Consider the following 142403-nt stretch of genomic DNA (forward strand, 5'->3'; position numbering starts at 1 on the left):
AACAAAGACTGCAAAAGCCACCTGAAGGGAAGACCAGGTGGGAGTCCAGACTGAGGCAGGGGTCCAGTCTGAAAAGGAATAAAACTGGAACTCTAAACCACAGAAACTTTGCAACCCGCCTAAAATAACATTGAGGATGAGAATTTACATTTTGTAACCTGGTTCTTAAGTATATTGAGCTTAGCTTGCGTGTTTTGCTTTATTCGGTCAGTAATCTGCTTTGTTCTGTCTGTTATCTCTTATAGTCACTTAAAATTCATCTTTTGTAGTTAATAAACGTATTGCTTGTTTATAATATAACCCAGTTTATGTAATTTCAAATGGGGAGGGGAGAAGTTGTGCATATCTCCCTCCACATTGAGGGAGGGGGCAAATTTCATAAAACCTTTGGGTTTGTACCCCTTAAAGGGAGTGGGCACTAGGTTGTTGGGGCAAGCCCCTAAGGCTGAATCTTTCCAGAGCGGATCTCTGTCTCTCTGTACAGCTGGGTGTGGCCCTGCCTCTGTGCTTGTCTGGAAGAGGCTTGTGAGCTAACCCAACAAGGCCAGATAAAGGGGACCCAGGCTGGCAGAATAGGCTGCCTCAATGGCATCTCAGCACATCAGGTGACACCCCAAAGGGCCCAAACCCGTCACAGCAAATGTGTAAGTTATCGCTCCGTGATCACATACCGAATGAGGAGCTCAGAAGGTGTACAGAGGTGACCAAAGTAGTGCAGGTGATGTACAACGCAAAGTGGAGATGAGTGGGTCATGTAGTCTGCAGGTATGACAATAGGTGAACAACCTGCATCAGTGACCGGATCCCCAGAGACCACATGCGACCACTGGGAAGACTGAAAACACACGAGGCCAATCCCATGACAAAACTCGTTGGCCAGAAATGGGAAGAATGTGCTCGCAACATAACGGAATGATGAAGCATCAACTTGCATTCATGGAGGGACGGACGAGGACAAGCCGCACAAAGGTGACAAAGGTGAGGGGTGACTAGTAATGAGGCATGAAAGTCAGAAATGGTTACACAAAAAATAAAGATAAATGTCTGACTAATGCCTAACTTAACAAACTATTTCAGATTTGAGCAAAGTGTCTCACCACATGCTTTCAGCAGTGTTACTGACCAAACTCTCAGGTCAGGCATCCTCCCCCAGAGTTCAACGTTTGCTTCCTTTTTCTCTTTAGCTGGGGGCGGGGGGGTTGGGTTTCCCTTGGGGGTGTTTGTCCATCCTTGCTATAGTTTCAGTCACCCTCTCGAAGAACCTTCCCAGCTGAGCACTAGGAGACAAAGCCTAAGTGGAAGGATGTTCCTGGCTGCCTTCTTCACTTGTTTGATCTTTCTTGGGTTTCCCTTCCTGTTTGATGATTCGGTTTACTGTTTAAATGCAAATTAAGCAGAACACGCAGCCTTTTTTTTTTTTTGCCAATTTCTACATGAGCAGGGCTGTGGGGCTTTGAAAACGGGTTAATGACATCATACAGGTGTGATGTTCCCCTCTGGTGTTGTCTGGACCGGTGATCTGCTAGGTCACTCCACTCTTTGACTCTGGGAGCCAGCCTTGCCCTGCTCTGCTCCTGGGCTGTTCATGCACAGCCTCTGCTCTTTGAATTGTGCAACCGAATGACACTAGCCAATATCTCCGGTCCCAGACACAACCCTAGGAGCCTCTGTCTTGCAGTGTCCAGTTATACCTGCTGGATGCTGCAAGCTGGCGCCCGCAGGTGCAATGTGACCCTGTGAAGGCCACAGCTCATAGTGCTGGTTCCTTGCTGGGGCAGACAGCTGGCTAGTGCTTCCTGCAGAGCTGAGCAGCTGCCAGCAGAGAGTAGAGGAAGAAGAAGGAGAAATGGACCTTCCGCCTCTACTAAGGCAGAGGAGAACTTCACTTTCCTGGCTGGGAGAAAGAGCCTCTGGCCTCCCGGGGACGGTGCAATGGTAGCTTCCCTGGTGTTTAAATCGACTTTAACCCCTGGACAAGCGAAAAGGGGGTGCCAAGGAGTAATGAGAGTCCTGATGCCTCCAAGGCAGCCCCAGTGAGCCCAGCCTCTGGCTAAGGAGTGTGCAAACACTGGGCTCGGTTTGCCCCTTACTGGTAGTATGTGTGTGCCCATTACACTTCCCTTCTCCAGCAGGGGGTGCCGTGAACAGGTGGGAATTCATTGCCACCTTCCCCAGATGGCAGCTTTAACATGTTACCAGGGCTCCCTAAGCATCCCTGCCCATCCAGAGGTCACGCTTAAAGCTGCTCACCCCCCCCCCCCCGCAGCTCCCTGACCAGCACTGCTCACTTTCGGGGCAGTCCCACCTCTGGGGGAGTCCTGCAGAAGGCAGGGCTGGATCGAGCCCATTTAGGGGCTAACCCTGTCTGGTGCTTTCTTAGGAATTCATAGACATGAAGACCAGAAGGGACCACGATGGCAGATTTCACCCAGGAATTCCTGCCACCTGCTCCCCCTGACCTAGAGTGTATCTTTTGTTCCTGCACTGAACCTTGTGACTGGGGGGAGCTAGAGCAGAGCTCTTAGCTGACCCCTGGTCTGGCTGTTACCACCCCAAGTGGTGGAAAATGGAGGAACTGACTATGAAGCTAGGTCAGTGCTGCAAGCCATGTTAGTTACCTGGCTGCCCCAGTAGCTGAGCACCGCACAGACCTGAATGTAGTTCTCTTCATGACACCCCCTGTGAGGTAGGACAGTGCTATGAATATCACTGTACAATGGGGAAACCGAGGCACAGTGAGGCTAAATGACTTTCCTAAGGTCACATATGGAGTCTGTTGCAGAGCAGGAGACTGAAGCCTGGTTCCCAGCCTTTCTCTTTTCAGCCACTCCCCTTCCGAGGCCCCACGTAACAACATACCCACATCTCCCATCTCGCCTTAAGGAGAAGGCGGGTGGTCACAACGCCCTTGAAAGCTGCTTGTGACCTGCAGGCTGAGAAACCCCAGTAGTTAAACTGCCTCCCTCCCCTCTCATCAAAGAAGGCCCCTGCCTCCTCCTCCTCCTCCCACAGACTGGGAGGTACAGTGTGTCTATGTTGTCTTCCTACGCTGGATGCTTTAGCCCCCCCCCCCCGTGTTGCTCTCTAGAATTCTTGCCATGGATGTCTCAGGCTGATGCTGAGCTGCCAAAACCAGAAGTGCTTGAGAGGGAGGGGAACGGGGGAGTCCCAGTCACTGTAACACACACTGTCAAGGTACTCATTCAGGGCTCGATTGCATCCACCCCATTCAAGTGGCAGGAGCAAAATCATCGAGTTTAAGGCCAGTAGGGCCCTTTTGGATAATCTAGTCTGCTCACCTGTATAGCACAGGCCAGAGAACCTCACCCAGTGATCCCTGTATCCAGCCCATATCTGGTGGTGGAGCTAGGGCATATTTTTTCAGAAAGAGATGTCCAATCTGGCTGGAAGGGCTTTGAGTGATGGAGAATCCGCCACAGTCCTTGGACTACACAGACCAGGTTCTCATTCTTACTCTCTGTGCTTCAAAGAAAAATCCATGGGGCTGAGTCTCAGAGCCCGGATCAGTTGATTCAAGCTCATGGGACTTGGGCTGCACGCGTGCTACACTGGACCTAGACTCTGAGACTTGGTGCCACTTGGGTTTTTCTTTGCAGTGTAGACGTACCCTAAGTTACTGGCACTGGTCTGAGTCTCATTCATAATCAGATCCCTTTAGCAGGGAAAAGAGGCTTTAAAGGGAGCCTGACTTGGAGAAGCAGTGTGGTCTAGTGGCTAGAACCCTGGCTTGGCCATCAAGAGACCTGGATACTATTCTTGGCTTGGCTGCTCTGATGGGTGAAATTTCTAAAAACAGCCAGGCAATTTAGGGACCTCAGTCCATCTTCCAGAGCGACCTAGGAGCCAGGTCTCCGCAACATGGTGGTGGAATAGCTATGTCTGTCAGGGGTGTGAAAAACCCACAGCCCCGAACTGTTGTGCTTTGCTGGCAAAACCCCCAGTGTAGATGTAGAAAAGGATGGCTGTCAGGATAGGTGTTGGTCCTGCTTTGAGCAGGGGGTTGGATTAGGCGACCTCCTGAGGTATCTTCCAACTCTGATATTCCCTGATTCTATGATAGCCATTTGGGGTGGGAGGTGTTACCGTAGTGGCAGCAATCTTGTCATAACTATAAAGGGAAGGGTAACAGCCCTCCTGTATACAATTCTATAAAATCCCATCTGGCCAGAGGCACCAAAATCCTTTTACCTGTAAAGGGTTAAGAAGCTCAGGTCACCTGGCTGACACCTGACCCAAAGGACAAATAAGGGGAGAAGATACTTTCAAATCTTGTTTTGTGGGGGAGGTGCAGGCTTTTGGTTGTGCTCTTTGTTTTAGTGGTGTTCGCTCTTGGGACTAAGAGGGACTGCGGACCGGACATCAATCCATGGTCTCCAAATCTTTCTGCACAAGTCTCTCATATTTCAAACTTGTAAGTAACAGCCAGGCAAGGGGTATTAGTTTTATCTTTGTTTTCTCAACTTGTAAATGTTCCTTTGCTAGAGGGAGGTTTATCCCTGTTTTGCTGTAACTATGAACCTAAGGCTAGAGGGGGTTCCTCTGGGCTCTTTGAATCTGATTACCCTGTAAAGTTATTTTCCATCCTGATTTTAAACAGATAAACTTTACCTTTTCTTTTAATAAAATCCTCCTTTTAAGAACCTGATTGATTTTTCATTGTTTTAAGATCCAAGGGTTTTGGATCTGTGTTCACCGGGACTAATTGGTGAGGGTATACTCTTAAGCCTACCCAGGAAAAGGGGTGTAAGGACTTGGGGGGAGGAATTAGTTTCAAATCTGCCCAGGAAAGGGGGAAGGGGTGGTTAGGGACTTGCAAAATATTTGGGGGAAGGCAGAGTTCCAAGTGGCTCTCCCGTAAGATTTGGAACACGCTTGGTGGTGGCAGCTTACTGTTAACCTAAGCTGGTAAATAAGCTGAGGGGTCTTTCATGCGGGTCCCCACATCTGTACCCTAAAGTTCAGAGTGGGGAAGGAACCCTGACAACTCCTGTCTGCACATGCTGGGTCTGCACTCAGCCCTTTCTTCCAGCCTAGCTAAACCCATATAGCTGCATTAGGTGGATAAGTCACTTGGGTGCTTGTGAAATGTTACACTTTGTGCCCTCTCACCCTTCCCCTGTCCTGTCTATTTAGATCGTGAGTTCTTTGAGGCGATGACTGTCTCTAGCTGACTGTTCGTCTGTGTTCTCAGTCAGGCGCACTAGCACTGTCGTACTACAGACAATGAACTGCCAGAGAGGTCCAGGGGCCTGACTGTAAATGAAAACCTGACTCCATATATTTGCCTTTCATGCACCAGGGCAAATGAAAGACTCATTCAAAAGCGATTTTAAAATCTGAATATTTTTATTTAGTAACTTTTTTTTTCCAAACAGAGAAAAAAATAGAAGAACATTCTACCCCCACCCGCAATAAAATCAGACTTTTCATGCGAAGTCTTTCCACTGGATAAGAACACGTCTTCCCGAATTTTATACATATTTTATAGAATTTTTTTTCAGACAGTACGTAATTAATAGGCAAAAATGAACATCGATTTTTTTCTTTTTAAACTGAATATGTTAAAATCCAGATGAACTAAATGAGCAGTAGTGGGTTTGTTTTAACTTTAAGCAGGTTTACATATATCCCTGTGTGTCGGCAGGTCCATATACAAAGTACAGATATCAGTTTTTCATGCCACTAAATCAGCTTTGTTGCTGCTGCTGGTGATCGTGGATTAAACTCCTTGTTAAAACATCACAGCTCACCCTGACTCTGAGGGGCTACCGACAGCTGAGAACAGTGATAGAAAAAGGTTAGCAGTGTCTCAAGGTTTTATGCTTGATTATCATATAGAACTTAAATGGCAAAGTCCCCCTCTTTCTTTCACTTTATCAAAGGAACGTGCTCTGTGCCATTCATAACGCAGCTTCCACCAGTGGCTGTGTGGACGGATTTATCAAGGGACAAGTGACACTTCACCCAGAATTCAAGCCAGCTCAAAAGTGAAGGAAATATTTGTAAATTGAGGTAAATCCATGCTCAGATCTGTATCTCAGGCCCCAGATTGCATGTCCATTAAACATTCGCATTGTAAAATTCTCAGCTAGGTGCAGATTTCTTACACCCTCTCATTTTGCTCAGACCTGGAGTTACTGTTCTCGCTTTGTAACAGCAGTAGTTTTCCCCTCTCATGTTTTGTTATGAGCTGCCTCCCAGTTCTCGAGTTGGTCTGAGAACAAGTGAAAAATGTTGTGAAAATGCTGCATTTTTTCCTATTTTCTTTGGTCAACATTTCAAATTGCAACAAAGACTTTTGTCAACATTTCAACTTCTGATGACAGTTTTTGTCACCATTTCATATTTCAATGAAAATCTCCATCAACATTTCAATGACTTTTTAATCAAAATCTCAGCCAAAATTCCAGATTTCAATTAAAAGTTCCATTGAAATGTCAGCATTTTTATCAAAATTTTGAAATTTTAATGAATTTTGTCAACATTTCAGATTGCAACAACTTTTTTTATCAAGAGTTCATATTTCAACAAAACGTTGTCAGCATTTCAGTGAATGTTTTTGCCAACATTTCAACAGGTTTTTTGTGCACGTTTCAAATTTGGATAACACTTCTCATCGAAATTTCAAAATTCAAAATTTTTGCCCTGGCTAGCCCAAATTTGTCCCTTGACCTTGATGGAGTTTTGAGCCCACTTCTCAGCCCTCTGACAACAAAGTGCTGAGTAGTTCTGTTAGATCTCCCTAATAAAATAAAGATATATATATATATATATTTCATTTATAGAGATTTATATATTTCAATAGATATTTTATATGGAGAGCAGAGACATTTTTCATCTTTCTATCATTACACTACATCACTTTGGACACCGTTTCTGCAAGAAACCAGCCCAGTTCTACAACAATGTAGCTCTGAGAGGGAGCTGAAAACTACTTCCTGACCCCCGATCTGCCTTAGCAGTCACCAGAATCATTAGCCGCTTAGCATATGGGCTCCCTCAAGCTTGCACCCATCTACAAGTGGGGTTGGCTTCTAAGGGATCACAAAGGTAGAACCCATTGGCCTCTAGCCCTTCAGAACCTCAGAGGGGGCTGATACCAGGGGGAAGGGTTACCTAGATAGGCTTAGGCTAAATAGATAACATGGCAACAGCGTCTGATTGTATCACTCAACTCCACCTCCTAGGCACCTCCGATATACAGACAGCACGTGTCTGTGGCTACCGTGGCTCAAGAAATATGTGCAGCGGAGCTATGGGAAGCACCAAAATGTGGGGTTTCCTGGGGCTTCTCAAGAACATCTTCTCCACATGCTTCCTCTGGCCCTCTGGAGTCGTGTCCTTGGAAACCCCCAAACTTGACACCAAAGTGGCTTCCACAACAAACTCCAGGCTAGCTTGAAATTTGGCCCCGGTTTGTGAACTAGGGCTGAGTCCTGGGGTGTCCGAACAAAACCCAAAGCCTCAGTGCAATACTTTTACACAGCTCTAATATGTACTAGTGAGGCCGAAGCATTATCTATGGATCTAGCTATAAACAGTCTCTCTCCCTCTCTTATGTATAACGATATATTAATAAAGAACACACTATTTATATAGAGATATGTAACGTTATAAAATCTGCCTAGATACACCTTAGATATACAGAGGTCCTATATCTCTACAGAAGTATTGTGTGCTAGATTAATAAGTGCTGTTAATCATAATGGATACAGCACCATTCCTGTATTTGATGGTGTTTTACCATAACACAGAAACACTATAGTGTGTGTGTGTGTGTGTGTAGTGTTTCTGTGTCATTGTAAAGCATCTTATTAACTCTCTCTTTTTCACTCCTTACATTGTCTCCTCAATCCCTATTCCTGTAAGAAACCAGTGTAGTTTCTCTCTGTGTGGATCTGCATGCATTTCCATGTATATGTATGTGCGTGCATGCATGTATATGGGTGTGTGGATGCGTGTATATGTGTCAGTGTGTTTGTGAGTGTGGCTGCATGTGCCGATGCTCTCCATTTTGCGTAGGAGCAGATGGGGTTATTTAATTCCCTTTTGTTTATTTGATAGCAGTTTAAACGAAGATAAGAAGCCCCCCATCTCTGGAAGCATCTGACCATCTGTGGCTGCACGTGGGCGTGCGCATACACGCGTGAGTGCACTGGGAGAAGGCGTGCTGTCGGTCTGAGTGCCAGGCTTGTTTCCATGCACCCCCATACGTTATGTCCCCACAAATGGATTTTCTCCCTGCACTGTCGGGAGGCTGTTAGAATTAGCAGGACGCTGGCTGACACACAGTACTTGTGGCGAGATGTCCATGATTGCAGACGCAGCTGAACACTATCCCAGTCCCCTGTCCCATGGGCTGGACCCTTGTCTGGTAGAACAGCAGTGGCCCTAGTCTGCTCCGTTCCCCTCCTTCAGCAGATCCAGGCCAGCATGGGGTCCTGAGGGCATGGGGGGCTCTGAGACACTTCCTTAGTCTGGAAATGAGAGTAGTGTCACATGGGTCAGGAGAAAATCGGGTATTCCTGCTTCCCTCTTTCCAAAGGACATAACCACAGGAGTACCTGATTGATGGATGGGAGCTGCGGACCCAAACACACCAGAGCAGGTTAAAGGACACTCTCCACCCCTGAAAGTCCAGGGACTGTCCCATGCCAGTTCCCATCCCGTGGGGTGGAACATCCTCTGGATTCTTGCCGGCGCTGGGCTGCAGGAAGCGGTTTGTTATTGTAGGGATGCTTGTGAGCGTCGGGCTGCACATGGGGGCTTATTTTCATAGGATTGCTTGTGAATGCTGGGCTGCTCGCTGGGGATTGCTTGCGAGTGCCGGGGGTGCATGAAATGGGCTGTTATTGGAGGGCTGTTCTTCACTGCTGGGCGGGTCACCTTGCTTTTCTTTTAGAAGCAAACAGCGCTGAAGCAAAGCGTGCAGAGCAGGGTGGACTTTTGCAAATGGTTCTAAGAAACAGGAAGGTCAGTTCCATTCGAGGCTTAGCAAACTACCTCTCTTCGCGCTGCGATTCCAGACAAAAGGAAACCCTCGGTTTGAGCAGAACGGGGACTTGATTGTTTTCTTCCCTTTTGTTCCCTGTGACAGGAGTTTAAAAAGAAGCCACCCTCGTAGCAACTCAACATCTGTGACAAAGCCAGGCAGGAGCTCAGCTCAGGAGGTAGCAAAACTCTGCCTGTGAGCATCATAGACACGGGCCTGGATTCTCCCTCACCTGGCCCTGGCAGTGTAAAGTGCAACTTGTGGTTACAGCCACTTTCAGACCCTTTTCAGCGGCCATAGGGGGTGCCAAGGGGCCTTAGTGTAAATGAGACTCGGGCCCGAAGGGTGCAGCTGAGCCAGTGTTGGCCATTCAGAACCAGGAGGGATACAGCATTGCCAGCCCAGAGCATTCAGGAATCATGAGGCAGGTCCTTAAAATCATGAAGTTGGCTTACAACTCATGACATTGACTAAAGAAATCAGTAAAAGTTGTGTCCTTTCTATTTGCCTTCTGGCCACTGAGCCTCTAGGGATGCATTTGGGCGACTTTAACTTGCTATCCCCTCCACCCTCCGGGGCTAGAAAATGTCCTCTAAAACAAAACAAAAGAAAAGCTGAGATGCCTATATTATCCCAGGACTCCGGGAGCTGGGGCATTAAGAAAAGCACCAGCTATCATGAGAATCATGATAAAATCACACACATTGGGAACTCTTGCTGTCTTATCTACCTCTCCACAGTGGGGCCTTCATCTCAGCCTCTAATACATCTTTAAAATATCAGTGCTGCAAAAATCCGGCTGTGAAGCCTAAATCCAATGACTCTACCTTTAAAGGAGCTGTCAGCTTCACTTGTTGGCACAAGACCTAGAATGCCAAAGCCATGCCAAGGGCAGGGCAATTGGGTCTTTCAAAGGGGGCTATGGGAGGCAAGAAATTCGGTAGGATCTGACCATGTGAGACCCAGGTTCCTCTGACAAGGCTAGTCTGCAGGTTTCGTAATCGTACTCCTCAAACATTTATACCAGAAAGGCACTTTGGAGAGTTATGGGCCGGCGGAGGGGGTCGTAAATGTATCTTCATATGGTACCTGGGGCCAGATTCTCCAATGTGCTGTCACCCTTTACACCAGGGCCAAAGTGGGCATAAAATGCTCTTATTTCTGATTGGGCAGTGCCACACCCACTTTGCCCAGGGTAAGTGACTGCGTGAGAGGCTGGGCAATGGGGAATCAGATCCTCTCTGTTTGTTGTAACCTCGTGTAATTTATCTGGGCAGGATTCGCTCAGTTATGCTATCTGGCACCTTTGCACTGCTCTGGCAGCACAGAGGGGCTGCAGATTACGACTACACCCACTCTCTCTCTCTCTCTCTCTCTCTCTCTCACAGACACACTCACACTCACACTCTCTCTCTCTCTCTTACACACACACACACACACACAGTGTAAAGAGGATTTAACAAGACTGAAAATCAGGCCCAGGATTACAGGTGGTTTGGTCTGGATCTAGCCCTCTGGCTAAGTGTGTCACGTTCCCCTCCCATGACTGGTCCACATAAATATACACTGAGCCTGCTCATACTAGCAGTGAAGGCAGTGACACCTTTAACTGACTAGGATGTGGCTATGCCTTTGGTGTTGAAGATGCCAGGTTGATTATACATCCTGCTCAGGAGGGAGCTCTGCAGGTAGCTCGCTGGAGTGGCATTTGCAGTTACGTGGCTTGTGCTTTTCCCTTTGGATAGGAATGGAACGAAGGCCCCAGAGTGGGGCTAGAGATACTGTGTGGCTGGAGGTGTTGGAGTATTTGTAGTGTGTGCCAGCCCGTACAGGAGAAACTGATGTCCTCCTGACCTCATCTTGTCGTGAAAAATCTCATGGTGTTCTTCCTGTGGTATCCTGATCAAATCTGAACTCTGGTCATACCCCCGTATCATGGCCATAAGTTACAGTATTCTTCTTTACTTTATATGGGAAGCTGTTTTACAGTGCTGTTGTGCATTGTTGACTAGTTGCCGCTTTCCACTCCAGAGGTGGCTGCATTTCAGTGGTCGGTGAAGTTTTCCCTTGCCCGCCTCACAGGACAGTTGTCAGACTTCGTCATAGAATGTTTGAGATCCTTGGAAGAAAGATGCTAGAGAAGGGTAAGCCATTGTTTTAATGACCACACGCGGTCAAGGCCTCGATTTTATGCCGCACGATGTGACCTGGTTTGTGAAATAGAAAAGGCCTGTTCTGACTCTCTCAAGTAAAGGGCAGGGGCACACATACACAGCAGCCAGGACTCAGCTATAGGAGAGAGAATACAGACACGTTTGGGGCAACTTTTCTAAAAATCATCAAGGTTTTATGATGTTCTTTCTCAAATGCCTCTTCCCTCTTCTACTTTTGCCTGTTCTCTCCCCCACCCCGTGACATCTGCTTTCCTACCCAGGGGACTATTTCTCCACAGGAATTTTTTATAGTTATTAAATGTAACTGTCAACCCGTTAAAAAATCCCATGGAAATTCTTTAAGCATGAAAAAGCTTTTAAAAAAATTCTTTTTCTTTCTCCTAAATGGAACATAACCCTTAAAATTGTGCAAGACTTGGAACTGTAGAACCCAGGAAGTGCTACAAGGCTCCAGATTCTAGAATCCAGGAAGCTCTAACATTTGAAACGATATGATCCAGGGATTCTCCTTCCAGCCAGCAACCAAAGTTTCAGCACCACAAAGTAAAGAGCCTTCTGATTCTAACTCAGGCAAAAGTTGGAGGTGGGGGAGGAGTTTGGAGCTTAATTGCAGCCTATCTTCAGCCACAATGATGAATTTGTGATGCTCTCCGTTTCTTTTCCAAACAATTCTATTTTCATCCTCCGACAGACAGTGGGCCACACGCGCAGCTGGTGCTGACTGGCTTGGCTTTACCTGGGTGGCTCTACACCTGCTTTACAGCACCTGACAGCCTGACCCAGTGGTTGATTTGGCTGACAAGAGATAACAGTGAGGTCCCAATCACATGTAGTCATTTGCTTAGACTGTCAGCTTCTTGGGGCAAAGAACACCTCTTTGTTCCGTGTTTGAACAGTGCTTAGCTTGATGGGGTCCTGCTCCATGACTACCATAGTACAGAATAATAATTTAAAATCCCATGGCATGTGTTGCACTAATAGGTGCATCAGCCTCAGCATTTTGGCCAGATCCCACCTTGGGTAATGACATTTGGCCAACCAAAATTCCCCCGCCATAAGTGAATAAAAAACCCTTCTTCACTTCCTGCCTTAAACTGCTAGGCAGCGTGGCCATGCAGCTGTTAAACAGCTGCCGAGTGTCGGCCCAGAGGTGGCTGCATTTCACTGTGAATGACACGATCTCAGTTTGTAATTGTTTTGTGAAACTGGTGGAGCTCTTGGGGAGCTCAGATGCCAGCTGGCCTGATGACAGTGCCCTGTCCCCTATTGCAGGGGAGAGACAGGCCGTTAATGACCTTTGTTACCGGTCCTGATGGGAAAATGAAGGGAAGCAGTTGGGTTTACTTCAAAGCTACAGTGCTGGGAAAGAACCCAGGTGAAGGTGGAATCGAGGCCAGAGGGGCCCCCTGCATAGTGGGCTGAAGCTGGAAAAGGAAGCTGATTGCCAATCACAATGAAGGCCGTATTGCTGATTGCAATAGAAACCTTTGCTCCCAGGTGGGGCACCCGTTCCACTACATAGGAGCCCATGGCACTGTCTTCAGAGCAGTTAATTGTGTGTGGAATGCGCCTGAACTCTGGGCTGCCCGCTGCGGCGTAGGGCAAAGCTCCCGCCTCCCGAAGCAGGGGCAGGCGCAGGCCTGCTGGAAGGCAGCACCACGGATGGGGAGCATGTCCAGTGATATTTAAAGTGAGAAAGGCACCAGCCTAAGCCACAGCAGACCTGACGTCTCTCTCTGGCTCTGCTACTGGCATGACGTATGACCTTGACCCCATCACTTTTCCTTTCTTTGTCTGTGTAGATTGCTGGTTCTTGGGGCAGGGACTGTCTCTCACTATGGGTATGAACAGCACGGAGCAGATGGGGCCTATAGATGCTAATGTAATGCTAATAATAAAAGCTCTTTGTGCTGGACTGAGACTGGACATCAAGCTATATCATTCAGCAGCATCTGTAATCACAGCTCTGCTGTGATGCTACAGGGTGAGCTAGTATTGCAGCAGGAGGATGCACGTGGTAGCCTGTATCTAGCCAGCATTCCCTTCCAGGACTGAAAAGCCCAGGCCAGAATTCAGAGAGACCCTGACATAGGTTGAGAGCTGAAGAGCCAGGGAGAACCATAGGGTCTGTCTATGTCCTGCATCCTCCACAAAGAATCTCCCTTTATACTCATCGTGGTGTTCATGGTAGGTGTGAATTTGAATAAGGTCCATGACCTCTGCAGAGGCAGCTTCTATGGGCCTGCCTCCCCGCTCTGGGCATTGCGACGTGGACCACACGGTCACTCCGCCACTCAAATATGGAGTGTCTGGAGAGGTGGATGCACCAAACCTGAGTAGTGCTGCGACCGCCTGGAACGGGGAGTCAGCCCCCGCCCCCAGGAACAGGAGCCACTGTTCTGGAGTGAATGCGGGCCAGGCTCGTTCTCAACGCCCTCGCAACCAAGCCATGACTCTTCCGTGACTATGGGTTTCTTCCCCCTCATCTCTACCATGGAATTAACTAAAAATTTGCATGGCAAAGTCATAGCCTTAATCACAGTCCATCCCCCTCCCTTCTCCATCAGGTGATGCTTTCTCCAATCTCCTGGCCTGGCAATATCTCAGGAGTGTTGTAATTTTCCTCATTGTCTAAAGGGATAGGAATGGATGTGAAACTGACATTTGTAAGTTACATGGTTATAAACAAACAAACAATTTTTTTCTGCATTCAGGGAATATCAATGTTGAAACTGACTGGTAGCTAGTTCAGGGCAAAATAATTGCACTTTAATATCCCTGATGGGAAAAAATTCTGTATGGTTTTGTGGATATGAAGCCAATACTGAGCTCTAGAAACAGAACAGGGGAAGATAGAAATTATAAGGTTCTTTAGAATTTAATCGATAATCTAGGGTGACCAGACAGCAAATGTGAAAAATCGGGACAGCAGGTATAGGTGTAATAGGAGTCTATATAAGAAAAAGACCCCAAAATTGGGACTATCCCTATAAAATCGGGACATCTGGTCACCCTAAAATAATCTGAGCCTGCCTGTGGGTTTTTTGAAACAACCCAGAGATCATAGCAGGGATAATCTATCAGACAGTGGTGTTTTCTGTGGGACATTTCCATCATGTGATCAAATCTTTGCTGGTATTTTGCAATGGGAAATAGCAGGAAAACTGATATTCAGCTATGGAAAGTGCCTCTGTAGCAGTTATTCACTAGGGAGTTTGTAAAGCACAATGTGTGCCACGTTAAAAGCAATGTCAAAATAGCTCTGAACTGTTACTGGCTGCTGTGTAAATATTAAGCTTTGTTTTTTGTTTAAAAAATAACTCTTAACTCATTAAAAATAACTCTCTGTGGAAGCTATTACCATCACTCCAGTTAATAAACTAAACTAGTCTGTCTGCATTTTTACACGATATCATGACTCTAGGGAGACAGAGAATTAAACATTGTTTCACTTCATTTTCACATAGCAGAGAACAAATCAGCCAACACGTAGTTCCCTCAATAGTCCTCCGCCTTTTAAAATTTTAGAAGATCTATCCTGGTCAATCTAGAGCTTCTCCACTGTGCATGTTTGTCAGTGTATATTTGATGAAGTTTTTTTCTTTTTAAAACTATCATAAAAAACCCCTCCAAAACCCTTAAATGAAAGAAACTGACCCATGAGCAAACTGTTACGGGGACCATGTGGCAGGAACAAAATCAATTTCAAATGGCACCCAAAACACAGACACAGGACTGCAGATCAGTGTATAATGTCCCCACTCCGTTCCCAGACTTCTGCGATCCCGCTGTGAACCACTGATCCTTGAAATGTGAGACAAAGATCGGATGCGAGAGCCAGCAGATCAGAGAGCCTGGGATGAAGTGAGAACGAACATTTCATTAACACCGATCAGGTTTCTCATAGCCTCAGCTTCTGGATTCAGCATTTCTGATGTCAGTAATTTACAGTAATAAAGAACGAGATCACAGCAGGTCTGTTTGGGACAGTGGAGGTCAGGCTGGGTCTAAGCTGCATGCCTGTACCTGGGACTCGGGTACAAAGAAGAGGTAAGGGTCCACCTTCATTTTAACTTCACTGGCGTATTGCTGGTTTCTGGCTTGAATGCGGGGGATTCATACCGGTTGGTGTGTCTGTCACTGCTGCTCTCTTCTGGATGGAATCAGAACTGCTTGACCACCCATCACAGGCCCTGTATTGCTAAGAGTTGATGAGGATTCTCCTTGAGCACAGGCAGCAGTGGCCGGGAGCGCCTACCCACGGGCATTCCCAAGCCTGCAGCATGGTGATAACAGCAGTGAAATCCAAGCCAGATTTCTTAGTGTTATAACCATTGTGTGGACAAGAGCTAACCCAGGCCGATGATGCATAAACTGCTCCCAGTTCCAGTTGAGGTGCAGCTTCCCTCAGGTATGATGAAAATCCCCAGAGAGGTCCAGGGTGATGAGCACTGGATGCTGGCGCTGCCTGACAGCAGGGACACAGACCCAGTGTGCAGTCTCTCTAATTGCTGGCTCTGAAGTCTGTGTGTAGCTTTGCCAGCCCTGGGTCCAGCTGTTCCTGGTGCTGAGAAGCAGGCAAAGGGGATTTATCTCCCGTCATGGCCCTATACTGTGTGTACAACATCCCAGGAAAATAGACCAGCACATGGACCACATGAAGGCCCGTGGACAGCAGAAGGTGTTTTGAGCTGGGACCATTTCTCATTTCAAATCCTCTTGCTGCCCTCTCTTCATTCCCATGGAGACAGTTTGGGGGGAGGCATCTCAGAGATCCATTATTTCTGTTGGCAAAATCCTACCCCCAATCTCCCCACAGCAAATTTAAACAGAAATGTTTTTTTCCCACAGTGAGCTGGTGGAACTCACTGCCACAAAGGTCAGAGAGGCCAAGAGCTTAGCAGGATTTGCAAAAGGACTGGGGCTTTTTCTGTGTACCAAGAAGATCCAGAGTTGGAAGAGTAAGGCGCTTTGGAAGGGGCTAGCCACCCATCTGCTTCAGGGCCAGTGGAGGTCAGGAGAAAACTTCCCCCCAGACAGCTTATTCCATTGCTACAGAGTTTCAGCCTCTGAGGACGCTGGTGCTGGCCACTGTTGGAGACAGGCTAGTGGCTAGATGGGTCCTTGGTTGGATCCAGTGTGGCCATTGCTATGTTCCTAGGTCCTGGGCAGGGGAGGGAGGTGCCAGCTTCTTTTGGAGCCACCTGGCACTGTCCCTGTCTTTTTCTGGCAGGTTAGCTGGGCATTAGGCTTGAGCCTGCACGGTGAGGACGGGGTCAGTTTGAAGGCAGAATTACCCCTCCACATCCTACAAAATCAGTGTTCTGTGGTGGGAGGCTGCAGTCTTCCTGGCTGGTGACCAGCTGTCCCCCAGGAGGCCCTGGTGCTCCCAGACAGTCATGTTGTCATCACCACGCTACTGAAAAGGAGGGATTAGAAAACACTTTGGCAAGGGGGAAGGAAGAGTTGCATCCCAGCTGCTCCCTTGGGCCCCGGGGCTCCTGGAACTAGCGAGAGCAGGAGTGGCACCTTTGGGGGAACTAAAGCTGCCATCCTCTGGTGGATGCACTGGAGTTGCCCCGTGAGACATGGAAGGAAAGGAAAGGGGGAAAAAATGAATGAAAGAAGGAAGGAGAGGTGAAGAAAGAAAGAAAGAAAGACACCAGGGGAAACAACCAGCTAAAAAAGGCTGAAGTGATTCTCCTTGGAGCTCAGTGTTGGGTGGGCAGGATCAGACGTTGCTGATACGGACGCTCAGGGGGCTGCCCCCCCGCTCTGCTTTCTCCCGGAAGGTCTCCTCCAGCTTCAGCTTCTCGGGGTCCCCGAACCGCACTGTCTCATGGACACAGCACAGGGGGGACACCTTGACCACCTGGTCAAACAGGCTGAAGTCGGCCACGTACTTGCCGCTGGCCGAGAGGGAGATGACTGGGCTGAACTCGTAGCCCCACAGGATCTCCTCAGGCAGGTACGAGGTGCGCACCTGGCAGGTGGCGCTGGTCGACTCCACTGTGCCGCTGAGGATCACCACCAGCTCGAAGTCTCCTTCACCCGTGCGCAGGGCTGTGTCCCGCAAGGGACTGGAGTCATCCACCACGTGGTAGAAGGTGAGGGGTAGGATGAGGAAGGGGCTGTCGGAAGACGTGTCCACCTGGAAGTCCACATTGACCTGGTTGAGCCGGATGCAGTCCCCTTCCTTGGTGAGGTAGGTGTTTAACAGCTTGCCGGTCACCTGGCAGCCAATTAACAGGCTCTTGCGCATGTTGGCCACTCGGATCATCAGGCAGGTCTTGCCATTGTGTTGGGCTACCACCGCGTTCTGGCTGAACTTGATGGTCTCAGCTCTCTTCTTGGGACGGGCGATCTTGGCCAGGAAAGTGCCGGTGATGAAGATCTCCATGATGGTGGTGAGAACCAGCTGGCTGATGAGCAGCACAATGGCCAAGGGGCATTCCTCGCTGATGTACCGGAAGCCATAGCCAATGGTGGTCTGGGACTCCAGGGAGAAGAGGAACGCCCCAGTCAGCGTGTGTACCTGCATGACACATGGGGTGTGGTTGGCCGGGGGGTCAAACTCCAGTAGGTCCCCATGCAACAAGGCCACCAGGTACCAGATCACCCCGAAGATGAACCAGGTGCCGGCAAAGGTGGCGGAGAAGAGTAGCAGCTTGTAGCGCCACTGCATGTCAATGAAGGTGGTCCACAGGTCCTTGAGATAGAGGAACCGCTTGTCTGCAATGTGCTCCATCCGCACATTGCTCCGGCCGTCCTTGGTCATCACGCGCCGTTTGCGCAGGCCGGAGCCAATGAGGGGGCGGCTGTCGGTCTGGGTGGTCTGGCTGTAATACACCTTAGTGGCAGAAGTCATCTGGAAGAGAGGGCATAAGGGATGGGACATGGTTAGGAGCCACCTCCGGATGGGCTGAGATCAGACTCAAACGAGGGCCGTTGGGACTGAGCATGGACAGCAGCTGGATAAGACAGGCAGACAGACACGCAGCCTGTATTTGGATTGCTGGGTTGGATAATGTATTACTAAGTAATTTATTATTAAAGCTAATGAATGTTTGCCACTTTAGCCAATCGTACGGAAGGGAGACGAGGGACGGTTTCTATTCGCTGTTACCTCTAGGAATGTTAAATGTTTCATTCAGTGATCACCATGGGATTTTTGTGATTGAGATCCTGCCCTCTATCTCCACCAGGGACACCAGAGTGTGTTTATTAGCCCTTCTGATTCCTGGGCTCACTTTTCAGTCTTTCTCCCCGGTGCACTCCAAATACTGGAGAAGCCTGCAAGAGAAAATTGCAAATTAATCACGAGGGGGCAAGATTCTATTAGTTTTAATAATAAAATTACTTAGTGATACATTATCTTTTAGATTCTACACCACTTCTGGGCAAGGACAGTCTGCACAGCTCCTAGCGCAATGAGAATCCAATCCTTCTTTTTCTTAAACAACCCTACCAGTTCTTCGTAGATTTGCTAGAACTGAAGTGACTTATCCTGATAAACTCAATGCGCAGACCCCTTTCGTTCCCCCTGGCTAGTGTCATGAAACCAAATGTGCCAGTTTTTCAAATGGGGAATGACCCAGGGATTAAATACCCAGGCATGGATGTGATCTCCTCAAATTCATTGTCAGCTGTTAAATGCTGTAATTGGAAGCAGATGGGCCATGACTGTAATTCTACAAGGCCTGTGGGTGAAGCAGAAAGTCAGTGTCTCTTTCAGGCGCATTGGATCTAATCTGCCGGGCAGACAGACAGGCCAAACAATCCAGCTACCTGCCTGACAAAGAGGGCAAATCCTGGCCTGTTGAAGTCAATAGTAAAACTCTTGCTGAGTTCACTAGCGCCAGCATTTCACCCAAAGGGTCCTTCTACACTGCAAAGAAAAACCCACCACACTGAGTCTCGGAGCCTGGCTCGTTGCGCTAAAAACAGCAGCATAGATGTTGGGGCTGGGGCTGGAGCCTGGGCTCTGAAACCTAGTTGGGGGGAGGGTCCTAGAACCCAGACTCCAGGCCCAACGTCTGTTTATAGCCCCACAAACCCAAGTCATTTGACCTTGCTCTGAGATGTGATGCGGTGGGGCTTTTACTGCAGCGTAGACGAACCCACAGACACTGTCTGTCTCTTGCCATACGAATCTATCTAGCTACCGAACGATTGTCATTTAAACCTCTCTCTCTTCATACACCCATCTCTTTTGATCTCTATCTATCCCCAAACACCGTATCTATCTATCTATCTATCTATCTATCTATCTATCTATCTATCTATCTATCTATCTATCTATCACTGAAGCCTTCCCCTGTTTTGCCAATAGGACCATCCTCAAGGTGTGTGTGTTGAGCGAGTTCCACAGGTTAAGGGTGTGGAGCTGCAAAGTATCCTCAGGTGGAATTAATTTTTCCACAGTCTGGTGCAGGAGAGGGGTGGGCATGTGTGCAGTAGACTTTCCCCATTCTCGTCCCCCCCGCCCCCAGTCACACACAGCCTATTCTTGAGTGACACATGGCTTTCTGGTCCAGGAAAGGATGTAGGGGTTGCAGCTGGGGAGGGATGGAAGTGGCTGATCACTCCTTTCAAGATGGGAAGGAAGTCAGATGTGAATCTCCTTCTCTACCAGTCCATGCCCATGCAACCTGAGCTAATGGGCCTCTCCATTAGCTGTTAGCAGTAGAGGGCCTATGACACACATCCAGGCAGTTCTGCACAGTAGCATGTGAATCCCTGAGACCACTGAGCTCTAGCCTGAGTTGGAACTAAGCAAGGAGCCTGATCTTATTTGGAAATGACCCATCTGTGACCAACTCCCTAGATCCTTGAAGCAGCCTGAGCACTTACAGGCTGAGGGTTATCCTGGGTTCAGGGCAGGTGTCATTACTAGGAGAGGATGTTACAGTTATGACTCTAATCTCACCCCAAGGAACTTCCCCAGGCTGCTAAACTGGTCCTCAAAAGTCCTCAGATTGTATTTTTTTCAGCCTAACGACTCTCTAGAGACCTGGAAAAGGACCCCAAAGCCAGTGCATCAGATCCTTTCAAACCTTAGAGATTGGCCTTTTTGATGCTAAGCCTATTCTTATTTATTTGTACGACAGTGGCCCTGAGAGGCTCCAGCTGAGATCGGGGTCCTGTGGGGCCAGATGCTGCACAAACACATACTGTGTGAGAGGCCCGGTCCCCACAGAGCTCACAGTCTAAACAGATGATGGGTAGTGGAAAAGGAAACTTTACTTTCCCCCACACCTTGTTTTACAGATGAGGAACTGAGGCAGAGCGATTAAGGGTCAGATCCCCAAAGAAAAGCAGAAGTCTAACTCGCGCTGAGGTAGGTGCCGTAAGTATCTTTGAGACTCTAGCCCTAAATATGTTTCCCAAGGCCACATGGAGACTGTATGGTAGAGAAGGAAACAGAACCGCTGTTGTCCAAGGGCTAGTTTAGGTCAGGGCTTTGACCCTGTGATGGGTTATTCACCCACACCAGAGTGGAAGGGGTTAATGGAGACCTGCCACACCCTGGCCCAGAAAGGAGCAGTGGGAGGTGAGTCCTGCAAGCAGCCTAGGGAGGCTGCGCAGGAAGCAGCCAATTGGAGGGAAGCTGCATGGAACAGCCAGTCAGGGCCCAGGGGGGCTCATATAAAAGGAGCTGCACGGCCAGAGAGGATCAGTGGCTGCTGGGCACTCAGGGAATGAGCATGGTATCCCTGAGAGGATTAGCAACACCTTGGACAGAGCAGCTGCTAGCAGAGACTGGGGGAGCATGAGGGAGCCCCTGGCTGGCTACTGGGACTAGTGGGCTGAATGCCCAGAGAAGAGGGTGAAGAAGCTGCTGGGGACATGCGGAAGCGGCCCAGGGTATTGAAGCAGCAGAGACAGAAGTTAAAGAAGCAGGCTGCTATGCACAGGGTCCCTGGGCTGGGACCCAGAGTAACCGGTGGGCCTGGGTACCCTTCCCCACCACTGGGGAAGTGGCAGGATTTGGACAACACTGATTTTCCCCCCACACACACATGCACCCCCTGGAAAGGGGGAGATGCTGATGGTGGCATGACTGGAGGGCCGAGTCACGAAGAGGACACTGTAGTACTTGGATTGAGGTGGGTCTGCAGGCGGAGATGACAACAGAAGAGGCAACACCAGGAGAGGGCCTTTGGGTGGCAGAGCTAATCCTCATGACAACCAGCAGGAGGTGCCGCTGTGGTGAGTGGACCCCATGACGGACCCCAGGACCAGCCTTCCTCTAGCATTTAATTCCTAGTCTTCCCCACTACATGTTTCATTTGTCGCTCCTATCAGTTCTGCTCCAGCGTGCTAGCAACAAGGGAGGCATGAGGTCACCAGATGCTTTGATGGTGAGTTACTTTGGCCTCTTTCTGAGCAGGGACTTAGAGTGCTGCCTGTTTAGCTTGTCAAAAAGAAGCCTGAGAGGCCATTACTGCATTTCTGGGGGGGAGGGGATAGCTCAGTGGTTTGAGCATTGGCCTTAATAAACCCAGGATTGTGAGTTCAATTCTTGAGGGGGCCATTTAGGGAACTGGGATAAAAATCTGTCTGGGGATTGGGCCTGCTTCAACCTCCTAGGGTCCCTTCTAACCCTGATATTCAATGATTCACAGGGAGAAAATCTCAGGTACTTAAAGGCTCTTTCCCTAGCAGGGCATATGAAAAGCCAATAAACTGACACCAGACAAATTCAAATTAGAAATAAGACGTGGTTTTTAACAGTGTGGGTAACAAAGCTCTGGAACAAGAGCAGTGCTGGGGTCTCCATCTCTTGGGTTTCAGGTCAAGCCTGGCTGCCTTTCTGGAAGACGTTCCTGAGCCAAACACCAGTTCCTGGGCTCAGCTCAGGGGTAATGGGTGAAACTTAAGGACTGTGGTATACAGGCAATCACAGGAGATGATCTAATGGTACCTTAAGTGCTGCAAATTCACAAAGGGCTGGGGAAAAAACCAGGTCATTCTAATGTCCCAGTTCTTTCAATAATAATAGATACTACAAACCTCCTTTCCCCGCTTTCACAAGAAAGTGTCACTCTAAGCCCACCACTGGCCAGAGCACAGGGGGCTTGATATTGTACATGGATTTGTTTTTATTGGTTAAGTAGGCAGTGTAGAAAGATCAATAACCACCATGGATAAAAAGATCTTTGGCATGATAGTGATTAACCTGCACAGCAGTGGCCCAGCTGTGGCTGCAAAAGCTCTTGCTGGGCATGGATTTCCTACCCCACTTTAGCTGATATGTTGGTGGTGGTGTTATAGCCAGAGCCCAGGGTGTTGTACAGACACAGTTACTGCCGCAAAGCATTTCAGGCAAGGTGTGGGATAGGAGGTGACATATCTTAGGTCTCCTGATTCCCAGTCTAGCCCCCTATTCAGGGGATCTCATTAGTAGCTGCCCTAAAGTTTTAATCTGAGCCCCCTTTCATAGAACCATAGAACATCAGGGTTGGAAGAGACCTCAGAAGGTCATTTAGTTCAACCTCCTGCTCAAGGCAGGACCAGTCTCCAATTTTTTAATTTATTTATTTAGCCCCAGCTCCCTAAATGGCCCCCTCAAGGATTCAGCTCACAACCCTGGGTTTAGCAGGCTAGTGCTCAAACCACTGAGCTATCCCTCCCCCCAGCTTAGATTGGTTTAAGGAAGGCTTTGCCCTGGTCCTGAATCTCAAGTCTCCGAGATTATGTTCGCCAGCCGATGAGCTGTCCTTTTGCAGCTAATTCCCAGAGATAAGATAGAGCAGGACGTGCAGTACACAGTGGTGAACGGGAGGGGGTGCTCAGGGAGTTAGGATGAGAAGGAGGGTGATGGGGCAGCTTTTACAGTAAGGGGGAGAGAAAAGGATCATGTGACCCGTGATCTGATCCTGCTCACTTTAGTCACAGCACAACACCTGTAGTGGGATAATGCTGGCTGCAGACCAGGCCAGCAGGGGAGGGTGTCTCTGATCCTACCTCCGTCTAGTATGTAGCTGGCCCTCGTTACCCAGCGCGGCAGTGCCGTGATCCCCAGCGTCTCCAGTGGGAGGTAGGCACCTAAATATCCTTGTGGGTCAAGCCCAGAGTGACTTGCCCCAGGTCATCCAGGAATTCTGTGGCAGAGCAGGGAACTGAGCCCAGGCCACCAGCCAGCTCTCTAACCACTGGCCCATCCTGCCTCTTAAGGTGGGGCTGGTGCCACCAGAAATGCACAGGGCTGTCCCACTTCTCAGCTCTCTCCCCCACCCTGGTTACGCATCACACACTGCACCGCTCTCAGCAGGGAACCGAGGCAGTAGCACCCCCAGTGCGTTAAGCAATTAGATGAGCCTCTCCCAGCCAGCGGCTGCCTCTCAGGCTTTGAGTCCCACCGGGGCAGCTAGTTTCTAACTCGTACATGTACACACCGCAGTCAGCAGATGGCTGGGAACCCTGACTCCTGGAGCTGCATAAGCACCGGCCCCGACCCTGATGGAGGAACCTTTTTCACATGGCTGTGGGTGGCTGCCTGTTACAGGTGACCCCAGTCCAATTCCCAGGTTGTCAAACAAGGCTGCCTACTCTTAGGGAGCCCCCTAACAGGTGATATGACTGAACAGGCTATGGAGCTGATCCTAAGCTCTTTCAAGTCAATATGAGTCTTTCCACTGACTTCAGCTTGCTGTGGATCAGGCCCTGAGCCAGAAGGACTTGCACGGCGGTTAGACATCCCCCATGAGTATCAGGAGAGGGTCATTTGGCAGCCGTTTCAGTTGGGATTAGTGTGACCAGATAGCAAGTGTGCACCCAGAGTTACCTGGACTCACAGGGCCTATTCGCCACTCAAGTGCTAGTAGTTTAAGTGGTAACCAGGCTACGTGGTGAGCATTCTCGAGCAAAAGTCTGCAGCTTTACAACCATTTCCCCCATATTGGTGAGTCCAGCACAGAACCCAGGCCCTGCCTTTTTCCACGCCGAATATGGCCCGCTCTGAATTTCCCCCACCTCAGTGGAAGTTTGTCAGGGAGGTTTCTTTGCGGGAAAAGCAGCTGCTTGGTGGGGAAGAGCTGACAGATTCCCAGCCAGGGCTCAATGCCATTTTGCTGGCATGGAAATTTGCAGTGAAAAGAAAATGTTTTGCTTTTTTCTCTCACCCCCACCCCCGCTAATCCACATCAATGTTCATTTCCTGCAGGTGGGGAGAGTTGCTTGGCAAAACTCTAACCTGCCCGTGTCCGGTTTTGTGGACTAGTAAGAGGTTCTGCCAGCCACGGAAATTCACGTGATGGCTTGTAATTGACATGATCCCTGGGTTCCATGTGAACAGCACGACCTGGGTGATCCGTGGAAGTGACCCATAAAACAGGATGGATGTGATGTGATACAGAGGCAATTCCATCCCTACGATCCTTCTGTAGAACTCAGGGGGTTACACCAGGGCTTTAATTTGGGCCACTGAACCTTTCATCCCTAAATTGCCTGTTCAAACCCAAGTTTCTGGATCGCGATATGCCGCTCAAACTGATTTAACAGCGTCCACACAAGAGGCTTAAACTAAATCAGCTTTGAAACTACAGCTTGGTTGGCAGATAATTTTTTTCCCCCCTATGAAAATTCCAGGTTTTCATTGAAAAGCAGAAAAACAAAACAAAACCAAATCACCCTGCAATTTTTTTCAGATTTCAGCCATGGAAAACTGATTTTTAAAACAAAAATTCAATGAAAACTGGAATATTTTGGTACAAACACATAGTAACACTCCAAGAAGTTTACAGTCTAAGACAAGGCAAAACAGGTGGGCACAATAAGGAAGTGGCTGGAGAGAGGGTGCAGGGAGGAGAGTGGAGAACCAAAGATAACGTAGGATGTACTAGCACACATTGGCTCAGAACTGCACACAGCTAATCGGGGTGGTGATCACAAAATTTCCCATTGGCTTTTCAGCCTGCGAACTATTTTGGATTCTGCGTTATATCTCTTTAATTATTGTTCCAACCAATGTATTGGTACTGAAGGTCCAGCGGCCTGCAGTTCCCAGGATCTCTCCTAGGGGCATCCTGAAAGCTAATGGGCCTTTCTCTCCATCACTGTTGTCATTTATGTGAGTGCAGATCGCTGCCATTCTGATTTACCCCCGCATTGCACTGGTGTAAACGCCGCCCTGAGGTGCACAGGTGCAGGGTGATGGAGAATCAGGCCCCAGTACAGCCATTGCTCCACTCTAGGGCCTGGTTTTAATGAGACTGATGTTGTTTTGGCAGGGGTCACCAGGTGGCGCTCTTGCACAGTCATAGGAGTGGCGTTAGTTCGGGGTGATGCTGAATTCTGGGGGGGCTGTTGCAAGCAATAGGGCAATTGGTGGAATCTCTTTAACTACAGTCAGGTCTAGGGGGCAGAGCTACACCCTGGGAACCAGCCATGGGTGCCTGGGCTGAGACGCCTGAAAAGAGGGTTGCCTGCCTGCTATCTGGGACGCTGCTGTTCTAGGACTGATGCATATAGTGTAAATAAATGAGTTACATTCAAAAGTCCTCAGTCTCTGCAGCCCTACTCAGTCCTCCTATGGACACTGACCTGCCAGCAGAGCAGTGACAATATCTGCCCCAACAGCAGCATGTGCCATCACCCCCCCTCCACCAGTGAACCTTGACCATGAGCTGGAGAGACCAGCCCCAGGGCTGAAGCGGGTGCTCAATCCCTCTGACCTGCTTGGCTCTTGCTGTCCCTGCTGAGAGAGCAAACCTGGCTGCCGCTTGGGAGAATGATTTTTGTGGGGGAGACATTCACCCGCTAGGAACCAGACTGAGACCCGACAGACTCGTTTCACCCCTGGGGACCATGCAACGGCTATAAAGACCCCCCTGATCTTAAACCAGCCCTGCCACAGATTTGCTTGTGGCCCCCTAGACCTTAGCGTGCTCCTGCTCTTCCTGGCTGCCCAGTGCTTCCCTACAGCCTCTCTGCTGGGGGCACAAGCTCCTTCCCCTCTGCAGCTCCTACCACCTGCAACCAGCCACAACAGCCTCCCTCTCCTTCACATGCCCACTGCCCAGGCCTGGTCATTCCTTTCCCCGCTGGGAGAAGGGCGTGGCTAGGATCTGCATGCAGCATGGTGCGAAATCCAGCTGTATTAGCAGCCTGTAAAAACCTGTTGATCCATCCCCAGACACCGCCCCCCATCTATCTATCTGTCCCTCTAACTATCCCCATACCCAGCTCTCTCTCTCCCTCTCCATCCCTCCTGTCATCTCCGTGCCCCTTTCAGAACAGGGGCAGGTGTATCTGATGGGCCACATCAGTCACTTGCTAGTTACCCCCCTCCCCAGGGAGCCTTGGGTTCCTTTGTCACATGCTCTGCGACCCTCCCTTACCAGCACCCATAAAGCACCTGCGTGCAAGATGCCCTAACTAGACCACGCCTCCTCTCACCAGGGCGGGCAGCCTAGGCTCCTTCAGCCCAAGAGCGCTCCTCTCCCCTCCTCTTCCTCTCGTCTTTCATTACCGTCACTTTTCCTCAGTGGAGGAGCCAGGCCATGAGAGTGCGGGAGCACAAATCCCTCGCAGGGGCACCGGCCTGTCACCCAGAACGCCTCGCACACCAAAATCCTGTCTCACTGCACGGCTGAGAAGTAACCGGGGAAGACAGCTCCAGTCACTGGAACCGAAGAGTACGCTGGGCATAAAGGCATCTCCAGAATTTACCGGAGAGGAGATCCCAGCTCATCTTGCAGCTAAAGCCTGGGACCCGGAGGCAGGATGCTTGGGTTCTGTTCTGACTCTGCTACTGTAACCACCCTGGGCCTTGCTTTCCCCATCAGCACCATGGGAGCCCAGTTTCCCAGGGCTGCTGCGTGGCTGACAGGTGTCTATAAAGTGCTTTGGGATCCTCAGGTGAAAAGGGTTGGGTGTAATGATTGAAGGCATAGGGCAGAGGTAATTAGCAAGAGGAAATATCTGGCTGTGAAATGCAAAACTACAGGCCCTTTCCCCTCGCCTGGTGCCATCACCAGCTACTTACCAGGCTGCTGGACACATGTTCACATCTCAGCTATTGATTTCAAAGCACTTTGCCAAAACGGGCAGCATCAGCACCCACAGTTTTACAGAAGGGGAAACTGAGGCACAGAGAAGAGAAGTGACTCACTTAAGTGCACACAAAAAACCTATTCCCATCCCAGAATAGAACGGAACCCAGGCCTCTTGGCTGCAACTCCCCTGCTTTAACCCAACAGGTAAAATCCCAGCACTGGGAACAGAACCCAGGAGCGCTGTTGCCTCCTCTATCCCACAGCTAGTGTCTAGTGGCTAAAGTAGGGGGCTAGGAGTCAGGACTCCTGGGTTCTAGTCCCTGCTTGGGGAGGGCAGTGGGGACTAGTGGTTAAAGTATCAGGGGGGCTATGAGTCAGAACTCTAGGGGTCTTGTCCCAGGTTGGGGAGGGCAATGGTTAAAGTAGGAGCTCTCAGTGCCAGTCTAAAGACCAGTTACAAGTCCAGGGAGCTATGGTGACTGCCCACCTGGGGGAACCAGCGGGGAGAAGGTGGTGGGAAGCCATGGGGACAAAGTGGATACAAGGGAGGGTCAGTTGTGTGTATCACGTGACAAATTTCTGGGGACACCCCTGCTGCACAGACCTTGAGAGCGCTTCCCTCCAGAGCTGCTTACCCAATCTCTTTGCAGTGTAGCTGAAAGCCAGCACCGCTACACAGCAACAGAGGGTGGCTGCGTCTTCGATGGCATCCCACAATCGCATGGGACCCCAGTACCACTGGGCCTTTTACTGCCATCTACCTAGTCATGTCCTGTCCCTGTCAATGTTTGAATACTTCCCTCCACCCCAGCGAAAAGCCTCAGTTTCATGTTTTCGGTTTTGCTGCCTGAACAATAAAGTTACCACCAGAGTAGACAGCTGGGTCTCTCCACCAGCTCCCTTTGGGGCCTGTGTCTAAGCCCTTCTCGGCTGGGTCCAAATATAACATTTGGCGATGAAAGATTTCTAGCCCACGAGTGCCCAGTACTGCCTCTGCCTGAATAAGAAGAAAACATATGCTAATAATACTATGAAAAGAGGGAGAAACTTCACCTAGAGGCACAAGGTGGCCAACTGCTGCTTTTGCTGCTGGGACAGTGAGAACCAGCCAGCTGGCGAGGGGGAACTGGCAATTAACAAGCTGCTACCTGGAGCTCCTGCGAACATAACAGTGAGGGGAAAGTAAGCAGTCCTTGGTTGCCCTCATGCAAGCAGGCAGAGAAAGCGAAACAGCTCAGCCTGCACTGAGGGTCTACAGCTAGCAGAGGGAGCCCAAGCACAGCTGAAGGAAGAATTCTGCAGCCTGCTGTGATGGCACAGAGCCAGAAGAGGCAGGTCAAGTGCAGATTCTGCAGGGCCAAAAAAGACAGTTTCTTTGGGGCAAAGGACATCCAGGAGCTGTGAAGTCCAACAGCAGAAGAGAGAAAATGGCAACTTTTCTGGACACCGTTGGTGAAGTTGATGACAATTGCAGCTCGTGAGTAGCGTACCTTGAACATTTTGAGTAATTTGTAACTTGTGACCCCATTCCAGACAGACAACGAGTTTCAACCTTGTCGACAGTGATGGGTCTGAAGGCACATGGACTGCTGCATGGCCTGTTGTCTCCAGCTGTGCCCAGAACTGCCACATACACTGCAGCAATGCAGGAATATTTTTCTCTTACACCATCAATGATAGCAGAATATTGGTTCCATGAGTGACACCAGGGAAGTGGAGAGTCAAAAGCACCATTTGTTGATGCTCTAAGGAAGTTGTCAGAGTATTGTCAGTTCAGACAACCATTAAGGGATGTCCTGCATGACTAATTTGTCTCTGGACTATGCGGTGACCAGACCCAGAAGAAGTTATTGACTCTATCAGCACTTACTTTCAAGAAGGCTTTGAAGTAGCAGTTGCCCTGAAGATTGTAGCGAAGGTCTCTCTGGACTTTAGTGTGAGCCAAGAAGTTCACTTTCTGCATTGGTGAGAAAGAGAGGATCATGGGAATGTAAAGAATTTCCATGTGGCCATTGTGCACAAACTATGCATGCTGAGAAAGATTGCTGGACACGCCAAATTATTTTCAGAAAGTGCCAGAAGAAAGGACACATCGCTGTGACCGGTTACATAGTTCGTCAACCAGCAACAGAGAGTACACGTCCACACTACAGAGTAAAATCGAAATTAATAAAATTGATTTTATAAAACAGATTTTATAAAATTGATTTTACGCGTCCACACTAGGGCACATTACTTCGGTGGTGTGCGTCCATGGTCCCAGGCTACCATCGATTTCTGAAGTGGTGCACTCTGGGTAGCTCAGTAAAAGAATGGGACCAATAACTTCGATTTCCGTCCACACTAACCCTAAATCGATTTAGTAATATCCATTTTAGGGTTACTCCTTTCGTTTAGCTGGAGTACAGAAATCGATTTTAAGACCCCTTAAAATTGATTTTAAGTGCCTTGTAGTGTGGACGGGTACAGCGTTAAATCGATTTAACTCTGTTTAAATCGATTTAACGCTGTAGTGTGGACCTGGCCTAAGTGTCCAGTGAGGATGACAGAACTGAACCTAAGAAAGGAGGAAAGTCAGAACTTCATAATGTGGGAAAAGACAAGAGCTCTAGTGACATTGACCAAAATCTAGCACTACACATGTTATAGGAATCTGGAGTCAGCGATGGCATCTGGATCATGCCCTTGATTGAAGGAGTTTTTACAAGAATGGAGCTTGATAATGGAGCTGCTGTTTCACTGATTCTTGCATCTACCTATCACCGGACTTTTGTCACAAGTTCCTCTGGAAGAAACCTCCACAGTTTTGAAGACTTAAATTGGAGAAAAGTTGTTCCCAAAAGGGATACTCCAGGTGGAAGTTCAACTGGATGGACAACCAGTTGTTTTACCCTTTGTGACAAAGTTCCTCCTCTACTTTGGTGGGTCCTGCGCGTATTGGCGGATTTGCTTGCCTCAGAGATCTTCCCCTCTGGTGGTACCCACTGTCTGGGTCAACTCCTCCTGTGTCTGCTCAGGAGTTGGGAGGTTTGGGGGGAACCCGGGCCCGCCCTCTACTCGGAGTTCCAGTCCAGGGCTCTGTGGATCGCAGCTGTCTATAGCGCCTCCTATAACAGCTGCATGACAGCTACAACTTCCTGGGCTACTTCCCCATGGCCTCCTCCAAACACCTTCTTTATCCTCACCACAGGACCTTCCTCTTGGTGTCTGATAATGCTTGTCCTCCTCAATCCTCCAGCAGTATACTCTCTCACTCTCAGCTCCTCGCCCTCTTGCTCCCAGCTCCTCACACACGCTCCTTCTCCTCTGGCTCCTCCTTGCCTGACTGGAGTGAGCTCCTTTTTAAACCCAGGTGCCCTGATTAGCCTGCCTTGATTGGCTGCAGGTGTTCTAATTAAAGTAGCTATCTCCACTGCCTTCTAGGAAGATCTTAATTGGCCCCAGGTGCCTTGATTAACCTGGAGCAATTGCCATTTGGTTACCAGGGTCCTAGGGATTTGTTTAGCCTGGGGCTAACATACCTGTTTCTCAGCACTTTACTGTAGCTATCTGGCCTTGCCCCATCACACTACCCACTTCGTCAGATGCATGTAATGGAAATTTCCAGAGGCAGGTATAAAGTTATTGTTAAATATGACAACCAGCCAAAATATTGCAAGCTCAGAGTGTGCCTTATGTTCTGAAGCCTCTGGTAGAGGCTGATTTGGATTGTTTAGGGAACATTGGAGTCCTGTCACCAGTTTCACACAGTGAATGGACTACACCCATCATACCAGTGATCAAGAATAGCTCAGTCCGAATTTGCAGAGATTCAAAGTGACACTGAATCCAGTTTTACCTGCAGACTGTCCACAATCTTGTACTGAAGATTTGTTTGCTACGAGTGGCGGACAGTGTTTCAGTAAATTGAATTTGCTCTGTGTATGCCAAAAATGGAGATTGAGCCCACATCTCGCAAATATCTCACAACCAACACACAAAAAGATGCATTTTGTTACAACATGATGCCTTTTGGTATCACATTGGTACCTGCCCTGTTCCAGAAAGCCATGGATGAGATTCTGAAGGGACTGAATAGAGTTCAGTGCTATTTGGATAACATCCTTGTTACAGGAAAGGAGTAAGAAGCTTAACTCTCAAAAGTTGGATGCTGTTTTGCAGCGTTTAGAAGACCATGGACTGAGAGTACATGAAGACAAATATGAGTTTTTCAAACCTTCAGCTGAATCCCTTGGAGATGTAATTGATGCTACAGGGCTTAAGGAAATTGCTGGAGAAAGAGCAGAGTTTTTAAAGTGCCACCGCCAGAGAACATGTCACAGTTACGTTCATTGCCAGGACTGCTTAACTAATACAGTAAATTTCTGCTCAATCTGGTGACGGTATTGGCGCCTCTGCATGAACTGTTACAAGCAAAGACAAAATGTAAATGGGCTAAAGAATGTAAGTATGTATTTAAGGAAGCAAAGAAACTGTTGACATCAGCCAACATTCTTACGCACTCTCATGCTTTGCTACCATTGCAGCTGGATTGTGAAGCTTCACTAAATGAAGTGGGTGCAGTTCTTTCCATGCACATTTTCCCTAATGGGATAGAGAAACCAGTTACCTTTCAGTCACAAACACTCACCATGCCTGAGAAGAACTATGTGAAAATAGAGCAAGAAGCTCTCAGCATTACCTTCATAATTTGGAAATTCCATACCTATCTCCATGGTGGACATTTTACCTTGCTGATGGATCATCACCTGTTACTTTCAATTTTGGACTGAAATGTGGAATTCCATCATTAGTTGCTGCTCGTATGCAGTGATGAACATTACTATTTTCAGTTCATTCCCATACTATTCAATTTGGCTGTCGCACCTACCATGCTTAAGCTCCTATCAATGCAAAGAAACGTGGACAAAGTGTTCTCTCTGTTTGATGGAAAGGTTGCCCATCGCTAGCACCGACATCAACAAATAACCCACTGAGGATGCTGTTCTTTCTCTTGTGAAGGGAATGGTACCTCAAGGTTCAAAAGAATCCTCCGTTTACACACCACATGTCACATCGACATGAATTATCTTTGAATCATGGTGGCATCTTATAGGGAAGGTGAGTGATCATTTTGAAATCACTTCAGTCTCACATTATGTAAGCTCTTCACAAAGATCGTTTGGGCATTGTATGGAGGAAGACAATAGCCTGGAGTCGTGTCTGTTGACCAGTGAATGATGATGATATTGAGAGGAAGGCAAAATGCTGTATTATGTGCCAGCAAATTCAGCATGATCCTGGCACAGCTCAAATACACCCATGGTTGTAGCCTCAGGCTCCATGGACACACATTCACATGGACTTCGCTGGACCATTAGAAAGTTGTATGTTCTTGGTTGTAGACGATGCTTATTGGAAATGACCAGAAGTTTTCAGAATGACTTCTACTACAGCGACCAAGACCACTGGGAATCTTCAAACCTTGTTTAGCCAATTTGGTTTGTTGTTACAGTTGGACAATGGACCTCAGTTCTGCTCTGAAGAATTTCGGAGATACGCTCTGTTCCATCCATCCTGCTACAGAAGGACTAGTGAAACGCTTTGTATAGACACTCAAGCTAACAAGCCTATTTTGAATCCTCAGCAGACATTGGACAATTTCATGTTTGCTGCAGGAAACCACATGCTACTACCCTGAAGTCACCTGCAACTCTTTTCTTGAAGCCATCTTTGCAGAGCTGTTGGGAGTGGCTTTGTCCTGATGTTGCCTCTCATGCGTAGCCAAATCCCAAGCTCTGCAAATTGATCAATGATGTGAGACGTGTCATCATTCTTTTCAGGTAGCAGACTTAGTCTCGACTCGCATCTATGGCAGTGGAGTGAAATGGATACCTGGAGAACTTGTAAAATGCAGGGGTCCAGTTTTATTTGTGGTGAAACTATCCAATAGTGTTTTATGGAAATGACTTATGGACCAATTGCAGCCTCAATAAGTACTGGGGTCTGAGGATGTTCCAGCAGGACTTTCTGCTCCTCCAGTCGAACCTCCTTCCATTACAACTCCTAATTTTGGTGACTTGTTGGGAGAAACTTTGGTACCAGATTCAGTTGATTCCATACCAAAGCCAGCTGCACTAACTGTGCTTGTTGTTCAGGATACTGCCAGATCACCATCGCCTGTTGTCCCCAGACAGCGCAACAACCAGGGATGTGCCTGCACTTATAAATTGTTTGTTTAATATATTGCTGTTCCAGGGCAGAATAATCCCTCGGTCCACCCATAACGTTTTGTTAATGTTTTATGATAGCCATGTAAAGTATAATAATGTATGTATATTTGGTAAGTTTTTAAAAGTAGGGTGGAGAAATGTGATGTCCTGTCCCTTTAAATGTCAGCGTATTCCCCCAACCCCGTGAAAAGCCCCATTTTCCTGGTCTTTTTTTTTTCTTTTTTCCCCCCAGTTTTGCTGCCTGAATAGTACACCTGCCACCAGAGCAGATAGCTGAGTCTTTATCAGCTCCCTCTGAGTCTGTGTCTGGGTCTATCTCCTTCTCTACTCAGTCTAAATATAATAGACCTACCCCTGTTACTTGACTGGAAGCCACTCCCCATTGTCCCCATAGAAATGGGGGTGCTTGCTTGAGGATAACTACAACCATGCTCTGGGGAGGCTCCCATCCGCCCCCCACTTGCCTTGGTGTGGCTGGAGGGCTGCACCAAAGGATCAAGCCTTTCCACTCCAGAGACTGGGGCGGGATGTGATGCAAATGTGTGAAGGGAGAGAGGGGGGCTGGAAGGTGGCACTCCAGGGTGAGGAGGAGAGGGGGCCCTGCTATCTTACATAAGACCCCCAAAGCTGGGCTTTCTCTCCTCTCGCTAATCCCCGGCCTGGGAGATAAATGGAGCCAGACACAGACAAAACCCGCCAGGGAAGAAAGCGATGTGTGTTTCTGACTGAGTCACGGCCAGGCTCTAACCCCCCCCCCCCGCCCCTTTGCTTCCCCCAGCCCAGATTGCCTTCCCTGCAAATAGAAAACAAGCTGGGAGGGAACAAGAAAGGCCTTTTTCATCTTTGCGTCAATGTTTGGAAACTTGTCCTGGAAGCAAAGAGCTCGGCTCATCCCCCTCTCCCCCCGGAGTCACACGGCCCCTGCGCCATGCTTTCTCGCTTCATTGTTCTTTCCGGTGGCTGGGGCCAGTGTGGTGTTGGGCCAGGAAGTGTCTTTCTGTGCATTCACCCCATTCGCCTGATTGCCCTTCTCGCTCCACACAGGCTTTGTGCGCCTGTCCACCTCTCCGGCTGCTGGAAAGAGGGCAGAACTTTCCATGCCCATAATATGCCTGCGGTTGGCACCACCAGGCTCCTCTCCTCAGGCCTGGGCAGGAGGAGTGGTGCCAAGTGCCAGGGGTGGCTGTGGTGTGAGGATAAATCTCCCTTCATTATAATTCAGATGGGATGCAGAGCTGAGATGGATGCGAGAGTGGGGGACACTAGGTGGCATTTTGGGTCCCTTTTCTCAGACTTGACCCCATCTGTGGCTGAGTCATCAAAATGGCCGTGCTTCCCCCTCGTTAAACTCTCCTGATGGCGTCGCTTTCTTTTGAGGGTCCCCTCAAATTACTGGTGCATGTGGCCATCCAAGAAAGAGAGAGGCTGGAGCATTGATCAGCTGGCCATGCTCCGGGGAAGCCCTGTGTTAATATTCTGCAGTGCACATTCCCAGTCCCTGGTGCCTTTCATCCTGCCTGACATCTCGCCTACTCCCTCACCAAGAAGAAGGATGCTGACAAGCAGCGGGCCTTTATTTTTGGCCTTCCAAGTGGATCAGATTGTGCTCACAGGGAGAGATTTTTTTTTTAAATCTTCCTCCCCCGGGCGTCCTCCCAAGCTCCCTCTTCCAGCGTCGTTGTGGTCTTATTGTGAGACCCGCGATATTTGCTGTTTTTCTTTCCAGCACCAGCTCCTGGAGACAGCAGATTAGGCCTCTCCAGGTTGAACAGAAAAATTGGAAAACGTGAGCCCTGAAGATCCAACTATTATCACTCCCTGAATTTTAACACACCCTTCAGAATTTCTGACAGGGCCTGCTCCTGGTGTTTGAATGCTTGGTGAGGGCAGTACATGAGTTAAAGTAGTTATGTGATCCCACAGTCATCTGCCCAGCACCCAGGGCCGGCTTTAGGAAGTGTGGGGCCCAATTCGAACATTTTCAGCGGGGCCCCGGCAGGGATGACTTGAAAAAAACATGTAAAAAAAAGCCTTTCATTTCTTAGCAACCGATTCCCTATAAAAAGTTCTGATTTAAGGGATGTGCCACAGTATGTATTTTTTCTATCAGCAAGGTTACCATACATCCGTATTTTCCTCCCAGATGGAGATTTAAGAACCAAAAAGCCTGACGTCTGGGAAAATACGGATGTATGTTAACCTTACCTAAAGTTCTTTTTTAAAAAGATGGTCCTGAACTAGAAATGAGCTCCTTTCACATATATTGGTGCCCACCACTCCCTGGGGGTGTGCTAGGGTGACCAGATTCCTGATTTTATAGGGACAGTCCCAATTTTGGGGTCTTTTTCTTATATATGATCCTATTACCACCCCACTCCCTGTCCCAATTTTTCACACTTGCTGTCTGGTCACCCTAGGGTGTGCACATGGGTGGGTTCCAGCTGCTCCCTGCCCCCATTATTGAAGCAGGTGTGCAGGATTACTGCAGGGCCGCCCAGAGGCGGGGGCAAGAGGGGCAATTTGCCCCAGGCCCCGGGCTCCACAGGGGCCCCCACGAGAGTTTTTTGGGGCCCCTGGAGCGGGGTCCTTCACTTGCTCCAGGGGGCCCGGAAAACTCTTGCGGGGCTGGGCCCCAGAGCTTCTTCCGCTCCCGGTCTTTGCCAGCGGGGGGGTCCTTCTGCTCCGGGGGAAGGACCCCCCGCCAGCGAATTACCGCCGAAGCGGGACCTGCTGCTGAAGTGCAACCTGGTCTTTGGCGGTAATTCAGCGGTGGGGGGCCCTTCCATTCCGGGACCTGCCGCCGAAGTGCCCCGAAGACCCGCGGCAGGGGTCCTCCGCCACTGAATTACCGCTGAAGAGCGGGCTGCACTTCGGCGGCGGGTCCTGCTTTGGCGGTAATTCGCCAGCGGAGGGCCCCACTGCGGGTCTTCAGGGCACTTCGGCGGCGGGTCCCGGAGTGGAAGGGCCCCTCGCCGCCGAACAGGGCCAGCTCTAGAATTTCGCCGCACGGGGGGCGCCCTGCCACTTGCCGGTCCCACAGTTCCGGTGGACCCTCCGCAGGCATGCCTGCGGATGCTCCACCAGAGCCATGGGAACAGTGGACCCTCCGCAGGCACGCCTGTGGGAGGTCCACCGGAGCCGCCTGCCGCCAATGGCCCCAGGCCCCCGGAATCCTCTGGGCGGCCCTGGATTACTGCCCTGGGAACTGCAGGGCACCAGTGGACATGGGGCTGGCTGGAGGTAGGGTCTGGCTGCAGGCAGGGCAAGGGATGTGGGGCTGGCTGGAGAAAGGGGTGTGTGGGGTGGGCTGGCTGGGCCACAGGGGGTGTGGCATGGGTTGGCAGGGCTGGAGACAAAGGAATGTGGGACTGGCTGGCTTCAGGCAGGGGATGTGTGGCAGGGGTTGGCTGGAGACAGGGCAGGGGGTGCGGGGCTGGTACGGGCAGGACAGGGGGTGTGGGGCTGGTTTGGGAAGGGCAGGGGGTATGGCAGGGGCTGGCTGGAGATGGGTCGGTGTGGGGCTGGAGGCAGGGCAGGGGGTGCAGGGCTGACTGCAGGCAAGGGCTGGTGCGAGCAGGGCAGGGGGTTCGGGGCTGGTGCAGGCAGGGGGTGCAGCAGGAGCTGGCTGCGGCAGGGCCCGTGCAAGGATGTTTTGTGCTCTAGGCGAAACTTCCACCTTGCGCCTTTCCCCCACCCCGCGCCCCCCCACGAGGCACCCCCCCATGGCACCTCCCACCCCTCCTCCCTGAGGCGCCCCCCCTCGTGGCAGCGCCCCCTGCTGGGAGAGGCGGGGACTGGAATAGCCGGGAGCTCCCCCACAGCGAGCGCCCGTGCCCTGCTCCCCACAGCGCCCCCTGCTGGGATAAGCAGGGACTGGATTAGCCGGGCGCTGCCCCACAGCCAGCGCTCCTGCTCTGCTCCCCACAGCGCCCCCTGCTGGGAGAGGCTGGGACTGGAATAGCTGGGAGCTCCCCCACAGCCAGCGCCCCTGCCCCACTCCCCACAGCGCCCCCTGCTGGGAGAAGCAGGGACTGGATTAGCCGGGCGCTGCCCCACAGCCAGCGCTCCTGCTCTGCTCCCCACAGCGCCCCCTGCTGGGTCAGACCGGGACTGGAATAGCCGGGAGCTCCCCCACAGCCAGCGCCCCTGCCCCGCTCCCCACAGCGCCCCCTGCTGGGAGAAGCAGGGACTGGATTTGCCGGGCACTGCCCCACAGCCAGTGCTCCTGCCCCGCTCCCCACAGCGCCCCCTGCTGGGAGAGGCTGGGACTGGAATAGCCGGGAGCTCCCCCACAGCCAGCGCTCCTGCCCCGCTCCCCACAGCGCCCCCTTCTGGGAGAAGCAGGGACTGGATTTGCCGGGCGCTCCCCCCACAGCCAGCGCTTCTGCCCTGCTTCCCACAGTGCCCCCTGCTGGGTCAGACCGGGACTGGAGTAGCCAGGCGCTCCCAACAGTAACTGCTCACCTAAAGCAGCATTACTCTAACCTTTGGAAGTTAGACCCCACTTCAGGAAAATGAAACGAGCTGTTACCCCCTGTGCCCTGCCATGTGCTGTTGAAGGCCTATACATCTTAATGCCGACATCTTCAGTCCCTTCGCATGGCTACATTCCCCCACCCCTCCCCCTCAGCAAACACACAACGGTTTCTCCTCTGGTTTCTCACATGGAGTGCAGTGAAATAGTTAACAATGGTGACATTTAAAGCACCCTCAAGGGCATCTGAGTCCACCTCCATGGAGATTCCTGGGGTAGCTCTCACCTTGGAGGGATTGTTTCAGGCTCTCTGCAAGCTCAGGCAGGCGCCTGTGCACCAGTTACACTCGGATCCCATTTTCCAGGGGTCCTGCTTTGCCACAGCAGTTAGACACTTGGCTTGTTCTTTCTTTAAGTGGATGCGGCGACTCTGGAGAACAAGCTAGAGGCTTGCCTGAGCTCTCCCCCCCCGCACAGTTCAGGTAACACTTCAGCCCCGCAGGTGCCCTTGGTTGGAGCTGGAACGGCAGGAACTGGGCTCCTCTCTCCAGGCAGCAGCCCCACTCTGCCCACCACCATTCAGCCAAAAATACACTGTGCAAAATCTGAGCTGGCCATCTGCCTCTCTGGTGAATAGCTGGTAGATCTGGTTCCATGTAACCTCACTCCCGGGACCTTCTCCAAGCAATTTTCTGGAAGGGCCTCGGAGCTTTTGGAGTCACAAACGGTGAGCGTGTGCACCGAGCAGTAGGGGCCCCTCTCCGATAGTTCTGGGGGCTGGGAGGGGCCAGGGAAAGGCAATGATGGCCTCCGAAGCATAGGGGAGAAAAAGACGGTGTTTGCAGAACTGAGGCTGGAAGCAGGATTGTAGAGATGCTCCCAAGGAAGGGTGCCGGACCTTTGGGTTAGGGAGAGCTAGGTTCAGTGCCCAACTCCAGCAAAGTGACCCTTGGCGAGTCACTCTGGGTGCGTTTCCACAGCAACTTGACAGCCGACGGCGGGGCTGTTTCATTGCTATATAGACTTCTGGGCTCAGGTTGGACCCCAAGCTCTGGGCTTCTCCCACCTCTCAGGGCCCTGAAGTCCAGGCACCCGCCTGAGCGTGGAAAGCCACACAGCAATGAAACAGCCCGAGTCAGCTGGCACGAGCCAGCCGCGGGCGTCCTGTTGCTGTGGAGACAGATCCTTGGCGCTTCAGCTGCCTGCTGTAAAAGTGGGGCTAAAGAGCCTTCTCTTGACCCTGTAGATTATAAACGCTTTTTAACAGCAGTGCGGGGGCCTAGCACAAGTGGCCCCTGCGTGTGGTTCCAATACATGGAATAATAAAGGCCATAACAGGGGTGACATAATCACTGGCTATAAGTACCTATGTGGGGAATGAATATTTTAAAGCGGGCTTTTCAGCCTAGCCAAGAAAGGTCAAACACGAGCCAATGGCTGGAAGGTGAAGCCAGACACATTCAGACCGGCACCACGATGTACATTTTTAACAGCGAGAGTAATTAACCATTGGAACAACCTGCTCAGGGTCTGTGGTGGAGTCTCCACCACCGATCGATCATTTTTAAATCAAGACGGGATGTTTTTCTAAAAGCTCTGCCCTAGGGGATTCATTTGGGCAAGTTCTCTGGGGTCTGCTGTACAGGAGGGCAGACAGATGATCATAGTGGTCCCTTCTGGTCTTGGAAATCTATGAATCCCCCTTCCCGCAAAGCTTTTGTAACACCCTGACTGCCAAAAACACCAGGCCCGTAAGAACCCTGACTTCCTTTGTTCAGTCTCTAGGCACTGATTTGGTGTAGCAGTGTGGAAAATGTCAGCATTTGAAGAGTTAAATCCCCCCCTCCCCACACACCCTCTAGTGGCACTGAGCCACACACACCCCTGTGATGGCATTCAGCATGCTTGCCTGCAGTTTAACATCCCAGTGCTCCTGGCACTTTCTTAATGGTCCATTGTTCCACTAAATCTAGGAGAATAAAACCCTAAATAGATAAAAGCTAACGGGAGGGTGCAGGCCTGGGGGATTTCTTTGGTTGTTACTGAGCTTCACACAGAGCTGCCTCTTAAACACAAGCTCATGAAGTACACTTTTATTTATTACTGTCTAGATGGCATTTGACTTCAGTTAGTTTTGCTACTAGGAAGGTGTTTGGTTAAGGGGGTGGTTGTGAGGAAAGGGGAACAGAGGCATTAGATGGTTTCGAAAGAATTTAAGAATTTTATGACAAAATACCGTCTTCCTCGCCATCTCCTGACCTGCTTACTTAATGATCCAGGGAAGGATCTGCATTGTAAACAGAACAACACATTAATTTCTTGTTTTTTATTGTTACCAACTAGACTCTGGGTTGGAAAGATGTGACGCTCCTATGGAACTGGGGCACAATAAAATATGGACAGCCTTTGTAACGGAAAAGCTTTCACCTCAAGTACAGGCACAAGAAAAGCTCCAAAGAGACGATAGGTATTTAGAAATTTGGTCGCCCTGTCAAGCGTTGTCGGATGAGAAGGGCTCCCCAGCCAGCAAACCAGAATCTAGCCAGGTTCTTTGAATATTAACTTGATCCTGAATAAGTAACATAGGGTGTAGGACGTTCATGTTTTATTGTAACTTTGGCTTAATAAAAAGTGTCACAAAATCCTAAGAAAAAAGCAGGTTCATAGAAACAAGAGCTGGAAAAAGATCTGGTGGACTCCTAGCCCTCCTCCCCAGCCCCATCTCCCCCTGGGCAGGGCAGAATCATTCCTTAAGACCTTGTCTACACACACAAGTTGTACTGATTTAACTGTGCTGGTCTAAGGGCTGGTTGATGCCATAAAATTAGACAGACCCAACTGTGTCACTTGGGGGTGTGAAAAAGCCACATCCCTGAGCAATATAGTTAAGCCAACCTAAGTCCCTGACATAGACTGCACTAGATCGCTGGAAAAATTTGGGGGGAGGGATAGCTCAGTGGTTTGAGCATTGGCCTACTAAACTCAGGGCTGTGAGCTCAATCCTTGAGGGAGCCATTTAGGGATCTGGGGCAAAAATCCGTCTGGGGATTGGTCCTGCTTTGAGCAGGGGATTGGACTAGATGACCTCCTGAGGTCCCTTCCAACCCTAATCTTCTATGATTCTATGACCTAGCCACTGCCTCTCGGGGAGATGGTGACACCCAGGGGAGAAACCCTCTGGTCAGCATAGGTCATGCCTACATTGTAGTTCTGTGGTGTTTTAAAGTGCAGACATAATGTAAGAGGGGCACTGTCATATCAGTAGAAAGGTGCTTATCCTGCTATAGCGACTTCAGTGTGAAATGGGGAATAAACTGTACTGGTAGAAGGTACCTTTGTGTACCAATATAACACACCAGTGTGTACCAGTATAACATACTCTCCGGTATAGCACACCAGTGTGTACCAGGATAACACACTAGGGGGTGAACTAGTATAATTGTAGAGTTAAAAAATAACCCCGCATAGTGATTCTGGGACAAAAAGTCTGAGTGCAGAGCATGTACCAGGTGCAGTTTTAAAAGTCTCAATCCAGGGTGCTCCCGGCCCCCTTCCCTCTGGAGATGACTGTCTGCCAGCCTAGCCTTTGGAAGTAGAGGAACCTGGCACCCAGGTCAAGTCCCTGCTTTACCATAGCTTCCTTGCATAACCTGAGCAGGTCAGTTAGGTCATGTCTACACTGCAAAACTGGTTTGAGCGTTGGCCTGCTAAACCCAGGGTTGTGAGTTCAGTCCTTGAGTGGGCCATCTGGGGCAAAAATCTGTCTGGGGATTGGTCCTGTTTTAAGCAGGGGGTTAGACTAGATGCCTTCCTGAGGTCCCTTCCAACCCTGAGATTTTACGATTCTAAGTTGACCTAACTTAATTGGGAATTACCACAGCAATTCCAGCTCCTTATGTCAGCAGTGTGCGTCCTCACCAGGAGCACTTGTATCAGTTGTACTGCCAGTGTGGGGCATTGTGGGATGGCATCTGGAAGCCAGTAACAGTCGATGTACGCAATGCAGCATCTGCACCGACCTAACTACATCAACCAGGTCTCTACGCTGCTCGGGGCGGTGGAGTTATTAAGTCGGCATAGGCTGGGGCAGGAGCAAAATTGTAGCATGGACACACTTCCATAGTAAGCTGCCTTGCATTAACTGAATTCCGTAATGCAGACTGGGCCTGAGCGTAGACAAACCCTGAGATATGAACAGGAGCCAGATAAGGGTATGTCTACACTTAAAACACTGCATCGGCGCAGCCGCACTGCCAAGGTAGCACTTTAATGATTCTGTAAGCCGACGGCGAGAGCTCTCCCTTGTCATTTTTAGCAGGTGGAGGGGTGGGCTGGGAGTGTAGCCCCCAGGCTAGGGCCTCGAGTGCCATTGCCCTGTCCCTCGTGCAATCACCCCTGCTAAGGGAATTTAAATGATTCTCATTCAGAACCAGCCCTTAGAGCGCTGATCCTAGTGCTGCCACCACCTCCCTTGCTGCTCTGTGGCACTCAGTCTGTGCCTCAGTTTCTCCTACTTTTGAACGGAGTTAATGAGACTTGACTACAGCTGAGTGAATAATGGATTTTTTAGTTCCAGGGCTAAAGCAAAAGAGCTGTGGAGAAAAAATCCAATTCAATTTGAAGCCAAACCAATTTTTTCAAAAATTTGCATCAAATCGAAAAAACATTTTGAATCGATCAAAACATTTTGGGTTTACTCGAAACAAAACTTTTTTTGAGTTTTTCTTTTTTTTTGATCCAGCTGTTTTTGGGTATTTTTCAGCGTGTGTATTTAAATAGCCAGATCTGAAAGCAAAACACCATTTCAAAATGAAAAAATCAAGATGAGACATGTTGACTTTTTTGAAAATGTGTTTGTTTTTTATAAGCCCATCCCACCTGCCCATTCTGCCGTGGCTACACTTCTGTTCTGAGCACACCAGCTTGCCCAGAGTTAGCGCAGGGATGCCCGCCCTCGCTGGAAATTACACCGCCAGTGCAGATGGACTCTAAAATGAAGAGAATAGCACTGCCCTCTATCATGGGGGGCGGGAGGCAGGACTGAAGCTTGTGAGGTGCTCACAGGCTGTGCTTGGGGCTGTGTAAGACCCATAGGCAGATCTGGGTCCCCTCCCCTCCTGCTGCCACTGAGGCAATGGGGCAGCGGACACTGGGCCAGTGTCTATGCTGGAGGCTGTGACAGGAAGGTGAGCGTTGGAGCAGCCAGCCAGAGATTGGCACGCAGGGCTGCTATTGAAATACACTGTTGCTATGCTGGGAATTCTACCTGGAGCTGCTCCTGGTGAAAACAGCCCTGACTGCGGCTTTGGGAGCCAGGCACACAGCCCGCCTAACAAGGTGCTAATTGCTGCTGACCGCCTTCGAGATACAACAGCGTGGGCAGTGGACAACACCAGGCCCCCGTAACTGCCTGGAAATAAGCACAGGGAGTTATTATGCAACGAGCAGCCAAGCAGCAAGTCTGTGTCTTCCTCTCCGGGAGCTCTGGGTAACTGTAGGTTGGACGCTGGGGGCCTACAGGTGCTGGTGGAGTTTGCAAAAGGGCTGGCACCATGCCCAGTTCATGCTATGGTTGACCTGTGTACCGGTACCTGCCTGAAAGCAGAACTTGAAATACCGTTGCTAGGGTTATGACTTGCTGCTACGGGCAGGGTTTAATCTGGGACCTTCAGCGGTAAACACAGAGCTAAAGGGGTGACCTCCTTAATTGGCAGATGCAACGTCATTGATGTTTATTATTTGCATGATCGTGGGATCAAAGAGCCTCCGTTATGGCTCAGGACCCTGTTATGTTGGGTGCTGTATGAACACGGAACAAAAAGACAGTCCCTGCCCAAAGAGGATGCTGGATGCTGAAATAGTAGGTTGTTATCCTCTACATGGGCAAGCCACCTAATGGGGGTGCGACACACACATTTTACATGCATGTACAATCGGTGGAAAGGCCTCCCTTCTTTCGTCCTCATGTTTCATTTGATGATACTCTCCTCCAACTTCATGACACTGTTGTGTTGGCTGCGCAGGGCAAGTTTGGCATGACACAATGCCGTCTCGCCTGTCTTTGTGCGCCCACACTAATCACGCTGCCTGACTAGTGCATCATGGGAAAAATCCTCACCGCTCTCCCATAGTGCCTCGGGGATGGAGCACCCAGGGACATGTGCACGGAGCAGCACCAGCAGGATGGAGGGCTGTGTGTTCTGGGGTACCCTGCTGCACACCAAGCTGGGAAAAAGGAGGGGAAGTCAGTCCTCCACTCTCCCAGTTCTTTTTGCAGGAAGACATCCCAGAATGCATTGCGCCACGTGGAAAGCATTCACAATCCTCTGCAGAGTGGGATAGTCACAAGGATTATCCCAGAATGCACTGGCACGCGGCCTAGTGGGCAGGACTGGCCAGCATGATGGGAATGCTTGTACCAAGGAAAAAGGGCCAAACTGTATGAGATTGTAGATGAGGCCAAAGGTTATCTTCCCTTTTCCCAGAGTCCTAAAGGGGGAGAGTTGGGCAAGGGGAGGGAAAATAGGCTTAGGGAAGGGACTTGGACTGCTGCTAGACAGGTGGCTGAGGGACATGAAGGGACCAAAGGTAGCCATGTTCCTGAATGCCCAAGGGTCTGAGCAATGGAGAGCTTCATGGGCAGAGGACTGTTGGTGGAAGGTGATGGACAGTTAGGGTGACCACCTTTCTTATTGCTGCTAACTGGACCCCCAAAGCCCCGCCCCCGACCCACCTCTTCCCCCAAGGCCACACCTGCTCCACCTCTTCCCCTGAGGCGCTGACCCTGTTGCTTTCTCCTCTCCTCTCCACCCCCATCACTCACTGGGTCATCTCAAGGAGCCTGCCTGCAGGTAGAAGGCGGCCTCGGCTGAGCAGGAACTGGCATGGGTTAATGACCTGGTGCCTTCCCCTGCCTCGCAGTAACCAGACTTCTGGTTGGGTGTCATTTAGGGTTGCCAGGTCCTCTTTTTGACTGGACTTTCTGGTTGAAAACCAGGCAGCTGGCAACCCTAAATGGCACCTGGACACAGAAGCCAAAACCTGGACTGTTTGGGTAATACCCAGATGGGTGGCAACTCTATGGCCAGTAGAGCCTCAAGGCAAGGATGGCCATTGTGGGTGGGGGCGCAAGGTGTAGATACAGACTCTGCTGCCAGCTGACTTTTAATGCACCTCACTGAACCTAGTGTCTGAGCCACAGCCCCCTCCACCCTTGCAAGGGGAAGGCCTCAGTCCCACAGCCAGCACAGTCACAGGTAGCGAGAGCTCCCCTTTTCTTGTGTGCTCCCCACCACCAATGGGCAGGGGGTTGAGAAGGGAGTTGGGTCGGTCCTCAGCCTCCCAGCTCAGGCTGCCCAGCCAGGTCAGTGAGGGTGATGGCAGCACGCACACATTCCCAAAGCTTCCAGCACTCCCAGATGCTCGACAAGGTGCGAGACAAGCATCCACCCTTGGGGAGCCCAGTGGGGAGGGCTCTAGAGAGCACTGGGTTCTGTGCCTGGAGCTGCCACTTCCAGGGATCATTTTATTTCTTAAATATCCAGCTCCCGGAGTCATGGGAAGATGTGAGTCTCAGCTTCCATTTAAAAACAGAAGGCTGGTTCTAGCTATCTTGCTTGCAGGGAAAAGCTTGAGAATGGGACCCAGGTGCCCCCTGAGGGGTCAGAAACCAGGAGACAAAGAAAAAGCATTTATAATTTAAAAAAAATCATGATCTTTTGGGCACGGATCATGATTTGCAAGGGCTCAGGGCTGGCCATACTGTATTCTCCACTCTGCCACTGACTCCCGGGTGACCTTGGGCAAATCCCTTTGCTTCTCTATGCCCATTTCCCCTCCTGTCTTTTGTCTGGTTAGCTTGTGAGCTTGTTGGGCAGGGACTGTCTGTGTCTGTGCAGCGCCCAGCACAACAGGGGCCAGATGTGAGCTGGGGCAGAGACTGTCTCTCACTTTGTGTCTGAGCAGTGGCCAGCATTGATCTCCACTAGAACCTCTACATGCTAATAATAGGGAGGTGATGGAGCTGAACCAAGACCCACTGAGTAATTTCCCATAAGTCATGGAGACCCTTAGGGGTAGCCTCAGTACTATTCAGTCCCCAGGCAGACTACAAGGGATTCAGCACACAACAGCTGTGCTTGGAATATTTGCTCTAACCTCACGGCCAACAATTTGCATTAGTGGTGTCAATAATTTACAGAGAGGCACAAGCAGGGAGAGAAGCAGGCTGGTGTGGGGTAGAGGGAAATTGGGGTCTGAAATGAGATCACCGGGGCCTTGTTCGAAGGGAGATGTCTTTGTGCCTAGCTTGGAAAGGATCAGGCAGGGGAGTGGGGTAGAGCGGGGGGCTGGGAATCAGGACTCTGGGTTCTGGGAAGGGAGTATGCTGTAGTGCGTAGAGTAAGGCACTCCAGAGCTCTAGTCACACCTCTGGGAATCCCTAGTGGTTAGAGCAGGAGGGATATTAGTCAGGATGCAGAGTTCTAGTGCTGATTTTGGGAAGCGGTGTGGGCTAGTGGTTAGAGCAGGAGGGAGGCCAGTCAGGATCCAGAGTTCTAGTGCTGGCTTTGGGAAGCAGTGTGGGCTAGTGGTTAGAGCAGGAGGAAGGCCAGTCAGGATCCAGGGTTCTAGTGCTGGCTTTGGGAAGTGGTGTGGGCTAGTGGTTAAAGCAGGAGGGAAGCCAGTCAGGATCCAGAGTTCTAGTGCTGGCTTTGGGAAGAGGTGTGGGCTAGGAGTCAGGTCCCTGGCCTCCTGCGTTCTGGGCCTGCCTCATTATGCTGCCTTAGGGAAGTGACTTCCCCTCTCTGTGCCTTGGTGTCCCATGTGAACTCGGTGCTGATGTGCCCTTGGTACAAATCTACATCTCCTGTTATTAACCTCTACAAAATGCCATGAGGCCTGCCCTGGGGGGGAGTGTCTATGGAAGCGCAAATTATTACTAATGGGAGGCAGGTGGGAGCGATAGACTCTGGGCCTGACCTGTAGTCAGGGGCATAAGAGGGGGAGTGGGCAAGGAGCCAGCTGGCATCTGAGGGTGGTGCCCCCTGTGCCCTGCTAAGGAGTAGCAGAGCAGCTGCACTGCCCCCTCTGAGGGCACAAGGGGTGGCACAGTCCAGATGTAAAGCCAGCCCAGTAAACTGGGTCATTAGCGTGGTATGGAGGCCTCTGAAGTGACTGAGCTTGGTCAGTCTCCCGCAGTTTAGCTCAGGGCCACCAAAATGTTTGTAAGTGGGGTGAAATGGGAGGGGGCGAGGCCCCTGTGAAGGTGATATCCCAGGACTCCCCCTTTCTCTCAACCCACCTGGGAGGGGATCATGCCCCAGTGTCGGTTCCTCTCCAGTAAAAACATCATTACTGTCGTGTGTATAATTGTCAGGGATGGGGCAGAGCCACCTAGATAGGAAGGCAGGTTATTGTCTGCACGATCGAGTGAAGCTAATCAAATTTGCAGAGGACACCAAGCTGGGAGGGGTTGCTAGGAGTTTGCAGGACAGGACTAGGATTCAAAATGACCGTGACCAATTAAAGAATTGCTTTGAAATCAACCAGGTGAAATTCAACGACGACAGGTGCAAAGTACTGCATTTAGGAAGGAAAAAAACCCAGTGCACAACTGCGAAACTGGGGAATCACTGGCGAGGCGGCAGGACTGCTGAAAAACATCCAGGGGCTGGAGTGGATCACAAACTGAATATGAGTCAACAATGGGAGGCAGCCGCGAACAAGGCTAACATCACTCTGGGGTGTAATAACAGGAGCGTCATATGTAAGACACGGGAGGTAACTGTTCTTCTTCGAGTGATTGCTCATATCCATTCCAGTTAGGTGTACGCGCCGCGCGTGCACATTCGTCGGAAAACTTTTACCCTAGCAACTCAGTGGGCCGGCAGGTCGCCCCCTAGAGTGGCGCCACCATGGCGCTTGATATATACTCCTGCCGGCCCACCCGCTCCTCAGTTCCTTCTTACCGCCTGTGTCGGTCGTTGGAACAGTGGAGCGCGGCTTAGCTGACCTCCACTTCCCTAGCTACTCGTATTTCTCGTATATAATTATGCAGTTATAACCCTTTTATATATATATTTGTATAGTTATACGTGTTTTCTTTGCTAACATGGTTAGTTTAGTTAGCGGGGTTCAGGAAGTAGCCCCTTCCATGAGCCCAGTGCCGGAGCCCATGCATGGCTCACCGGGTTTTAAAATGGGCCCGGCCTGCCAGAAGCCACGGCCGAAGGGAGATCTACATGACTCCTGTTTGAAGTGCCTCAGGGAATCACACTTGACAGCTAAGTGCCCCATTTGCAAGGCTTTTAAGCCGAGAACAAAAAGGTGCGGGACTTTCACTTACCCCTCCACCTTGGGCGCCGAGCGATGTTCAAGCGGCGGGCAGAAGCGCCTCCTCGGCACCGGACCCCGCCGGTACTACCAAGGCCTTTCGGCACCGGCCGTCGCCGGCACTGATGTCGACTCGGCACCGCTCCCTTCTTCCGAGGTCGAGAAAGCCTACGATTCCTGCTGGTGCCCGGCGGCTCCCCGGCACGCGCCGTGGTTGAGCCCCCTGCTCCCGCTGCTTCCGTGCCACCTGCATCGCAACCAGAGAGCTCGCCTAAGTTGCATTACCCGGCACCGACACCTGCAGAGGCACCGATGACATCGGCACTGTCGATTCCAGTCCCCCAGGGCCACTGAATCCGGTGCCTGGCAGCTCCCCGGCTCGCGCCGTGGTAGAGCTTACTGCTCCTGCTGCTTCTGTGCCAACTGCACCGCAGCTAGAGAGCTCGTCTAAGATGGTTCGCCCGGCACCGACGACGTCGGCACCGTCGATCCCGGTCCCACGAGGGCCGTAGAATCTGGTGCCTGATGGCTCCCCGGCACGCGCCGTGGTTGAGCTACTGCTCCTGCTGCTTCCGTGCCAGCGGCACCGCAGCCAGAGAGCTCGTCTAAGTCGGATCGCCCGGCGCCGACACCTGCTACGGCACCGATGACGTCGACACCGTCGATCCCGGTCCCACAAGGGCCGTAGAATCCGGTGCCTGACGGCTCCCCGGCATGCGCCGTGGTTGAGCTACTGCTCCTGCTGCTTCCGTGCCAGCGGCACTGCAGCCAGAGGGCTCGTCTAAGTCGGATCGCCCGGCACCGACACCTGCTGCGGCACCGATGACGTCGGCACCGTCGATCCCGGTCCCACAAGGGCCATAGAATCCGGTGCCTGTCGGCTCCCCGGCACGCGCCGTGGTTGAGCTACTGCTCCTGCTGCTTCCGTGCCAACAGCACCGCAGCCAGAGAGCTCGTCTAAGTCGGATCGCCCGGCACCGACACCTGCTACGGCACCGACGACGTCGGCACCGTCGATCCCGGTCCCACAAGGGCCGTAGAATCCGGTGCCTGACGGCTCCCCGGCACGCGCCGTGGTTGAGCTACTGCTCCGGCTGCTTCCGTGCCAACGGCACCGCAGCCAGAGGGCTAGTCTAAGTCGGATTGCCCGGCACCGACGCCTCTGAGGCACCGACAACGTCGTCACCGTCGATTCCAGTCCCACAAGGGCTATCAAATCCGATGCCCGACGGCTCCCCGGCACGCGCCGTGGTTGAGCGTATTGCTCCCGCTGCTTCTGTGCTGACGGCACCGCAGCCAGACAGCTTATCTAACTCGGATCGCCCGGCACCGACACCTACCGAAGCTCTGATGACCTCGGTACTGTTGATCCCGGTCCCACGAGGGCCGTCGAATCCGGTGCCTGACAGCTCCCCAGTATGCACTGTGGTTGAGCCTGCTGTTCCCTTCACGCCGGAGACGTTACCAACGGCGAGGGCTCTCAGTGCCATGACAGAGTCAATGCTGCCTGACCCCGGCACCGCCGGTGCGGGTAATACAGTCTCTTCAGGTGACCATCCTCTGTCAGCACAGTGAGCGGCACCGTTCATGATCACGGTCCCGCAGACACTCCAAGTCCTGTCGGCACGCCGGACACCACTGGCAGTCCCGGTGCTGTTTTCCTCGGTACTGGTCGCACTCGCTGCACCGGTTGGTATCCCGTTCGCCGACCCGCTATCGGCACCGTTCCGACTCCTGGCACCGTGGCAGGTATCTTGGCTCCTGTAGCCTTTCCCCGAGCCTCGAGATCTCGGTCGACCTCCCGACACCGTTCTGGTTGCGGGTCTGGATCTCGTTCCAGGTACCGATACGCCTCCCGGTGCCGGTCCCCGGTGCCGAGTTGGGCAAGGTCCGAATGAGTCAGAGACTCTGCCTGTGCCTTCTTTTAGTACCTCCATGGCCGTCCGGACACGCATCCGTGTCATCCCATATGCGCAGATTTTATGCTCAGGACCACGATCCTGATATGATGGCCAGCGGGCCCCAGCCCCGAAGCAGAAAGAGGCTTGGCGAATGAACCTGCTTGGCCGCCAAGGGTACTCTGCAGGGGCCCTGCAGCTCTGGGTAGCAAAGCAACAAGCCTTGCTTAGCTGCGATAATTATAGCACCTGGGTGAAGGAGTTTCTCCCTCAAAACTCCCACCAGGAGTTCGCTGCCATCTTGGAGGACGGGGGAAAGAAGGTTCCCAGAGCGTCCCTCCAGGCCTCGTTGGACGCAGCAGACTCTGCGGCCAGCACTCTGGCCTTGGGTGTCGCCATGAGGTGCATTTCATGGCTTCAGGTTTTAAACTTCCGGCCGGAGCTGCAGTATGCCATTCAGGATTTACCCTTTGTTGGTAAAGGCATCTTCGCGGCAGAGACAGCCCCAGACTGCGAAGCCTGATGGACAATAGGGTCCTAATGCGTCTCAGCATGTATACGCCAGCGACCAAACGCAGGCTTTTCTGGCCCCAGCTGCCATACTCTGTGCCTAGCCAGAGGCAGAACTCTGGCAAACGGCAAGGCCAAGGTGGTCGCAGACGAACGTCAGGACCCCTAAAGAGCCAAAGTCAAGGTCCCTCGCAATTACCACTGGGACCAAAGACGGACCTTCCAAGGTTCGCCTGAGGGCGGTGTACCAGTCGCAGGACGGGATCCCGATCCCGCTTTCTCCTGGCATGGCCCCAGTTACTTTCAGATCACTGGGTCCTGCGCACGATGGAGCATAGGTACCACCTTTAATTTGCTCCAGCCCTGTCCCCCTTCAGCGGACGAAAGGGGCAAGGGGTTTTACCCCCGTTATGCCCTAGTCCCCCACTCGAACACAGGTCTCAGACCTCCCTGGTCCTGCACGGACTCAACCAGTTTAGGATAAGGTTGGAGTTCTGCATGGTATCCCTGGGAACCATTATTCCATCCTTGCCTCCTGGGGGCTACTATGCCGCCCTGGATATGAAGGACGCGTACTTTCACAATGCCATCTTCCCTCCGCACGGGAGATGCCTCCGCTTTATAGCCAACGGTCAATGCTCCCGGTTACGGCCATAGTCGCCGCCTACCGTCGCTGATGTCGGATATGCGTTTTTCCGTATCTGGACGATTCGCTTATCCGAGGAGACTCTGAGACACAAACCACTCAGCGCGTGGGCATCGTCACGGTCTTATTCACAGGTCAAGGCCTGCTGTTTACTATAGAGCAATCCACTCTGGTTCCCACGCAGAGGTTGGGCTTCCTAGGGGCTATCCTGGTCTCCTACCTAGCCGGAGCCTGCTTATCACAACTGCGGTTTTAGGCGATGGCAACAATCATCTGAGGTCTGAAGGCTTTCCCAACGACCTCAGCTCGTTCTTGTCTCAGTCTCCTGGGTCCATGGTTGCCCGCAAGTTTGTAACCAAACACGCCAAGCTCCGCCTCCGTCCTCTCCAAGTCCGGCCCACCTCGGCGTACCGCTTGGACAGGGAGCCAATGGTCATGGTAGTCACCGTTCCCTCGAACGCCTTAGGCTCCCTAGAGTGGTGGCTAACTCCCTCCTTGGTGTGGACAGGGATGCGGTTTCATCCGCCCCAGCCCTCACTGCCCCTGACGGCGGACGCATCATCTCTCTGCTCGAGTGCTCATGGTCACCTCCGAGCTTAAGGCCTTTGGTCTTCTAGGGAGCTGGCATTCCTCATCAATGCCCCAAAAATGAGAGTAGTCCGCCTGGCATGCCAGGGGTTCCAGCGGCAGCTGCGAGGCCGTTGTATCTCGGTGTTTACAGCCAACACAACGGCCAGGTGCTTCATAAGTATTCAGGGGGGACATAGTCCTCCCCCCTTTTTTTTTGTCAGGAGGCCATCCATTTCCGGGTCTTTTGCATGGCCCACTCGATGGAGCTGGCGACGTCCTTTCTCCCAGGCGTTCGGAACGTCTTAACTCTTTGACTCAGCAGGTCTTTCCTGTCTTACGAGTGATCACTCTGCCCCATGTGAGGCGTCCCGCTTTCCGGAAGTGGAGATGTTTCCTCACACAGACCTGTTCGCTCACCGCGAGAGCAGGAAATGCCAGGTGTTCTGCTCCTTCCAAGGTCTCTCCTCGGAATCGATCTTGGACGCATTCCTGATGCCGTGGAAAGGCCAACTGCATTATGCCTTCCCACTGTTCCCACTGGTTCATTAGGTCCTGCTCAAACTCCGCAGGGGCAGAGCGCGCATCATCATGATCACTCCAGAGTGGTCCAGGCAGCACTGACATACCACGTTGCTCGGCCTGTCAGCCCAGACCTCATCACTCAGGGCAACGACAGGCTTCGTCACTCGGACCTGCAGCCTCTTCGCCTCACGGTGGCTGCTGCGTACCTGAGTCGGGATGACAGGCAGCCTTCCACCTGGTCAACGTACCGGGCCAGGTGGAAGCGTTTCTTTTACAGCTGCAATACGCTCGAGCTTGCTCCTGCTGAGGTCTCAATCCCCTCTATTTGGCCTGCCTCTGGCCTTCAGCGGCAGGACCTGGCGGTATCATCGCTGAGGATACACTCAGCAGCCATCTCTACCTTCCAGCAGGCTAAGATGGACGTTCAGTGTTCTCACGCTCTATGGGTTCGAGGTCCCTCAAGGGCTTGGAGCGCTTGCACCCTCGGGTGCGCCGCCCAGCCCCGACCTGGGACCTCAACCTAGTCTTGGCCAGACGGGTCTCTGAGATCAGAGCTCTTACGGGGGTTCCGCCGTACACTAGGTTTCACAAAGACAAGGTGCAGTTATGACCGCACCCGGCTTTCCTCCCTAAGGTGGTTTTGGCCTTTCATGTTACCCACAGCTCAACGCAATGGGCACAACCGTTGCACTCCTTGGACATCTGTGGAGTGCTCGCATTATATTGTGCTGACAGAACCATTTCCTAAGGTGCCCCAGCTCTGTCCCGGTAGCGGGCCAAAGGGAGGGCTTGCTTGTTTTCCTCTCAGAGGATCTCATCTGGGGTGATGGCGGACATCCCCACTTGTTATGATTTGGCTCATATTTCCCCAAGCCACATCACCGTGCATTCTACCAGGGCTCAGGCTTCATCTGCCGCCTTGCTGGCTCGTGTTTCTACCCACGAGATCTGTCGCGAAGCTCCATTGGTCCTCGGTCCATACCTTTGCTTCGCAGTATGCCCTGGTTCAGCAGTCAAGAGAGGCTGTAGCCTCTGGCTCAGCAGTTTTATTCTGCCACATTTCACTCCGACCCCACCGCCTTTGTAAGGCTTGGGATTCACCTAACTGGAATGGATATGAGCAATCACTCGAAGAAGAAAAGACGGTTACTCACCTTTGTAACTGTTGTTCTTCGAGATGTGTTGCTCATATCCATTCCACACCCGCCCTCCTTCCCCACTGTCGGAGTAGCCGGCAAGAAGGAACTGAGGAGCGGGTGGGCTGGCAGGAGTATATATCAAGCGCCATGGTGGCGCCACTCTAGGGGGTGACCTGCCGGCCCACTGAGCTGCTAGGGTAAAAGTTTTCCGACGAATGTGCACGCGCGGCGCGTACACCTAACTGGAATGGATATGAGCAACACATCTCGAAGAACAACAGTTACAAAGGTGAGTAACCGTCTTTTCTGCTCCACTCAGACCTGGTGAGATCTCATCTGGATACTGTGTCCTATTCTCGGGACCGCACTTTAGGAAAGTCTGGACAAATTGGAGAGAATCCAGAGGACAGCAGCAAAGATGATAATGGGTTTAGAAAACCTGACCTCTCAGGAAAGGATAAAAAAGCTCGGTATGTTGAGTCTGGAGAGAAGACAACTGCGGGAGGACCTAAGAACAGTCTTCAGAGATGTTAAGCGTTGTTATAAAGAGAGGGCCGGGAACAATTGTTCTCCAGGTCCACTGAAAGCAGGACGAGAAGTAATGGGCTTCATCTGTAGCAAGGGAGATTTCGGTTAGATATTAGGAAAAACTTCAACTCTCAGGGGAGTTCAGCTCTGGAAGCGACTTCCAAGGGAGTTTGTGAATCCTGGACGTTTTTAAAAACAGGTTGGACAAACCCCTGTCAGGGATGCTCTAGGTTTACTTGGTCTTGCCTCAGTGCGGGGGGCTGGATCGGATGACTTCTTGAGGTCTCTTCCAGCCCTACGTTGTTATGACACTATGATCATTCGGTGAATTTCACCCTTTGACTCCTCCTGTGTTCTAAACCATAGAGTTTAAGGCCAGAAGGAACCATTAGTGCCTCTTGTCTGACTCCCTGCATAACACAGACCAGTCAGTGTCACCCAGCTGCCCCTGTATAGAGCCCAATACTTTGTGTTTGACAAATGCATCTTCCAAAAGGGCAGCGAGCCTGGACCGGAAGACATGGACTGCTCAGGAAGGATAGACAGGGGAAAAAGGGAGGAGGTGTTGCCTTATATATTAAAAATGTACACACTTGGACTGAGATGGAGATGGACATAGGAGATGGAAGTGTTGAGAGTCTCTGGGTTAGGCTTAAAGGGGTAAAAAACACGGGTGATGTCGTGCTGGGAGTCTACTACAGGCCACCTAATCAGGTGGAAGAGGTGGATGAGGCTTTTTTCAAACAACTAACAAAATCATCCAAAGCCCAAGATTTGGTGGTGATGGGGGACTTCAACTATCCAGATATATGTTGGGAAAATAACACTGCGGGCACAGACTCTCCAATAAGTTCCTGGACTGCATTGCAGACAACTTTTTATTTCAGAAAGTTGAAAAAGCTACTAGGGGGGAAGCTGTTCTAGATTTGATTTTAACAAATAGGGAGGAACTTGTTGAGAATTTGAAAGTAGAAGGAAGCTTGGGTGAAAGTGATCATGAAATCATAGAGTTTGCAATTCTAAGGAAGGGTAGAAGGGAGTACAGCAGAATAGAGACAATGGATTTCAGGAAGGCAGATTTTGGTAAGCTCAGAGAGCTGATAGGTAAGGTCCCATGGGAATCAAGACTGAGGGGAAAAACAACTGAGGAGAGTTGGCAGTTTTTCAAAGGGACGCTATTAAGGGCCCAAAAGCCAAGCTATTCTGATGGTTAGGAAAGATAGAAAATATGGCAAAAGACCACCTTGGCTTAACCACGAGATCTTGCGTGACCTACAAAATAAAAAGGCGTCATATAAAAAATGGAAACTAGGTCAGATTACAAAGGACGAATATAGGCAAATAACACAGGAATGCAGAGGCAAGATTAGAAAGGCAAAGGCACAAAATGAACTCAAACTAGCTATGGGAATAAAGGGAAACAAGAAGACTTTTTATCAATACTTTAGAAGCAAGAGGAAGACCAAGGACAGGGTAGGCCCACTGCTCAGTGAGGAGGGGAAAACAGTAATGGGAGACTTGGAAATGGCAGAGATGCTTAATGACTTCTTTGTTTCGGTCTTCACTGAGAAGTCTGAAGGAATGTCTAATATAGTGAATGCTTACGGGAAGAGGGTAGGTTTAGAAGAGAAAATAAGGAAAGAGCAAGTAAAAAATCACTTAGAAAAGTTAGATGCCTGCAAGTCACCAGGGCCTGATGAAATGCATCCTAGAATACTCAAGGAGTTAATAGAAGAGGTATCTGAGCCTCTAGCTATTATCTTTGGGAAATCATGGGAGACGGGGGATATTCCAGAAGACTGGAAGGGGGCAAATATAGTGCCCATCTATAAAAAGGGAAATAAAAACAACCCAGGAAACTACAGACCAGTTAGTTTAACTTCTGTGCCAGGGAAGATAATGGAGCAGGTAATTAAAGAAATCATCTGCAAACACTTGGAAGGTGGTAAGGTGATAGGGAATAGCCAGCATGGATTTGTAAAGAACAAATTGTGTCAAACTAATCTGATAGCATTCTTTGATAGGATAACGAGCCTTGTGGATAAGGGAGAAGCAGTGGATGTGATATACCTAGACTTTAGTAAGGCATTTGATACGGTCTCACATGATATTCTTATAGATAAACTAGGAAAGTACAATTTAGATGGGGCTACTATAAGGTGGGTGCACAACTGGCTGGATAACCATATTCAGAGAGTAGTTGTTAATGGCTCCCAATCCTGCTGGAAAGGTATAACAAGTGGGGTTCCGCAGGGGTCTGTTTTGGGACCGGTTCTGTTCAATATCTTCATCAACGATTTAGATGTTGGCATAGAAAGTACGCTTATTAAGTTTGCAGATGATACCAAACTGGGAGGGATTGCAACTGCTTTGGAGGACAGGGTCAAAATTCAAAATGATCTGGACAAATTGGAGAAATGGTCTGAGGTAAACAGGATGAAATTCAATAAAGATAAATGCAAAGTGCTCCACTTAGGAAGGAACAATCAGTTTCACACATACAGAATGGGAAGAGACTGTCTAGGAAGGAGTATGGCAGAAAGAGATCTAGGGGTCATAGTAGACCACAAGCTTAATATGAATCAACAGTGTGATACTGTTGCAAAAAAAGCAAACATGATTCTGGGATGCATTAACAAGTGTGTTGTAAACAAGACACGAGAAGTCATTCTTCCGCTTTACTCTGCGCTGGTCAGGCCTCAGCTGGAGTATTGTGTCCAGTTCTGGGCACCGCATTTCAAGAAAGATGTGGAGAAATTGGAGAGGGTCCAGAGAAGAGCAACAAGAATGATTAAAGGTCTTGAGAACATGACCTATGAAGGAAGGCTGAAGGAATTGGGTTTGTTTAGTTTGGAAAAGAGAAGACTGAGAGGGGACATGATAGCAGTTTTCAGGTATCTAAAAGGGTGTCATCAGGAGGAGGGAGAAAACTTGTTCACCTTAGCCTCTAATGATAGAACAAGAAGCAATGGGCTTAAACTGCAGCAAGGGAGATTTAGGTTGGACATTAGGAAAAAGTTTCTAACTGTCAGGGTAGTTAAACACTGGAATAGATTGCCTAGGGAAGTTGTGGAATCTCCATCTCTGGAGATATTTAAGAGTAGGTTAGATAAATGTCTATTAGGGATGGTCTAGACAATATTTGGTCCTGCCATGAGGGCAGGGGACTGGACTCGATGACCTCTTGAGGTCCCTTCCAGTCCTAGAGTCTATGAATCTATGGAAAGGTGGAGAAGCCGCCCCTTCAGGAGGGATTTGATCAGCTGCTGGTGGAAGAACTATTTGCCGAATAAATTGTCCCCTCATTAGCAGCATTAGGTTGTTCAGTGGATCTGTTCTGCCTGACGTTTGATCGGCTCTGCTCCCAGTAGCAGGAGATTCACCACCAGCCCAGTGACCCGAGCTTGGTTCGTAGGATTTCTTTCGCAACATGGCAGCTTTGGAGTGGGAACCCAAGTCACTTCTCCTTTCACCCTTCCTGCTCTAGCCCCATGCCACCTCCTATTTCATACAGGGGATCCAGGCATCACTCCCAGCTCTGCTCTACCTGCAAGGCCAGGAGGATCATCTGGACTAACCGACAATGGCTGTGCTGTCACCCCGATTATGAGACAACTCCAGCTGCCTCACTGTTCTTCTGTTCTCCGCATCTGAAGTCTCAGCTGCTTGGAAGTCTCATTATACGTGTGTGCAGCACCTGGCACAACAGGGCCTCGACTGGTGGCCTCTAGGTGGTGCCACAGGGCTGTTATCCACATGGTGCAGATGAGGTGCCAAGGCACAGAGAGACTAAGGGACTTGCCCAAGGTCATACAAAGAGTCTCCCAAATCCCAGGTTAGCGTCTGAGCTGTTGGGTAACCCGTCCTCTCCACTCAGCTGTAACAAAAGCCTGAAACCCGCATTGACTGGCTGTCGGTGTAAGCAGCCTGTCAAATGCCGGTGACAGCAAAAAGAGGACCGTGGCTTTGGTCGTGTTTTTATACCCACTGTACCCAACTGTAAATTGACAACAGAGATTTGGGACATGGGAGATTCATGCCGCTGGCATAGCGAGTGCCTACATCCGGCTGCAACACCTAGACAGCTGGCACAGCCCTGATGCGTGAAGGCGCAGCACTGCCAGGCAGCCTGGAGAAAGAAATTGGTATCTGCCTGACCGCCTGCACTGGAGAATGCCTTCCCCATACGGGACTGTGCCTCTTATCGAACTCTTACAGGGGTGGCACGGAAAATGTAACCCCTTGGCTCGCTGGTGTGACAGACAATCCCCCCCTTTCTCCCAAAGGTGCTGGGTGAGGTTTGTTCCAGACCCTGTTCTGAACAGACCTGAATGGAATGATTCAGGCATGGGTGGTAGGTACCATAGGCTGGGGGAATCTGTGCCTCCCCAAACAGCCATGTGTGCCCCCCCCCACGCTCCACCACCAGCCCCCGCTCTTGCTTCCCGCTCTGCATGCGAGTCCAGTCCCCCAGTGCTGACCACGGCTGGGGCTCGGGCCATGCCACCTGCCCTCCTGGTGCACAGGGCTGGGGATGCTATGGCCACCCACCATCCACCCTCTTGGAGCTCCGGGGCTGGGGAGGCTAGCCTGGGGTAGGGGCCAGTGGCTGCAGTGGGGAGGGGGCTTTGGGCTCTGGCAGGGGGCAGAGAAAGGGCGGGGCCTCAGGCAGAAGGGGCGGGACTGGGGGCTAGCCTCCCCCAGCCGGTGGTTCACATGCTGCCCACGGATTCAGGCTAGGGGAAGCTGCATGTCACTCTCTAGCAGCCATCCTACTGCCTGAGTGCTGGAAAGCGAAATGAAGGTGCCTCGGATCTTGGTGGAATTTGAATCGCACACAAAACACAATAGGCCGCAGGTTTGAAAGGAACAGAAGGAAGCATTTCTTCACACACTGCACAGTCAGCCTGAGGAGCTTGGTGCCAGGGGATGCTGTGAAAGCTAAAACTATAACTGGGGTCAAAAAAGAATTAGCCAAGTACCTGGAGGAGAGGCCCATCGATGGCTATGAGCCAAGATGGTCAGGGAAGCAACCCACGTTCTGGGTGTCCCTAAACCTCTGACTGTCAGAAGCTGGGACTGGATGATGGGGGATGGATCACTTGATAATTGACCTGATCTGTTTATTCCCTCTGAGACCGCTGGCACCAGCCACTATGGAAGGACAGGATACTGGGCTAGCTGACCCAGAATGGCCATTCTAATGTTTTTACACAGGCAGACAAGCCCCAAAGACCTGGGCAGCAGGTGCTGTGACACCCCTACAAATCGAGAGGGACTGCTCTGAAGAATAGTTGCTCCAGGTATAACCAGGATCAGGACCTGTCCCCTTTTAATTTCCTTAGCAGGGGTCTTCAAAGTGCACTCTGTGCTCTGGAGAGAACCCAGCTGTGTCTCTGCCTCTGCCTTGTTTTTGCTGGCTGGTGTGCCAGCACTCGGTGTATTATGGATTTGGAGGAAGAAGCTGGAAGAGTTAAACCCAGCAGATCACCAGGCCTACCGTGGCATTATAGTGCCAGGTAGTATCACTAGATTAAAAGGTATTGTACTGAGTCAACAGACAACCTGCTGGCCTGATGGTCAGGACACATGGGATCTATTCTCAACTCTGCTGTATCACCTTGGGCAAGTTGGTGAGCCTATCTGTGCCTCAGTTTCCCCTTCCACCTCATCTATTCAGTTTATGGTCTCTTCAAGACATGGCCTGTCTCTCTATATGTCTGGGAAATGCAGCTGGTAGGTGCTGCTGTAAGACAAATAAAAATAGCTCAGTTTTAGAGATGGGGAAACTGAGGCACAGAGCATGGAAGTGACTTGCCCAAGGTCTACCTAGTAGGTTGATGGTAGAGCCAGGAAAAGAACCCAGATGTTTTGATGTCCTGTGCCCTGTTCACTACCACAGTTCTATGCTGATTTCAAGGTGACTTGCTCTGGGCAGAGATAATGGGCACATACCCTTTCTAATAAGGGAAAAACTAGGAGGATGTGACAGAATGTAACCTTATTTCACCACTTTTACAAGAGTATGATAAATCTTGTACAAAGTACGCCTTATGAGGTATCCTTTGAAAACCCATAATTTGCTGATCATTATTGTCCTTGTGAAATATGTGTGGCAACATTGTATGCAAAGTTATAAAATTCTACTGTATAAGACATGTTCTAAGTCTGGAGAAACAGCTTCAAACCAGTTCTCCAGAGACAAAAGGCTAGCCAGCACCTCAGCCAGGTGTCAATAGAATCAAATGGACTATCACCTGGTTAAGTTGCCAGTCTTTGGCAGGAAGAAGGTTGTGAGTGAGAAATTTACATCTTGGCAGACAGACTTCATTGTCCCCTGAACCCCAACTGGAGGTGATTCTCAAAAAAGAGAAATGTTATAAGAAGGGAGAACAGAGGACATAAATCACTTCTCTCCCCTCATCTCTACTCACACCATTAACACCCTATGAAAGACAAAAGGAGCATCATTGAATTGGGGGAGGGCTCCTGGCTGAAATATCCAGCCAGACTGCTGTGAGCATATGGTGACAGAAATCCTGTTGCTTTAAGTTCACTTAGCTGGTTAAGGTAGGTATTAGTTTGCCTTTTACTTTTTATTTCTTTTTAACCAATTCTGAATTTTATGCCTCATTACTTGTAATCACTTAAATTCCATCTTCCAGTAGTTAATAAACTTGTTTTATATTGTTTGATCTAAGCCAGGGTGTTTGGACTGAAGTGTTTGGGAACCTTCATCTGAGATAACAGGGTTTGTGCAAATCTTTTTCTATTAATGAAATGACGGACTTTCCATGAGCTTGTGTTATCCAAGAGGGTGCTGGGCAGTGCAAGATGCACATTTCTGGGGACAGGTCCGCACTGTGAATTCACTGGTGCCGCCCTGCAGTAGAACTCAGGAGTGACTGACTAAAGGGCTGGCATCTCTCAGGTGGGAGTTATTTGCATGTGTGTGACCAGGTGAATAGTGGTTGTTCTCACAGCAAAGCAGGGTAAAAGGAAAGCGTTGGAGGGTTGAGAGGACCCAGCTATTCAACTGTCCAGATTGCACCCTGACGAATGTCACAGGGAGATTTTTTTCCTACTGTTTTTTCGCATTAGAAATCCAATCTTTGTACATACTCCGGCCCAACGGGTGACTAAAGACCCAGTGAAATTATGACCTCCCTCACCCTCCTGACCAGTCCAGAGGGGAAGCAATTTTCCATCAATGTTTTAAAATCCTTTGTTTTTGTTAGCAACTATTTAACTCCAATGCCGAGTAAACACCTGGGCGAGCAGATGACTCTGTTAAAGATTCAACCCCTTCACTTAAAGGGGGGAGGAAGCTCACAAGCCACATTTCTGAGACCGCCAACAAGTTTCGCAGTGGAGATAAGCCTGGATATTGCAGATATTTATAATGTAAGAACAAGCAGGAAACCCCCTGTCCCAACCTCTTCTCGCCCTCATTAGTCATCACGGCGAAGCAAATAAAGGCACAAATCTTCAATTTTTGTTCTCTCCTTTGCAGATCAGCTGTAAGAACTGATCTCTGGTATCCCTGTAACTCCTTGAACATTGTCAGCATTGGCCTGGCTACATCATAGTCCCAGTACACTGCCTTGTACAGCTTTGCAAGCAGATCTGCAAGCAAAGGAGGTGATTTCTATTAAGGAACAGTGACCCACTGCATCTACACCTCATTGTAAATCCAGTGGGACCCGAGCTTATAGACACGCAGTTTCTAAGTCCACCCTTGTGCATTCATATTGCATTGTAAACCTGGGCCTACAGTTGATGTACCTGCATCTGACCGCTGTGCTAATGCATCCATACGGCACTTCATAGGCCTTCTGACTCAGGTCTGTGGCTTGAGCTGCATCCACACTGCAAAATGACCTGAGTCACAGCTGGACTTGGACTCTGACCTACCTGCCTAGTAGGGCCTGCATCCTGAGTGCCTGTTGACCCAAGTCACTGACTTGGGTGTGAAGGGTGGGGGGCTTGGGCTCAAACCTGCCTCAGAGTTGGACTTAGTGTGCAGAGTATACATATCTTATAAGGTTTTTCTCTCACATGTGGGGGTGGGGGTGCTTTCCAGCACCTCATGGTTTTAGTGTACTGGGATGAGACTCAGGACTCCTGGGTTCTATTCCCAGCTCTGCTACAAATCTGCTGTGTGACCTTGGGCAAAAACACTTTTCCTCTCTGCTTCTCCTCCCAGTCTTTGTTTAGATCAGGAGCTCTTTGGGCCAGAGACTGTCTCGCGGGCCAGGGCTTAAATTCAACCAGATTTTCAAAATCCCCCCCCAGGAGTTTTCAGAGTGCATTGGGAGGCAGAGGCCTCTGGGAAATACTCTATGAGAATTTAAGCCCTGGCCTGTGAAGTGATCCTCGTGAACCCTTGGCCCCCGTGGAGAGGTACCGGCGGGGTAAGTGCTTCTCTGGTGTGCAAGCAGCAGCTCTGGCTGAATGTTTGCACTGGTGACACACAGTCTTCCTAGCCTGCAGGGGAGCATGGTTAAACTGTAACCTGAACGATGATTAAAACGACCAGGTCGAAAACATGTTTCTGGCTCCAGGGCAACATTCTGGTATCGGCAACAAGAGCCAGCTTGTCAAAACCTGTGTTCGGCCATCAGGGGCCAGAGTCAGGGCACGAAGGGCACAGCGGTTGCCCATGGAGGAGTCGAGATGTACTGTACCAGGCTGCAGCAGGGGAGCAGATACTGGAGCATCCAAAGGGAGCGAGGCAGCGTCTGGGGGTGGGCCTGGGTGTATGGCAGGAGAGCCCTTGGTGGTGTGCGGTAGAGAGGGTGGTGGGCCAGCTTTGTGTGATGGAGAGGGAGATTGGGTGGCGGGGGAGAGGGATGAATGTGGTATACAGGGGAGAGGTGTGTAGTGCACGGAGCTGTTAGGTGTATATATGAGGACTGTGTAAAAGTCAGGGGTGTGCAGGGCATGTGGTGTCAGGGTTTTGTATGTGTGTAGAATGCTGGGTGCGAGGATTTTGTGCGTGGGGAGTGACTGCTCCCACCATACTCCCAAAATCCTCACGCTCAGCATTGTGTGCAAGGCGTGAACAGTGTGGTGTGTGCAGAGCATGAGCAGTGTGGGGTGTGTAGCCACTGGGAGGGGGTGTGGTCTGAGTAGAGGGGTGTGTGGTGAGAGCAGTGTGTAGTGTGTGTAGCTTCTGGGGTGCATGTAGTGGTTTGTGTGGTGGGAGCTGGATAGTGTGTGTGATGGGAGCTCTGTTGTGTGGTAGGAGCTGTGTGTGTGTGTATGGTGAGAGCGGAGTGCTGTGTGTGTGTGTGGTGGGAGCTCTGGATGTGGTGGGAGTTGTGCGGTGTATATGGTGACACCTCTGCGTGTGTGTGTGTGTGTGTGTGTGTGCGTTATTGCCCGACCTTTAGATTATGTACTAGTTATATCCATTACTTAAGCATTCCCAGTTATCACTTTGAGGGTTGGCAGGTTCTTGTTCCAAGATCAGGCCCAGTATTATTCAAATGATGATATAGCTGGGAACCCCCATGTGCACATTGGCCACACTCACACTAGGGGAACTCTTTTATGTTCACAAATATAGTTTATTAGTAGGTTTAGCACAGTCACAAACACCCCAGCTCAGTAAGGTAGATAGAGAGACAACAGAATGTACAGCTGCACGTCCATCTACTCACCCCGTCCCTTGTAGGACAACCTGAAATGTTAGCCACATCTTCCTCCTCACCATCGCCTTCCCCAGCATTACCAGTGGGCATCATTTTGGCTCCTCCCAAGGACCCCATTTTCTTTTCCTCCTGCCCCAGGCTGGGATGCAACATTTATAATATGTTACGCTGACATTACCGTATTTGACACATATTTAGTAGGGGATTTCCCCCCTTTTCCTTATTTGTATATTCTGACTATACTAATTTTGGGATGTCTGTCTTTTCTAGGTTAGTATCTCAATGATTTTAACTTATTATTATATATATATATTTGTTACTATGGCCCTTCTGTGGTTAGGTATCTGGGGAGCAGCAAAGAGGAGCACCGGTATTTCCATTACATGCATCTGAGGAAGTGGGTATTCACCCACGAAAGCTCATGCTCCAAAACGTCTGTTAGTCTATAAGGTGCCACAGGATTCTTTGCTGCTTTTACAGATCCAGACTAACACGGCTACCCTCTGATACGTATCTGGGGAGGTATCTAATGTACCTGTAATGTACATCAGTTTCTTGCCATAACACTTTTGTGGCTGAATAATGTCCCTGTGGTTAAAACTTCCCCTTAAATACTTTATTTTCAGCTTCCCAATAGTCGGGGTTGTTAGGGAACCCCCCCCCCAAACCCTTTAGGCCTGAGCAAAAGTTATAAAGCAACCACTAAGCTTGCGGGCCTAAGGCCTATTAAGCACAGCTATAAAGCAACAGCTCAGCTAGTTTATCCTGTACAAAGGGCATACATGTGGTCAGGGCCCCAACTAAGAGGAACTGGAATTGGATAAAGGGGAACCAGGAGATCTGTTATGTTACAACAGCTGAGCCTGCTGTCAGGACTACAGAAAAGGTGCTAGAACGGTCAAACTGCAGACTTGACTGGCAAAGACAATAACAGGAAAAGCCATAGATGGAAAATTGGGGTTTTGCCATAGATGGAGAATTAATTGGTCAGCTTGCTTGTTATCAACATTATATTCCAAATAAGGCAAATAACATGTGTAACCAGCGTGCTATGTTTTGCAGTTTTAACCTTTATAAGCATGGTAAAATTTGTAAAAAGCAGAGCAGCCTGCCTCTTGCGTGGGGTATATGCTGTCTCTCCCTGCATATATGCTTGTATGAAATAAAGGTGCCTCAGGCTGTCTGATCTAAAATCAACCGTGTGGTCGATTTTCCACAACAGGGTTTTCCGTTGGGCCATTTACCTGTGCAAAGTTGATAAATCTCAAGCCTTGTGCCAACTTGCCAAAGCTAATGTTTTACAGGATACAGGCCGGTACGTTCCTTGCATTACTGCTGAATATAATGCTAAGCTGAATATAAGAAAGGCAAGCTTGCCCACTGGGCTAGAGGGTGTGTGTGTGTGTGTGTGTGTGTGGTAGGAGCCATGGGGGGAAGCTGCGGGGGCAGGGGGGCAGGTGTGCGATGCATGTTTTAAGCACTCCTGATGCGAGGTGCTCCCAGTCCTGGCCCCAGTTTGGCTGGGTTCCTGTGTGGCTAGGCTGGGAGAGGCAGCTCAGCAGGCAGCAGGGGCTTCTCCAGGCTGAGGTGACAGCAGGGCCGGCGCTACCATTTAGGCAGCCTAGGCAATCGCCTAGGGCGCCAGAATAAAAGGTTGGCGGCATTTTGCTGGAGGGGGAGGCAGGCAGCTCTGGTGGAGCTGCCGCAGTGGTGTCTGCGGAGGGTCTGCTGGTCCGCGGCTCCAGTGGAGCTGCCGCAGTCGTGCCTGCGGACGGTCGGCTCCTTGCGCGGCTCCAGTGGGCCGCCCGCAAGCACCACTGCGGCTGCTCCACCGGAGCCGCGGAGCACCGGACCCTCCGCAGGCACCACTGCCACTCCCACCGGAGCCGCGGGACCAGCGCTCGAGCCAGCGAAATTGCCGTCCGCCTAGGGTGCTCAAACCCCTAGCGCCGGTCCTGGGTGACAGAATGGGACGTGCACGGAATCTGCAAGCACACAAGGCCCTGGTGGGAAGTGGGCAGACAGCAGAGCGGGGGACAGGGGGCAGGAGTCTGCCAGCTGGCAAGGCCAGACTGCCCTTCCCCAGCACCTCCACCACCACTCGCTTCCGCCACTGCTACCCCGGGTCCTTCCCAGCACCCCCCTGCTGCTAGTGCCCAGCTTGGGACCGATTCCCTGCTGCTGGTTTCCATCTCCTGGCGTGCAAGCCCCAGTAGGGAGAGCCCTTTGCCAGCTGGGCGCTGTGACTCCTAACTCCACGCCAGCTTCCCCACAGGTCTGGCTCCAAGGCCCCTCACAGCACCATGCTGGGCCCCCAAACCTGCCCCCCAGCTCTCCCACGATCTGTCCAGTGAGGCAAGGACAATCAGACCCCAAAGTCTCTGTGGGCTTTGGAGATCTCAGGGCTAATAAATCAGGACGCTGCGGGCAGGGACTGGTCCAGCTCTGGCGAGGGAGGTGGAGGGAGGTTGTGAAAGCATCTGACTGTGGGGGGAACAGGCCAGACAGTGGCTCCATTGTGTGCCCTGTAGGAGAGGGGCTGAATGAGCTTCCAGCCACACAAAGGAGCTTTGACAATGGGGACTTCATTAGTATGCACAGGGACAAGTTAGCTGCCTCCTCTTGCATCACTCTGTCTCCCCCTCCATTGCTCTCTGCCGCCCTGTGTCACGCAGAGGTGAGAGAGGGAAGGAATTGGGGAGAATGAACGAGGGGAAATGGATGACAGCAGGCGAGGCCAGGCTACTTTTCAGTTTCTCTTTTGTTTGCCAGCTCCACGGAGCACAAAGCTGTCAGAAAGCACACAAGCTTTCGTTGCGAAAAGAGAAAGATGGCAGAGTCCCCCGGCCTGGCCTGGCCTAGCCCACAGCAAACTGAGCTGAGTTTTGCACTGGGATTTTAAATGGCCACTTGTGTTTTCAAGGACGCCCACAACAGAAAAATCCCCTCCTTCTCCCGTGTTGCAGCTAGTATTTTCTCTGCAAAGGTATCTCCTCGGGGTGTGCATGCGCTGATGACACGAGCACTGGTGAATGGGGAAAGGACGCCTGGGTCTTTGCCTGTCTCTGCCACTGGCTTGCTTCATGACCCTGAGCTGAACCTTTCCAAGCTAAATGTGTGGTGCTTCCCTGGAAGGATCAGAGAAACCATGAGACAAATTGTACTAACCACGGGCCATTTACTTCCTCACCAGCTTCTGCTCACTTGACCTGTCTCTGTCTGGGCTACCTCAAATCAACTCAACACCCAAAGTAGCTTCAAACAATCGACACCCAAACTGCCACCAAGTGTTTCCTTATTCCCTCCTGATGTGGAATTTTCTCCTGAGTGACACTGCCTTCAGGGTGTACAGAAGGTAGATTATCCCAGACCAGCCTGATCTCTCTCTTTGAGAAGAGAACTGGTTTATTTATACAAAGGAAATGCAATAGATGTGATCTCCCTGGATTTCAGTAAGGCATTGGATACAGTTCCACAGGGAAATTATTAGTTGGGAAGATGGGAAGTAATATGAGAACTGAAAGGTGGTTAAGAAACTGGCCAAAAGGGAGATTATAATGTGTCATACTAAAAGGTGAACTGTCAGGCTGAAGGGGGGGTTTATGGATTCATGGCTTCTAAGGCCAGAAGGTGATTGCCCAGTCTGACCTCCTGCATGTCACAGGCCATAGGATGTCCCTGAATTAATTCCAGGTTGAACTGGAGAAGATCTTTTAGAAAAACATCCCATATTGACTGAAAAATTGCCAGGGACGGAGAATCCCCCACAGCCTTTGGTACATTGTTCCAATGGTGAATGACCCTCACTGCTCAAAACTCACACCTTATTTTCAGCCTGAATTTGCCTGTCTTCATCTCCCAGCCATTGGATCTTGTTCCCCTTTGTCTGCTGGACTGAAGAGCCCATTATAAAATTTCTGCTCCAAGGTATATACAAACCATGATCAATTCCTCCCTTAACCTTCTCTTAGTTGAACGAAATAGATTGAGCTCCTGGAGCCTCTATTATGAGGCAGGTTTTCCAACCCCGGTATCATTCCTGTGGGTCTTCTCTTAACCCTCTGCTATTTCATAGAATCCTAGAATCTCAGGGTTGGAAGGGACCTCAGGAGGTATCTAATCCAACCCCCTGCTCAAAGCAGGACCAACCCCAACTAACTCTTCCCTGCCAGGGCTTTGTCAAGCTTGACCTTGTGTCTGTGGCAGCCAGCACAGACCTCAATGCTGCTTCAGGGTGGGCTCCATCAGCTCCTCACCACACTGCTTAGTGGCATTAAATTCAGCACCAGACCATTGTGTGTCCCCCCTCCGCTGTGTGCCGAACCCCCAGAGACCAGAAAGCGGAGCACTAATGACCACAAACAGTCCTCACACGCTCCTTGAGAGGTTCAACACCCTGTGCTTTATTTACAGTGTCTTATATAGGTGTGTGTCCCCCGAGAAGGCTTTCCCCAAGCTTCTATCTACCACTAGGTGCAGGGAAAGAGGTGGGGGAGAGATCTCACTGCTTTGAGATCCTGGGTGTCTTTGCCCTTCCTGAACTTCCCCCAGCTGATGAGCTGAATCCCTCTGTTAACTGGTTAATCACCCCGTCCTTAATCACTATCTCCCCTGTCAGGCCCCTGCAGGGAAGTTTAGGGAGTGTCAGACATAGGCTATTCCCACCCTGTCACAGAGCTCAGCTGGGGAGAATGGAGATAGGGTGAAACTCGTTTTGTGCAACAAAAAAGCCTGGCTCCCCAACCCAACAGAGCCAGAGTAAACGACCCTGGACGAGGAGTCACTGAGGCCTGAAACGCCTTAAGGCAGAGTGGGGATAATCGAGGCATTGAAACCCTCTTTCAAGATTCCCATAGACACGTGGCGTCTCCAGAAACCCCTGGGGAGGAAGCCTGGGACTGGAATATCCTTTCTGAGGCTGAGAGACCCACAGAACCAGAGACAAGACAGACCAGTGCAGTCATCCAGGCCAGTGTGGAATCATTCCTTCCCCAGGCCGGTTTCAAGTAACCCAGCTGATGGATGCAGCGTAGTTGCAGCCGAGTCGATTCCCGGATGTTAGGGAGATGGGGTGCAGGAGGTAATAGCTTTTACTGGATCCACCTCTGTTGGTGGGAGAGAGGGGTTCTCCCATTGCTGTGGTTAATACATCTCCCCAAGGGGCAGTCATTAGGTTGATGGAAGAATTCTTCCATCTGCCTAGTGCTGTCTACACTGGTGGTTAGGCTGGCTTAACTTTGTCACTCGGGGTGGGGGGAAGAGATTTTTCACACCCTTGAGCGATGTTGCTGGGACAACATGACTTTTTAGTGTAGACCTGGCCTGAGCGATGTCTCCAGTGTAGACAAACACCCTTCAGTGGCTGTTGACTAACTAGCAGGGGGCACATGTTGGGGATTCCTTCACTGCACAGGCCAGGGCCTCCTTGCATCCCTTCACGCACCCCATAGCTCCCTGGGTGTCACCCTCACATCCTCCTCTATTGCAGGGACCCCCTGCAACTGCCCCAGCCTGGCTGTACCGGAGTCACCCAAACTTTCTGAAAATGGGGATGATAATGCTTCAGGGTTCAAATTCTCCTTGCCAGGAAGGGTATGTCTACCCTGCAGTCACGGGGTGCGGCTGCAGCTCATGTGGACACACCTGAGCGAGCTTTAATGGAACGAGCGAGGGATCCAATATGGCTGTACAAGCCCTCCGGGAACTCTAGGTCGATGCCATGGTTTCACTGCTCCTGCACCCGAGTGAATTAGATTACAGCTAATGTGAGTGTGTCTACCCGAGCTTCAAGCCCAACCTGTGACTGGAGCAGAAACAGACCCGAAGGGCCCTTCACATTGCTCTGGAAGTGTAAAGACACCTCCAAGTGGGTGTAAAATTTACATCCACTGACTGTACAGTCCCTTTGTGCTGTCAAAGCTCTGTGAAAGGGTCTAGGTTTCAGTGAGGATTCAGTCTCCCTTCTTTTGAGGCTGAGCTGGCCAGGGCCAGGGCTTTGTCTGTCTTTTTTTGTGTGTTCGTACAGAGCCTAGCGCAATGGCAAGTCCAATCATCCCTGGTTTTGCTGGAGGTCTCAGAGAGGCAGTTGGTGGGGCTTTATCTATCTGAAGAGCTGAGTAAGTCAGTAAGCAACCCTCACTCCTAATTGTTTCTTAATGAACAAATAGTGCTACGACAACACTCCAAACAACTCTCCCACACTGTGGGGTGGGTTTCATTGCCCGGCCTCTCAGAGGAGCCTAATGATTCCTCAGCTCTCCACGAGGTCTTTCAGAGGTCGCTTCATTGTCACTGATTCATAGCTTCTAAGTTCAGATGGGGACCAATGTGATCATCTTGTCTGACCTCCTGTGTAACACTGACCAGACACCAGTTAAACAAGACCTGAATTTCTACTGTAAACACACACACAAACTAAGCAGAATACACTTCTTCTGGGGGGAGGGAAACACAGTTTCCAGCTTTTAGCCCCAGTCAGGAGAACTGGAAGCATACTGGGGGTTTTTAAATGAAAACTGAGATTGACACCTAATCACATTACTCTAGGAGCTGTAGTATTTCTTGCTTCGAGCTCCAGAGATTCCCAGTTCAATCTTTGGTATGTCAGCCAGAATGGCAACCATCCATCCCGATTGCTCTTTGTATATGGAAAAACCTTATAACGACTAGCATGCTCCTTGATATAATAGGCTAAAATATATTTACGTAAATCGGTATTTTAGCTTCCTGTTCTTTGCTTATTCATCTGTTTGCTTGGAGATGGTGTAGTTTGGCCACGAATCGCCCATCAGCTCCATTTACGTGACAGAATCAGCTAACCTAATTCCAGCCCTTTGCTTGGATTGTTTTCAATATTGTTTTCAGGAGCTGCCGGCGCACCAGACGCTGTCGTTTGAGACGGTAAGAGGCACTGATTTATAACACAATACGGGCGCCTAATCAATCACAGTAATACTTTTACTCTCTTCTACATCACCACCCGCCTGCGGATGTCAAACCACAGACACTTGTTTATTACGATTCGCAGCTGCCTCCTCCCATGACCCAGGCACTTCTTATTTTACAAAGAGGAAAACTAAGGCACAGAGAAGGGGAAGGAACTTGTCCAAGGACACACCCTGAGAGAGCCAGGGACAGTCCTCAAGAGCCTGGGCTTCTGGCCTGTGCACTAACAAATGGGACACCCAAGGCGTTGCAAAGCAAGGAGTCCACAAATGAGGTCAAATATTCATGCCACATCCCCCCACGCGGCTGGCTTGCAATTCATTTTATGGCCTCAGCCTCACAGCGGGAGTTGGTGGGGATCAGGCACTTTTAAAACTCTGAGCTGAGCCCTTGAAAATGCAGCCTAAGTGCATGCGACAGCTGCCAACTCAGTTGGCCCCCCACGGGCTGAAGTGAGGAGCCACAGGACTAAAAGCAGGAGCTGCTATAACTTGAACTAAAGAGCAAAGCTGCTGGAGCTTGTGGCTGTAACAACCCATTTTCAACCCTATCTATCTATCTATCTATCTATCTATCTATCTATCTATCTATCTATCTATCTATCTATCTATCTATCTATGTGCCCTGTAGATCGGCCTGGAGGGGGACCTGGCTGTCACACATTCTCCCCACTGGATTACAAAGGCATCCGTTTCCCCTGGCTGGTTCATTTTCAGAGGCTGTCGCGCTCTGTCGCTGGAAGCAGGGGCTGCTGATTTATGCTCTTGGTTTGGTTTCGACTCCTCTCAGACCAGAGAACATGATCTGACCCTAATCCACTCCTAATCCTTGGGCAGGTGAGCTGCGTATTAGAGACAGCGCCGTCTCAAACCCCGTGTCCTAACACACACACCGCTGCCCTGGCAGTGCAAAGAGGGTGCCCCGCTGGAGGTGACCCTACGCCACACTGGGGATCTGTTTGGGGAGTAAAGCGGGGCCTCAAGGGGGAAACACCAAGGACGGGAGGAACTGGTAGGTGCAGTCCCAGCAATCACAGCCAGAAGCATTGGGAGGAAAGTCAGCAAAGGGAAATTTAGGCTAAACTGTCATGGAAATCTTCTGAAGAGTGGGATCTACCTGTCTATCACCATACAATCCTATCTATCTATCTATCTATCCCCATACACACCCATCTGTCTCTCTAGCTATCCAACCCATCTGTCTATTTACCCAGCCCCATCCACCCCTCTCTCTCTCTCTTATCCCTGTACACACCCACCTCTCTCTCTCTGGCCATAGAACCTTGCCCAGCAATTTCTGCATCAGTTGTTAGCGTCGGGCTGTAGGACTCCCTGGGGGAGGTTCTCTGGCCCGTGCTCTGCAGAAAGTAGGACGAGATGATCAGAATGGGTCTTATCAGCTGTGACCGGCCCCTGTTGCCAGTGCTGTGGGAGCCTATGGAAACATTCATGTACGGGTGCTGTCCAGCAAGTCATTGTCCCCTGTTCACTCTCTGTTGCCCTGCAGCTGATGTCCCCATCTACACCCACATGAAGGGGGTGTGAAACACAACTAGGACTCGTTCCACACTGCAATGTGGGAGCCTTGGAGGCAATCTCAGGAAGAGCTGACCTCAAAACAACCAGGGATTTTTTCCCAGATAAACCCATGAAAGTTTGGCTCTTTATCAGAAACGCTTGATTTTGGGACATTGGCAGAACTCAACCCAGCTCCCATGGAGCTAACAGTCCTGCCCTGATTTGTACAAAACAAAGGAATGGGAAATGCTAAGAGCCACTCGGAGTTCATGATCGAAATAGACAAGCCAGGAAGGGGTATTACACCCACTTCACAGAAGAGAAACTGAGGCAGGGGGTGACCATGTGACTTAGCTCAGGCGGAGGCTGAGATTTAAACATGGATTCCCTGAGTCCCAGACTAGTGCCTTAACTACAATGGCAGCTTTCCTTTCTGCTTAAGGTCTTCCTTGAGTTCATACATTTTAAAAATGTAGCACCAAGATCCTGAGCAAATACAAAAAGTCTGACTGAACGGACACTTTTCTAAACCACGCGCTTCCCTCCAGGAACAGTCCTAGGGAAGGGAACTGACTTGAAAAATTCTACAGCAGGGAGAAAAAATGCCCCATTCAGTGCTAGAGGCTGTTTTAGACATGTCTGCCTTGAAATCTCCAGGGCCGGGTTCTCCATCACCCTACCCTGTGGCCAGCCTTTCACACCCCTGCCGAGATAGTGCAAAATGGGCTCAGACACTCTCAGACATCCACTTTACAGTAGTGTGAGGGTGATTTGAAGAGTAATTTCTATCAAGCGCTGAAGAAGAGTTCTGGGTAGTTCGTCTCCCTCACCAACAGAAGCTGGTTCAGTAAAAGACATTTTCCCACCCACCTGGTGTTTCTAATATCCCGGGACCGACACAGCTACAACAACACTGCATAGGCCAGGCCCTGGGTAATTTCTGTAGGGTTCATCACTAGGAGAGTCTACACCGGTTTCAAGGACTGTCCTTTGAGCTAGGTACAGGTCTCTGGTTGATGGGTTGCATTCTGCTATGTTCCGGTGTCAGATAAACCCCTCAGGGATCGCCAAGGGAGCTGCCGGTGCTGAGTGGGTCTGGCCTTTTAGGAAATTGCAGCGGTGCGTCCTGCAGTCCCGTGTTTGCTGCTGCCCTGGGAGAGGATGCCAGCTGTCGTGCTGAGGGGCAGGGCAAGGGAGGGTCGGGCCTGAGGCCCCTCAAGCTGGGCTTCCCAGTCAGGGCCACCCAAACCCCTTGGCCTCCTTGGCAATCGTGCAGTTGGTTCACCAGAGAGATGTGCCAAAGTGGGCCCTGCAGGCGGGGGGCTGTGCCACACGTGGTGGGGAAGGAGGGGCAGATGAGGCTTTTACTGAATAACTGGGCCTCCTAATCCCTCAGCCTGCCCGTTCATCCTATAGCCCACACCCTGTCGAGTCATCCAGCTTCTTCCTCAGCAGAATGGTCCTTTGCTCCCCATCCCAGCTGGCTTCTGCTGAAGGCTCTGCCTGCCCCTTGGTCACTGACTGCTCCTTGCTGGTGTCTCTGCCCTGTTCCCATCCCACTCTGGCCGTCCTTCCCCTCCACGTTGGCTGTTTGCCTTAAATCCCAGCTGGCTCAGGCACTTCATCCTCACCCATCGGGCCCTGTGTGATCTCACCACTGCCCATATCTCTGGTCTCACTTCCTCTGCCCACCCCACCCCGGCCCCGAGATATTGATGCACCTCCTGATCCTCTCCCCTCCTGTCTTCCATTCTTGGCTTGGCACTGTCTGTCAGCCTCCCCACCTCTGAACCCCCGCCCAGCTTGCCAGTGTGCTCTGGGGAGTAGGGGCACAGGGCTGGGACTGGGGAAACTGGGGAGTTGTTCCACTCCCTTCTTGTGAGAATGTGAGCAAGGCCCACCCTGCTTTGGGCCTCAGTTTCCCCATGTGTATCATGAAGCACTCTGAGGGCTAGGGATTCTAAGGGCCAAATCTAATGACCGTAATAACCACTTCTTCCCCATCCACACGCCTGTCCTTCCTGGTCTACACTCTATACTCTTCAAGGTAGTGGATGCGTTTGCCTCTGCCAAGTCCATACATGCAGCTATGCAAGTAATTTGTCTGTCTGTCTATGATACTTATCTGGCCCGCATTACCCTAGTGCCTGGGCACCTCATAATCTTTCCTGTATTCCCTTTCACAGCCCCCCTGGGAGTTAACACAGGGCCATTATCCCCACTATACAGATGGGCAAACTGAGGCACAGGGAGATGAAGTGAGCTCCTTTCTGTCTGTTCGGAGCCAGCTCACACCCATAAGAGCTGCCCTGCACTCCCTGTCTGTTCTCTGTGTGCTGCGTCCACCTGTATCCTTCCTGCCCCCTTGTTGGGGATGGTTTTGCAGACAAAGGGCAGCAAGGGCTAAGGGGACGCTGCCCTTTCTTGGTGCCTGGGGTGGGGATCCTGTCAGACACGGGAAGCAAGAAAAGCTCAGCCCAGTGGCATGAGGAAGGCAGTGAAAACCCAAAGGACACAGAGACACAGGAGGCCCAGAGCAACGATCCGCTCGGAGCCAGCACAGAGCCGTGCCACCAGCTATTATAGACTCATAGACTCATAGACTCTAGGACTGGAAGGGACCTCGAGAGGTCATCGAGTCCAGTCCCCTGCCCTCATGGCAGGACCAACTACCGTCTAGACCATCCCTGATAGACATTTATCTAACCTACTCTTAAATATCTCCAGCGATGGAGATTCCACAACTTCCCTAGGCAATCTATTCCAGTGTTTAACTACCCTGACAGTTAGGAACTTTTTCCTAACGTCCAACCTAAATCTCCCTTGCTGCAGTTTAAGCCCATTGCTTCTTGTTCTACCATTGGAGGCCAAGGTGAACAAGTTTTCTCCCTCCTCCTGATGACACCCTTTTAGATACCTGAAAACTGCTATCAGGTCCCCTCTCAGTCTTCTCTTTTCCAAACTAAACAAACTTCTGGGGTGGCAAGGAGGCCACATGCCCTGGTTCAGCACCTCTGCTCAGCAACATATCTTGCCGGGTCTGCCCTCTCTGCACCAGCTCCCAGGTCCAGCCGAATCTGTCCTGCTCTTCAGAGCCCTTTGTGGGACCAGTGAGAATACACCCCAGCCCACAACCAGGACCTGCCATGAGAGCTATGGTACAATGGAGTCAGGAAGCAATGGGGGGCAGAGAGGGGGAGGGGGAGGAGACGGCTCATAAGTGCAGGAAGCAGAATGGTCATAAGGGGCTAGAGCGAGACTGTGGAACTCATGGCCACTGGAAAGAAGAGGCTGCAGGCCTTACTCTGCTCAGAACTACAGCCAAACTGGTTTCTTCAACTGCACTTTCCCTTGATATGTTTTACAGACACTCAAGCAACAAACCCTTCCACCCACAAAACACCCACCCACTCACACAACACCCAATATAACACAAGATTCTGTACAGCCTTGGAAAGAAAGAAGATTTTTTAAGTATCTGTGAGGTGCTCAAGTGCAATAGATAGATAGATAAAGGGGGTGTATGGGGATAGATAGATAGTTTGAGAGCTGCTTCTGTATGGTTATGGGATATGAACTAGGTCGGTGCAAGAGCCTTCTCCTCTGCATTCTCTCTCAGTTGGAGCAGGCTCCGACACTCCCTCCTATCACTCATCTGTATCACAAATGCCATTTCTCTCTTGTCTGTGCATCTCCCCCTGCACCACCACACCCTGACCATTTTTTTTAACTTAACTCTGTGCTGTCCTCTTGCCTTCTCCCCACTAACAATCTTCACCACCGCAGGACTTCTCAAGCAGGTGTGATGGCCTAGGTGTGGGGGCAGGGCAGGGAGCAGGTGTCAGAGATCATGACCAGCCTCTCCATCACAAATTGCTAAACGGGAGGAGTGTCGCTGCTAGATCCCAGCTGGGAGTCCTGGAGGAGTCCTGCCATGGAAAAGTCTGGAAGCCGGTGGACTAATGCCATGCTCTGTGTTTCCCTTTCTTGTCTGCTTGATACCCTGTTATTTCTGGTCCTGAGTGTGACTCGTTACTCCAGCGTGTAAGCCATCATGGGATCAGCCCCTGAAATTTTCAGCTCTTCGGGGCAGGGGGCAGCCTGGGCAGAGCTGGGTTTATCCCCCGAGCTCTGCTAAAGCTTCCTACGACAGGAATAAGGACTCTCCCAGCAGGTTTGGCTATGTGTTGTCAATCGTTTATCCCAGCGTTTCCTTCTTTTTTTTTCCTGCCTGCAAATGAACCCCAAACAGATGCAGATTTTTTTATGCTTTGATTCACAAGTGCTCCATGCCCGGCTTATGCAAAGAAAGGTCAGTCTATGGGCATATGGGGGTAAATTTCCCTCCAGTAATTGACTAGGTGTGCATTGAGTCACATGATGTTGCTTGTGCTACCTGATTGGATGTGGCTAGGAGTCTATAGCCTCCATGCCCTCACTTTCTCTACTCATTTCTTGTCTCTTGTCTTATAGTTAGGTTGGGAGCTCCTTGGGGCAGAGACTGTCTTTTTGGTTTGGGTTTGTGCAGCGCCTAGCGCCATGGGGTCCAAGGCCATGATGAGGGCTTCACCAGATAATTTCACCCGGGCTTGGCATCTGGCAACTGTTTAAGGATTATTCCTCACAAGCTGCCCATGAGGTAGGGGAAGGGTTATTAATGACTAATTATTAGTAATTAGTTATTGTCATTTCCTTTTTACACAGGGATGGAGGAGCAGATTCTCAAGAGCCCAGCAGCACCCCTCCCAGCTACAATCTTGTCAACACTAAGCCTTTAAAAATCATGAGCTGCCCCCTACCCCAATCACTAGATTGGCTTAAAAACTATGAGAATAAAAAAAAAATAATACTACATTGGGGGTTTCTGTTTCTTTGCCTTCTGGGTTGTAAGCCTTTCGGGGCTGCAATGTTCAGCTTTTCTCCCAAACCGTGAGAGCTAGAAACTTTAATACTGAATGACAGTGGAGAGGCTCATGTCATCACCTGACTCCAGGAGCTGGGGCTTGAAGAAAAGCAGCGAGTAAACCTGAGACTTGGGATAAAATCTCCAGAGTCAGCAACAGCTCCTTGTACGTGTTTAGCACCCACTGTGCTGCATCTAAAAATCTGGCCCCAGTTGTTGAGAATTAACTGGCTGAGGCTCACACAGGGAGCCAGAGGAAACCTGAGTTATCACCTAGTGCCTGAACCACTGACCATCCTTCCTCCTTCTGGGACTGAAGACTCCTGGCAGAATAATGATCAGGGTATTCTCTGATTTGCTCACACCTACGCCTGTTTCACAGGCATTTGTGACTAGGGTACCCGGTCCCCAGCCCTGGGTTCAAACAAAATCCCATTGGCATGAATGACTAGCGCATAGGAACCAGAGGACGCAAAGAGTAGCAAGGACCCTGAAGGGACATTCCCAGACCTGGTGCTGCACTTCTCACCCAGTGCTAATACAACAATCAAGGTGCTAGAACTGCCTCACCCTGTCCAGGGCTTTGGAGACAGGAAGCAGACCCTGCAGGGGTCCACAATAAAGTCCCAGTGTGGGCTTATAAACCACTTTTCACCTGGGTGATTATCTCTAGAGAAACCATTTGCGCTGCAGCAGAAATGAGCAAGGTGGGGCTGGCATATCTGTATAATGCCTCCCAGCATGATGGGGTCGTAGATACGTAGAATTTAAAGCCGAAGGGACCATTAGATCATCTAGTCTGGCCCCCAGCATATCACAGGCCAGGAACTTTCACCCAATTCCTCCTGCATTTTGCCCAGTAACTTGTGTCTGGCTAATGCATCTCCTCCAGAAAGGCAGCCAGGCTTGGTTTGAAGATATCAAGAAACGCAGCATCCTCTCTTGTGTTGGAGCTCGTCCCAAGGCCGAACCACCCTCCCAGTTAGAAATCTGGGCCTAATTTCTAACAGGTATTTATCTGGCTTCAGCTGCCAGCCACTGGCTCTGAGTCAGCCTTTCTCTCCTTGATCAAAGAGCCCATTAGCACCCACTATTCTCTCCCCGGGAAAGCAGTCCTATAGTGTCATCAAGTCACCTCTCCACCTTATCTTTGATCAGCTAAACAACCGGAGCTCTGTACGGCTCTCACAAGAAGGCATTTCCAAATGGTTTGCACAGCCCTTTTCTGCCCCCTCTCCACCTTTTTGAGCCCAGGCAGGATGGGCAGTCGGCAGCTGGGCACCTGTTTCTGAGCAATTCGGATCTCCTGGGCACATAACAGAGTATTCGACTCCCCCAAGCATCATGCCTTGGGGAGGTAGGACAGGTGGAGCCTTTACGGGGGTGGGCTTCTCCCTGAACAAGGAGACGATGGATGCTTTTGTAGCATAAGGGCCGAGCAGGGAGTCTAGAGAGCTGGGTTCAGTTCCTGGCTTTGCGACAGGTTCCCAGGACAGCCTTGGGCCCTTTCCTTAATCTCTCCCCATCCGCTGTCAAGTGGGGAAAATAATCTCTCCTCTGCCAGTGGGTTGTGAGCGCTTTGGGGTTCCTCTCTCATGAGGTGACTGTGCATCGCCTGAGGGATCCCCTGCTCTTGGCTGGGGTCCCCTAATACTGTGCCATTACCCAACTGGATTGAGCCAATTGTTGGGAGCCTGGAGGAAATTTAATGGCATCATTAACGAACCACGGACCCAGCCCTGCGTTTGTCACTCCATCACACTGAGGGACGAGGGCAGGCACTTGGCCCTGTAGCCATCGCGACGCAGGCAGGGCTGGGTAAGGAGGGCAGCAGTTTTCTAGCTGCCTGTCTCCAGCTGCTGGGCCTGTGTCAGGTGCAAAGAGAGTGGAAGGGGCTGCGAGTGGAGGAAGTGATAGGGGGAGCCCAGGGTGCCTACTTTGGGGCTCCCCCGTGGGTAGATGCGGAGCAGGCTCCAGGTGGTGGGGTCTGCGAATTCCGAGCTGCAGGACCGGATTCCACCCCCCACTGGCTGTGGTGGCACCTACTTATCAATCAATGCCAGCTCCCTGCTGCAAAAGGAATCCCAGCCCAACAAGGAGGCCATGCTGGGGTCGGCCATACGGGCCGGGACGGATCCCGTTCCAGTGGCGCAGAATGCCAGGCTGGCAGAGGGCAGTCAGGGAGGGCTGTCTGGTGGGATCCCAAAGAGATATTGATTTACAGGAGATTTTTGTCGTGAATGAGGGACTTTCCACTCTGCCTGCACGTCAAAGAAAAGTTTGATTCTATCTACAGGTTTTGCTATATTCCCTCTTACATCCCTCTACCCCTCCCTCTCTCTCTGACCCTGATCCTGCTCTCATTTAACCCAGTATAAAGCAGAATCGATCCCGTGGAAATGCACCTCAATGTAAAACCAACACAAGCACAATCAGAATCAGCCCATCTCTTTCTCTCTCTCTGCCTACCGTCATCTTGGCATCTGACTGGCATCCAAGTCAGTTTAGGAGATTTCTGTGCAGGGTTAGGGTGAGAGGCAGGGTAACACCAGCTGAGCAGAAGCACCCATGAAGAGTCCAGGCCCATCAAATCAGAGCGCAACGCAGAACCATCCCCTGCTCCGCCTTCACCGCAGTTAGGAATGGATCCTGCCCTTACCTTGAGCCCCGAGGAAGAGGCACAGTTCGCAGACTGGGTCCACGTTGGCTGGACGGGTGGTGGAACCTGAGATGAAAACTACCCGATCCCCCTTCGCCCGGTCAGAGCGGTGGTGTGCAAAACTTTCTCACGCTGCGAGCCGAGCCGGGTAAAGTTGGTGCCCTGAAGTGCCAAGGTTCAGCTGCAGTGGCGCGGGGGCAAGGGCTCTTAAGTGCTGTTTCCACAATCAGATAAGAGGCTCTGAAAAGCCCTGGTCTCCCATCTATTTCATGCCTCCTTTTTTTTTCTTCCCCACTTACAAAACTTTGTCCAAGTTCAATTCAATGAAAGGATTATTTTTTAAAAGGAGGGGGCGGCAAAGGGAGTTGATTGGCAGCCCGGAGGGCCCTATCGCAGAAGGATGGGGCTGGCACCGATTGGAGGGGCCCAGGGGAGTGGGAGGAGCTGGGGAGTGTGAAAGAAAAAGGGAAGGAAAGAAAGAAAGAAAAAGAGCTGGCAGCGAAAGGTGGGAGGCAAGGGGCGGGAGCGGGAGAACAGAGAGTGAAAGTTTGAGAGGAAAGTTAATGAGGTGGAAATCAATCCCTCACTCAGATAGGGTCACATTACCGCTCCCAGGGAGTGGGGGGATGGAGAACAGCGCAGGATTTCACCAGTCCCCAGTCCCCGGAGAGCTTTGTGGATTTAAAGGGCGCAGGAAGCCAGGCTTAGCAGGTCCCAGGGCTTAGGCCCTGGCTGTTCGCACCGGTGTCAGTTAATGCAGTACCAAAGCCCTGCAGAGTGGTGCTGCACCGGCATAATGCGGGGCATCACCTTCCAGCTTAGCACTAGGTCAGTTACACCCAGGCGGCCACCTGGGTGAGCATCCCCAGACTGGAGGCAGGTTCCGGATGGCGGGCATAGAGGGAAGGTGGGCAGGACAGGCTGGGAATCATTCACAGGGCCTGGCTCTCCTCTGCCCTGGCATCTTGCACAGCTGTTTATACTAGGGCGTGGTGATCCAAAACGCCAGCTGCCTGCATCTTATTTACACCTTTGCATCGCTCTGGAAGCACAAAGGGGCCATAAGGTGGGTATGATCCACCGTGACAGCCCCTAACACGCCAGAATCATGAGATTGGCTTGAGATTTGTATTTATTCATTTTTTTAAAGAATATATGTTGGGTTCAATCCATTGGGTCTCTGGTTTCTGAGCCTCCAGGGTCACGTTCTCCGGCTCTTTTCTGCAGCCAGCAGGGCTAGACACTTACTTTAAAAAAAGAAAAAGAAAAAAAAGAGACAGCTGAGATTCTCCCATCATACCTTGACTCCAGGAGCTGGGGCTTTATGTAAAACATCCAGTATTGCAAGACATGTGATAAAGTCGTGGAATCTGGAAACATTGTGGGATGGCAATGGATGCCCCCTTTATGCTGCCAGAGTGGCGTTAGTGGAACTAATGATCAGGCCCTGCCGTTCTGACCAGCTACCGTCTCGCACTCACCTGGCACTGGGGAAAATGATGTCCCCCCAGGGAGGGGAACGAGGTCCCTGGGGCTTTAAGGTCAGAAGGGTCCATTCTGCATAGGTGCTGAGTTTTATTTTTCCCTGGGGTGCCTCACCTCTGCTCTGCCTTGAGGCCCCACCCCTGCTCCGCCTCCTCTCCTAAGGCCCCGCCCTCCCTCTGCCTCTTCCCGCCCTGCTCCAACCCCTTTCCCGAGGCCCCCTGCCTGCTCTCCACTCTTCCCCAAGTGCCTCCTCCAGCCGCCAAACAGCTGATCAGTGGCCTCGCAGGACAGCTGTGGCTGGTGGGTGCTGAGCACCAACCCTTTTTTCCATGGGTACCTGAGCCCTGGAGCACCCACAGACTTGGCGCCTAAGCCATTGGGACCCTCGAGTCTGACCCCCTGGATTACCCAGGCCAAAGAATCTCACTCCGAATCGGTCTAAGGGCTGTGAGTTCTGATCAGCACTTGGATAGCGAGAGGACCCTGCTCTGAATTTGTGCTTGGGGTGGGGGTGGGAGGAACTTGGTTAAAGATTTCTTGGTTAAATCAAGCCCTGCTCTTTCCTGGGATGCCCCCCACCTCCATGGGCAGGGAGCCCCACTCTCACCCAGGGAAAACTTCCAAACCAGTCACATGCCCCATCTTTTTCTTAAAGAGACAGTTCCCATTAACTGGCATACAGAGATTAGAAGGGCCATTCCCACAATGATTCCAGGGATCTTACACCAACAGTTAAACATACAAGCACCTTTTCTTGCCATCCCCCGGTCTGAACCTAGAACCACCCAATCCACAGCACAGCACTCATTCCCCGTGGGAGTAATCGGCACCAGGGGAAGTGTGTGGTTAGCGTGAATGTGGACCAGCCCAGACAGGGAGGCAAAGCTCTCACTCTGCCAGCTCATTACACAAGCGTTTGTTGAGCAGCAAGTGTCGAGATTCTTGGTTTTGCTTCCTGGCTTTGGGTGCAGATTACGGGCCAAACAGAGCCACTGCCCAATGGCCCCCTGAACCTGGAACTGCTGCATGGCCAAGCAGGAGCTGCTCCTACTGGATGCAAAGAACCAAATCTCTTAGTGTAGAAGCTGAAGCAGAGTCACAAACGTCTAGCTGCTGGGGAATGAGCTGCAGAAGCACCCGGTTTAAGAACATAAGAACGGCCAGACTGGGTTGGACTGAAGATCCCTCTAGCCGAGTGTCCTGTCTCCCGACAATGGCCAATGCCAGGTGCTTCAGAGGGAATGAACAGAACAGGGAATCATCCAGTGATCCACCCGCCGTCGCCCATTCCCAGCTTCTGGCAAACAGTTTGGCACGTTTCAACCAAAAGGCAGTGGAATAAGAGCCACTGCTCTGTCTGAGACCTGGGGAGTTATCCCCAAGACAGGAACATGGACTGCGACTGGCCCAGGAATGGCCCAGGGTGTGGATTAGACCTCAGGGGTGCTGGGCTTACAGCCGAGTGCTTCTTTCCCTCTGCAAAGTGCAATACAGAGGAGGCTCTGCCTCCAGCTGGAGCTTTTGGCAACATCAGGAGACGGTGTCGGCCTGCCGCAGCGGTTGCGGTTGGTAACACGGTAAAGGCAAAGCTTGAGGGAAAGATGAGTTTGGCCCATAACCTCTTCGGTTGTGTGAGCATGTCCAGTACCACACAGAGAAGGTGGTGTGAATGGCACCTATCTATGGTGCAGTAGAACTGCTTTGCCCCCAGCTTTCTACCTCCCAAGGTCTGCTAGCCCTTCTCAGACGATTGAATAACAGGCCAGAGCTGGGGCTTAAAACCCAGCTGGGATTCCCAGCCAGCCGTGGGAAGCAGGTGTTACGTTTCACAGCGTAGCTGGCAGGAAGTTGGTAACATAACACAACTTTATTGCTTAGAATTCAGAATGGTCACAAACAGGCTGCTTCCCATGGGCGGCGGGTGAAGCCCTCTTCTGAGGAGTTGGCCTGCTGGCCCCACTCCTTCCACCTGAGAGCCCCCTTCACCACCAGATCCCTGGCCTGCCGGTGGCTGGAAGACCCCTGAGCAGCCAGCCGGTCCGACCCCCAGAACACTGGGCCGCTGGCTGACCCCAGCATCAGTCAGATCCCCAGGCTGGCCTGAGCAGTCCTGGCCATTGGCTGGAGCTGAGTCCTCACTGGCTTCAGGGAAGAGGGGGAGCGAGGGCAGGATCTCCCAGCGCTGCCTGGGTTGGGGGTGGGGGGCTTGGCTTCCTCTGGCCTGTGGTACCAACCATGCTGCGCCCTATAACAGAGAGGATCAAGTTCCCACATCTTCCTCTATGCTGTCTGCATGCTGATCGACTCCAATCACATGCTTGCTTCCCTACAGAGCCCCCTCCCTCAGGATTTAAAGTGACCAATCACAATTTAATAGTTTTCAATACACCACAACAGTAGCTAGAAAAACCCATGCGCTTTTATGCATGCACTGACTTAGCCCCTTACATCTGAGGATCTCAACCTGCATTACAAGCACTCACTCATTAACCCCCGCAAGCCCTCGTGTGAGGCAGGTATTATTACTCTCATTGTACAGATGGGGAAACTGAGGCACAGAGCTGGCAGTGACTTGCCTAAGGTCACCTGACAAGTCAGTGGCAGAGCCAGGAAAAGAATCCAAGAGTCCTGACTCTTAGGTCTGGTCTACACTTAACATTTGGATTGACCTAGCTACATCTCTCAAGGATGGGAAAAATTCCCGCCCCTGAATGCCATAGTTAAACCCATGTAATCCCCACCTAGGTCAGTGGAAGACTCGGGGAGGTGGATTACCTACATCAGCGGGAAAACCCCCTCTGTCACTGTAGTAAGTTTCTGTGCTACGGTTCTGTCCAGCGGCAGCGCCGTAGCTGTGTGCTGTAACGGCTGTCGTGTAGACATGCCTGTAGTCACACTGCTCTCTTGGGCGAGTCAGTCAACTCCAAAGTAATTGTTAATGAATTGGAAGCCTGTGAACAAATTGATCTTTGCTGAATGAGATCCCAGCTTGGGCTAATTAAATGACGATTAATTGGAAATAATGATTCAGGAAATTTCTCTGGCGTTTCTCTTGGCTGTCTGTTGCGGGGAGTCCAGGTGACCTGTTGCAAAACACTGGAGCAAATTCAAAGGGAGCAGGGAGGGGAAGAGCTACCAAGAGGCCAACTTGGGTCACAGCAGCTGAACGCACCATCTCGCCCTGGCTTCTGAGCAGTTACAAAAAGGCTGGGCTGTAGCAGCAGTGTGGTTCCTTGTAGAAAGAAAGATGCAAAGGCCCAGACACGGGATTGCTGTTATTTCTAGTACATTGGATCCTACAGTTGAGGGCCTGCACGCTGCACAAACATACTGAGGGACAGTCTGTGCCCCAAAGGGCTTACAGTCTAAACAAATCAGACGCACAGCGGGTGGGAAGGGAATGCATCTAGCTGAAGGTTGGACGGCAGCTCTGGGGATAGAAGCCAGGTATCTGGAGCACCAACCTAATGCTTACCCACCAGGCCACATTGCCTCCTTACTGGGCACCATATTCCTGGCCAGCTTTACTGACAATGGGCATGCCCTTATAGCGGGAAGTTACATGGTCAAATGAGAATCTCAGAACACTGGGGGCTTGTGGGAGTTTCCCGCACGGGTTCATATGAGTCTGACCTCGTCCTCTGCAAGCTGGGCTCCTAAAGGCAATTTGGAACCTCCCAGAATCTTCCTACCCAGAATGCTGTGCCGTACCCCGCCGGCCTTCTACCGTGACTACTGCTCCACACGAGACTCCTTGAGCAGTGGCTATGGGAGGATTAGTTCACTCGGAACCTCTCCGTTGGGTTCAGATGTAAGGATGATGTATGACATAGCATGTAAGCTGATTAGAACTTCACCTAGCGCACTAATACATGGATGATCAAATGACCTAATTGGCTACAATGCGTCACTACTGAAACCGTTTAGCACGAGTGCATGGCAAACCTCAGGGCACAGATCAGCCTAGGCAAGGTGGGTGAGCGGAGTCATTTGTGCTTAAATCAGGCCTAGCTGACTGGTCCAATGAGATGTGGTTCCATTCCCTAATACAGACAAGGCCTGGGTGTCACTCTCATCCCCTTAATTATTATAGGTTTATTATGGAAATGCCCAGGAACTCCAGTCATGGACCAGGACCTCCTGGTGCTAGGTGCTGTACATTATTTATTAAGTGTATTATGATAACACCTAGGAGCTCTCTTCTTAGAGCGAGACCCCAGTGTGCTAGGTGCTGTACAAACACAAACAGAGAGACGGTCCCTTCCCCAAAGAAATGACGATCTAAAACATTAAAGCCCTTGGTTTGAAGCACCTGCTTGGATTGCCTCTCAAAGCCACCACTCCCAGACATCGGCCGCTAGGGTGACCAGACATCCCGTTTTTAAAGGGACAGTCCCGTATTTAGTGGGCGTCCCAACTTTTTCTTTAAAATGGGTAAATTGTCCCATATTTTCTGTCCCGCCCCCCATCCATACTGGTGGGTCCTGCTGCTGGCTGGATCCCTGCTTGCCAGCTGCCTGTCCACCAGCAGTGAGTGTTGGGGGGAGTCCAGTGGCTGACGATGGGGGTGGGTATGCAAGGCTGGTGCGGGGGCAAAGCTGCAGAGCGTGGGGCTGGCTGCTCCCCCTGCTGGTCCAGCAGCACAGCCCCCCCCGCGTGCCAGCTCTGGCCCTGTCCCGTGTCCTGTTTCTTGCCAGTGCTGGCTGCGCACTGTGAGCTGTGGTGAGTGGTGAGTACGGGCAGGCGCCAGGCAGTGGCTGGTTACGTGTCGCCAACCCATCGGCCCTTTACTTGCTCCTCCTCTCACTGTCCTCTCCCTGCTTTGCCCCTTCACCCCCCCCCCCCCAGCCCTGCTGCTCCTCCATGTCCCCCGCCCCCGGCGGGGTGCATCCCGCTTCCAGCACTGTGTGGAGAACCAGCCCCTGGTCGGAGCGCCCAGCTCACCAGCAGCCTGGCCAGCGGGCTCCTTCCTTCCCCCACTGCCTCTGGCTGGGCCCAAGACCCTCCAGCCTGGGGCACTGGCCAGGAGGAATCAAGCCCTGCGTGCCAAAGCCTCGCACAGCGCTGGCACTGGGACGCCTCTCTGCCCTCAGCTAAGCTCTGGAGTGGCGGGGCCCAGGGTGGCGGTGGGGGAGCGATTTCCAGCCTGTTCACGCCCCGACCCTGCAGGCTCCACAGCAGCCCCCTAGGCAGGAGCATAGCACCCTCTTCCCCAGCCGCCCAACTCCACCCTGGGTCCTGCCCTCATGGAGCCTGGGGCTGCTCCATTCTCTAGATACTCTCTCCTGCTGAACCAGCGCTCTGGCCAGGTTGGCTGAAGTCCCTGCAGTCCGGTCCCCTGGGCCCTGGTGCACAGTGCACCCTTGGGGCTTAACCAGTGGTGAGCTGGAGCCGGTTCCCACAGGTTCCCAAGAACCGGTTGCTAAAATTAGACCTCCGTGGAGAACCGGTTGTTAAAGGGGCAGGGAGTGGGCAAAGAACTCCGGTCCTCGGGCTGGACCATCCTGTTGCTCCCAGGATTCCCAGCTGGGGAGGCTGAGGCTCCCCTGGCCCTTCCCCTGCTTCCTCCCAGCTGCAGCGTGGCCAGCTCAGCTGAGCTCTGGAGTCTTCCTGCTGCCCCATTTTGAGAGGCCCAGCAAGGTGTGTGTGGGGATCCTGCTGCAAGCTCCAGGTCTGGCCAGAGGGGAGAGGAGGGGGCAAGTGGGGCAATTGGCCTGGGCCCTGCAGGGGCCCCTGGCCTCACAAGGATGTCTCCCCTGGGCCCTCCCCCGCTTTCCCCACCCCGAAGAGCCGCAGCATGGCCAGCAGCTGGGCAGCTCAGCTGAGCTCTGGGCTGCCAGCAAGGTCACGATGCTGCAAGCTCCAGAGCCTTGGGGAGGGAGGAAGTGGGGCAATTTGCCCCGGGCCCCTGGCCCCATGAGGATGTCTCTCCCTAGTCCCACCCCCACAGAGCTGCAGCATGCTCAGCTGAGCTCCTGAGTCTTCCTGCTGCTTTGAGCTGCTGGCAAGGTAAGGAGGGAGGGGGCTGCAAGCTCTAGGGTTGCTGGGGGGGGCAAGTGGGGCAATTCGCATGTTGAACTCGCTTGAATACAAGTAATTTTACCAGGTGTCCTGTATTCAGCATAGGGAAATATGGTCACCCTATCTGACGCCAGCCAATCAAAATCACCCCTCTCGACCCCTGAGCCTGTAGCCCTCCAGGGCAGGCTGCTCAGTTAAGGGGACGAGTGTCATTTTTAAGCCAGTAGATGAGAAACAAATTCCTGCCATAATGTGGCCAGAATTGCCTCAACTCCCCATTTTGGTGCCTAAGCTCAGGGCACCTCAGTCCTGCTCCCTGAGATTTCACCTCTGTTGTCTGAGGGTGCAGTATTGTGGGCCCTGAGTCGTTACTCCAAATCTGCCAGGACAGCAGGTACAGCTCTTGCAATGGTCATAGGATGTCATCCCCCTTGATCCCGTGCAGAAGGTCAGTGCAAGGACTTAAGAGGGATTTAAATGGTGTGTAGGCTTCGTGCCAGCCCCTCTGCTCTGGAGTGAGGCTGTCGTCACTGTGTGACCTTGGACATGCCATGACCCCGCTCTGTGCCTCAGTTTCCCCATCTGTAAAAGGAGAGCAATAATATTTCCCTCCTCTGGCAGGGAGGATTCACCCTAGGAGCTTAACTCTTCTGCAGGGAGACTCGCATCAGACGTTTATTTCAATGATGTTATCGGGCTCTTGCCCTGATCACGTCTGTGGCCATATTTCAGCTCAGGTTCGGAGAGGGAGGCTGGGTGTCTGGCTGTAGCGCATGGGCTGGCAGTCAGGGGAGAGCTGTGCTTGACTCCCTGCTTTGCTACCGACTCGCTGTGTGACCTGAGGCAAACCTGTCAGTTTAGCAACTGGTGTAGTTAGATCACCACCCTCCTGTGAGGACGTAGTTGGACTGGTGTAAAGGCACCTGGATCGTTTTAGTGTGTACAGCTGGAGACAAAATTAAATCGGCACAAATAAACTGTGTATAGGTACATCTGGAATCTCGTTGGGCCTCTGCTGTAGTGCTGGGATAAAATACCTTCCTTCAACATCTTGTAGCTCAGACCAGGCCAGGGACATCTACATCCACTGTGGATCCACACAGCACTGCCCAGCTCCTACATAGCCCTTTGTATCCAGGGAGCTCCAAGCAAGTAGCATATGCTGCCCTCATTTTACAGATGGGAAGACTGAGGCACAGGAGAACACACAGCAGGGCAGTAGCAGAGCTGGGATCAGAACCCAGTCTTTTGAGTCCCAGCACCATTCCTTAGCCAGAGGATGAGCCTGGCTCTGAAGAGGATTTTGTACCTCTACTACTTCAGGTCTGATGACTGACTGCCCTCTCGCTCAATGAAAGCCGGCGCTGGAGGTGTAAATGGTGCTCAAGGCCATGGGTGCGAGGCAGCCTGCAAACCCATGGGAAAGTGACACTAGGTGGAATTGAAAACGACGCTCAGGATGGGCTGCGAAGGCAAAGGGAGAATAGAAAAGAGCTGGAGAAAGAGTAATGAAACCCAGAGAAGGAAGGAGGAGAGAACAGACAGCCAAGGGGCCCGTTCCTGTTTCAAGGATAATTAAGTACTTAGGTTCCTGGTACAGTGACAATTAAGGAAAACAGAGAGCAACAGCTGCAGAAATGAGGAAAACCACAATTCATGCCGCTCCGCTCTGCTGAGGGACTGGCACCCCTAATAGGGATAGATCCTTTAATAGCAGGATTCTTCCCCCCTCTCACATTCAGTGGGGGTAATGCACCCCCCTACGGGCCCGATTTGCTATTGCCCTGCACCTTCTGTCCCCACCAGAGCTGAGCAAACAGTAAATTCACCACAACGCCCATTTGCCAAAGGTTCAGCCAGAAAAAGTTGGGTGTTTTTTTTAAAGGACTGAAGCACCATTCATCGAACGACTGGAGGATGACAAGATGCCTCTGCCTGGATACGCCACGTGCCCCAGCCGTTAGCATTCGTTTGGGCTGGGGAAGAGTGGCTGGGCATGTCCTCACGCTAGCTGGTGTGGAGACGGTATCTGAGCTCCGCTCTCCTGCAGTACAGCTGAGGGCTCTGACCTAGGGGATCTCTCTTGGGCTCTCGTGGTGAAGCTATTCCACTGCCTGTAACTATTAAACAGTCATTTGTCCAGCAAGCGGCAGAGAGAACAATTCTGCAGCCTAGTGGTTACAGTGCTCAGGTAGGAGACTTAGTACCAACTCGGACACAAGAACAAATGGATATAAACTGGACATTAGGAAGTTTAGACTTGAAATTAGACGAAGGTTCTAACCATCAGAGGAGTGAAGTTCTGGAACAGCCTTCCAAGGGGAGTAGGGGGGGCAAAAGACATATCTGGCTTTAAGACTAAGCTTGATAAGTTTATGGAGGGGATGGTATGATGGGCTAGCCTAATTTTGGCAATTGATTGATCTTTGATTATTAGCAGGTAAATATGCTCAGTGGTCTGTGATGGGATGTTAGCTGGGGTCGGATCTGAGTTACTACAGAGAATTCTTTCCTGGGAGTCTTGCCCATATGCTCAGGGTTTAGCTGATTGCCATATTTGGGGTCAGGAAGGAATTTTTCTCCAGGGCAGATTGGCAGAGGCCCTGGAGGTTTTTCACGTTCCTCTGCAGCGTGGGGCTCGGGTCACTTGCTGGAGAATTCTCTGCACCTTGAGGTCTTTAAACCACGATTTGAGGACTTCAGTAACTCAGACACAGGTTAGGGGTTTGTTACAGGAGTGGGTGGGTGAAATTCTGGGGCCTGCGTTGTGCAGGAGGTCAGACTAGATGATCATAATGGTCCTTTCTGACCTTAAGTCTATGAGTCCCTGCTCCACTGACTACATATTTATACTGCTACCCCTTTTTGCCCCTGAGTTGCTAGTCATGGTTTGGGGGATGGTCCAGCTGGGAGCAGAAAGCGGGGCAGTCAGGTATGTTTCTGGCCTGGTCTACACCCACCTGAGTGACACAGTTAAACTGCCCTACACCCAGTGCAGACAGCGCTAAGTCAACTGGAGAATTCTCCCGTCCACCTAGCTACCACCTCTCGGGAAGGCGGAATTCCTGTGGCAACAGGAGAAACTTCCTGTCAACGTAGACAAGAGTTGTCACTGACAGCAGCGCTGCTGCTGCGTTTTAGGGGTAGGGTTACCAGATAGCAACTGGGGAAAAAACGGGGCAGGGAGTGGGGAGTAATAGGCATCTATGTAAGAAACAGTGCACAAAAATGGGACTATCCCTTTAAAAAGGCACATCTGGTCACTTATTTGAGGGTAGACAAGCCCCCTAATGCCATTTTGTGTATTTGCAACGAACGTAGTGAACCCTGTGCCTCTGAACACAGAGGGAATCAAATAGCAGGAACCAGCATCGTTTGCTCCCAGCACCAAGAATGCCCTTATCAGCCTGCACCCCAGCCGAAAAACCTCTCTGGAGGTTTCTTCCAGGGCCGGTAGAGTGACCAGATGTCCCAATAAAATCGGGACCATTCCAATATTTAGGCATTTGTCCCGCATCCAGACCGATATTTGGTCAGGATGCAATTTCCCGATATTTCATGGAAACACCTCCCCCCATATGTCCCGATATTTTCTTCCTCTCATTTGGTCACCCTAAGGGTCAGCCCCACATTTGCAGCTGCTCCTTCCTTCAGTCTGTTCTCAGTTTCTGTGTGGTCTCTTCTCCTATCACTGCCCCCCACCCCCTGCCACAATACCTAACCAAATCCCCCACCACCCACCCAGGGCTAGTTTCTGAGCAGACTCTATTAGCCTTAGTTTGAGGAGTGGGCCCGGGTGGGCTCTTAACTCACTTTTACAACTGGTTGAAATGGGGGAGTAGTTCACACATCTGTTTAAAGAGGTTTTAACTCATAACAAGTTTTCACCCAGCTCATAACACCCTGGTGCAGCTTCGGCTGAAAGAACGTCCCCTCCCCTCAATAGCTGGCTGGCTGGGGCCCCTTTGTATAATGGATGAGACCCAAGTTCCAATTAGGGTGACCAGATGTAAATTTTATAGGGACAGTCCCGATATTTGAGTCTTTTTCTTATATAGGCTCCTATTGCCCCCCACCCCCTGTCAAGATTTTTCACATTTGCTGTCTGGTCACCCTAGTTCCAATCCACTCTCCACATTGGGCAGAGGCAGGAAATGAAGCTGGGTCTCCCCCAGGCCAACTGAGGCCCCTAAGGGCGGCTGGGTCCTCCTCTCCTTTCTGTGAATTCAGCCCCTAAGAAATGCCCCCAAACAAAATGTTCCAGGCCGGACAAAACATTTTCTTCCCCCTTAAGTGGACTGTCATAATTCACCAAAATGTTTCTGAATTTTCAAATTCGGTTCCACCTAACCAATGTATTATTTATGTTTGAACTCCCAGTGAACCAAAACATCCGTTATTCTCCCAGCTCCGATTGCCACCTGTGCAAAGTCAGGTGGGACAGTCCGGCTGGGGTTGAGGTGGCAACGTGCAAACAAAGGGGCTAGAGCACTCTGGGGTCCCCTTGTTTTGTCTGGGCCATTTATCGAGCCTCTCTGGCGACAGGACTTCGCCTCGGTCAGGATCCAAGCTCCCTTCCTTGCCCCAAGATTCCCCTTCCCCCACATACGGCCTCACTGTTCTAGGCCACTTTCCACACGAGTTCTGCCTTCCTATGCGGCTGCGATCTGAGTGCTGCTGCCTGCAGGTTTGCTGAGCACTGAGAAGCCCTGCCAAAGGAAAACACTCGATTGCTCGCTGCCCTGTGTCTTGGGCGGATATTTAATGTTATTTTACATGGTGAGACAGATCCCCCGGTGGGGTATTTCAGCCTAAATTCACTGAGATCACTGGGTCTGATTGTCATTCACACTAAGGCCCCTTGATCCTGCCAGAGGGGTGTAACAAACGAGGTCTTGGGAGTCAGGCCCGATGGGCCTATGCTGATTTACACCAGCGGAGGAGCTGGCCCATTTCAGACTAGTGCGTTTGTCAACTAAGCGCACAGAAGGGGGAAGGATTCTGTTTTCACTCCACTCCCACTGATGCAGGGGGGTGAAGAAACACAGGTTAAAGGCACCTGGTATGAGAGCTGAGTGAATAATGGTTGGTTTAGGGCCCAAACCAAAAAATGAGAAGAAAAAAAAACTTGGTTCGGGTCAGGTTTTCTCACCGAAACAAGAAATGCCCCAGAAATTCATTTGGGAAATACCATGGGATGTTGCCAGGGTTAAATTTGCTCCCCAGGACAGGCAGCTGCTGAGCGAAGTGGACGATCTTGGAACAGCAGCCATGAAACTTGACAAGAGTGTCAGTTCCACTCAGCAACTGTGGGGGCTTACAGGTTCTGCAGCACTGAAACAGCCTAGCCCAAGGCTGGCTCCGGGCACCAGCAAAGGAAGCAGGTGCTTGGGGTGGCCAGTGGTCTCGATCACTGCACAAGGGGATGGAGAGCAGGTCTGGGCACTTGCTGCTGTGCACCATACCAGTGTCAGTCTTGCTTTTCATTGGAGCAGCTGCTCTGTGTTAGGAGCCATGAGAGTTTGGTGCCCAGCTCCAGCCAATGCTTTGAAAATCCCAGTGCAGATCTTTGCACCAGTGCAATGCAGTTTCCCTGATAAAGAGAGGACCCTACGGTGCCAATTGTTCCCAGGTATTGCTGGTATAAGCCAGTGGAGCAGGCCCTGGGTTTTAATCTTATGCTGTATTAATTAACCCTGTGAAGTCCCTGGAGCCGAGCTCTGTGGTTTGTGGTTTTCCTCATTCTTGAACTGTGGGTGCTGCCCCGGCCCCTCTGGACGGGAACCGAAGAACACAATTGGCCTTGAAACAGGAACAGGGACCTTGGCTCCCTCCACCTGCTGTTTGTGTCTCCTTCCTCCTTGGGATTTCATGGCTCTTTCTCCTTCCCTTCTCTAACTTCCCTTTGTCTCCAGGCCCATGGGTGGGGCGCAGGGTATGGTGTGACTCCATGGCAGTGAGGGCACTCAGATAACTCAGCTGAGCAGAGGAAAAACTGAGGAGACAGACTGCAAGAAAGGGACACCTTCCTGAGCCTGGCCCCTAGCCCAGCCCTACAGACACTGTTTGCCCTGGGATAGACAGGATGGGTGTGACTTTTTACCAAGATAGTTATACCAGTACAGCCCCTAGCATGGCTGTATAAAGGTGCCTTGTACTGGGATAGCTTATTCTCCTTCGAGCTCAGGAATAGCCATGGCAGCATAAACACATTTGCACTGGTATCACTGCACCCACACCCGGGGGTTGTGCCAATTTAATGGCCCAGCATGCTGCTAGGGGGTACTGCTGGGGATACTTTTCAGCTGAGTTATAAATCGAGGTCTCAGGCATTTTTGGTTTCTGAAGATCCCAATGTATTTTCCTCCAAAGAGCCAGAGTGTTACCCTGCAACACACCCTGACAGGCACAAGAGGACACAGAATTTGGCCACATGATAGTAAAGAAGCAGGCAGCCACCAGAGTCTTGTCTACACTAGGTCTCCCACCCTTGCTGCCATAGCGGGAGCTGCAGTGGTGGTAGCAATGGCAGGGAAGTTTAGGCCCAAATCCTGTGGTAAGAGAGCCTGGTTCTGTGGCTCTCACCCTCAGCCGGGATGCGGGAGATCAGCTTTCCTGTCCTGGCTCTGCTACAGACTGCCTGAGCGACCTTAGCCCAGTCACTTCCAGCTGGACCACTCAGTTTTCACCTAACCCTGAAAGGGGCAAAATAAGTTAATGAAATATAAGTTAAAGGCACCTGTTACCATCTGGTTTCTAGCCTTGTCCCCGCTGGTCAAGCATCCCTTGCTCAGGAAAGGAACTTAGCATGGTTGCAGCCAGGCAGCAATAACTATAGTCTTTGCATCTTTCATTTGGATGGCTACAAATGTTTTGCTCTCAGTTGTTCACTATATCTCAAGGGATCACTTCTCTCACCCCTGAAATGCTGCCGGCTCTGAGGTGACAGGCAGCAGCTGTTTAAAAGTGTGCAGCAACACCACACAGTCGTTCAGGACAGGAGGTGAAGAATTCTGTGTCCTTTTGTGCCTGTCAGGGTGTGTTGCAGGGTAACACTCTGGCTCTTTGGAGGAAAATACATTGGGATCTTCAGAGACCAAAAATGCCTGAGACCTCGATTTATAACTCAGCTGAAAAGTATCCCCAGCAGTACCCCCTAGCAGCATGCTGGGCCATTGATTCAGTGCTGTGTCAGCTCCATGCTAGGACGATGCCCAAGCCCTGTTGGTGGAGAATCATTTGACCCTGGGTGTGAGGAACAAATGCCAGCTCCCAGACAGGGTGGCAGGGGTGAGAGCGAGCGTGGCTGCAGAGGGCTGGAAAGAGAAGAGAAGCCGTTTTCCAAACCAGTTTCCTTTTCAGCCACAGGAGTGAGGGCTCCTCTGGGGGTCAGGGACCCAGCACCGGACACAAAAGAGAAGGGGAATCGCATCGCTACATGGGCTCTGCACGAAAGCAGAGCACCATGGCAAGGCAGGAGCTGAGGGCTCATGTCCCAGGCCCGGTAGCACATGGTTCATGTCCCACCTGCTTGTTGCACAGGCCCCGTGCAGGGATCTTAAAGGAGTTGTCCTGGGAGCCTATCCCTGTGCCTTTTATCACCCCACATCCCGGCTCCTAAAAGGGGAGGGTTCCAAGCTTAACACTGCAGAAAGCAGCATCCCCAGGAGGCATCCACCTCACCTGTTTTTATTACAGTAGCTCCTAGCCGCCTCAGCTGAGATTGGGGCCACAGGAAGAGGCAGTACAGCCTCCCAGAGCTACCCATCGACCTGGACAAGACAGACAAAGCAGGAGGGATCGACCAGGGCCGCACAGAGGGGCGGGGGGGGGGGGGGAAGTGGGGCAATTTGCCCTAGGCCCCGACGAGAGCTTTTCGGGGCCCCTGGAGGGGGGTCCTTCACTCACTCCGGGAACCCCGGAAAACTCTCATGGGGCCCGGGCCCCCGGAGCTTCCTCCGCTCCTGGTCTTCAGCGGCAATTTGGCCGCAGGGGGTCCTTCTGCTCCGGGACCCGCTGCCGAAGTGCCCCGAAGACCCCTCGGTGGGGAGGGTCCTTCCTCCCTGGAACCCGCCGCCTAAGTGCTGGGTCTTCAGTGGCAATTTGGCAGCAGGGGCCTCCCGCCGCCAAAGACCCCTGGCCCCCTGAATCCTGTGGGCGGCCCTGGGATAGACAGGGAGTGTTAAACAGCGACCTGGGTGCAGCGGGACTTGGTGACTTACCAAGGTCATGCGGGGCGGGGAGGCTGTGGTGAGCTGGGAACTGAACCCTCCTCTGCCGAGTTGGGGGTCACACGACCGGCCTTCCTGCTAAAGGGAGGTTCCCACTCCCACCTGCCACCCGCGGCTCCCCTGTGCCATCTGTGGGGGGTGGGGGGCGCGGATACATTCGCCTTTAGGCAATAGCTGCCCTGCTCAATGTACCAGATAAGGGATTCTCTGTCCCCGGGAACTGGTTCCCGCAGGATTCCAGTGACCTGAGAATGTATTGTCTGCACAGAAGAGACGGACACTGGGCTTTTAACTGGCTGGAGTCGCTAGGACAGAAATGGAAAGGACTTAGGGATCAGGGCTAGCCTCCCCCACGGGTCAAGGCAGCCAGGCCGACAGGGTCAAACCTGGCTGCCTACAGGTAGACACATAAAAGTGACCACACGTCCGGCAGGTGGTAGCCTCATGGTTAAGGGCTCGACTGGGGATCTAGAGCTCTGGCTTCAACGTTTAGCTCTCCTTGAGCAAGTCATTTCACCCCGCGGCTCCCCCCTTTGTACAGAGGGCCCAGTAACCCTTCAGCTGTCATTTCTGTGTCGACTGCGACTGTTTCTCTCTGGGCGGCTGCACAACACTCAGCAGAACAGGGCTTCGATGGGGGTGCTGCCGTACCACCTGTAATAATGATCCTTTTCAACGGTGTCGAGCTCCCGCAGCTCGGTCCATGGGACCTGCAGATGCTGACAATCAAGGTGTCTAAGCATGGCAGGAGGAGCTTCGCTTTAGACCCCTCCCCTAATCATCTATGAGACTCACAACATGTCTAAGAAGGAGCAGTTCCTGGGATTTGCCTTGGTCCTGGGGGCAACAGTCATCGCTCAGCTCCTGAGGAAGGGCAAAGCACTTGCCCACAGTCACACGCTGTAGCAGGTCAGTGGTGTATGTGGGAACAGAATCAAGCCACTACAAGCTGTTCTAACCACTAGACCACACTACCGCAGCCGCCAACCACGCTTGCTTTAAACAAGTGACTGTTACAGCACAACTCCGAGTGCAGATAAGAGCTAGACGACCAGGCGTATCAAGTGACTTTGGGCTGGACTCAGCTTCTCCATTCATTTGCCCGTGGGCCCAGTGGGATTGCAGGAGGTGCTTTCAGAGACGCGTCCATCTGGGACCCTTCAGATGAGCCAACCCTGAAACCTGAGTCCTTTTCAGTGAAAGAGATGGGAGGAGATGGCCTAAAAAGCAGGAGTCCCTGTCAGAAAAGCGATAGTACAACAGAAAGAAGGGGCCATTTTTCACTGAAGGAAAAGAGGACAAATGTCTCACGCCTGAGCTTTGTCTGCTCAGATGGCACCCTTTCCTGGGAACCCTTCATGCCAGTTCTCCTGGATACAGGATCTTCTCTTTCCCCCAACTATTGTGCAATGTTGCTGTGTAGCTTTTAAGCAGCTGTCCTGTTCCACCCCAGAGACAGCTGTATTTCCTTGCTGGCTGAGTGATCCTCGTATAGTGTTATGCAACTGTCAAGAATTTATATGAAACATGCTCATTTGTACTATGTCAGGTTGCTGGTTCTACTCCCACCCCTCGCTGCTTGTGTTAAGTGCTTAAGGGAGTTTGCATTTTACCCCTAATTTTTCAATGCCTTGCGGCAGGCATAGCCTGGGGCAGGTGCAGTGACGGCTGGCTCAAGAGGGATGGAGCCAGAGCAATCTCCAGTACAGGGTACAGTGCAGGCCCTGCCCCTCACCCATGGTCCTGGGTGTCCTCTCACCGAGGCAGGAGCATGAGCTAAATCCTGACCACCTGCGGGACTGAGATCAATGGGGTGGTGCTGAGAAGAGCAGAATCTGAGCTGTGAAATCTACATGTGGTAGTTGAGGCTGTAGCCACGGTTCCTAGAGATGTAGGTTCAATTTCCTCCTCTCCTGCAAGCTCTCTGTGTGGCCTTGGTCCAGTCACTTTGCCCCTATCTTCCATGGGGGGATTGCTCTGCCCCACGGGGGGGTGGGGCTGTCGAGGGGCACCTTAAAGATGGTGAGGTGCTTGGGTACCCCAGGGAGGGGGCCATGTAAGTAGTTAGGTAGAAACTGACCGGTTGTCTCCACTAGGCACAAATCCTGACAGCGCCTCAGCTCTGATGCACCAGTCAGGCTGCGTCAGCCAAGGCAGGGAGAGTGCCACATGCTGGGATAGAGATGAATGGCACAAATGAGGTTTGTTCCTTGAATGGAGTCCGTGTTTGCTAATGGGCTGCTTGGGGAAATCTGGGCAAAGAGGCCAAGGCTTGACTGAATCCCCGTGTCCTCCCCAGTATAAACAGCGAGCACCTGCCAATTGCCACAGCTGTCAGGCAGGTGCCTCCTCTACCGCCCAGAGAAATAACAAACCCGCAACAGTTTGTGCCTCTTCCTCTGTGGCTGCATCTCTGGCCAGGCCTGTGGGACACAAAGAACAGCTGGGTACTGCTGCCACTCACATGGATCTGCCGCTGTTTTGTCCCTTCTGCCCCGCGCCTCAGTGTCCTCAGCATTACAAACACAGGTGCTGCTACCAACTCCCCAGTGGAGCTGCGATGGTTAATTCAGTGATGTCGGTGAGGCACTTTGAGCAGCTGGTAGATCCTGATTGTCATCACTGTCCAGTTCTGGGCCCCATTGTGCAATGACATAGTGAGTAACAGGGAGCCCGCAGGCTGAACAGGGACAGGGAAGTAACTCTCCCTGTGATGGGAACAGACCCCAGTGCAGTGTCCCAATTATGGGGCCTCATGGCCCCAGAGAGACGGGCACTGTTATTATTCCAGCTGATGGACGGACAGCCACGTGGGAGAAAATATTCCTTGATTCCAGTACCAGAAGGGAGCACTGGGATCATCTCGTCTGATCTCCTGGCTAGCACAGGCCAGAGCAGAGCCCTGCAACTTGGCCCAAACCTGACAGGACCCGACAAAAAATGCCGACTCTGGGTCAGCCGGATCTTCTCAGGCTCGGGTTGGGTTCTGCCCCTGGGGCCCCATGCCCTGCTCCTGTCCCTCCCCCGCTGCACTGGGCATGCTGAGGAGTGTCTGAGCCTTCCCTGCACACAGTGCAGCCAGGGGGTGCTGGGAATCAGGAGCAGTGTATGCAGCCACCAATGCATGCAGCTTCTGCCATGCCACTGGCAGGAGGAGGAGAGATGACACCACTGGCAGGAGGCCTCTCTATTTGTGTGTGTGTGTGTGTGTGTGTGTGTGTGTGTGTGTGTGTGTGTGTGTGTGTGCAAGGGGCTTAATACCATTAATAACAGGGATAGATCTAACTGACCTGGATGCACGGAGCGCCTGACGTCACTGCTCGCCCCCCTCAATGTTCCTCTACAAGAAGGAAGCAGGGCCAAATAGAAGGGAGAAATCTGGGTATCCCACCAAGCACTGCCTCTGCGATGTATCCAGTTTCGGGGGGGAGCCGCCCTATGACACCACCCCCCATCTCCACCCATGGCAGGAGGTGGTGGCACTAACTCAGCTATGGAAGGAAGAGTCAGGTCAGAAAATCAACAAGGAGTCCGGTGGCACCTTAAAGACTAACACGTTTATTGGGGCATAAGCTTTGGTGGGTAAAAACCCCACTTCTTCAGATGCATGGAGTTAAAGTTACAGATGCAGGCATTATATCAGTGGTTTGTACTGGTGACCCCTTTCACATAGCAAGCCTGTGTGTGTGACTCCCCTAAGAAATTCAAAACACTTTTTTACGTATTTAACACCATTATAAATGCTGGAAGCAAAGCAGGGTTTGGGTGGAGAATGCCAGCTCACGAGCCTCCATGTAATAACATCGTGACCCCCTGCGGGGTCCCAATCCCCAGTTTGAGAACACCTGCATTATATAATGACACATGATGGGAAGGGAATTACCTCCCAAGAGGAGAACCAGTGTTGACAGGGCCAATACAGTCAGGGTGGATGTTGTTCACTCCCAATAATAGATGAGGTCTCAATTCCAGGAGAGGCAAGCTGTTTCTATAATGAGCCAGCCACTCCCAGTCCCTATTCAAGCCCAAATTAATGTTATTAAATTTGCAAATGAATTATAGTTCTGCTGTTTCCCTTTGAAGTCTGTTTCTGAAGGGTTTTTTTGTTCAAGAATAGTGACTTTTAAATCTGATATAGAATGTCCAGAGAGGTTGAAGTGTTCACCTACTGGCTTTTGTATGTTGCCATTCCTGATGTCCGATTTGTGTCCATTTATTCTTTTACCTAGGAACTGTCCGGTATGGCCAGAGTACACGGCAGAGGGGCAGTGCTAGCACATGATGGCATATATCACATTAGTAGACGTGCAGGTGAATGAGCCCGTGATGGCGTGGCTGATGTGGTTGAGTCCTCTGATGGTGTCACTAAAGTAGATACGGGGACAGAGTAGGCAATGAGGTTTGCTACAGGGATTGGTTCCTGGGTTGGTGTTTCTGTGGTGTGGTGTGTGGTTGCTGGTGAGTATTTGCTTCAGGTTGGGGGGCTGTCTGTAAGTGAGGACTGGCCTGCCTCCCAAGGTCTGTGAGAGTGGGGGATCATTTTCCAGGATAGGTTATAGATCGTTGATAATGTGTTGGAGAGGTTTTAGCTGAGGGCTGTACGTGATGGCCAGTGGTGTTCTGTTATTTTCCTTGTTGGGCCTGTCCTATAGTAGGTGATTTCTGGGTACCCATCTTGCTCTGTCAATCTGTTTCCTCACTTCCCCAGGTGGGCATTGTAGTTTTAAGAACGCTTGATAGAGATCTTGTAGGTTCGGATCGAGATCTTGGGTTCGGGTCAAGTGAGCTTGGGTCCGGTTCGGGTCTGGGTCCCGAGCAGACCTCTCAGCCCTAGGACTTCCCTGAATTAATTCTGGGTTGAACTGGAGTAGATCTGTTAGAGAAACAGCCCATCTTGATTGACAAATGGCCAGTCGTGGAGAATCCCCCACTGCCCTTGGGACGTTGTTCCAGTGGGGGCATGCCCCTCACTGTTAAATTATCAGGGCTGGCTCCAGGTTTTCTGCTGCCCCAAGCAGTGGAGAGAGAGAAAAAAAAAGCCAATCGGCGGCTCTTCGTTGGCAGCTCAATTGCGCCGCTCCATTGTTCGGCAGCAGTTTGGCGGCGGGTCCTTCGCTCCCTCTCTTCCTCTTCGCCGGTGGCACTTCGGCAGCAGCTGAAAGAGGAAGAGAAGGACTGAGGCACCCGCCGCCGAATTCCCGCCGAAGACCCAGACGTGCCGCCCCAATAGCGGCCGGAGTGCCTCTCCTTTGTATTGGTCGCCCCAAGCTCCTGCTTCCTTAGCTGGTGCCTGGAGCCGGCCCTGAAAACTGCATGCCTGATTTCCAGCCTGAGTCTGTCTTGGTTCAGCTTCCAGCCCTTTGGTCTTGTCCCACCCTTGCCTGCTAGACTGAATGTTTGTTCCCTGTGTAGGTACTTACAGCCACCCCTCAACCTTCTCTTTGTTAAGCTAAATAGATTGAGCTCCAAGCGTCCATCGCTTTCAGGCAGATTTTCTAATCCTTCCGTCATTCGTGTGGCTCTTTCCTGACCCCTCTCCAATCTAACACCTTCCTCCTGGAACTGTGGGCACCAGAACTGGACATGGGATTCCGGCCGCGGTCACACCGGTGCCAAAGACAGAGGTAAAATAACCTCTCTGCTCCTACTCCCCATTCCCGTTTCTGCCTCCCAGGATCACATTAGATCTTTTGGTCACAGCGTCGCCCTCACGCTCAATTGATTATCCACCACACACCCAAAATCTTTTTCAGTCATTGCTTTCCAGGATAGGGGCCCCATCCTTATGGCTCTGTTCCTCGTTCCTGGCTGTGTACCTTTACATGGAGCCGTGTTAAAACGCATATTGTTTGCTCGAGCCCAGTTTACCAAGCCAGTCAGATTGCTCTGGGTCCTTAAGCACTCACTGCGTGGGTGCTCCGGGGCTGGAGCACCCAAGGGGAAAAAATGGTGGGTGCTGAGCACTCACTGGCAGCCCTCTATCAGCTCACCCACCCAGAGCACCTCCCGGACGCCGGTGGGCCCCACTGATCAGCATCCTCACCATCCCCACACTCCTCCCGCCTGTCGCAATCAGCTGTTTCAAGGCGTTCAGGAGGCTCTGTGAGGGAGGGGAGAGGAGCGAGGCTGAGGCGTGCTCAGGGGAGGGGATGGAACTGGGTGGGAAGAGGTGGGGCGGGACCATAAAAAGGCAGGGCAGAGGTGAGGCCTTGCTGGGAGGGATGGAGTGGGGATGGGGCCCGGGGCAGAGCCGGGGGTCAAGCCCCACCCCCCCGGCACTTTGGAAAATTGGCACCTGTGTCTGTGTCGCTGACCTGTCCTTTTCATTATCTTCCACTCCAACCATCTTTGTGTCACCTGCAAACTTTATCAGTGACAGATTTATGTTTTATTCCAGATAATTCATAAAAATGTTCACTAGCGTGGGGACAAGCACTGTTCCTTGCGGGACCCCACTGGAAACACACCTGCTCCATGATGAGTCTGCGTTTACACCGACATCTTGAGACCTGGCTGCCAGCCAGCTTTTAACCCACTGAGCATGGGCCATGTTCATCTGATACTGGTCTGGGTTTTTCATGAAAATGCCACACGGTACCGACTCCAAGTGCCTTTGGGCGGGAGAGCCAGGGCGCAGCCCGACGAGCAGCTCTCAGTAATTTAGCAGAGTGGACACAACACCACTGTTGTTCCCAGTGCTTGGATTGATCTCAGGGCCTGAGCATTTGAGAAAGGGCCTCGGCTGGGCCTTGATGCTTTTTGTCCCACTCAGGAGGGTCTCACCTGAGGCGGCTTTGAGTTTGATCTGGAGGGTTGAAAAGGAGGAAATCGCCCTGCAGCATGTGAAGCCAGAAACATAAACAGTCTTTCTGTGTGCCGAGCTGGCCAGGGCCCATGCCTGATGGGAGGCCATCAGCCCCAGTCATCTCATTGGTGCCCCTTGGAGCTGGCCAGAAAAGCCATTCCTTTCCCTTCCTCCCTCAGCCCCATCACCCCCCTGCCCGGCCCCTGGGGACCGAGGGTTGATTCCACTCTCTCCTCTCAAGGCTCAGCACTTGGATGTCTGTGGATCAAATCCTACAGCCCTCAGGAGAAGGATTTCCCAGCTGGCACTTGCCCCCAGGCTAAGATCGGACATGGGGCTGGCACTGCCCAGGGGCTCACTGGGGAGTGGTTCATGGGTGCAGCTGCACAGGGATGAGGGCATTAAATGGAGAAGGGAATGCTATAGCGGTACGAAGCTCCAGACTGGCGACCCCCCGCCAACCTCCTCCAAGGGCTGCACCATCTCCATGGTGCTCCCAGGTGGGGCCTCTCCCCCTCAGCCTCCTCCAGGGGCTGCCCAGTTCCCAAGGGGTCAGATGCTCAGTGAATTTCCAGCTCTCATGGCTGCGGAGGAAAGCCCCCAAACAGGGCCCAGGTGTAACAGCAGCAGCAACACCTCCTAAGTCCATGACTCCGGGAGCAGGGAGCTGCCCTGAGTGTAACCAATGTTGCGACGCTGCCTGAGTCTGCAGAGAGCCTGAGCCCATTGTTCTAGGGAGCAAGGACTTTCCTGCATGTAAATGATGAAGCAACACTGACTCTGCAGGCTGCTTCCACCAGCGGGAGGAGCAGCAGCTGCTACAGCCAGGGAGGAAGCCACCTGGCCCCACACCTGCCACCTATCAGATCAGGCCCTCCTTGCTCTTTGGTGGGGACCCTGCTGTCACTTTTGCTGCAGCTGGAAGTGGGGGGCAGTATCCTAGGTTCAGAGGGGAGGGAAACCTCCCAGACACTCCTGGCATCAGTGATGGGGGTGGGGTGGGCTTCTGGAGACAGTGACTGCCTGATTTAGGTGCCCATTTCTGGGCAGGAGGCGCTTGTGTGGGAGGATTTATCTGGCTATTGTATCAGGGCCTGTCATGGTATGTTGGTCCGGAAGTGTAGTATAATAAAATGCATCTCCCTCTGGGCTCTGCATATCTATGGGCCCAGCAAAGCCTGCCCTGGTTTGCACAAGGACTCCTGTGCTCCATATTTCAGAGCAAACAGAGTTATGGCGGCCGGAACGTGCCCTGGATTTCACACCTGCCCAGTGCCCGTGGTGAGAAGGAGCAGGTGCTGAAACCTTCCCATTCGAGGGCTGGTCAGTGCAGTGAGTTTTGATAGATCTCAACACCGTTTCTTTCTCTGAAGCTGCAGTGACCCCTGGTGGCACCTCCCGGGCGTGACTGCACAGGGTGGGACCTTGGCCTGACACATCCCTCTGCTCCAGGCGGGCGTCCTGGTTCTGCTTGCGCCCAGCTTCTTTCTGCCAGGTGTCGATCACACTCAGCCTCTCTGTGTCTATGTCCCCCTGCAGCCCTCCCACCATTGGCTTCAGCAGGGCAGGATCGGGCTGCAGGATCGGGCCCCTCGTGGAAAGCCCCTTTGCTCTCACGCAGCGCTGGCTTTATTGTGACTTCTCCCCAACTGAAATTTGCTGGGTCTGTTTCTCGAAACCAAATCAAAGGAGCTTTAATGGCAAGAAACAAAGGTCCCTTTCAGAGCCGTGGGAGCTCAGCACCTGACAGATTAAATCAGGCTGCCTGCTTTCTTACTCGCTATCTCCCTTTCTTTCCTTCTTTTTTCTCTTTGTGTCTATCTTTTTTCCTCTCTCTCGTTCTATTTCTTTTTTCTTTCTTATTCTTGCTCCCTTTTTCACGCTCCTTCTTTACTCTCATTTTGGATTCTTTTGTCCTATTTTGTCATTCGTTTTCTTTCTCGTTTTTTCTTCTCTCTCGCTTTTTCATTCTCAGCCTCTTGCTGTGCTGCTTCGATTTTGTCTTTATTTGTTTCTTATTCTATCTGGCTAACCCTTATCTCCTTCCTTCCTTGTTGCCAGAGAGGGGATGCTGCACCCAGGAGGCAGTCCAGTGAATCCTGGTTTCGAGGGCTGCCCAGAGGATTCAGGGAGCCTGGGGTCTTCAGCGGCAGGGGGCCCCCGCTTTGGTGGTAATTCGGCGGCAGGGGGTCCTTCCGCTCCGGGACCCGCCGTCAAAGTGCCCCGAAGACCCGCGGCGGGGCCCTCCACTGCCAAATTACCGCAGAAGCGGGACCTGCCGTTGAAGTGCCGGGTCTTCAGCGGTAATTTGGCGGCCGGAGGTCCTTCTGCCCCGGAGCGGAAGGACCGCCCTACCACCAAATTGTTGACGATGACCCAGAGTGGAAGAAGATCTGGGGCCCCGGGACCCGTGAGAGTTTTCTGGGGCCCCCAGAGCGAGTGAAGGATCCTGCTCCAGGGGCCCCAAAAAACTCTTGTGGAGGCCCCTGTGGGGCCCGGGACCTGGGGCAAAGTGCCCCACTTGCCGCCCCCTCTGGGTGGCCCTGCTGGTTCCTTCTCATCCTGATGCAATTTTCCCTTCTAGAACAGTCTAGACCCCTCCTCTTTGGAACCCCATTTCAAGTAGTTGAAAGCAGCTATCAAATCCCCCCTCATTCTTCTCTTCTGCAGACTAAACAATCCCAGTTCCCCCTCATAAATCACGTGCTCCAGCCCTCTAATCATTTTTGTTGCCCTCTACTGGACTCTTTCCAATTTTTTCACACCCTTCTTGTAGTATGGGGCCCAAAACTGGACACAGTACTCCAGATGAGGCCTCACCCATGTCAAATAGAGGGGAATGATCATGTCCCTTGATCTGCTGGCAATGCCCCTACTTATACAGCCCAAAATGCCGTTAGCCTTCCTGGCAACAAGGACACACTGCTGACTCATATACATCTTCTTGTCCACCGTAACCCCTTGGTCCTTTTCTGCAGAACTGCTCCCTAGCCACTCTGTCCCAAGTCTGTTAGAGTGAATGGGAATCTTCCATCCTAAGTGCAGGTCTCTGCACTTGTCCTTGTTGAACCTCATCAGATTTCTTTTGGCCCAGTCCTCTAATTCCCCGAACGCAGAGCCCTATGTGCTGGTGCGGTAGCTCCATGGGCATCTCCCTGGATGTTCCATCCCCCACTGAGACATTAGGGGAGAACTGCACAGGGATTTTCCCAGAATGCACCATTCCAGCAGCATGGCCAATACAGATCCGCCAGCATGGCAGAACGGGCACAGACTGAGCTAGCCACTGGCTCTGGTGGCTGTGCCTCAAGCCGGCTGGGTGAGCAGGGTGAAGCAGCCCTCAGGGTGGCGTGCATGGGGCAGTAGGGGGCACCAGGAGGGGATGTAACTCACTCTGGCATTGCCTGTATGAGCCCCACCCCCAGCTCCCCTTGCTGCAGAGAATCCCAGGGCTGGGTTCACAGTGCAGCAGGAGTGTCTCGGAAATACTGTCCCAGGCACTGTGCCAAGAGGCAGGCGTCCTTCCTCAGGGGTCGGACGTGCCCATGGCTCTGCTGGCATAATAAAATAGGAGGGAATGAAGTGGGAGGGGACTGTCACTGCTGCCACTTCCCCTCCCCCAGCAGAGATTGGCAGCCATCCAGGGCACCTGGTGATTCATCTTCACCTCTGACAAATTGCAGCTTTAACAGGGTCCGTAGCAGGTCTCCTTAGCTGGCTGTGCTGCACGTACAATGGGAGGGGGGCTCTGCACCCCGTCCCCCAGGTAAGGGGATGAACCCACTGGGAGATCCAGGGGCATCGAGCTCTGCTTTGTCCTGGTGAGGAGTGTGGGGGATGGGAGAGGGGTGGGGTGAAAGACTTTGCAGGAGAGAGTTGGGTGTGGGGGGGTTGGTGGGAATGCTCCTGTGAGAGCAGAGGAGATGGGATGGTGGGAATGGAATGCATGGGGCAGTGGAGTTGGTGTGGGGGGGGAGGGGTTGGGATGGGAGTGGGGCAGTGTGGGTAGGTATGGGGAAGGAGTTGGAGTGGTTTTGGGACAGTGGAGGTAGGTGGGTGTGTGGGGGGATTGGTATGGGTGTGGGGCAGTGAGGGTAGAGGTTGGCAACATTGGGGGTGGGGGTGGGACAGTGAGGGTATGTTTGAGGGGGAGGGGTTAAGCAGTGGGGGCAGGTGTGAAGGAAGGGTTTAGAAGGGGGTGAGGCAGCAGGGGTCAGGGGATATGGGGTAAGGGGTGGGAGTGGCTAGGGGGCAGTGGGGGTAGGTGTGAGCTTTTCCGGTTTTCCGACTTCCCCCAATGTCAATAGGGTCCCACCCATGGATGTCTAGAATGTTTCCTGAGATTTTGGGATTGATCAGATGTGGCATTCACATGTCACAAACACCACCAAGCTGAGCACGGAGGCTGCACAATGCTTTGTCAGCTAAGGGCCTCATCCAAGATCACGGTCCATTGTGCTAGGAGCTGTATGTATGTATGTCTATTGTTATTTGTATTGCAATAGTACCTGGAAGCTGGTTATGGGGCAGAACCCAAGTCCCCCTGGCACGGCACATAGTGAGAGACAGTCCGTGCCCTAGAGTTTCTCATGTTATCAGACAGAGGGAAGGAGGTGAAGCAGAAAAGCCGCTTGCCCCAGTTTCATTCAGCAGGGCTGTGGCAGAACAGGGAACAGAACCTCCAACCCTAGAGCAGTTCTGCATGTCGCAGACCATGCTCCATCCCTGGTAGGTGCATCTATACAGCCATCATTTTCCAGCTGATTGCTTTGCATTCCCTAGCTGAAAGCTGTCCTGCATCATGCTCTGATGTAGATTTGCATTGCCCATGGCAATGGAGGGGGGGCAGTGTCACCTGTGCCCACTCAGCACTGCTAAAGGCTTTAGGGAGCTGCCTGCAGAGGGCTGGGCAAGGCAGGCTGTGGCCTGTGGGGGTTATTCTTAGCGTCTGTGGAAAGAGCAGGTCTAATCAGCTCCTAAGGTCACACAGCCAGGCAGTGGCAGAGCTGGGGCCAGCATGCAAGGGCATGATTCTCATCTCACAGGACACAACGTCCAGGGAAGCCAATGGGTAATACCTGTAAGGAGCAGGTGAGGAGAATCAGGCTCCAGGAGTCCTGGCTCCCAGCCTCACCATCACCATTCTCGCCAGTGGCCTCCACTCCTTTCCCGGAGTCTGGAACAGGACCCAGGAGGCCTGACTCCTACTCCCCCCTTGCTCGGCGGCACTTTCCCCCACACCCAACCTCTGCGAGAGGCTGCGTAACTAATTGGAGCCATTTTCTTTTCTGAGTGAGCTGCCAACACCCCAGATCCCATTCCTCCGTCCCCCACAGGAAAGTTCCTTTGTGGCACATGGATTCTGAACTCTCCTGTATTTAACAGGGCAGCTTTATGCAACACCTGGCACCTCCCGCCAGGCAGCAACATGATAATCAAGCTGCTAAAACCAGCAGGAGCCCTGTGCCAAACGCATCCCCCGGGGGAGCAGTGCGAGGCAGTGGGGAAGGATTATTTATACACTCAGCCTTAACCAGGCCAGGCCTATTTTAGCAGCTGGATTCATCCCCTGCTCTCTCTGCCTGTCTCCTGTGATGCTCTGTGCTAGCAAACTCCTTGTCATTAGAGCAGAGGGGTGGGGGGCGGCTCCCGCTGCTGGAGGCTGGCTCTGCCGCTCACCCCTCTGCCCCCTGGGCAGCGCGCAGAACTTTCTTTTCTCTCTTGCTCTCCCCAGGGTGCCTGGATTATTGGGCTGAGAGGAGGCAGCTGCCTCTGCTGGGCAAAGGAGAATGTCTCAATTCAGATTCGTACGTGCTGGAAGCAGGGTGGCCCAGTGGGTGAGGAGCCCGAACACCTGGGTTCTCTTCCAAGCTCTGTGTGACCTTGGGCAAGTTACCCTGACACAATCTCCCCAAAAGAACATAGTACATAAGAATGGCCATACTGGGTCAGACCATCTAGCCCAGTATCCTGTCTTCCGACCAGCATCAGGTGCCCCAGAGGGAGTGAACAGAGCAGGCAATCATCAAGTGATCCATCCCCTGTTGCCCATTCCCAGCTTCTGGCAAACAGAGGCTGGAGACACAATCCCTGCCCAACAGATGCCATCTGTGAAATGGGAACGACTCGTAGATTGTAAGGCCAGAAGGGCCCGTTCTGGTCCCCTAGACTGAGCTCCTGTTTAACCCTATCCAGAGAACCTCCCCCAGGGATTCCTGCACCCAACCCATCACGTCCAGTGGAGCTACAGCCCATCTCTTGGAAAGAGACACCCACCTTGAGTTAGAGACCCCAGGTGATGAGGAATCCACCACTGTCCTTAGCCAGCTGCTCCAGTGGTAAAAATCTGCACCTTATTTCTAGTCTGCATGTCTGGTGTCAGCTTCCAGCCATTGGCCCTTGCTTGGCCTCAGCCTGCTAGGTTAAAGAGACCTCCATGCTCAGAAACCTCCTTTTCCCAAAGGGGTGAACAACCATGAGCAAGTCATGCCGCGGCCTTCTTTTCGATCAGCTGCATTGACTGAATCACTTGCTCTCAGGCAGGCTGGCAGGCTTGGCAGGGCTTGAATCATCCTTGGGCTCTTCCCTGGCTGCCTCTGCATTTTTCCCTGGCTAAGGATACTGGCCTTTCCCTGCCAAGCATGTGGAGAGTTGGGGTGAAAAGCGCTGTGTGCCAAATAGAAGCATGGAGTTGGCTGCAGCCTACCCAGCCCTATAGAAATGGCTGGAGCTTCCTGCCCTGACACCAGGGGCAAATTTGGCCAGTTTCACCATTGACTTGAACATTGTGTTGCCAGTACAAAGGGGACGTCGATCAGATTGGTTCACTCTAGTGGGTCGGACCTTGGGTGGGGACACAGGATACCTGGTTCTATTCCCAGCTCTACCACTTCCCTGCTGGGTGACTTTGGGTTTCTGTTTCCTCTCCCACCCTGGGTCTGTCTGGTTTATTTAGCCTGGGAGCTCTTTGGGGAAGGGACTATCTCTCACTCTGTGCAGCGCCTGGCGCAATGGGGGTCTGGTTTCAGATGACCCTGCAGTAATACAGAGAATTATTGCTCCAGTTAAAGCTGTGAGATGACATGGATGTAGCTAAAATGTTCACCTCCGGATAAACATTGGGCCCTAGCTGGTGTTGTGCCATTAGATGCAGTGTGTCTTGCCCCAGGCAAACAATAAACAAACATCTTCAGTCTGGGTTACTTTTATTTTAAATGGAAGGAAAATCAAAGAAAGAACCAATGTAAAGTCCCCAGGAGCTGAGAGCACAGTGTGGGACTCGCCCTATAGCAGCGGTAGCTGTCTTGAACTAACCAAGATTCCACAAGAGCCAGTGCCCCGAGTGCCGCATGGGGCTCCAGAGCTGGAGGCTGAGTTTTGCTAACGTATCCCCAGTGATGATTCATCAGGCCTGGCAACCTGTGCCGGGATCCGTCTAGGATCCAGCAGTGCACAGCAGCAGGTGGACAATGGCATGCAGTCCTGTCCACCATGGCTGCCAGACCTTTCACCTTCTCCTGACAGAGGTTGTCACCCAGGCAGCACCCCATTGCCACTCAGATCACCGGTTGGAGAGCAGCAGCTGCTTCTTGGGAGAGAACCAGCGGCTCAGGGAAAGATGGACCCCTCAATGCACAAGGCACAGGGAGATGGCACCAGGCATGGGGCATCTGCTCCAAAAGGCTCAGCTGTGAGACCTCCACCCACCAGGGTACCAGAGACCTCTGGGGCGAGAAATCTGGGGAGTGGGAACCCCAAAAGTGTCCTGGTAGCTTCAGCCGGGCTGCGCCCCAGCCCAGTCCAGCTTGGAGCAAGTGGATAGAGCTGCGGGGATGGGGAGGGAGATGGGGGCAGAAGAAGGTGAGAGAGAGAGAGCAGTAGAGAAACAGAGTGAGATGGGGGAGGGGGCAGAGCCAGGCTCAGGTGTTTGGATGTCTCAGGGCACTTCCCCTTCCCCGCTGCTCTCTTTCTCTCTGTTTTGGAGGATGTCCGAGTGTGGGGTGATAACCCCTCCCTCCCTCTCAGATCTGGGCACAGCTCACACCCTCCACTTGGGCACATGCCAGCCTGCCTCTCATGGAGCCCCCAGGGTCACGCTGGAGGAGAGATTTATAAAAACCAGGGCAGAAGGAAGATGGTATTGGGGATGACCACGAAGTGCACCCGTCTCTCTCACCAGGTGGAAGGGAAGAGACCTCCCCAGCCCATGCTGGCAGATAGCTCTGCTCCCTGCCCTGCTCCCCCAAATCCACACGTGCTTTGGCAAACTGCTAGTTCAATGGGAGAGGCTGCCCCTTGCCTACCCCCCAAATCACACTGTCTTCACCCTGGGAGCAAATCTCTAATCCTCCCCCCCAGCTAAGGCCAATATCTGCCCAGTCTTCCCCAGAAAGACCCCAAAAGGCAGAGCCTGTAACATTTCCCCTTTGTCTCCATATATAGTTGCTGCTGGAGTGGGCGGCTGTGTATCAAATGCTGTATGAAGAGAGCAGCACAGGGAGAGTTCTATAAATAGTCACTGCTCCTGTAGGAGGGTGTGGATAATGCACCCGGTATAGAGAAGAGAGAAAGCTTTGTAAATAGTGGGACTATGGGGAGGGGTGTGTGTGTGTCTGTGTGTGCGTGTGTAGAAAGACAGGCAGAGACACAGCGAAACCGAGAGACACACTGGAGATACAGATCTTTTTTAGAAACACTTCCCTACACTTTGTAAAAAGAGACATATAGGAACTTGGGAGATCGACACTGAAAATTGTGATGGATGGAGGCATATAAGGAGAGGAATTATGGATAGATGGAAGGTGATAGAAAGAGATGCTGGAGAGATTGATAGAGGGAGAAATGGACTGAGAGAGGGAGAGAGAGATGGGGTGTATAGGGATAGATAGATAGATAGATAGATAGATAGATAGATAGATAGATAGATAGATAGATAGATAGATAGATAGATAGATAGATAGAGGAGGAGGTGTATGGGGACAGACGGATGGCTGAATGGATGGAGGCAGTGTATGGGAACAGATACATGGATGGATGGATAGAAGACAAGGTATATGAAGATGACTGGACGGATGGCTAGAGGAGGTGTATGGTGACAGATTGATGGATGGATAGAGGACAAGTTATATGAAGATGACTGGATGGATGGATAGAGGAGGTGTATGTGGATGGATGGATGCTTAGGTGCAGACTCAGTGGGTGCTCTGGGGCTACAGCACCCATGGAAGAAAATAGTGGATGCTCAGCACCCACCAGCCACCTGCCCATGAGCTGTTCAGCAGTCCCCCAATCAGCTGTTCCACAGTCCGCCACCGATCAGCTGTTCTGTGGCTGGCCCCGATCTGCTGTTTGGTGGTGGGTGGTAGGCGGAGGTGCATGGGGGAGGAGGAGGAAGTGGAGGTGGGAAGAGTGAGGACAGGGCCTTAGGGGGAGTGGATGAATGGATGGAGAAGGTGTATGGGTATAGATTGATGGATGGAAAAAGTGGATGGATGGATGGAGGAGGTATATGGGTATAGATGGATGGATGAAGTGGATGGATGGATGGATGGATGGAGATCTGGATGGATGGACGAGGTGGATGAATGGAGGTGTTTGGAGGGATGGATGGATGGAGAGGGTGTATGGGGACAGATGGATGGAGAGGGTGTATGGGGACAGATGGATGGATGGATAGAGGAGGTGGATGGATGGATGGAGGTGTATGGGGATGGATGGATGGATGAATGGAGAAGGTGTATGGGGACAGATGGATGGATAGAGGAGGTGGATGGATGGATGGATGGATGGATGGAGGTGTGTGGGGACAGATGGATGGATGGAGGAGGCGGATGGATGGATGGATGGAGGTGTATGGGGACAGATGGATGGATAGAAGAGGTTTATGGATGGATGGATGGAGGTGTATGGGGATGGATGGATGGATGGATGGAGAAGGTGTATGGGGACAGATAGATGAATAGAGGTGTATGGATGGATGGATGGCAGTGTATGGGGATGGATGGATAGAGGAGGTGGATGGATGGATGGATGGATGGATGGAGAAGGTGTATGGGGACAGATGGATGGATAGAGGAGGTGTATGGATGGATGGATGGATGGATGGAGGTGTATGGATGGATGGATGGATGGAGAAGGTATATGGGGACAGATGGATAGATAGAGGAGGTGTATGGATGAACGGATAGAGGTGTATGGGGATGGATGGATGGATGGATGGAGAAGGTGCATGAGGACAGATGGATGGATAGAGGAGGTGGATGGATGGATGGATGGATAGAGGAGTTGGATGGATTGATGGATGGATGGAGGTGTATATGTATGTATGCATGGATGGATGGATAGAGGTGTATGGGGATGGATGGATGGATAGAGGTGTATGGGGATGGATGGATGGATGGAGGAGGCGGATGGATGGATGGATGGAGGTGTATGGGGCTATATGGCTGGGTGGCTGGCTGGAGGAAGAGCAGGTGTACGGGGACGGGCAGCCCGTCTCTCAGTCTATGGCTCCGTGGCTATGGAACGTTCTCCCGGGCTCGGACGCGGCTCTGCCCGGGACGGGGCGGCTCCAGGCTCAGGATCGGGGCGCTGCGGGGATCCGCGGCTGGGGGGGCCCAGCGGGCTCGAGATCCCGGGGCGGGCTGGGGGGAGCGGAGCTTTCGGGGAGGTCCGGCGCGGTTGCCGTGGCAACGGCCGGGAAGCGGGGGTGCCTGGGAAGGGGAGGACACAGACACACAGACACGCACAGCTCCGGCTGCCGCTGCGGCTGGATCCCGGGCGCTCCCCGGCTGGCTGCGCGGCGGACCATGGGCGCGCTGCGGGCGCCCGGCCGCGGTAAGTGATCAGCACCGGGGAGCCGGACAGCTCCGTGCGCCGCCGGCCGGGGCCGCGGGGTCGGGCATTGGCTGGGGAGGAGGGGCCCGATCCCGCCGCTAGCCCCCGGGGCTGCTCACACCTGTCGGGGCGGGGGGAGTGAACAGCCCTGCGGGAGGGGGGATGTTTGCACCGGGCCCTGGGGAGTGGGGTCCCGGGGGGCTGGTTCATTTCTCAAACGCGCTGCCCGCCCCTTTCCCCCGGTCCCGACTCGCCCTGAGTGGGCTCACCTGGGCTCCGGATCCGGTCGCTGCCGTTTACACCCGGGGAGGGGGGAGGGTGTGAAACTGGGACCCGGTGGCGTTTTGTTCCCACCGTGCTGGTAAGTGACGGGGCAAGGTAGGGTCAGCCCTGCCCGCCCCCGCGGTCTGGGGACGCTCTGATCCGGAGCCCAACTGTGGAAGCCATGGGGGGGTAGGCTAAATTTACCCCCCTCCCCCGTGGAGGCTCAGGGAGAGGGTCCATGAGGGCTCTCAGGGCTAGGACTCTCCTAGTTATGAAAAGCATGGAATGAACATTAGATGCTATGTCCTGGAGCTGAGTTCACTGCACGGCAGAGCACGCCGGGGAACCTGTGGTCATCCCTTTCCCTTCCCAGCAGGGAGTGCTGCTGTGAAAAAGGGGCCTGGGCAGAGGTCATGATGGAGAGCCCAGGACAGGCATAGCGAGGGGGTCAGGGCTCAGAATTGAGGGGAACAGGCAGAGCTCTGTGTATGTGGAGCTTATGGCTAAGATTGCAGGGGGCAGGCTTTGAGTTGGGATTGAGGGGCACCAGCAAAGCTGTTGGTGGGAACCCAAGACTGGAACAGCAGGGGTTCTGCAAACCTGGATTTAGGAGCATCAACCGAGCAGGAGTAGGGGTGTCAGGACAGGAATAGCTGGGGTACTGGGGGTCAGTACCACAAGGCACCCACCGTATTCCTCGGCTCTAGCCAGTGATACAAGTCCTTTGTTGTCATGAGTGTATAAAGATTCCCCGGCACTCGAGTCTGGAGGATTTGATTGACATTTGCTCCTCCACAGCTTCCCCATCACTAACTTGCCTACGCGGTGCCCAGGACACTGGGGCACAGTCCCAGGTTGGCCCTGGGGGAGCCATGTCTTGAATGCTAGATGTCAGGATGCTCTGCAGGGGGCAGAGGGGCTTCTGGCCCTCCAGCGAGGCTTATGGGTCTGTACTTCACTGTCATCTGAAGAGACCGGGAGGTGCGGCTGATCACTGTGTCGCACCAGGAAGTGGGGACCTGGAGGGTGGCTGGTGGGGTGTTCTATGGAGCCCTGCATGGGAGTGGAAGAGCCAGTCCCCCAGCTCTAGTAGCTTTTGTAGCCTGCACGGTGGCAGCTCTCCCCCAACAGGGGACTTGGAGACTAGACTGGTGTCCCACCCCCCGCCCTGCCTCTTTGCATGGTGGGATCTTGCAGCTCCCTGCAGCTCAGAGAGGGAGAGGAGACTTTTCCCGGTAGCAGTGACTGAACCCCAAGCAGTCCAAAGGTTGGGTTCGCTTCTGTCTCCGAAGCATTTTGGTCTGGAAATGGCACAAGGTTCCTGCTGAGATGGGTCAACTTCTCCAGGGCAAGGACAGGGGGCATCAAGGTCAAGTGAGAATTGACTGAAAATAGAAAGGGGTTAGGATCTGGGCCAAAGATTCAGCTGGCTCTGAGTCCATCCAAGCAGCCTCCTCCTCACAGAGCAGTAAGCTGCAGCCTGAAGCCCTGTTGCCATCCGTGAGGCAGCAGCTTCCCTCATCACTGCCCCAAGAGGATAAAGGGTCAACTACTGCTGCTGCTGCCTCAGGGAGCCCTCCATTAGCTCAAGCTACATCAGAAAGTTGCAGCGCTGGTGAGGGAGTTACAGCGCTGCAACTTTGAAGGTGTACACATCTGCAGGGCATCACCAGCGCTGCAACTCCCTGTTTGCAGCGCTGGCCGTACTCCCGTTTTGTCTCGGGTGTAGAGGATCCAGCGCTGGTGATCCAGCGCTGGTAATCCAATGTAGACACTTACCAGCGCTTTTCTTGACCTCCGTGGAAGGAGGAAGCCTCTGGTAATCAAGCTGGTCTCCTTCCCCGGCTTGCTCTCGCGTTCCCGGAACCCCAAGCAAGCAGGTCTCCTTCCCTGCGGTTTGCAGGGTGGTTCGGGGAACGCGAGAGCAAACCGCGGCGAAGCTGGTCTCCTTTCCCGGTTTGCTCTCTCGTTCCCCGAACCCCCGAGCAAGCAGGTCTCGTTCCCTGCGGTTTGCAGGGTGGTTCGGGGAACGCGAGAGCAAACCGGGAAAGGAGACCAGCTTCGCCGCGGTTTGCTCTCGCGTTCCCCGAGCAAGCAGGTCTCCTTCCCTGCGGTTTGCAGGGGGGTTCGGGGAACGCGAGAGCAAACTGCGGCGAAGCTGGTCTCCTTTCCCGGTTTGCTCTCGCGTTCCCCGAACCCCCCTTGAAGCCGCCCAACAGCGCTGCAGTGTGGCCACATCTAACACCACTTGCAGCGCTGGTTGCTGTAAGTGTGGCCACTCTGCAGCGCTGGCCCTATACAGCTGTACTAATACAGCTGTAACAACCAGCGCTGCAAAATTTTAGATGTAGACATGGCCCTGGACTTTTGGAGATGAGGAACCAGGGTTCCAACCCTAGTTCCTATTGTTGCAGTGCAGATGTGGGCGCTGAGCCAGGCTTGCAAAGAGAGGTGGGGCAAGGTGGCTCCAGGTGTGAGCTCTGGGTCCAGGCAAGGCTGAAGTGGCTGCAGTCAAGTGAGAGAGGTTAGCAGGGACGGAAGTGGGGGTGCATCTGCTCAGCATGTGCCTCTCCTGAGGGGAGCCCCGTCTCCAGAAGATGGCCAGCGTGGAGCACCCCTGAGCTCACGCTGAGCAGAGAGGGGCTGGGAGGACAGACTTACAGCCAGCTAGTGGCCCCTGGATGGTTGTGACCATGGCTCACTCCAACCATGCAGCCCAGTGGTGCCAGCAATCTCGTTGCCTGGATCCTTGTCACAGGGCTGAGATCTCCAGGCCTCCCTCCCTGCAGAGAGGTTGTCGTTCTCCCTTCTCTCCACCGCTGCTCTCAGCTCCCTGGGGGCTGAAGGGAGTCCTGCTGCAGATCAGCTCTCTGATGAGGCTTTCAGCCAGGTGAGGAGAGACAGGGAGCGTGCCTGAGCTGTGATTTGGGGGGGCGGATGGGAGGGCTCTAGACCTGGATGTGCAGCTGATAATCCCCTCTCCTGTGCAGCCCAGCTACTTGGGCTTTGCCCAGCCCCGCCCCCAGTCTTCAGCTTCCTCCGCCCAGGCATATGAAGAGTTTCAGTGAGGCTCATGGGACCCCGGAAAGATCCCTCCAGCTGTGGCCTTGTTAGGTCTCCCGCTAAGCAGCCTTGTCACTGTGTGGAGGGGAGATGGCTGGAAAAACTCAGGAACTGCAGGAATTGGTGCTGGTGATATAGTAGGGGGCACCCTCCCCTCTGAGCCCCTGCTGATCCCAGTGCAGTGACAGGGGCCATTGTGCTACAGGCAGCTGGGGGAAGGCGCAGAGGAGGGAGGCTGTGTAGGAACATGGGGAGATCGGTGTGTTGCAAGGAGCAAGCATGTTCAGCAGTTCAGAGGGACCCAAACCTCCCCACTGTGTGACTGACCTCTGCAGTCATTAAAACGGAAAGGTCTTAATTCCCCCCTACCTTGCTCCCAGTGTGGCTAGTGGACAGAGCTCTAGACAGACCCTTTGGAGATTACTTTATTTCTGGCTCTGTCACTGGCGTGCTCAGTGACCTTGGACAAGCCACTTGGCCTCACTGTGACTCAGTTTCCCCATCTGTAAAACGAGGATAATGCTACTGACCTCTTCTGTAAAGTACCTTGTAACTACTGGTGAAAAGCTCAATGTAAGAATGAGGTGTTCGCTGTGGATGTTGTTTGGTTGATTTTCTGCAGGTCACTCAGCTCCAGGCATCCTAGTCAGTTTCACGGTTTTCTTTCTGGTCAGTTTCACATCCTGGTTCTCTGGCACACCAGCCCAGAAATGCTGTGCTGTGGGTCTCACATTTCGGTTTATGCTGAGCTAAACCCTGAAGTTTTTATCCAGTTCTGATGCAGGGTTTTTTTTTTCAATCCCTGAAGCTCAACAGGAGTTTTGCCTGTGAAGTGACTAAAACTGGATCCCCAAAATCTAGCTCATTAAAGCTCCCCCCCCCGCATTTACAATATCTACATTTTGGGCCTAATCCTAGTGGACACAGGCCAAGGCAGCTTCAGTTAGTGGTTTACGTGCTCTCTGATGACTGAAAGTCAGCTGCACCTCATGACTGCTCCATGGGCTCAGTTCAGTCCCCAGAGCTCGGTGATGGGAGGCACCCTGCACTGGAGCTTCTTTACATCAGCGTTGCATTTTGAGCCGTATCCACATCACAGAAGCTGCTGTGATGCCTGACCCCCTTTTCTGAGCTCTGCAGGGGTGCTCCAGGAAGCAGGACTCCAGGGGCCCTGGAGATGCTCTCCCCCAGTCCAAGAGGAGATCAGCCTTGCCCCAGCCTTGCTGTCTCTGATCTGTGGAGAGAGGGCTCCAGTCTTACTCCCTTCAGAAGTCAAGTGGGGTAACTGGGTAAATGACGTATGCCTCTGCTCTGCAGACACCCAGACAGTGCTAGAGGATCCTAAACTGGAACCCCACCCCCTGCTAGTCTGCTTGCTGAACAATGCCAGCTCTGCTGCAGTGCCGGCTGCCCCCTGGTGAGCTCCCCAATACATTAACCAGCACAGCCATGGGTGCTGGGGAGGGGCAGGTGGGGACTGCCACTGGCTTCTTCCCTCCCGTCAAGGCTCTGCGCAGTGTCAGCTCTGCTAATGTCTCTGCTCTACTCACTCCTCCCTCCACCCCAGAGCACCCTGCGCAGCAGGATGAGCGCTATCACCCTCAGTTGCACAAAGGGAAGAGGGAAACTGAGGCACAGAGACTTTGCCCAAGGCCAGGGAGCCAATCTGTGGCAGAGCCTGGGGCCCTCACCATTGAGCCATCATGGCAGCCCATAGCACAGAAGGGGTGGCACAGAGCAATTATGGGGGCAGCTCAGGGAAGGGAGCTGGCAGGAACCTAGGCCCATGGAAGGGGAGTGGGAACCAAGTTGGGGCTCTGAGGGGCTGTATTTTGGGTGCGGGATAGAAGGCAAGATCAGAAGTTGGGAGGGGTTTAGGGGACTATGGGGAGTTGAGGGCACCATGGAGACAATCAGGATTTGGGGATGGACCTGGAAGAGTGGTTATGCGGAGTTGGGGTCATTGGGGGCAAGCAGGGGTTGGGGGTAGGTCTGGGGTTGAGGGGAGTTGGGGGGCACCAGGGGAGAAATCAGGAGTTGGGGACAGGCCTGGCGGCGGGGGGTTGAGAAGAATTAGGAGCTGCTCGGGGGCAGTCAGGAGTTGGGGTTGGGTCTGGGGCGTTGAGGGGAATTGGGGGTCACTGGGGCAGTCAGGAGTTGGGATTGGGTCTGGGGGGGTTGAGGGGAGTTGGGGGTCACTGGGAGACAGTCAGGAGTTGGGGTTGGATCTAAAATGGTTGAGGAGAGTTGAAGAACACCCAGGAGGGCAATCAGGAGTTGGGGTTGGGTCTGGATGGTTGAGGGGAGTTGGGGAGCTGCTGGGGGGCTGTAAGGGTTGGATCTGGGGTTGAGGGAAGTTGGGGGGCACTACAGGAGCAATCAGGAGTTGAGGGCAGGCTTGGGGAGTTAAGGGGAGTTAGGGGTCACCATGGAGATAATCAAGAGTTGATCGAAGAGCTGAGACACCGTAGTGGGGGGTAGAGGGAGCACTGGAGGTGGGTCTATAAGTCCTCGGCGCTGTAAGGGTTAAGTGTCCTTACTGGGAAAGGTAGGGGTGCATCTATTTATCCCCAGTGTCCTGCTTGCTCCCTCAGACTCTAAGGAGCTTGGCCGGGGCAGCTAGTCTTCAGGGTGCTAAGATGGCAAAGGAGAACTCTGGCTTCTCCACCATCCCTGAGACTCCGGTGAGTGAGGCAAAGCCCCCGCTCTGCTCCCGCCCATCCAAGGCCTCAACGCGGCTCCGCAGGGAGAACGAGCGGGAGAAGACTGAGAAGAAGAAAAGGCGCCAGCGGTACGTGGAGAAAGGCGGCAAGTGCAACGTGCAGCACGGCAACGTGCGGGAGACCTACCGCTACCTCACGGACATCTTCACCACCCTGGTGGACCTCAAGTGGCGCTTCAGCCTGTTGGTCTTCACCCTGGCCTACGCCATCACCTGGCTCTTCTTCGGCCTCATCTGGTGGTTCATTGCCTATTGCCGTGGTGACCTGGACCACCTGGAGGACCACACCTGGACACCCTGTGTCAACAACCTCAATGGGTTCGTCTCGGCCTTCCTCTTCTCCATCGAGACAGAGACCACCATTGGCTACGGTCACCGGGTCATTACAGACAAGTGTCCCGAGGGCATCATCCTCCTGCTGCTGCAGGCCATCCTGGGCTCCATGGTCAACGCCTTCATGGTGGGCTGCATGTTCGTCAAGATCTCCCAGCCCAACAAGCGGGCTGAGACCCTCGTCTTCTCCTCCCACGCCGTGGTCTCACTGCGTGATGACCGCCTGTGCCTCATGTTCCGGGTCGGGGACCTGCGCAGCTCCCACATTGTGGAGGCCTCCATCCGGGCCAAGCTGATCAAGTCCAAGCAGACCCAGGAGGGGGAGTTTATCCCCCTCAACCAGACAGACATCAACTTGGGCTTCGAGACAGGCGATGACCGCCTCTTCCTGGTCTCGCCCCTCATCATCAGCCACGAGATCAATGAGCACAGCCCCTTCTGGGAGGTCTCCAAGGAGCAGCTGGCGAAGGACGAGTTTGAGATTGTCGTCATTTTGGAAGGGATGGTGGAGGCCACAGGTAAGATGTTGTGCCTGGGGTCCCCCAGGATCATATTGGACCAGGATGGGTCTTGGGCCTAACCTAGGCTAATGCTGGTTTGGGGACAGGGTTTACCTTGAATCTGTCCCAGTCTTGCTCTGGATCTAGTCCAGATTTGGGCCTAATCCAGACTCTCACTAGTTCTTGTTCAGTTTTGGGACCATGTTTAGACTGAGTCCCTTCCAGTCTCACACTAACCCCAGTCCAGGTTTGGGGCCTGTTCACACTTTCCCAGCCCAGTTTAGGGACAAGGTTCAGAGTGAGTTCCTCCTAGGCCTAGGTTTGGTCCAGTCCAGGTTTTGGGCAGCATTTAACCGGAGAGGTGACCATGTGGCTGTTCCATTTGCACCCAGAACACATCACTTACAGGGGCAGGGGTGTCCTTTATTCCCAACAGGAATCCAGCCCAAGACTTTTCCCCAGGCTAGGCTCACACTCTGGGTACTCACACTGACTGCTCAGCCCACACTCTAGGTGCTCCCTCCCCAGACATCCGGCTCCTACTTGTCTTGTATCTGGGTGGGCAGTGCCTCTTAGCCTCAGTGAGTTGGGAAAGCTCACCTGCCATTCCCCAGCTGGATCCACAGCAGGCAGTGTGCCAGCCTGTTACATTCTTCCCCATGCAGTCTGGTTTCCTCCCCCCATGTGTAGCCTCTTTGCGATCCAACTCCAAAGAAGCTGGTGGTTGTCTGATGCTCTGCCATCTCTGTCAGCCTCATTCCTGATCTTCTTTGGAGCTCACCTCCTGCCTCATTCCTAGTCACATATCATTCATATAGCAATGGCAGCAACAGAGCCACTTAAAGGATAACAACCTACTACTCCTGACAGCTAATGGAATTATTCCTTTAGCTCAAGAGGTAGAGAGAGGTCTGTGCTGCCATGCTAAAAGTGGGATCCAGGCCACTGGTACAAAACCCTCTGATAAGCCACAGAGGTAGAGGCAAAATGCTTACACAGATCATGAATACAAGGCACTGGCTCAGGGCTACGTGATCTGGGTTCAATTCTGGCTCTGCCATTTACTCCCTGTGATTTTTGGGTTGGTCACTTCCTCTCACTGGGCATCAGGTTCCCCAGCTGTAAAATGGGAATTTAGTGTGAGCGCTTTCAGGCATGGACTGTATATCTGTGCAGTGCCTGGTGAAATGGGGCACTGATCTCGGGGAAGTACTGTGTGCAGTGCCTGGCACGAGGCCCCACTCTCGGATAGGGACTATGCAACACCTGGTACAATGGGGCCCCGATCTCAGTCTGGGGTCCAGATCTGGGTTATGGTCTGTAGGCGCTACCTTTATCCAAATAATAATATATTGGGTGCATTTGAGTTCCCCATTAGTTAATTAAAAATGAAAAAGGAAAAAAAAGGGCATCTGGAAGAAATAGGAACCCTAAGAGAAGATCATTAAATAAACAGTAATTCCTGTTTTATTCAATCAATAGGGAATGAATCACCATTACTTTGAAGAGGTTAAAAATTCTCTTTTAATCTGAAGCTTCGTGTCAAGCACAGGCACTAAACCATCATGCAGTTGACATGAGCTCATGGTGGGAATGCATCATTTATTCCCTGTTAATGACCTGGAGCCTTTATGTAAATGAAATCTGTGCTGCTCAGGGTGCTGAGGCTTTCTGCTCTGCTTTCAGTGCTAGCTGTACTCTTCGTTGTTACACACCAATTCCATGGGCTGCTGATCGATTTAATCAAACAGGACATGCTCTGGAGTGAAGAGGGCTCTTTCTGTGGCAGTGGCTGTGTGGTTAAGGCACCAGACAGGGGCTCGGGGGAACTGGATTCAATTTCTGGGGCTACCACAGTCTCCCTGTGTAACCCAAAGACACATGGGTCTTAGTTTTCATCTGTGACTAATGACTTTGAGTCTGAACCCCACCAAACTGAAAATCCAGCTCCAGTCATGAATTCAGACTCCCCTCCTCCAAATCACTTGTCCCTTTCAAAAATGACCTTTCTGCACCTCAGTTTCCCCATCTGTTACACTGTGGGTATTATTATTTATAGTAGGGTAGTGCCTAGAAGTCCTGAGATCATGGCACCATCATGCCGGATGCTGCACAGCACATAGCGAGAGGCAGTCCCATACAGTTCCCGGTTGAGACTAGACAGGCAAAGGGTGGGAAGAGAACCCAAGGCACCAAGAGTGGAGATGACTTGCCCATGGTCACGCAGCAGATCAGTGGCAGAGATGGGACTAAAGCTCAGGTCTCCTGAGAACCAGGTCAGTGCTCTGTTCACTAGACCGCACTACCCTTTAAAGCTGGGCTAAGAATGCTGCCCCCCATGGGTGATGTGAGGCTATGTTCATTGAGGCTTGTGAGGCACTCAGGGTCTGCCATGATGGGGCCAGATAAGCAGTGGCAGATAGCCGGGCAGCGCCGCAACCTTCATTTTGGCAGGGCCATAGCAACAGTAGCCCCTGGGCACTCAGTGAATCTCAGTGACGTGACGTTCTGGGAGAGGTACAGAGCGGGCACAGGTTTTATTCTAGCTGTCTGTTGGTGCAATCTAGCATCCGGAGCAAGTATTACAGCGGCCAGCACCTTATGCCCAGCCACCTGCCCCCAGACCAGGAGGCCTTTGCAGAACACAGTTTGAGATCTGCTGGGCTTCGCATTTTGATAGGGGGTTGTATGGTCAAAGCACTTTTCTGACATTCATTAACCCTTCCAGAACTGCTATGAAGTAGGTAGCGAATTGTGATTTGTATTTCAGTGACACATCGAAGCACCAAATGAAGTCAGGGCCCCACTGTGCTGGGCACTACACAGACCCTGACTGAGATCAGGACCCCCCGCTCCCTCCCACACCCCCAGTTGGGCTGAGCACTGCACAGACCTTGACTGAGATCAGGACCACCCCCCATTGGGATGGGCACTGCACAGACCCAATTAAGATCAGGGCTCCCATTGCCCCAGGAATTGACCCCAGCTGAGATCAGGGTCCCCATTGTGCCAAGTGTGGCATAGAGCCTCACCGAGATCAGGGGCCCATTGTGCCAGATACAGCACAGACCCTGACTGAGATCGGGGCCACATTGGGTTTGACGCTGCACAAATTCTAACCAAGATCAGGGTCCTATTGTGGAGGGTGCTTCACAGACACATAATGATACACAGTTAGTGCTTAATTTGTGCCAGGCTGAGCCCCGGCACCTCTGGGCCTGGCAGTTCAGAGCCCCGGCACCTCTGGGCCTGGCAGTTCATAGCCCTGTCACCTCTGGGCCTGGCAGTTCATAACCCCAGCACCTCTGGGCCTGGCAGTTCAGAGCTCCGGCACCTCTAGGCTTGGCAGTTCATAGTCCCGGCACCTCCAGGCCTGGCAGTTCATAACCCCAGCACCTCTGGGCCTGGCAGTTCAGAGCCCCGGCACCTCTGGGCCTGGCTGTTCAGAGCCCCAGCACCTCTGGGCATGGCAGTTCAGAGCCCCGGCACCTCTGGGCCTGGCCGTTCAGAGCCCCAGTGCCTCTGGGCCTGGCCGTTCAGAGCCCCGGCACCTCTGGGCTTGCCATGTCAGTTTGAAAAGTAAAAAAATTGCTTGAGCCCAACATCTAATTGCTTGAGCCCCGGGACTTCCTTCATTACAAATTAAGCACCGGATACAATCCCTGTCAGGAACAGCTCACAGTCTGACTAGACAAGGCAGACACAGTGAGGTGATAGTCTCACCAGGATACTGGTGTGGAAACTGAGGCACGGTGAGGAGAAGGGATTTGCCTGAAGCGACATAGTGAGACAGCAGGACTAGAATCCAGGTCTCTAAATTCTAACCCAGAGACCGTGCCCCAGCCATCTAAACACTGATGTAAGCAGCCAAAATGGCAGGCAGTGCATTCTAGCAGATAGAGCACTGGACAGTGACTCAGGAGACCTAGGAACTCACTTGGCCTCTGTCACTGGCTGGCTGGGTGACTTTGGGCAGCTCACATCACCACACTGCCTCAGTTTGCCCAGCTGTGAAAGGGGGATAAGGATCCTGACTTGCTCTGAAAGCTACAGAGAAGTGCTTGAGAATTGCACTAGGTCTCATTATTATAGTGTCAAATCCCAGGCTTTCTGTGGAAATTTCCCAGTGTCACTTCAGCTCAGAGTGGAGACGAAGTGATGGCTCAGCAGCAGCCCAGCCTGGCTGCTCTGCTCTGGGCAGCCCAGAGATGATTAAGGACAGGATCCTGCCTCCTGGGGATTCGTTAAAAAAATTCTCCCCACGCCCCATCTTCCCAGGGCTCACGGCCTTCCTGTTCCTTCTCTCTCCCTCGTCTCTTCCTCCTGGACATGGGAACAGCAGCTTTTATTTTTAAACCTTGTCCTCTCCCGGCCATGGGGAGTTATGCAACCCTTCCTTTCAGTGCAATGTTTGTCACCACGGCAACCCGGGGCCATGCTACCAGTGGAGAATTCTGCCTGTTGGCTGGCTCTGAGCAAGTGTAGGAACAGGTCAATAGCAGATGCATCCCCTGGGGGAGAGCTAAGTGCCTCCCTCGTAGGAGGATTGACTTGGGGATCAGCCCCCATCTTCTCCAGCCCTGTGATCCTTCTGGCAAAGCTACAGCTGCAGCAGGACTCTTATGGAACAAAGGCGGTAGGCTGTGAGAGAAGCAGTGTGGGTGAGTGGGTAGGCCACGGCCTTGCCCTGGGAATCAGGAGACCCGAGCTATGCCACACACCTGCCGTGTGACCTTGCGCAAGCCTGTGCCTCTCAGTCCCCTTCCGTCCTGTGTCTATCTTGTCTATTTGCAGTGTCTTCAGGGCAGGGATTGCCTCTTGGTAGGTGGACGTACAACACCTAGCAGACCAGGGGGCCATTGTTGGATGTTACAGTGACATTACATTATCATCGTCATCATAACGATCCTACAAAACTGTCCCTGAAATTTCTGTTTAAAACAAGTTGCATCATTACCCCCCATTTACAGATGGGGAAACTGAGGCATGGAGCAAGGAAGGAGCTTGTGCAAGGTCACACAGTATAGAGGTAGGAGCAGAACCTGGATCTTCAGAGTCCCAGGTCTCTACTCTGTCCTATGGACTATGCTGCTTCTATGCCCTCTGACATGGGGGCACAATGAAACAAGGTTGTCTTTGTGGTACACGCTGGTGGGATCCAGCCAGATGAATGGAGCTGTATATGCCCATGCGGATGCCCATGACTGTCAATGGCATTGTTCTGCAGCCATTAAACAGCGCTCCTGTATATTCCATTATCTCTTCCACTCCCCACCCTGACTTTGCCAGCTACAGTATAATCACATATCATGTTCCCTATGCTGGCACAACATGGCCCCACCCCGAATGTTTCTGAAATGATGCCCCTGCCTCAGAGGTGGTTGCATTTTGCTGATGGGTGAAGTGGCTATTGCATACATACAGGATTTAAATTTCACACACGGGTGCATGATTCGCCAGCTGGGCACTCCAATTATTATTGCTAATAGTTATCAAATGAGAGGGGGAAGATCAGTCAGACACACGGCGCTGGATCCTTTCTGAACATTCCATTCCGAAGGGATTATCCGTCTCGCTGGCCAGGCACTGATCTGCCTTTTGAAAGCAAACCAGCAGCCTGTATTTTGACCCTTCCCAGTGGGCAGTGTCTGCAGGCCAAGGGCAGCCTCTATGCCAAATATAAGAGGTCCCAGATACCATGGTGACGAGTGCATTGGAAACACCAGCTAGGCTGGGGACGTGGTTGCAGAAGGGAGCTGTAAACAAAAAGGTGCATGGCACATTTGCACCAGTAGGTGGCACTGGTACTTCACTGCTGCTCCATGATGAGCTATGATGCCCTCTCCCTATGTGCCCTGCAACCAGTGTAGGGGGTGAGGGTTTTTCCTGGGATTGCATGGTACTGGCAGTGCCCCAGTGGCGTGGGCATGAAGCCCATAAACCATGGTCTCCCGCTGTCATGTGTCACTGATTCTCTGGCCCTAATTTTGGAAGCTGATCATCTTTTCTTTCCACGTACCCCTTCCTCCTCCCTCCCCGCCCCATCTCAAGACAGTAGCACAGCAGGAATTTCACCTCCTTACATCCTTTTTGGACCCCATCAAGCTCTTCCGTGGATCCCGATGGAGCCTGCGCTCTGTCCTCCGAGAGGGTCGGCCAGGTTCCCTCTCCGAGGGATTTCAGCATTAATTAGGATCCATGTATCTTTTATCCAGGCTGAGGCTTGGATGCTTCGATTGATCGTGATAATACAAGGCTAATCCCTCTGGATGGCTGGAGTGAATGAGAGTGTAAGAGGAATGGATGGCAGCGCCGGGCCATGCCAACTAGCTGACTACATGATGTGCACACAGCAACATAACCTCCAGCTCCAAACAGCCCCCCTCCCCATTCTCCTCTTTCACTCCCACCCTCTCATTTACTCTCTTCTCTCAATTATTTTTCGCTCTTTTTGGTCAATTTCACTTTCTCTCACTCCTTCAATATCTTTCTCCACTTTCCCATTCTTCTTTCAGACTCTTTCACAGTTTCTCTTTTCTCTCATTAGTTCTCTTTCTATTCTATCATCTCTGCTGCTCACAATTCAAGAAGGATGTTGATATATTGGAGAGGGTTGAGAAGAGCCAAGAGGATGATTGAGGGATTAGAAAACCAACCTTGTGGTCATAGGTTCTAGGAGCTCAATCTAGTCATTTTAACAAAGAGAAGGTTAAGGGGTGACTTGATCACTGTCTGTAAGTACCTACATGAGGACTAAACATTTGATAATGGGCTCTTCAATCCAGCAGACAAAGCTATAACAAGATGAAATGGTTGGAAGCTGAAGCTAGATAAATTCAGACAGGAAATAAGGTGCACATTTTTAGCAGTGAGGGTAATTACCCACTGGAACAATGTACCAAGGGCTGTGGGGGATTCTCCATCACTGGCAATTTCTAAATCAAGGCTTGATTTTTTTTGTAATAGATTTACTCTAGTTCTACTAGGAATTAATTCAGGGAACTGAGTTATACAGCAGGTCAAACTAATCCCTTCTGGGCTTAGAACTGATGATTCAATAAGTCTTTGCTCTCTTCCCAAGGGTTTTATTACAAACCCAAACCCAGTCCCAGGTTCCCCACAAACCTGTTGGGGGCTTGTCTACACAGGAAACCAGTATCAATCATACCACTATCATTGTACTTGTACAGTTAAAAACCCCTATAGTTATACTGGTGTAACTCGCCATGTGGACACGAAGTACTTCAGTACAAGAGTGGTTGTTGTTTGGTTTATCTTTAACCCCCTTCCCAAGTGACATATGCTAAACCAAAAAATACCCTTCTTATACTGAGATAACTATACCCATTTAAATTCACCCCTTAGTTTTCTCCCCTGGAGGCAAGTCAAGTAAATTGACTGTCAATTACATCAAGATAATTAACACATTTGCACAGGCTGGTCTGGACTCTCCCCAAGTGCTTGTTCCAGGACACAGATGTTTGTGATGAGTCCTGGAACCAGGCAACCTAAGTCCTGCTATGAGAGTTGAGCTGAAATGCAGCAGGGCCTTGCAGTTTGGGTTCTATTCTGTCCTACTTCTTATCCCACATACCTCATTGCTGTGTCTAGAGATTGGATTTTTAAAAGTGTTTAGGTGCCTAAGATGCAGATAGGAGCCCAGTCCCCTGAGGGTGGGCACATTATATTGATATAAATGTGCTTACTCCACTCTAAGTCCAGGTCATAGAATCATAGAATATTAGTGTTGGAAAAGACCTCAGGAGGTATCTAGTCCACTCCCCTGATCAAAGCAGGACCAGTTCCCAACTAAATCATCCCAGCCAGGGATTTGTCAAGCTGGGCCTTAAAAACCTCAAAGGATGGAGATTCCACCACCTCCCTAGGTAACCCATTCCAGTGCTTCACCACCCTCTTAGTGAAATAGTGTTTCCTAATAGCCAACCTAGACTTCCCCCACTGCAACTTGAGACCATTGCTCCTTGTTCTGTCATCTGCCACCACTGAGAACAGCTGAGCTCCATCCTCTTTGGAACCCCCCTTCAGGTAGTTGAAGGCCGCTATCAAATCCTGCCTCATTCTTCTCTTCTGCGGACTAAATAAGCCCAGTTCCCTCAGCCTCTCCTCGTAAGTCATGTGCCCCAGCCCCCTAATCATTTTTGTTGCACTTTGCTGGGCTCTCCAATTTGTCCACATCCCTTCTGTAGTCTAGTCCCAAAACTAGACGCAATACTCCAGATGTGGCCTCATCAGTGCTAAATAGAGGGGAATAATCACTTCCCTCGATCTGCTGGCAATGCTCCTACTAATGCAGCCGTTAGCCTTCTTGGCAACAAGGGCACACTGTTGACTCATATTGAGCTTTTCGTCCACTGCAATACCCAGGTCCTTTTCTGCAGAACTGCAGCTTAGCCAGTCGGTCCCCAGCCTGTAGCAGTGGATGGGATTCCTCCGTCCTAAGTGCGGGACTCTGCACCTGTCCTTGTTGAACCTTACCAGATTTCTTTTGGCCCAATCCAATTTGTCTAGGTCACTCTGGACTCTATCCCTACCCTCCAGCATATCTACCTCTCCCCCAGCTTAGTGTCATCCACAAACTTGTTGAGGGTGCAATCCATCCCATCATCCAGATCATTAATGAAGATATTGAACAAAACTGGCCCAGGACAGACCTCTGGGGCACTCTGCTTGATATCGGCTGCCAACTAGACATCAAGCCATTGATCACTACCTGTTGAGCCCGACAATCTAGCCAGCTTTCTATCCACCTTATAGTTTATTCATCCAATCCAGACTTTTTTAACTTGCTAGCAAGAATACTGTGGGAGACAGTATCAAAAGCTTTGATAAAGTCAAGATATATCTTGTCCACTGCTTTCCCCATATCTACAGAGCCAGTTATCTCCTCATAGAAGGCAATCAGGTTGGTCAGGCACGACTTGCCCTTGGTGAATCCATGCTGACTGTTCCTGATAACCTTCCTCTCCTCCAAGTGCTTCAAAATGGATTCCTGGAGGACCTGCTCCATGATTTTTCCAGGGACTGAGGTGAGGCTGTCTGTAGTTCCCCGGATTCTCCTTCTTCCCTTTTTAAAAGATTGGCACTATATTTGTCTTTTTCCAATCATCTGGGGCCCTCTCCCGATCACCACGAGCTTTCAAAAATAATGGCCAATAGCTCTGCAATCACATCAGCCAACTCCCTCAGCACTCTCGGATGCTTTAGATCTGGACCCATGGACTTGCGCATGTCCAGCCTTTCTAAATAGTCCTTAACCTGTTCTTTCATCACTGAGGGCTGCTCACTTCCTCCCCATACTGTGTTGCCTAGTGCAGCAGTCTGGGAGCTGACCTTGTCTCTGAAGACTGAGGCAAAAAAAGCATTGAGAACTTCAGCTTTTTCCACATCATCTGTCACCAGGTTGCCTCCCTCATTCAGTAAGGGTCCCACACTTTCCCTGACCTTCTTCTTGTTGCTAACATACCTGTAGAAACGCTTCTTGTTACCCTTCACATCCCTTGCTAGCGGCAACTCCAATTGTGCTTCAGCCTTCCTGATTACACCCCGCATGCCTGAGCAATATTTTTTATACTCCTCCCTAGTCCAAGTCCTCACTTATTGTAAGCTTCCTTTTTGTGTTTAAGCTCACTGAAGATTTCTCTGTTAAGCCAAGCTGGTTGCCTGCCATATTTACTATTCTTTCTGTACATCAGGATGATTTGTTCCTGCACCCTCAATAAGGCTTCTTTAAAATACAGCCAGGTCTCCTGGACTCCTTTCCTCCTCATATTAGCCTCCCAGGGGATCCTGCCCATCAGTTCCCTGAGGGAGTCAAAGTCTGCTTTTCTGAAGTCCAGGGTCCATATTTTGCTGCTCTCCTTACTTCCTTTTATCAGGATCCTGAACTCGACTATCTCATGGTAACTGCTGCCCAGGTTGCCACCTACTTCTACTTCCCCAACCAATTCTTCCCTGTTTGTGAGCGGCAGGTCAAGAGGAGCATGTCCCCTAGTTGGTCCCCCAGCACTTGCACCAGGAAGTTATCCCCAACACTCTCCAAAAACTTCCTGGATTGTCTGTGCACAGCTGTATTGCTCTCCTAGCAGATGTCAGGGTGATTGAAGTCCTCCACGAGAACCAGGGCCTGTGCTCTGGAAACTTCTGTTAGTTGTCCAAAGAAAGTCTCGTCTACCTCATCGTCCTGGCAATATAGCTATGTAGGGTCAACATTATAAGCTCCCCCAGCCAGGTGTGACCTCCTTCAGCTATGGCAAAAACAACAGAGTCTTGATTCCAGCCTGATTTCCCAGCAAGAGAGCTAAAGCAATGGAAACAAAACTCTCCTTTTACTGCAGTGAAGACAAAGCCAGAGTTCACTGATTGCCAGGCAACATGTGCTAACTAAGACAGTTGTAAACAGCAAGGGGGGCAACTTCCCACCTCCTGGTCCTTGTTCACCCCAGGATTGTCACCTCCTTGTCTCTTGGCCCACCAGCCAGCATGTATTCTCCGAGGCTGCCCTGAACTCTCCTGGCCCCCTATGGCAAAGACAGCATCAGAAGGAACATTCCTTGGGTGCAGCACTCAATGCAACTTCAAGGGAACAGAACTGAAACTGGTGATGTTTTTCTTTGCAATGCACAATTAGCCTGTGGAACTCACTGCCACATGATGTCACTGTGGTCAAAAGCTTAGTAGACTCAATAAAGGAGCAGGCAGCTGTAAGAACCTGCCTGTTTACTACCAATTGCAGGCATATGGAGACCCAGACCTTTGTGCCTATGTGCTATATGCTGGGTTCGTGGAGAAGCTTCACTTTAGCACCTTCTGAATAATTATTAGAATGTCCTTGGCTTTGCTTTCTGTCACTAGCCATTATAATTGTAGCAGGTTTATGGATCACTGTAGCCCTAAGGGAGACCTTACCCGGTGTCACTCTGCTTTGGGTTTCAATGCCCTGGGCTTTTTGCTACTAACTAGTGGTGCCTCTCCTGACTGTTTAAAGAAGTTAGGAACCTGACCTCACCTCCCAGTGTGGTTCAACTATCCCTGACCCAGTATTTACTCCTGTGATTAGCCTGACACCTCATACATATATTCTTCTGACACCTCCATAACAGATGAGGCAACAATCAAGGCACACCTTATTTACAAGGGGAAATACAGACAAAGCATGTAAAGGGAAGAGGAAAGTGGATGTGAAGTGGGTACATGAGTAACACTATGCAACCTGCAGGTAACAACCCCCAGCATTGATTTCTCTGAATTCATAAGTCCAGTTTATTCCACACTAGTGGGCTCCATAAGGTGGAGGAACCCATGTGCCTTGATGAGTCATTGCAGGCCTGAAGGTGCTTGAGTGCAGTGAGGTGATGAGAGGACTGATTCTCCCAGGGGGCCAACCTCTCTGCTGCAGCAATAAAGGTTACTAGCAGTGGAAAGTCCCCACAGCCTAGGGGGCCTCCATGATGTTTCTAAGTCCAGTTTGTCTCTGCTAGAGTAGTTCAGCAAAAGCCTTTCAGGGCAAAATAAGCAACACCCCAGGCAGTGGGAGACAATCAGGTGATTGCTCGCACTCCCGTCAGGCAGGGGAGAAGGATCACCCGCACTCCCCTTGGGCAGGGGAGACAGTCAGGGGATCACCTGCACTCCCCTCAGGAAGGGGAGACAGGCAGGGGATCACCCGCACTCCCCTCAGGTAGGGGGAGACAGGCAGGGGGGTCGCCAGTGCTCCCCTCAGGCAGGGGATCACCTGCACACCCCTCAGGCAGGGGAGACAGTCACAGGATTGCCCGCACTCCTCTCAGACAGGGGGAGACAGGCAGGGAATCGCCTGTGCTCCCCTCAGGCAGGAGGAGACGGTCAGGGGATCGCCCGCGCTTCCCTCGGGCAGGGGGAGACAGGCAGAGGGTTGCCCGTGCTCCCATCAGGCAGGGGAAGACAGGCAGGGGATCGCCCGCGCTCCCCTCAGACAGGGGAGACAGTCAGGGGATCGCCCGTGCTCCCCTCAGGCAGGAGGAGACGGTCTGGGGATCGCCCGCGCTTCCCTCGGGCAGGGGGAGACAGGCAGAGGGTCGCCCGTGCTCCCATCAGGCAGGGGAAGACAGGCAGGGGATCGCCCGCGCTCCCCTCAGACAGGGGAGACAGTCAGGGGATCGCCCGTGCTCCCGTCAGGAATGGGAAGACAGGCAGGGGATCGCCTGCACTCCTGTCAGGCAGGGGGAGACAGGCAGAGGGTTGCCCGTGCTCCCGTCAGGCAGGGGGAGACAGTCAGGGGGTCGCCCGTGCTCCCCTCAGATGGGGAGACAGTCAGGGGGTCGCCCGCACTCCCGTCAGGCAGGGGGAGACAGTCAGGGGGTCGCCCGCACTCCCGTCAGGCAGGGGGAGACAGTCAGGGGGTCGCCCATGCTCCCCTCAGGCAGGGGGAGACAGGCAGGGGGTCGCCCATGCTCCCCTCAGGCAGGGGGAGACAGGCAGGGGGGTGCCTGCACTCCCGTCAGGCAGGGGGAGACAGGCAGGGGGGTGCCTGCGCTCCCCTCAGGCAGGGGGTCGCCCACATTCTGTCAGGCAGAGCTCTCCCCCTCTCATCACCCCTTTGATCGGCTTAGTCAGCCTTCTTTCCCCCAGGGTTTGGCTGGTCACCAGGCTCAGTGCCCTGGACGAGGTGAGCACACTGCTGTTTTCCACATCTTTTGTCTACCCAGCAACAAGGCTGGTTCCCTGTCTCGTCTGATCCATTAACCCGGCTGGCTTACACGGCACTGCTGGTGATTTCCCTTTGCAGGGTAGCGCTCGGGCTATAGTTTAAAGCTCAGTGCCTAGGCAATGAGATGTGGCCAGCATGACTGTTATTAATCTTCTGGTAACATGTGGAGGCCTCAACTGGGATCAGGCCCCTATTGTGCAGAGTGCTGTGCAGACAGGGGATGTAAGATAGTGCCTGCCCCAGCTGAGATCAGAGCCCCCTTGTGCCAGGGGCTGCACAGACACACAATGAGAGCTGATCCCTGCCCTGAAGAACTTGAGGCTAGATTTTCAAAGGGATTGAGGTGCCTAACTGCATCTTAGGATATGTCTACGCTACAATGAAAAACATGCGGCTGGCCCCTGCCAGCTGACTTGGGCTCAGGCTGTGGGGCTGATTCATTGCAGTGTAGATGTTCACACTGTCCCTGAGCCTGAATGCCCTGCAGCCAGAGTTGTCTGGCATGGGCCAGTCATGGGTGTCTAGCTGCAGTGTAGACAGACCCTTCCAGTCTAAATGGACACTGGTTAGTAGGGGAAATTGAGGCACAGAGAGGGGAAGTGCCTTGCCCAGGATTGTCCAGCAGCTCATGACTGGGAACAGAAGCCTGGTTTTCTGGATCCTAGTCAAGTGCCCTCCTGATTGGGCCTTATTGCCGTATCAGTGCTGCCCTTGTTTCCCTAGGGATGACCTGCCAAGCCCGGAGCTCCTACCTGATGGACGAGGTGCTGTGGGGACATCGCTTCATGTCAGTGCTGAGCTTGGAGGATGGCTTCTACGAGGTCGACTACAACAGCTTTCATCAGACCTTTGAGGTGCCCACGCCCAGCTGCAGCGCCAAGGAACTGGCCGAGGCCACGGCCCGCATGGACGCCCACCTGTACTGGTCCATCCCCAGCCGGCTGGACGAGAAGGTGGAGGAAGGGACAGAGAAAGAAGCAGGGGATAAGGAGAGGAACGGTAGCCTGGCCAACCCGGAGAGTGAGTCCAAGGTGTGATGGGATGGTGCAGAGGTGGGAAGACAGAGCCAGCCAAGGACAAAGTGTTCGGGCGCAGAACGGAAGATTGGGGGATGGTAGAAGGATGAGAGGAAGGAGATCATTGAAGCAACAGGTGTTTGGGAAGGAGGGCTGGATGGAAGAAGGAGTGATAGCTGGCGAAGGAGGTAGAGAGAAGCGTGAATGGGGAGACAAATGGATGGCAGATGTACCCTGTTATTTGGGTCTATAAAACAGGGTAAAATGGGTAGTGGTAGCAACTCTGCAGATATGGCGGAGTTGTGTGCAAGGGGTGAATATGCAGGTAATAAATCAGATATTTATAAACATATGTCTATTTTATAGCTGTACAGATAAATGAATGAGGCCCGCTCCACGAAGGAGCAGGAGGAGGGTTTTTATAGCAGTGACATCAATTGTATAGAAGCATGGGATGGCGTGTCATTTTGGAGCAAACGGGTGGGATAGAAGGATGGAGCAAAGAACAAGACAGATGAGTGAATGGGACAACAGAAGAGTAGCTGTCCTCAGCTTACAGGTGTGCGGTATGAAGCGTCGGAAGAATGGCCTTGCAGAAAGATGACTATGGAAGCAGAAGAGTGCGGAGCAGCTCGATAAGTGTATGGCGGAGCGAGGGACTGGGTGCACGGACCGTGGGGTGGATGGACGGGGGCTATGCACTAGTGTATCTGCATAGCTGGAGACATAGATGGAGAATGTCAAAGAGTTGAATACATAGGTAGGTGAGCTGGAGAAATGACCCATGAGGACAAGCTCTGTGGTCAACATGGCTTTGTGGTGGGTAACTCAGCAGGCTGAGGGATTTATGCAAAGATTAAACTCATGGATGGGAGGGGTAGATGGATAAAAAGGACATGAGGGAGAATTGCAGCAAAGACCAGGGCCGGCTCTGGGCAGCATGATGTCGGGTGACCTACAGAGCGTCCCCAGTGCCCTGCCCTCCCCTGCACTTACACACACTAGCACCCCCAAAGCTCCCGAGCTTGCTGTCTCTCTTGCTTTCTTTTAATAAAAAAGGTTTTGAAATGGACATGCCGTCTCCCCTCTGCCTTCCAAGGCTTTGGGCCAGATCCTCATCTGGTGTAAATAGAGTTGTGCCATTATCTGCTATATTACAGCAGTGCTGGAGGACCACTCCTGAGCTCAGGTACCCATGGTGCAAGGTGCTGCACACATACACACCTAGTGACAGGCAGTCCCACAAGAGCTTACAATAGACAAGACAAAGGGCAAGTGAGGAAACAACTCATCAAGGCCAGGAGTAGAAGCCAGCTCTGCCAATTCCCAGCCCAGAGTCCACTGATTTCAACAGAGCTGTCTCTCTTCACCCCAGCTGAGGATCTGGCCTTTTTGGTCTGTGTACTGAAAAACAAAGGGAATTAAATCAAGGGGATGCTGGATTTCAAGAGCCAGGGTCAGTGTGAGGCAAAGGAGCAGACCATGCCTTGGAGATGCGTTTAGGGAACAGGTGTCTCATCGCAATGGGACTCATTTTGTCAAAAATGGGGCCTCCAGTTTGAGATATCCAGGGTCTGAATTCCAGTGATGCTGCTGACACCTGCTCCAGCTGTCTTGGCTGCCCAGCAGCACCCATGGAAACCAGAGCCATGGAGGATACCCAAAAATGGATGCACCTCAAACCAGTGAGAAATTAACATCTTCCTGGTAAAATGGCCAGAGAAAAAAAGAGGAACATCTCAGCCTCCTGTTCTGCAAACCACTTAAACCTGCGCTTAAATGTCTTACTGACTTGGGGCCTGCGTGGCTAAGTGCAGAGATCCCAGTAACACCACAGAGAAGAGCTTTTAATGTGAGCAAGAGTGATATGTGGAACTGAACTGCAGTAGCATCTGCAATGTAGCTACAGGCATTCGGATGCTGAGAATGCTTGAGAGATAGCGGGGAGGCTGCATAGATCTCGCATCAGGCACTCCAGTCCTCGGTTCTAGGAACCTGGCTTTTAACACTCCACGCCTGGAAGAGTGATTAGAAAAGGGATGAGACAGAGAGACGCCCTGGAAAAAGCTTCCAAATTCCACTTCCTCAGCATCCAGCAATGGAGTCACCGCTGGAACGGATCTGTTCTGTGTGATCCAAGTGGGAAAAAACCATCCAAAAATGGGGACTCTCTGGGTCAGTCCGGGTGAGGGACAGTAATCGTTTTTCACAATGCAGTCCGTGTATTTAACCACCAGATCTGGGGTCCCCTGCATGTGTACTGGCTAGCCACTTTGGACATGAATATCTATATGGTGGGGATGTTAGACCGGATATTGCACAATGTAGGGTATAATTTGCCCTGTTCAGCATGCTAGGATAAACCCCTGCTTCTGCCCAAAGCCAATAACATGCATGATCCAAAACTGTGATTTCTCCAGATACGCCCTCCATTTCTGGAGCAGTCCAGCTTCTTTTAGAAAACACCATATGATGCCAAGTGGCCAATCATAAATGTATTTGGAGACAATTAGAAATAATCCATACACTGAGTTTTAAGGCCAGAAGAGACCATTAGACCATCTGGTCTGACCTTCTGTATATCACAGATTCACCCAGATTCCCCTGATTAGAGCCCTATAAACTGTGTTTGGCTAAAGCGTCTCTTCCAGAAAGGCATCGGCATGACACCAAATCAAACGAAAAAGGTTTGTGATGGAAACTAACAAAATGACAATTTTGGAGAGGGATGATTTCAGTGAAAAACTATGAAAAAATGTCACAAATCTTAGTGGTTTTTTTTCACATGCAGGACAAATGTGGCAGAAATTTGTCCAACTCCCCCCAGGCTCTGCAATACTTTACTAATGATCCCAGCTTTAGTTTCCACTGTGGAGGGCCAGTCTGTTGTGGTCTGTTCCTCCTGCAACCATTCTGGCATTGCACCCGACCCCTACCCTTCGCCTCACGGATAGTGAGCCCACAAGATGGGTCCCCATCTCATTTTCGGGCTGGGCAAAGCCAGGTTACATAGATGGCCTGACTTGACTCCACCCCCTTCTATTGGTGGATTGGTATGGCGGTGATGCGGGTGCTGTACCGATCTGTGGTGGTGAAGGAGAAGCTGACTTCTCCAACAAAACTCTCAGTTTGCAGGTCGCTTTACATCCCCATCTTCACCTATGGTCATGAACTTTGGATAATGACCGAAAGGACAAGACTGCAGGTACAAGCAGCAGAAATGAGGTTTCTCTGCAGGGTGGCTGGGCTTACTCTCTCAGATCGGGTGAGGAGATCAGCTATTTGGGAGGGCCTCGGAATAGAACCGCTACTCCTCCAGATCAAGAGGAACCAGTTGAGGTGGTTTGGGCACCTGATAAGGATGCCACCCTAGGAGGTTTCCATTGGAACTCTACCGGGCAGGTCCCACTGGGCAGAGGCCCCAAGGCCAACGCAGGACACGCTGGAGGGATGATATCTCCCGTCTGGCCTGGGAATGCTGGTGAATCCCCCAGGAGGAGCTGGAACATGTTGCAGAGGAAAAGGAGACCTGGTCTTCCCTACTTTCCATACTGCTGCTGTGACCCCCACCGGAAAAGTGACAGAAAGGAAGAAGAAGAAAGAGAAGCAGATCCCAGCTTTAATACCTATGATACGACGACTGCACTATGACACATCACGGGGCAGAGACTGTCTTTTGGTTCTGTGTGCATACAGATCCTAGCACAGCGGTGATCTGCTCTGGATTGAGGCTTCTATACAAACTATCAGTATAAAAGGAAAGATTCTACTCCAGCAGTAGTTTGTCCACCAAAAGGATTATTAAAAGGCTGCTGACAAAGGCACAGATATTTAGGTGCCTACCCCCCATTGAGACCAATGGGAGTTAGGCACCTAAATATCTGTGAGTTTTTGGACGGGCATCCATACCATTCGCTTGTAAGCGCTTTGGGACAGGGGCGGGCTTTTTACACTGCCTAGCACCATGGGGTCCTTAATAATAACAATAAATAGGTAGAGCTGCTCAAAACACCTCTAAAAGATTGTAGACATTTCAAAAATCATGACTGCATTTTCCTCCTCTTGGTTTTGGAACTGACCTGAACCAATTTTGCCTCTTTCAAATTTCCGACGGATTTTTTAAAATCAAATTCTTGGTTGTTGTTTTTGTTCCCCGAGTCGGTGCTTTTCACTCCAGGAACACTTTCTATTTTCAGAATCCAATGTCGTTTGAGTGGAGCAGGGTGGAAACCTCCCCCCAGGTGATTAGACCAAATAGTGAACATTGCTGAGGAAAAAACAAACACAAATAAATCAGCCCAGAAACTGAAAGTGGACAAAATATGAAAAATTGGGGGTGGAGTGGAGTGGAGAGGAATGTCTATTGCAAATGCTGTGTCTTTGCTCTTTACATGATAATAAGAATTCAGATAACATGAACACAGCTGGCTTCCGAATAACCGTGTTTACTAGCTGTGTATAAATCCATAAGGCCTAGCATATGGATACACTGCTGCTCAGTGGCTTCTGCAATAGCAGCCAGGCAGGCTGCTCGCTAGAGAATTCCCAGCCTCTGTAAAGGGATGCTACCCAACTGCTGTAGGCTACGGAAAACTTTCAGAATATAGCTTTGTTCCGACCAAAAAAAGTAAAGTCAACCAGTTCCAGTTTTCACCCCAAATCCCTTCTTCCTCGAACGTTAGCCACTGCCTGGCCCTGCCACTAGATGTCCCTGTACCAGAGGGAACGCTGGCACAATGGGCACAGTGCGGGATTTCATTCTGCTTTGCTGGCTCCGGAATCGCTAGCTGAGTTCAGCACCGCGACTCAGCTCAGGCTGCCCTCAGTCTTATGCTAAACGAGGGGCCGTGATCTCTGCCTGCTGGCTCCATCTGGGCTCTTCTGCGGCTTCAGACAAGAGTCTGAGCCTGCAGGGCCAGCCCCGCGAGAACCCCAGAATGCTGGGATCATGCTGCGCTGCAAGGGAAGATTGACCCTTAGGATGCTCCTGTCAGGGATCAGTTGTGCCCTGTTTGGGCCAGGAGTTCCCTGATTCTCCAAAGCAAAACTGGGTCAAAGCTGGCTAGGACCAGGCTGGGAGACCTGCAAGGAAAACTCAGGTGTTGCAGGAAGCTTATGACTCCAGCGGTGAAGATCTCTTCTCCTCCAGGATAACTGCTGGCTCCAATTTGCCAGCTGCAGGGTGTGATGAGCTGCATTTCATGCAAAGGTGTGGGGGGCTCAGCTGGGGGTGCTGCACTGCAGGGAGGGGCAAGGGGGGCTCACTAGGTTTCACTGATGAGGTACTCACTGCCCCTCAAATAAAAGGCACAGCACAGACTGGGACCGCTTGTCATTATTAATCCCATGGGTATTTTGTGGCTGGAGCACAGAGATTAACCCTGGTCTCTGGACAAGTCAGATTAACCCCCTTCTTCTAGGTTCAGCTGCATGCAGGATTCTCCCTCAGGCCCTACTCCGCTGCCGTGTGGCTGCTGAACTGCTGCCATGCTCTGTCCCAGAGGTGGCTGCATTTCAGTGGTGGCTCCAGTTTGTATCTATAGCAAGGCTAGCAGGTGTTTTAGGAGAGACAGTGCACAGGCATTCCCACACACCCACTCAAGAGCAGGCCAGAATACCCACCCAGCACCCCTGCTCAGTGCTAGCAGAGCCCCAGCTATCATGCTTCACATCTCCAAAGAGGTGTGGCCTGCTGGAATGTGGGTGTGGCCAGACCACAGACTCCTTGCACATTGGGGCTGCTGGAGGCACGATTCGAGCACCCGGCTATTTCTTGGTGGCAGCAGTAGCTTGTCCTGCTGAGCATGACACCACAGGGCACCCCCCACCCCACCTCCAGGCCCAGGCTGCCCTACATCCTCAGAGCATCCTCTGCCACTGCATCTCTCCTCTGCATCCCAGGGCAGCGCTGCTAGTGAAGTATAAGCAAGATCTGGGCGAGCAGAGGAACCTTTCCAGGGCAGCTCTGGTCTCAGGGGCTGTTTTCCCATCAGTGGGGAAGTGCCATGTGCCAGTTAATTAATTAGCAAGCAAAATTACTCTCTATGTCTGGCAGCAGGTAAAGTTCCTTTGCCCTGCTTTCCTTGTGCGCCACCACTCCCCAAGCCGCCCCCTTCCCCCCCAAAGGAAGGGCTGTGGCTTTGTGACACCTATGTCACTGCTCTGGGCTGATGCTCCCACTGCGGGGAGCTGCCTGGTGGCTGGTGCCAACACCTGGATGGATATAGTCACCTGGGAGTTAAAGACGTTGGTTTCTAAAGGACATAGGCACTGGGATGCTGGCAGTGGAACAACCAATGGGTTTGACTGGAACAGACTTTGGGCAGGCCTGAACACGACCCCGCTCCTTCAGTCAGACGCTCCAGCCTGGACCCCATGGGGATCAGTGTGCCAGGGGAGGAGAACACAGTTCCCTCTAATTTAACACACACACACTCCTCCCTGTGATTCATAAATTTTAAAGCCAGAAAGGACCATAGCAGCCTCTAGTCTTACCTCCTGCATGGCCCAGGCCAAAGACCATTAGGGGCCCGATTTTTCCAAGCACTCACCATGCTGAGTGCATGACTCTCCTGACAATCTAGCTCTGGATGCATGTGCTGAGTCCTTGGGAATGTGGGCCAAGCTCACTGGTGCTGGCTATGTCAGTGCCCAGCGGTGCTCCATCCCACCCATCAATATTCCAGCAGTTTTTAAGCAACCATCAGAGAGCATTTGCAGAGAGTCAATTCTGAACTGTTCGCTGAGCAACAGCTGACCCCACTCCGCCTTGAGGCATCACAGAGAACCGATCCCATGGCCTTCATTACAAAGAGCGCCAGAGGAGCCTCTAACTCTTGAGCTAATGGAGCAACTCCATCAACCAGCACCAATGGTAGGCTGTTATCCTCTTATGTGGCCCAGAAGATGGGGGTATACATGACACACACTTAATTAGTGTCCCATAAGAGCGCTGGAAATTGGATGTTGGAAATGATAGCACGTGACCTGAGTGTCCAGTCAAAATAAAATAGACACAGCTGGCACTTTGGAGATGGAATGTTTGTAACCACTGTGCTGAAAGAACAATGAACCAAGCATTAGTGACGTGAGAGCCTTCAGGGAACAACCAATGAATTGTAGGAAATCAGGGACTGATCACAAACAATTTGCAAGCGAGAAAGAGGACAAATCTGCCAAATCAATGATTCTCTAGGGATTATTCATAGAGCTCAGGCCAGAAGGGACCATTGAGATCTAGTCTGACCTCTTGCCTAACCCCAGGCCAGAGAACCTCACCCAATGATTCCTGCATCCAGCCCATATCTGGTGGATGAAGTACAGTGTATCTTTTGGGAAAGCACAGATAGCTAACAAAGCTACCATTTATTTACAGACACGGAGCGCACCTGACCAGCTGAAGCTGGCTGGGCTATCCCCTAATAATCTAACTCAGTTGCCATAGGAACAAAAACCATGACAACCAAATACACAACATATTCCTCCCCCCTTAATAAGAACATCCCCTAAATAAAACGCACACTAGACTAGAGAAGGAGGGTAGGCTGCCTCCATTCCCGGCTAAACCCTGGGGATTATTTTGCCCCATAACTGTGGGTTTGCCCTAGCTAACAATCCAGCCATTGAGGAGATCTTCTGTCTCTAGGTGGATTACGGTGAACTTCTGGTGTTGTTGCACCCGAAAGTACCATGGGCTCAGGCCTGACAATGGGCTCAGGGTTCGCAGCATGAACGGGTGAGGAGGTGGTATCAGCTCGTGCTGGGCAAAGGGGTATCGCAGCTGCCAGCACTAATGGAGGAGAACAGTCAGGAACAGGTGATTCTTGATTCGGTGTCTCACCAGAAGAGGTGAAGTCAGACCACTCAACTGCAGATGTGTCCTGAGGACTGGCAACAGCTGAGCTACATGTCGCCGCCAGGTAAGATTCTCTGCAGTCCGGACTGTGTAGGAAACAGGTCCTGTTTGAATGATGATCGTGGCAGGGACCCATTTAGCTCCGGAAGTATAATTCCAAGCCAAAACTGGCTGTCCCGAGCTAAAGGTTCAGTCTTTTGCTCTGGGTGCCCATCTGATGAGTTGATATTGCTGCTGACGTTGCACAATTTGTCGGGGTTCAGAAGGTTTCAGCAGATCAAAGCAAGTGCGCAGCTGCCATCCCATCATTAGAAAGGCCAGGGATGCCTTGGTCGTAGCATGAGGTGGGTTTCTGTAGGAAAGTAAGAAGGTATCCAGACGCTTTTGAATGGAGTGATGTCCCCTTGCTGATTTCAAAGCGTGTTTCATTGTCTGCACAAATCTTTCAACTAATCCATTGGTTTGGGGGAAAAATAGGAGCCCAGGATTTCCACAATGTCACTGTAAGATTTGGTCTTAGGCTTAACAGGGCATAGTAAGCTGCGTAGCAGGGAGTAGGTTTTAGCCCCTACAACAATTAAGAATATTGGCACCTTCTTTGCTTCCGTAATGTCATTTGCAATAACAAAAAGCTCAAAACGCTCAGAATACACAGGCCACTGCATTGTATTCTCATCAAAAGGTTCCAGTGGCCCGGTCAGAGTAGCTATGATTTTAGTTTCACTTTCACAGTCAGTGCCAATAAGCAGTTTTTGTTTGTTTGTTTATTTGTTCTTTACCTTGACTTCTACTTCCTTCTATTGCTGGGGCAGCACCGGTATCCCACCCTCGTTGCCACTTGTTATATCCTTGGGGGCAGCCGGTTTA

The 142403-nt window shown here is 51.8% G+C and overlaps 2 protein-coding genes across 6 annotated transcripts; one reads left to right on the plus strand and one right to left on the minus strand.

Annotated features, from left to right (window-relative positions):
- Window positions 1–14623: 14623 nt before the first annotated feature.
- KCNJ10 (potassium inwardly rectifying channel subfamily J member 10) lies at window positions 14624–79990 on the minus strand. Of its 5 annotated transcripts, none has more exons than XM_030542435.1 (3): window positions 79700–79990; window positions 18349–18480; window positions 14624–18055 (listed from the first exon to the last, which is right to left on the minus strand). In XM_030542435.1, exons 2-3 carry the CDS (start codon window positions 18349–18351, stop codon window positions 16919–16921), a joined length of 1140 nt encoding a protein of 379 aa, XP_030398295.1. In that variant the 5' UTR covers window positions 18352–18480; window positions 79700–79990; the 3' UTR covers window positions 14624–16918. The 5 variants fall into 5 exon arrangements, with proteins under 5 accessions (XP_030398295.1, XP_030398294.1, XP_030398296.1 ...); XM_030542434.1 differs by having other exon boundaries at window positions 18314–18480; XM_030542436.1 differs by lacking the exon at window positions 18349–18480.
- Window positions 79991–113034: 33044 nt separating this feature from the next.
- On the plus strand, window positions 113035–133731 carry KCNJ9 (potassium inwardly rectifying channel subfamily J member 9). Its single transcript, XM_030542539.1, has 3 exons — window positions 113035–113077; window positions 118999–119977; window positions 133389–133731. The coding sequence occupies exons 2-3, from the start codon at window positions 119044–119046 to the stop codon at window positions 133700–133702; spliced, it is 1248 nt and encodes a 415-aa protein (XP_030398399.1). The 5' UTR covers window positions 113035–113077; window positions 118999–119043; the 3' UTR covers window positions 133703–133731.
- The last annotated feature ends 8672 nt before the right edge of the window (window positions 133732–142403 follow it).

This window comes from Gopherus evgoodei, chromosome 24 (assembly GCF_007399415.2).
Source record: "Gopherus evgoodei ecotype Sinaloan lineage chromosome 24, rGopEvg1_v1.p, whole genome shotgun sequence".
Classification (NCBI taxonomy): domain Eukaryota; kingdom Metazoa; phylum Chordata; order Testudines; family Testudinidae; genus Gopherus; species Gopherus evgoodei.

What these genes read in the sequence shown, in the direction of transcription:
- KCNJ10 (XM_030542432.1), bottom strand. Translation starts at nt 18,085, where the DNA reads ATGTCCCATCCCTTATGCCCTCTCTTCCAGATGACTTCTGCCACTAAG.
- KCNJ9 (XM_030542539.1), top strand. Translation starts at nt 119,044, where the DNA reads ATGGCAAAGGAGAACTCTGGCTTCTCCACCATCCCTGAGACTCCGGTG. An exon ending in AGGGATGGTGGAGGCCACAG is followed by an intron (nt 119,978 to 133,388) that starts GTAAGATGTTGT and finishes TTGTTTCCCTAG; the next exon opens with GGATGACCTGCCAAGCCCGG.